The 101,045-nt window shown below is 40.3% G+C and overlaps 2 protein-coding genes across 2 annotated transcripts; one reads left to right on the top strand and one right to left on the bottom strand.

The window, feature by feature from the left end:
* Window positions 1-26,711: 26,711 nt before the first annotated feature.
* Window positions 26,712-93,656, bottom strand: LOC143270217 (secretoglobin family 2A member 2-like). The gene is made up of 4 exons (XM_076559302.1): window positions 93,578-93,656; window positions 30,160-30,321; window positions 28,370-28,560; window positions 26,712-26,920 (listed from the first exon to the last, which is right to left on the bottom strand). Exons 2-4 carry the CDS (start codon window positions 30,215-30,217, stop codon window positions 26,879-26,881), a joined length of 291 nt encoding a protein of 96 aa, XP_076415417.1. The 5' UTR covers window positions 30,218-30,321; window positions 93,578-93,656; the 3' UTR covers window positions 26,712-26,878.
* LOC143271168 (secretoglobin family 1D member 2-like) lies at window positions 48,892-51,943 on the top strand. The gene is made up of 3 exons (XM_076563200.1): window positions 48,892-49,006; window positions 50,759-50,949; window positions 51,801-51,943. Exons 1-3 carry the CDS (start codon window positions 48,892-48,894, stop codon window positions 51,834-51,836), a joined length of 342 nt encoding a protein of 113 aa, XP_076419315.1. The 3' UTR covers window positions 51,837-51,943.
* Window positions 93,657-101,045: the final 7,389 nt, after the last annotated feature.

The following is a 101,045-nucleotide window of genomic DNA, read 5'->3' as shown; positions in this document are numbered from 1 at the left end:
CCTTCCTAATGGTACAACCCTTTAATACAGTTTCTCATGTTGTGATGACCCCCAATCATAAAACTATTCTGTTGCTATTTTATAACTGTAATTTTTCTACTGTTATTAATTGTAATGTAAATACATGATATGCAGGATATCTAATATGCAACTCCTGCGAAAGGGTTGGTCATGACCCACGGGTTGAAAATTGTTGTTGTAGATCAATGGAACAGAAGATCCAGAGACAAGCCTATGTAACTTCACCCACTTAATTTTTTAAGTTTTCTCTTTTTTCTAATTTAATTTTTGAGAATTAGATGAATACTATATTTACATCATTCACATCCCTCCTTTTCACACCTCCAACTTTTCCTATGCCCTCCCATTAATCTCAAATTCATGATTTCTTCCTTAATTATCATTTTTACATTTATAAATAAATATATATTGACAAAGATGTCAAAATTACCCATTGGGAAAGATATAAAATCTTCAATAATTGCCTGCAATCCTCATGATGTCATTGTTTTTCTCTGCTGAGTAGTATTCCATTGTGTATATGTGCCACAATTTATTTATCCATTCTTCAGTTGAAGGGCATCTAGGTTGTTTCCAGGTTTTGGCTATTACAAACAATGCTGATATGAACATAGCTGAGCAAGCGCTCTTGTGGTATGATTGAGCATTCCTTGGGTATATGCCCAAGAGTGGTATAGCTGGATCTTGGGGGAGATTGATTCCCAATTTTCTAAGAAAGCACCATATTGATTTCCAAAGTGGTTGTACAAGCTTTCATTCCCACCAGCAGTGGAGGAGAGTTCCCCTAGTTCCACATCTTCTCCAGCATAAAGTGTCTTCAGTGTTTTTGATCTTAGCCAGGGCATAAGGTGGTATCTCAGAGTTGTTTTGATTTGCATTTCCCTGATGATTAGGGATGTTGAGCAATTCCTTAAATGTCTCTCAGCCATTTGAGTTTCCTCTGTTGAGAATTCTCTGTTTAGTTCTATAGCCCATTTCTTAATTGGACTGTTGGTCATTTTGATGTCTAATTTCTTGAGTTCCTTATATATTCTGGATATCAGTCCTCTGTCAGATGTGGGGTTGGTGAAGATCTGAGGTTTGCAGGCAAATGGATAGATCCAGAAAAAATCATCCTGAGTGAGGTAATCTAGACTCAGAAAGACAAATATGGTATGTACTCACTCATAGGAGGATACTAGATGTGGAACAAGGATGACTGGACTGCTACTCACATCACCAATGAGGCTACCTGGAAAACAGGACCCCAAGAAAGACACGAGGATCGCCCAATGATGGAGAAATGGCTGAGATCTACATAAACAACCTGGACATGAGTGGGAGCAATGAAGGGCAACGGTCGAGGGAAAGAGAACGGGAGATCCCAGCTGAATCAAGAACAGAGAGGGAGAACAAGAAATAGGAGACCATGGTAAATGAAGACCACACGAGAAAAGGAAGAAACAAAGTGCTAAAGAGGCCCACAGAAATCCACAAAGATACCCCCACAAAAGACTGCTGGCAATGGCCGAGAGACAGCCTACTCTGGTGATGGGATGGCCAAACACCCTAATAGTTGTACCAGAAAGCCCATCCAAGGACTGAGGAATCTGGATGCAGAGATCCACAGCTAGGCCCCGGGTGGAGCACCGGGAGTCTAATTAACGAGAAAGAGGAGGGTTTATATGAGCAAGAATTGTTGAAACCAAGGTTGGATAAAGCACAGGGACAAATAGCCAAAGGAATGGAAACACATGAACTATGAACCAAAGGCTGAGGGGCCCCCAACTGGATCAGGCCTTCTGAATAGGTGAGACAGTTGATTGGCTTGATCTGTTTGGGAGGCATCCAGGCAGTGGTACCAGGTCCTGGGCTCGTTGCATGAGTTAGCTGTTTGAAACCTGGGACTTATGCAGGGACGCTTGGCTCAATCTGGGAGGAGGGGACTGGACCTGCCTGGACTGAGTCTATCAGGTCAATCTCAGTCCTCAGAGCAGGCCTTGCTCTGGATGAAGTGGGAATGGGGAGTAGGCTTGGGGGAAGGGGAGGGGGTCAGGATGGGGGAGAACAAGGGAATCTGTGGCTGCTATGTAGAACTGAATAGTATTGTAAAATAAAATAAAAAAAACTTCAACAAATGGTGTTGGAAAAACCAGATGTCTGCATATAGAAGACTGAGACTAGATTTCTAGTATGAGGGATGTGCTCAATATATAATATATGATTATATGAACACTTGAGAAAAATTAAAAGTGATTTCTAAAGCCGGGCAGTGGTGGCGCACGCCTTTAATCCCAGCACTCGGGAGGCAGAGGCAGGCGGATCTTTGTGAGTTCGAGGCCAGCCTGGGCTACCAAGTGAGTTCCAGGAAAGGCGCAAAGCTACACAGAGAAACCCTGTCTCAAAAAACCAAAAAAAAAAAAAAAAAAAAAAAGTGTGATTTCTATAGATGTTAGATATTAGCACATTCTTAAAGGTCCTGAAAAAGCTGTCCATGGTGAGTGAATTCTCCTTTCTTTAGGACGGGTATGGTTGTTCATTCTTTTGAGCTGTTTGTACCAAGACAGAGTCGAGCATATCATGAAGCTGCTGCCTGATAGTAGAAGAGAAATACAGTAGAAGAGGAAACGAGAAGCAAAAGAAGAGGGGGAAGGAATAGAGTGAGGGAAGAAAAGGAAAGTATGAGAAAGCCTTAATAACCATAAAACACTTATGACAATAATCTTAAAGTGCAATGATTAGTTTTGTAAGTTGCAACACATTTCCGGACCCTCTTTCCTGAAGCCACATGTCGCTGCTGCAGATTGCTTGCATCTAAAACTCAGTGCCTTTTTGGCAGATGAAGGAAATAAAATTGTCACCGGATGAGATTCTCTGTTTTAGGAAAGGAAATATTCTTACAGTTTCTCCATACAGCCCCTCAAATAGCTCTGCAGAATGCAGTCACAAATGTGGGTGATAACAGCAATAGGGATATGCTGGCTTTGAGGAATCAGAAGTTACTAATGGAATGGAGATGTTAATGTAGAGAAATGATGAAGTATACCAATTTTCTCATGGATAAAAGACTTAAATATTTGGCCACATTGATCAAGTAATGTGAAATTGTGTACAATTCAGGATTTGAAGGAGGGGACCAAGGAGAATGAGTTACTTGGTGGCTCTAGCTGACTGTACCCTCTGATTACAAATCCAGCTTCTGTCCCAGCACATAGTGTGTCTGGTTGGATAAAAGGATGAGTACCCCTTCTGGGGAAGATGGACATTGAGTTACCTGAGCCCTGAATGGTGGGGACTCAATGACCTTTCCCTTTCTATGCATACTTGACCACTGGACCCTAAATTCTCATCCTGGTAAGAAAACCTGGTAGTGTCACAATCCAGGGATTCACATAGATGTTTATTTTTAGAGCTGGGACTGATATCTGCCTCTCCTAAAGGCTTTAATTTTTCCTAACTTTGCTTCTAAATGAAGATGGTGATGAACCATGCCATATGTTCATTGGAACTTTTGTTAAAATTAGATTGTGCATTCACAATCAATCACACACTTACTTACTAAGCATCTATTTTATGACTGTAATATAAAGATAAGAACCATATGGGCCAAATTCTGAAGTTATCAGGTCCTGGAGATACTGGGTGGAGGTCTTCAGAGAAAGCCATGGATTCACATGAAGGAGATATCACTGGAAATGCAGAGACAAGAGAAGATGCTGGCATGGCCTATCTTTGATGTGGCTAAAGGAGGGAACAAGATGTTTCTGTTCAGAGTGACTACAGCAGAGCAGGAAGGAGGGGATTCTGCAGGGAAAAGCCTCGTGTGGAAAACTGGGGCGTCTACAAGGAGGTCACAAGACATGGTAGTAGAGCCAAGGCCATAATGTCAACATCCCTGAGGGTGAAGGCAAGGAGGAAGAAAGAGTTTATTGTGTACTCTCAATTCAGAGACCTGGCTTTGTACCCTGGTCCTGCCAATCATCATTAGTGTCATGAGGATGCTTACCTAAAACTCTTCTCAGCTCATTTCTTGTAGCTTGGGTGCAATGATACAACCACCTCAGGCTGGCTGTGTTGTTTCCAATTTTACTCAGGGAAATTCATGATCATGTTTTTCCTGGGAATGCTACTCATTTTGTGTCTCCTTTTATTCTCCCAAGTGCCCTGGATAGTGGGATAAACTTTATTCTTTTCTGCATGAAAGGCTACATGCTTATAGATATTAAAGGAGACTTACAAGAGTACCTGCCATTAGCAGCTACTACATAAAGTTTCCATCATGCTTTGGTGAACACTTATTATTAGTTACTGACAGATATTTATTGTACCTAGTTCTGGGTGTCATGAAAAAAAAATCCTTTCAGTCTATCATATGCTTTGACTATTTTCACTGTTCATCCTGTCCTGATTGTCCTCTTCTCCTCCCTGCTAATGCTGGCATGTGGTTTTATTTATCTATATAAAATCTAGGGTCTACAAAGAGGAGAAATTATGGCACTCTCATCTTTCTGGGTATGGCTTTTTTTTTATCTAATGAGAAGCACCCACTTTCAAGCAAATTCATATTTTGTTTTACTTTATGTCTGGATAAAATATCATATGTATGTATACCATATTTTCATTATCCAGTCATCTGCTGATGGATAGTCAGGATCATTTTCATAATGACATTATTGCTGCAGATGGTCTCACAAATGTTTCTTTGGTATATTGACTTAGAGTATTTTATTCATACACTCACCAATGGTGTAGCTGGGCTATATGCTAGGCATTTTTTTTTAACTCTCTACACCAACTCTCATGGTATTCACATTGTCATCAGTGTATAAGGGTTTCTTTTTATCTGTACCTTCAATAGCATTTGTTGTCATTTGTTTTCTTGTGGATGGCCTTTCTGACTAGATAGAGAGGGAATCTCAAAGCAATTTTAATTTGCATTTCCCTGGTGGGTTAGGATGCTGAACCTGCTTTCAAATACTTATTGAATATTTGTATATCATTTTTTGTAGAACTGTCTTTAGTTTATTATCCCATTTATTGAATGGATAACGGGTTTTGTTGGTGTCTATTTTCTGCAACTCTATATATTCTAGATGTAGATCTGTATAATCTATAATCAACAAATATCTTTTCCCATTCTTTAAATTATATCTTTATTCCAGGAATTGTTCCATATTAGTTTCATTCAACTCTGTTAGTTCATGGGATATTTCTTGTCTTAATGGAGTTCTTTTCAGAAAGTCACTACCTATTTTTTGTATCATAAAATGTTTTGTCTGTTTTCCTATGGGCATTTCAAACTTTTAGATCTTATATTAAGGCATTTAATCCACTTCGAATTGTTTTTGTTCTGGGTAAGAGATATGATCTAGGTTGTTTATTTTTGAGACAGGGTCTCATTGTGTAGCCCTGGATGTCCTGGAACACACTACCTAGACCAGGATGGCCTTGAACTCACAGAGACCATCTGCCTATACTTCCTGAGTGATGGGATTGAACCTGGCTAGTTTTATTTTTCTATGTGGATAGCCAGTTTCCAAAAACTGTTTGTTGAAGAAGTTGTATTTATTTCAATGTACATTTTTTGAGACGTTCTTTGGGTGGCAGCAGCTGTTTGAGTTCACTGCTATGTCTTATTCTAGTTCATTGGTGTGCATGTCTGTATCTGTGCCAATACCATTCTCTGATTTTTTTTTTGTTGTTACTATGGCTCTCTAGTGTAATTTGGGACTAGGCTCTGTGATCCAGCCAGCATTGTTTCTTTTTTTAAAAAATATTTTTATTTTATAATTAATTTAATGTTACATATCAGCCACGGATTCCCCTGTCCTCCCTCCTCCCACTCCCCAGTCTTCCCTCCCAATCCACTCCCCATTTTCACCTCCAAGGCAAAGTCTCCCTTGGGGAGTCAGCCCAGCTTGGTAGATTCAGTTGAGGCAGGTCCAGTCCCCTCCTTCCTGCACCAAGGCTGAGCAAAGTGTCTCAGCATAGGCCCTAGGTTCCAAAAAGCCAACACATGCACCAAGGACAGGTCCCGGTTCCACTGCCTGGAGGTCTCCTAAACAGTTCAAGCTAATCAACTGTCTCATTTATCCAGAGGGCCTGGTCCAGTTCCATGGGGGCTCTTCAGCTATTGGTTCACAGTTCATGTGTTTCCACTAGTTTGGCTATTTGTCCCTGTGCTTTTTCCAATCATGGTCTCAATATCTCTTGCTTATATAATCCCTCCTCCCTCTCACCAATTGAACTCCTGGAGCTCCATCTGGGGCTTGCCCGTGGATCTCTGCATCTGCTTCCATCAGTCACTGGATGAGAGTTCTATCATAACAGTTAGGGCTGATATCCAGAATATATAAAGAACTCAAGAAATTAGACATCAAAATACCCAACAGTCCAATTAAAAAATGGGCTATAGAGCTAAACAGAGAATTCTCAACAGAAGAGGCTCAAATGGCTGAAAGACATTTAAGGAATTGCTCAACATCCTTAGTTATCAGAGAAATGCAAATCAAAAAGACTCTGAGATACCATCTTACACCTGTCAGAATGGCTAAGATAAAAAACACTGAAGACAGCTTATGTTGGAGAGGATGTGGAGCAAGGGGAACACTCCTCCACTGTTGGTGGGAATGCAAACTTGTACAGCCACTTTAGAAATCAATATAATGCTTTCTTAGAAAATTGGGAATCAATCTCCCTCAAGACCCAGCTATACCACTCTTGGGCATATACCCAAGGAATGCTCAATCATACCACAAGGACACATGCTCAGCTATGTTCATAACAGCATTATTTGTAATAGCCAGGACCTGGAAACAACCTAGATGCCCTTCAACAGCATTGTTTTTTTTTAATACATTGAATTTCTTTGCTTATTTGGAGATCTTTTGTGTTTCATATGAATTTTAAGATCTCTCCCCCACCTCAAGTTCTGTAAAGAATGCCACTGGGACTCTGATTGGGCTTGTGTTGAATCTGAAGACCACTCTGGTAATAGTCATTTGCACAATAATAATTCTGTCAATACATAATCATAGGAGACCTTTCCATTTATTAGTTTCTCCTTCAAGTTCTTTTTCTCAAGTTCTTTCTTTCCTTTCCTTTCTTTCTTTCTTTCTTTTTTCAAGACAGGATTTCTCTGTGTAGGTCTGGCCATCCTGGAACTCACTCTGTAGACCAGGCTGACTTCCAACTCAGACATCCACCTGCTTCTTCATCCTCCCTAGAGCTGGGAGTGAAAGTGTGTGCCACCACCACCCTCATGTTCTTTCTTTAGTGTAATGTCTTTATTGTGGATGTCTGTCTCTTCTGTGGTTAAGTTTATTCCTAAGGATTTTATCTTGTTTTTAAGTTGATTTTATTTGTGTGTGTGTGTGTGTATGTGTGTGTGTGTGAGAGAGAGAGAGAGAGAGAGAGAGAGAGAGAGTATTGGTGGTGTCTAGTATGTGTAGAGAGATCAGAAGAAAATGTTCTGCATCAGTTCTTGACTTCTACCAGGTTGAGATGGGATTGCTCATTGCTTCTGCTGCTGCATCCTTCAGGCTGTCTGGCACACAAACTTCAGTACCAGAATCCTGTCTCTATGTGTATTGTCTCCCTGTAGGGGTACTCTGGATTGTATTTCTGCATCTGGCTTTTTGCATTGGTTCCAGGGATCAAACTCAGCTCACCAGGCTTGCATAGCAAATGTCTTTACCTCTTGAGCCATTTAACTGCCCTATTTATTTTTTTATTTTTAATTTTTGGTTGCTTAAAATTTTGAGATATCTTAAAAATTCATTGTTTGATAATTTCATACATGTACACAATGTATTTTTGATCATATAATCCTCCATTATCTTTCCAACTCTTCCCAAACTCCACTCCCCACATCCCCTTCTAACTTCTTGTCTTCTTTTTGTAGGCTACTGAGTCCAATCTGTGCTGTCCTTTTGTTTATGGGTGTAGGACTTGCTGCGGGATGGTCTTTATGTCAAATTACTCTGATTGGTCAATAAATAAAACACTGATTGGCCAGTAGCTAGGCAGGAAGTATAGGCGGGACTAACAGAGAGGAGAAAAGAAAGAACAAGAAGGCAGAAGGAGTCACTGCCAGCCGCCTCCATGACAAGCAGCATGTGAAGATGCCGGTAAGCCACAAGCCACATGGCAAGGTATAGATTTATGGAAATGGATTAATTTAAGCTATAAGAACAGTTAGCAAGAAGCCTGCCATGGCCATACAGTTTGTATGCAATATAAGTCTCTGTGTTTACTTGGTTGGGTCTGAGTGGCTGTGGTACTGGTGGGTGACAAAGATTTATTTGTCCTGACTGTGGGCAAGGCAGGAAAACTCTAGCTACAAACAGGAAGTAGGTCTCTTTCGGAGAGATCTCTTGGCTGAAGAGGCTAGCTGCAGCAGGTGGGTAAGGCTCTTAGCTCTGATCTCTTGGCTTTCTTCTTTGCATTGGTTCTGTGTTTCTTACTTAATAAGATAGTTGGTTACATCTAATTTGGCCCCCATCGTGACAAGAATCCATTAAAAACCGCTTGGCTTGGCTTGGCTTGGCTTGGCTTGGCGCCAGGTCTGGTTTCCGGCCTGAGCGGCCCGGCTCCCTAGCTCGGGTCCAGGCCGGCTTGGTCTCAGACTGGACTGACTGTAGCCCCAAGCGGTTGTGCACAGCTGGAGCTACTTGCTTAAAGCTGGTGCTACAAACAGCTCAGGCCTGCCCTGCTGAACAGGGCCCTGCCTGTAAAGCCAACCCACGTGGTCGGAGCTTAAGGAAGCCAGAGTCAAGGCTTGACTCGGCTCAAGCGGGAACACGTGGCTGGATTTAAGCTCTTAGCCAGAACGTGTGGCTATGCTTTCTCTCTCTCTCTCTCTCTCTCTCTCTCTCTCTCTCTCTCTCTCTCTCTCTCTCTCTCTGGATTCACACCTCGGACACTAGGTGGCTGTTTTGAAATTCCCTCGGATTTCTACTTTTCTATGCAGACTTGGTAAGTCAAATAAGATATCAAATATTTTAAAGGAAACTATTTAAAAGAGAATTTATTCCATATTGAAAAAAAATGGGTTTTATGTGTACATTGGAAGAAAATTGGGCTTTGTTTGAAATTTTAGGCAGTCTGACAATGGAACAACTATATGAGAAGATTAATATTGATCGAATTATGCAGTTTATTACTATGCTTATCCTCATTTTAATATTTAAAAAGTTAGTCAATTTAAGTGCCAGGATAACAGTTTTAGAAAAACCTGTTAAATCTGTAAAAATGAATTATAGAGAAATTCAAATTCAGACAGAAGAAATTAACAGTGAAGTTGTTTCAAAGTTGGATCATAAGGTTACAGAAAGAAAGCCTGTTTTCACAAAATCACCCTTAATTTATCTGGTAGCTATAGAGCAGCTACATGGTGAAGAGAATGGACAAACTATTTGGATTCCAATTGAAATGTTAGAATTACAAAGATTTAAGGAGGCAATAGCATCTTATGACATGCATTCCCCATATGTAAAGCAAATGTTAAACACCTGGTCAACTTATAATAGGATTCTACCACAGGACTGGCGGGAGCTGGCACAGGCAGTTCTAGAACCTGGACAAAACCTCCAGTGGAAAATGTGGTTCAAGAATGAGGCTAAAAATATAGAAAAACAATGGAGGGATAAAGGAACACATGTCTGCCAGGATCAGCTTATTGGAGAAGGCCAATATGCTTCAGTACAAACACAATGTTTATATGATGTACAAACCCTAATTCTATGTTGAACAGCAGCCTTGAATGCATGGGACAGAGTTGAGGAACCAGGAAAAAAAACTGAGTCATTTACAAAGGTTATACAGGGCCCAAAAGAATCTTTCACAGATTTCTTACAAAGATTGACTTCAGCAGTAAAGAGAATGGTCCTGAATTCAGAAGCCAGTCAGATAATACTTGAATCTTTGGCTTTTGAGAACACAAATGCAGCGTGAAAGAGAATAATCAGGCCGTTAAAGGCAAGATCTGTACCCTTGGAAGATTGGATTAGAGACACGGTTAATGTTGAGGCTTATGACCATGATGATATGTGGGTAGGAGAAGCAATTTCAAAAGGTTTGAGGAATGTTAGATGTTTTGGATGTGGAAAGCAAGGACATTTGAAAAGGGACTGTAAACAGGTCATTCCTAAAAACAGTGTTTCTTCAAGGAACACTGGTAACAGAATGCCCCTTCCTTCTGGAGTATGCAGAAGGTGTGGTAAGGGAAAACACTGGACCAACAAATGTAGATCAGCAAGGGACAGACAAGGTAACCCTTTGCCTCAGGCTTCGGGAAACTTCCAGAGGGGCCTCAGGCAGGCCCCCACAGTAAATCCAGTTCAAACCTTTCCTGCAGTTGTAGAGGAAACCCCTACCCAGAGCAATTAAATAACCAAATGCCTATTGGAATAATCATGCTGGTCAGGATGATGAAACAGAGAGAATAGAAAATTCAGAAAAAAACATAAAGAAAATTTTTGGGCAAACTTCTATTAATGAACAAAGACCAAAATTAACAATAAAAATAAATGGTGTTTTGTTGTCTGGTCTGGTAGACATAGGTGCAGACGTTACCATAATTGCACCAGAATTTTGTCATCCAACTTGGCCTCTTCAGGAAGTAAACATTCAACTGTTAGGAATTGGGACATTCTTTCGAGTAAAACAGAGTGCAAGATGGCTCGAATGTATAGGTCCAGAAGGACAGAGAGGAAAATTAAAACTATATATGGCTAACATAGCTATGAACCTGTGGGGTCAAGACTTCTTGCAACAATGGAATACTCAGATTAACATCCCTCCAATCTCAGAAACAAATCATAAACTAGCACATGTTTCTGAGAGAAACATTAGAAGGCATTATTCTGAGTGGTCACCAGCCATCCTTATTATACAAGAACAGGGCACAATAACTGATGATCTCCCAAAGACACCAACAACTCTACCTTTAAAATGGTTAACAGACAAGCCTGTATGGGTTCAGCAATGGCCTTTAACAACAGAGAAACTCCAGGCTGGTAGAAGAACAGTTAAATGCTCAGCATATTGAAGAATCAACCAGCCCTTGGAATTCTCCTGTATTTGTTATTAAAAAGCAATCTGGTAAATGGAGAATAGTAACAGACTTTAGAACAATTAACAAAGTAATTCAGCCAATGGGCTCTCTACAATCTGGAATTCCCTTGCCTACTCTGTTACCAAAAGGATGGCCTCTTATAGTTATTGATTTAAAAGACTGTTACTTTTCAATACCCTTACAAGAAAAAGACAGAGAAAGATTGCTTTCACAGTGCCTACTTATAATAATTCTCAACCGGTGAAAAGATTTCAATGGAGGGTCCTCCCACAGGGAATGTTGAATAGCCCAACTCTGTGCCAATATTTTGTACAACAGCCATTGGAAGTGATATGTAAAAAATTTCCTAAATCTATAATTTATCATCATATGGATGATATTTTACTAGCTGACTCAAATGCAGATACTTTAGAAAGAATGTTTGAAGAAGTAAAGAAAATTTTGCCTTGCTGGGGATTACAAATTGCTCCTGAAAAGATATAAAGAGGAGATTCTATTAATTATTTAGGATATAAAATAGAGCTACAAAAAATTAGACCCCAAAAGGTGCAATTTAGAAGAGATAGACTACAGACAATTAATGACTTGCAAAGATTATTTGGAGACATTTCTCATCTACGAACTATTGTTGGGGTAAAAAGTGATGAACTGACTAATTTGTTCAAAACCTTAGAAGGTGATAAGGACTTAAATAGTCCAAGAGAATTATCACCTGAAGCTGAGAAAGAATTGGCCTTGGTAGAAAAGAAAGTGCATGAAGGGCACGTGGATCGTATTGATCCAAGGCTGGATTGCATTTTGGTTATTTTACCTTCTAGGCATTCTCCTACTGGAATATTAATGCAGAGGGAAGGTATTATATTGGAATGGATATTTTTACCAAATAAACCAAAGAAAAAATTAAAAATTTATGTGGAAAAAATCCCTGACTTGATTTGGAAAGGAAAATTGAGACTTCATCAATTAGCAGGAATAGACCCAGCAGAAATTGTTGTACCAATTTCTGTACAGTATCAGGAGGATACTGAAAAATTATGGACAGAAAGTGAACCTTGGCAAAGAGCTTGCAGTAATTTTTTGGGAGAAATTAACAGCAAATATCCCAAAAGTGATAGAGTTGATCTTATAAAGAGAGTTGATTGGATCTTGCCTTGAATTGTATGGGAAAAACCCATATCTGGAGTTTGTACCTTTTATACAGATGCCAACAAACAAGGAAAGGCAGGTTACAAATCAGAAAATTTAAGTAAAGTGGTTCAAAGTCCTTATAATTCAGTGCAAAAATCAGAATTGTATGCTATTCTGTTGCTATTAATGGATTTTTCAGAACCTCTCAACATAGTAACTGACTCTCAGTATGCTGAAAGAGTGGTATTACATATTGAGACTGCAGAATTTATCCCTGATGCTTCAGAATTAACTTCACTATTTATTCAATTACAAGATACAATCAGGAAAATGAGTCATCATTTATATATAACTCACATTCTATCCCATACTGGTCTGCCAGGCCTTCTAGCACAAGGCAATGATGAGATTGATAAATTATTGATAGGAAATGTGCTGGAGGCCTCAGAATTTCATAAAAAACATCATGTCAATAGCAAAGGTTTAAAAAAGGATTTTTCCATAACCTGGCAACAAGCCAAAGAAATAGTAAAGAAATGTCCTACTTGTTCCTTCTACAATCAAACACCATTACCAGCAGGATATAACCCAAAGGGTACTCAGAGAAATGAAATCTGGCAGATGGACGTGTTTCACTTTGCAGAATTTGGAAAATTGAAATATGTACACCATACCATGGATAGTTATTCAGGATTTTAATGGGTGACTGCTTTGAGTTCTGAAAAAACTGATTCTGTAATCACTCATTTGCTAGAAGTTATGGCCATCATGGGTATACCTGCACAAATCAAAACTGACAATGCTCCATCATATGTCTCTGTTAAAATGAAACAGTTTTTTGCTTATTACAATGTAAAGCATGTTACAGGTATACCACATAATCCTACAGGTCAAGCAGTTATAGAAAGATCAAACAGAACTCTAAAGGATATGCTAAATAAACAGAAAGGGGTAACAAAAAAAAACAGAAATAGACTACATAATGCTCTATTCACTTTGAATATTCTCAATGCCAATGAGAAAGGAACAACAGCTGCAGAGAGACATTGGATAATAGAAAAAACTACAGAATTAAATCAGCCTATATACTTTAAGGATGTGCTGACCTCAGAATGGAAACCAGGATATGTGTTATGTTGGGGACGAGGTTTTGCTTTTGTTTTTACAGGAGAAGATAAGCTGTGGGTACCATCAAAATTGATAAAGGTTCGATTTGAACAAGAGAGAGCTCTTAATTAGAGGAGGTGATAGTTCATCAACCAGCATGACCATCCAATTTAAACTAACTTATACCAATAACACATGCCTTTTCATTTAATCAGATAATAACTTGCCAAAAAGGAACATCCCCAAAATTAGTCTTGGGGAAAGGTTTTTGTTTTTGTCTTTTAGGAAACTGAAGGTTAAGGAATCTGAAGAACACAGGACAAATGAGACAACTCAAGGAAAGGGACAAATCATCTATCCCACGAAACAGAGTTTAATGGTGTATGGACATATCATCTAAAAAATTTTATGTTTTCCTAAATGTTTGTTTCTGCTCTTCTCTAAAGAAATTTAACACTATTGGTCTTCTTGTAGTACCAGTTCAATTAAAATTTAAAGCTGACTTTGGAGTTGGAGAATGGCTCTCTCCTTCTTTAAAATCAAGCATGTTGTTAAAAGGAAAATGCAAACTCCCTGTATCATGCCAGAAGAAAAGAGCCATCTTCTGGTATGGGACAGGAGAAAAGCCAAATTAATTAAGGGACTATTCTATTACTAATCTCAACTCTTTGATTCTATTCTGATTCTTTAAACTTTTCTTAACGTATGAATTTTATATCAAAATTTACAAGATTAATATATATATCTATATATATATATACATTTTAAACTTTGCTAAGATATGAATGGTCATATAGAGTACTAACTAATTCTAGAAAGAAAAAAAGGCTTCAATTAGCTGCATATATATGTCTTTGTGTTTGAGTCTCTTATCAGTTTTCTGCAGGAAATCACGGCCAGGCCTAACAACAACTGAAGTCTCCAGGAAGAAGATGGGGCCCCACAACAACAACAATTCCACATGGACAATAATAATATCATTAAGCTGTCAAACATCATCTACAGATAAGTTTTGGACTGCAAAGTGCTCAGAGCAATTTTGAGATGTCTAGCTGAGATGATCCAGTCTCAAAGACTACTTGAATAAGTACTTGAGATAAACCCTGAACTTTGGCATTATACACAGACTGGAAAATAACGGATATAGTTACCTTTCCTAGAACTTGACAATTAACCTAAAATTTTTCTTTCAGGATAAAGAAAACTTCATCCATACCCAGCAGGAAGCAATTTTAAGAATACGACACCTACATTCCCAAAGAGGTGGTGTGGGTAGGGTGGTTTTTTGGTCTTTTAATGGGTTTTGGGTCTGGAATAATTTTCATTGTTTAGGGGGGTTGGTTACAAGTTGTTGTCAGGGTTAGGAAAAAGGCTAAGCAAAGGAGATTAGATTTAAGGTTCTTGTTAAAAAAAAGAAAAGAAAAGAAAAGAAAAGAAAAAGACAATTACTAATTTTAAATACTTTACATTGGATTGGATTGTTTTATATTGTATACAAAATATATATATTGAAATTGATATTGTTAGAAAATGCTATATGTATATTTCTAATTGTACTTATACCGTTCATTTAACAATGTAATGCAATTTTCTGATCCTTGAATGTTATTATTACCAACTATTAGGAAATAAAGAAATGAAAGTTCGTAGTTAGACATTATAATAGAACTTGTAGTCATATTAGGTATGTTTTAAAAATTGAGCAGATATATTTTAGATAGACAAGTCATCTTCAAACCCTTCAGAGATCTACAGAATATGGCATTTAAAATGTTATAATAACTTAGAAAATTTTTCTTTTTTGTTATTACTATGAGACATGTCGGCTCCTGACAGTACCAATCTACTTCAGAGAAAATATGGGCATTGAAGAAACCACATATGGAGTTAACTTTCACTGTGGCAAAAGTTAGCCACTGGACAACAAAGTATCCTTGAATCAACAGGACAAAATGGACAGACAGGACATGAAGCAAAGGACTACCGATTCTTGCCAAAACAAGTGTGGTTATGGCTTTATCAAAAGGCATCTTCTGAGGCCAGGACAATATGGCACCATCCCTGAAGTGGCCTTCACAATCTGGAAAAGGTACAGTGCCCTTTTCTTTGAAGGCAGCTGAACAGGCAGTGGGCTGATGGCTTCTGATGTGCAATGGAACAGCAGCTGAAACAGTTATTCTTGAAGAGTAACTAAGCTCACACTTCTCAATAGTAGACTGGCATTTAATAGAGGGATATGGAGAAGAACAGGATGCTGAGATGAAGCCATATATACACAGCCAAGAAGAATGGACAGCTGAATTTAAAAAAATCAACAATTTCCAGAATTTAAAATCCCGAATCGTGACAAGACACTAGTGGAATTCAGGTGTTTCTGGTACATGGACTGCTCTCATCCAGTGTGAGGTTGAACTGTTAACCTTGTGTACATCCTACTTCACAAATGAGTCTTTCAGATACGCTAAGCCTATAGGCTGGAGATGATGCCCCAACACTGTGGAGAAACCTCAGGTGACTGTCCAGGCAGCTGGCTGTTTCTGTCAACTCACAAATTTTTTGGAAGTTGCTTGCATGCACTTCCTGTTTTTATTTTTGTTAGCTAATATTATTTCCTTCTTGGGTCTCTGAGGGAGTTGAAGGTTAGTTAGTTATAGTTGAAGACTAGTTAGGATAGAAAGTGAATTAGATATATTTTGGACTTACCAAAATAGGATAGATAATGGAATTATTTTCTCTGAATTTGTCAAATGCAAATGGACTAGACATTGTTTAGGTATTTATTACTTGTATATATTGTATATAGTTATTGTACTTTTGTATATAGTTTTTCTTATGTTAGTTATAACCTTTTTCCTTTTTTCTTTTTATTAAAATAGAAAAGGGGAAATATGGTGATATTTTATTTGTACTGAAATGTGATTTTAATTATATGTTAATAAATAAAGTTGCCCGGGGGGTCGGAGCTATAAGAGCCATAGCAAAAGCTGGGCGTTGGTGGTACACGCCTTTAATCCTAGCACCTGGAAGGCAGAGCTAGGTAGATCTCTGTGTGTTCAAGGATACAGCCAGCATTGGAGACACACGCCTTTAATCTCAATACCAACCATAGAAGACCTGGAGGTCTGTACAGACAGGCAGTGACAAGGCAGTCATGTGGTTGGGTTTACAACCAATGAGAAGGCAGAACAGAAAGTCTATATAAAGACAAACAGACAGGAAGTAGGTCTCTTTTGGAGAGGTCTCTTGGCTGAAGAGACTAGCTGCAGCAGGCAGGTAAGGCTCTTAGCTCTGATCTCTTGGCTTTCTTCTTTGCATTGGCTCTGTGTTTCTTATTTAATAAGACAGTTGGTTACATCTACAAGGGCTACCCACTGGCACATGGTCAAAATACGAGGGGCCACTTGTTGAAGAAAACCAGCTCTCCCTACCTCAGTACCCTTCAACTGTCAAAGCTCCTCAGCTTCATAAGCCTTTCCGCATTTATATTGAAATTTTGACTGGTTTGATCCTGTATAGTTCATGTGTGGGCCATCACAGCCACTGTGAGTTCATGCATGCAATGTCTCCTATGTGTTCAATAGACACTGTTTTACAATAGTCCTCCCTAACCTCCAGCTCTTAAAGTCTCTTTACCTTATCTTCTACAATGTTCCATGAGCCATGCTGGGAGAGGCCATGCCATAAATATTTTATTTAGAGAGAAGTACTCCACAGTTACTTATCCTGCACTCTGACCAGCAGTGAGTATCTCTGTTAATTGCCATTTGCTATAAAATGAAGCTTCTCTGAAAAGAGTTGAGAGTTGCACTAATCTGTGGATATAGAGATAAGCAATTAGAAGGGAGTATGATAATCTTTCCATCTAAAAACAAAACAACAACAACAACAAAAAACAGTAAAATGGGTTCTTGCCTAGGGTCTGTGACCTCTTCAGCCACAGGTTCTTGGCCAGGTTTACAGTACCAGGCATGAATTCTAAACCATAGTGTAGGCCTTGAGTTTAATCAGAAAGCCATTGGCTACACTAGTAACATTTACATCATCTTGGCACCAATGGTAGATCTTGCCAGGTCAGTTATTTTAGCTCTCAGGGTTCATGGCTGGGTAAAACTGTTGATGATTTTTCTTACTTGGCAGTCTATATAGCACCTCTGGCACTTATGAATACCACTGACCTTTAGGGAGGAATTTCTCAGATCATTACTAGCTTCATTGATCATGCCCCTATGATTCAAGTGTATTGTGTCTTTAGCTACAAGGTCTTCCTACCTAATTCTTGTGGGTAACTAAGAGCAATGACAGTACTTTGTTTTATTTTGGGGGTTTATGAGACTTCTTTGACTGACAACTTGAAGGGTGGGATACTCAACCCGGCAATGTACTTTTTGTTTGATAATCATTAATCCTTATATAGCGGGCCTCCATTTAAATTCTTGTTTTGTATGTACATGTGGAAGCTTCTAAAATAGCAAGTTTCTATGTGGCTGTTTCAAACATCCTTAGCATTAGTTATCCGTGCTCTATCCCACCTTCTTTCTGTACTCCCAAACCTCTCCCTCCTAAACCTTTCCCCCACCATATCTCCATCTTCTCTTTATACTACCTGTGTTCTGTGATCCTCCTTCCCTTCAGAGTCCCCCTCACAATGACCTCTTTCTAGTTGCCTGGTTTCTAAAGGCACTCAAAGTTAATCACACATATCTAAAGATTTAAAGCTAAGCTCTGTAAATGAAAGAGCACGTGAGATTGTCTTTCTGAGTCTGTGTTTCCTCACTAAGTATAATTTTTTCCAGTTCCAATTATTTACCTGAAAATTTTAAAATTTTATTTTTCTTTGCATCAAATAAAATTTCACTGTGCATATGTACCATACTGTCACGATTCAGCAATTAGTTTATGTACATCTGAGTTATTTCCATTTCCTAGCTATTGTGAATACAGCAGCAACAAGTAGGCAATGTAGTAGGTTGTAGAGCCCTTCCCGTCTATATGCCCAAGAGTGTAGCTGGGTCATAGGGTAGTTTTATTTATAGACTTGTGAGGAAGCCTTCACACTGACTTCCATAGTGTTTGTGAGGAAGCCTTCACACTGACTTCCATAGTGTTTGTGAGGAAGCCTTCACACTGACTTCCATAGTGTTTGTGAGGAAGCCTTCACACTGACTTCCATAGTGTTTGTGAGGAAGCCTTTACACTGACTTCCATAGTGTTTGTGAGGAAGCCTTCACACTGACTTCCATAGTGTTTGTGAGGAAGCCTTACCACTGACTTTCATAATAGTTCCACCAGTTTGTATTACCATTAACAACGAATAAAGATTTACCTCTTTCCATGTCCTTGCCAGAATTTCTTTTCATTTGATCTCTTGATGACAGTCATCTGACCAAGGTGAGATGGAATCTCAAAGTAGTTTTCATTTGCACAACACATGCTGAGCTGTTTCTCTGGCCCAAGTCAATTCTTAATTATACATAATGAGTTCATTATTTAATGTCAGGATTATTTCTGACATGTTTCTTCCTGTCATTCAGAGGGACCAGAAGATGCCAAGAACAAAGATCATTCAGGAGGTGACAGAAAGAAGCCATGTGTTTACCTAGGTGTGTGCTTTCATCTCCTAGTTCATGGCCAGATTCCTTCAGTCCAAAATCAAATAAGGACTCTGTCAATGAAATGTAACATTGTGTCCTTGCCCAAGACTTAATGATGATCTACATGATGCCTCAGACATTAATGAACTCAGTTTGTTATCTATTGGACTCCCCTTCATAGGCTTCTCATTCATTTTAAAAGCACCCCACATGAGTAAAGAGACTGGACTTTCTAATTTTCATGACTCCTTTTGGTACATTTTTCTCTGAGGAATCAAATGACAATAACTGGTCCAGAAAGGGCATATTAGAGATGCAGGGTGCCAAATATGGCAGAATAGCAGGGCTGTTGACCCTCAGCCTGCACTAGATGATCTCCCTTCAAAATAAGCTCTGAAACTAGAGAATTCTAGCACTCCTCAGTATCCCCACATCCTCTGCAACTGGGGGCATTCAGGGTGGTATGGCCACAGAATATCCCACATCCTTGGCCAGGTATTTATGAAGCACCTTCTAGAACAAAGCCTGGCGCAATTGGAAATCTTAGGGTAGTACTCTGGAGAAACTCATGTTCTAGGTGGGAATAAAAATTGTGACATGAGAGAATTACATTTATGTGTCCACTGGCTCATTGATGACTTAAGAAAGTCACATCAACAATTTTTGGCAACTGAAAGTACTTTTCATACTTAATGGAATGTGAAAAAATGAAAGACATGGAATCAAGTGACTTGTGTATGTACAGAAAAAAAGCTGCACAAAAGAGACATTTCCTGTTTAAATGTTTTTTTATAAATTTAATTTTCTTCTACAATTTTAAACTTTATTATTAAAAATCTTGCAAGTAAAAAAAATCTTGCGAGTAAAATAAATAATCTCTAAGTGTTTGCAATTAAATGTTATAGAGATACCTCTGCTGTGTGGCATTTAGGAACAAAACAAAACACATTCCCATCTTCTCTGCCATTCTGTAGATCTGGATTCTCCTTCCCCTATGAGGCTAGATCAACTTCAGACACATATATAAGGCCCCTTCCCCTTAAGCTCTTTTGAAGATCAGAAATGGATTTGGGTATACTTTCACAAGACAGAGATTTCAGGAGAGGCCCCTGGACTTGGACAAAAGTTAGATGCCTGTTATTAAAGCCATTGATACATTTTCTTCCCTAGGTGCTTTTCATGCTTTGGCTTTGTTGCTTCATGTTTAGACTCCCTACATGCCCCACTTCCCTAGCATCAATCCCTCCTCAAACTCTTCTACAGGGAAGAATTCTGGCCTTGGCTTTCCTGGGAGTCACCCTGCCTAGTCTGGCTGTTCCATACAGCCCAGGAGGAGCCTCCAGGTTTCTCACGTCCTCTCTAACACAGAGACCCATACTCATCACCAACATCCTTCACCCCACCCACAAAGTGTTCCTGTAGGTGATGGCTTTCCCCTTGATATGTCTATGTGTGTTCTGGGAGCTGAGAAGAGTGAAAGGGGTGCTGTGATTTCTCTAAGAGAGATACATTACCCTCTCCCATCAGAAATGGGGCAGAAGTGAGAGGCTTGGTCTCAATGGGGAGCCCACAGCAACTAAGAAAGACCCTTCCTCACACAGTGTTCTATTGTTTTGTACTGACTTGATTTTGGGAATACACCTGCATACCTTTATACTTCCAAAAAGGCTGAAGAGACACACAGTAGAACATAAGCCTGAAAGGATAGGAAGATAGATAGGGATAGAGAGCTCTGGGAGGTAGGAGAGAGAGGAAATGTTTCCTCTGCCTTAGGATCAGTGGGTGGCTTTTGTTTCTGTTTTTTAGTTTTTGTCTGTCTGTTTGTTTGTTTGGTTTTTGTTGTTGTTGTTGCGGTTTTGAGACTGGATCTCATTCAGTAGATCAGGCAGGTGTCCAATTTCCTATAAGGCTGAAGCTCATGTAATCCTCCTGTTTCAGCCTCCCATATGCTAGGATTTCAGGTGTGAGCCATAACACCAGGCCACAGGGGAGACTTAGGAGAGCACAGACAGTTTAAATTTGGAGACACTCAGAAAATGAGGGAGATGAACATATGCTCAGAGAAAACAGGAGTGAGCTCCAGGAGGCCACTCCTGGAAGTGCTATCTTCTCTAGCTGGGCATTCCCAGAACACCTGGAAGACTTGGGAAAGGACTCTACTGGGAGGGGCCTGCTTCTGGCCTTTGAGAAGTCTGCAGCCCTTTCCCCTCACTGTCTGAAGAAAGAAGGTGCATGTGTGCAGAGGACTCAGAGATGCAATACCTTTGTGAGACTAGATGCTCTGCCTCTTTAAAAAGACAAAAAGCACAGAGTTGTGGGACATAAACAAGCTACAGTGTGCAACATCCTTAGGATGGTGATTGATGAGGAGTGGGTGCTATGTACATGTCAGTTGCTCCCCATTGTTTTTAGAGAATCGAGCAGTGTGTTTGTAATAAATCCCCAGTGACTACCAGGAACCAAGAGCATCAGAGAAACCCTGTGTCCCGGCTCCAGGTTTCCCTCCTTAGCTTGATTCCCAGAGATGGCTCCATGACTAGAAAGGAACCCTATGGCCTGGACTCCAGTGGGCCATGTGGACCTGGTGCCGACCCACATGCAAGCCCCACAGTTTTCTGCTTGAGCCTTTTGCTTCTTGTCAGCTTTCTTCTCCTTGCTGCATCTGAGTCATTCTGAGTGGAAATATTACAACCATCTCCATTTCCTCAAGTCCAGGCTTGATGTGCCTTCCTGGTCCTTACCTCTATCTTCTTCCAGTTCCCAGGCCACAGGGACTCTCCCTCAGCATTTCTTTCTCGACATTGCCAAGACCTTCATCCCTTGCCATTTCCTTCTTCTTCATGCCCCTTGAAGCTCCATGAAGCTCCTTGTTCATTTCTCATACAGTAATAGCATATATTAAATACTTAATAAATGACAGTGTGATTTCCAGGAAGCAGAATTGGTTGTTTTGTAATAAATACTCTAATTATATTACTTGTTTTTAATTCTGTTTGATTAGGTAGCAAATTCCATTAAAGTTTTGAAGTTTGGTAAAGGAAGCAATCAGACCCAACTAAATCCAGATGGCATCTAAGCCATGAACTTTTACTTTCCTGAGCAAGTCTGGTTTTGTTGTTTCTGTGTGTATGGTTTCAGGGCTGACCACTTTGTATTGGGTAACCAATAAGGGGGCTCATCCCTGGGAAAGGTAATTCTCCTCCCTTCCCAGCAGTCAGTAGTTGCATGTAGTTCTATGTCTCCATGAGGGAACATCATGGAATTTTCTCCCTTACCTGTTAACGTGTCCATTGATATTGCCATTGTTCTGGCCTTGTTTATGCAGCCATTCCTAAGAGAGTCTGTTTCACAGCCCATTCCTTTCAATTCCAACTCTTTTGTCAACTCTTTCTGCTCCCTCTTTCAAAATGTTTCTGAGCCATAGATGCAGGAGTTATGTAGATGTGTCCATGGGGGCTGGGCTCCCCATGATCAGTTATCTGTGCATGTGTCCAGGTGTGGTTTTCTGTGATGGTCTCCGTCTGCTGTAAAGAGAAGCTTCTTTGATGAGGAGAGGTAGCTACACTTATATCTGAAGATTTGAAGGGAGGAACCACAAACAAGAGAGAACTGGAAGCATTTGTCTTTCTGGGCCTGGGTTACCTTACTCAATATAATCTTTTCAAGGTTCATCCATTACCTGCAAAATTAATGCTTTCACTTTTATTTAGTTGAATAACATCCCATTGTGTATATGTACCACATTTTCATTATCCATTCATCTGTTGAAGGACATTTCCTGGCTACTGTGAATAGGGTAGCTATGAACATGTTGAGCAAATATCTGTGGAGCAAATATCTATGGAATAATATGTGAGTCCTTTGGGCATATGTCCAAGAGTGGTATAGCTGGGTCATATAGTTTTTTTTTTCAGGATTCTTCATACTGATTTCCAGTGTGGCAGCACCAAATTGCATTCCCACCAATGAATGAGGGTTCTTCTTTCCCCCACAATATTACCAGCATTTGTTGTCGGTTGTCTTGTTGATCTTAACTGTTCTGACTGGACTGAGATGAAAGATGCTTTGTCAGCCATACATCTGACAGAGGATTAACATTTAAAATACACAAAGAATAAAAAAAAAACCAACAGAGTCATGGAAGAATGTATGAAAAAGCCATATGGTTACTCTGCCCAGAATGCAACAGCACATCCTTGGCAGATACTGGTGAGTCCGGCTGGTGCAAACAGCAAAGATTGGCTAGAGACTAACCCATAACAACATCTAGCTGATTCTTCGTGGAAGACTTTTTTTTTTCTGCATGGGGAGTTGTCTACTATTGTTGTTTTTCTAATTGGTCATGTTGTCAAACTGTCTTCTAAATGTGCATATTTATGCCGTATATAGTAATGCACTCAGCCTTCATCAGAGAACTGTTTGCAACAGTAGTTAATACAGAATCTGTAACGTGATGTCAGACACTCAGCCCTCAATGTGATACCCATTTCATCCCCTCCCAGGCTCAGGGGACATCCTGGCAGAGAGTTGGAAACAATGTATTGTCTGTCGATGTCTTTATGTGTTCTGAACTGAGTACCTGGTCAGATGAATAAGTGGCAGAGGGTGTTTCTCATTCTATCAGTCTTCTATTCTCTTTGACATTTTTTCCTTTCTGCACTTTTAAAATTTCAAGTCATTCCATCTGTCAGTTTTGGTCTAACTTCCTAAGCTGTCCTGGCCTATACCTGGTCACTATTTCCTCTCTGTTTTCCTGCTACTAGTTTCTATTTCAGGACTTATGTTATGGTCTTTGTTGTATTTTGAAATGATTTGGGGGGGATGTGGATTATTTATCTTGTTTTGTGTTCTACAAACATACTGTAATTTTTTGAGCCCAAATTTATTAATTTATTCCCTCTGTTATGTATTTTGACACAATAGTTGTGTGGCTGAAGATGAATGTTTTATCTTTGACTCTTCTAATATATTCCATTGCTTAGATCTCTTTTCATACCAATGCCATGCTGGTTTCAGTGCCCACCATAGCTCAGAAGTTCAGTTGGAAATAAGACATCGTGACACCTTTAGCACTGTTCTTTTTGTTATGGGTTGATTAGGAAAACCAGGGGCTTTTACGTTTCCATTCAAATTTGGGTTTGTTTGTTTTTTTTTTCTACTTCCCTAAAGACTACTTTTTGGAGTCTTGATAATAATTTCATTGAACATGTAGTCTTTTTCAGTAATATGTATATTTTAACAATACTTATTTTGCTGATTCAAGAGAATAGATGTTTTGCCTAACTTCTAATGTCTTATCCATTTTCTTCCCTCAAAGTTGTGAAGGTTTCATTGTGGGAGTCTTACACCTCTTTGTTTAGCTGACTGTCGCATTGACACAGTCTACACTCACCTAGAGATAGTTTCAGTGAGGTATTGTCTTCATTGGGGTTGTCCTGTGTGCATGTCTGTGGGAGGCTGTCTTAATGAGGTGAATAGATGTGGGAAGTCCCAGACACTATAGGCAGCCCCCTTTCCTCGGCAGGGAGCCCTGAACTGTATGAGTGAGAAATCAGCCTGAGTACAAGCAGATGAGCAGTGAGAGGGTGTGCCTTTGTTACTTTCTGCTCTTGACTATGGTGTGGTGTAACTAACTGCTCCAAGCTCCTGTAACTGTGACTACACCACAGTTATGGGTTATTTCTCGGAAATGTGAGTTAAAATAAACTTTTTCTCCTTTAGGTTTTTTTTTTTTGGTCAGGATATTTTATCACACAACTAGAAATGAATATAGGACAGGCACATTTGTAGGTATTTATTTTGAATGGCACTGCATTCTTAAATTCCCTCTCAGTGTGTTCCTTACGGGTGTATGGAGATGCTGCTTTTTTTTTTTTTTAAATGTTCTGTCTCACATTCTAATACTTTTCAAATAGAGTGTCTTTGATCTAAGAGTTTTCTAGTAGAGTCTGTTTTAATTATCATCTTCAGACAGGGATAACTTGATTTCTTCCTGTGTTATTTGTAGCATATTTCTTTTTATGCTGTTTTTCTTAACTGAAAATTCAGGCAACTCTAGTACTTAGTTTTTGGTTGCTGTGATCAAGTTCTCTGACAAGAAACAAGTTAGGGAAGAAGGGGTTTATTCTTGTTTAAAGTTCAGAGTGTCAGAGTCATCACAGCAGGGGAAAGATGGTAACAGGCAAGGACGACACAGCAGCAGGGATAGGAAGCTGACTGGGCACATGTTCATCCACACGCATGGGGCAGGGACAGGAACATGTTAATCCACACGCATGGAGCAGGGACAGGAACATGTTCATCCACACGCATGGAGCAGGAACAGGAACATGTTAAGCCACACACATGGAGCAGGGACAGGAACATGTTCATCCACACGCATGGATCAGGGACAGGAACATGTTCATCCACACGCATGGATCAGGGACAGGAACATGTTCATCCACAAGCATGGATCATGGACAGGAACATGTTCATCCACACGCATGCATCAGGGACAGGAACATGTTCATCCACAAGCATGGATCAGGGACAGGAACATGTTCATCCACACACATGGAGCAGGAACATGTTATCCACACGCATGGAGCAGGGACAGGAACAAGTTCATCCACACACATGGATCAGGGACAGGAACATGTTCATCCACACACATGGAGCAGGGACAGGAAGCTGACTGGGCACATGTTCATCCACACACATGGAGCAGGGACAGGAAGCTGACTGGGCACATGTTCACACACACATATGGAGCAGAGAAGGGAAACATGATGTGGGACCAAGCTTTAAAGCCTCTGGGAAGGATGCCTTTCTCCCAGCAATGCATCACCGTCTAAGGCAGTGATTCTCAACCTCTGGGTCCCAACCCCACTCACTGGGATCACACATCAGATACCCTGAATACCAGATATTTACATTACAACTCATCACAGTAGCAAAATCATAGATATGAAATAGTAATGAAAATAATTTTATGGTTGTGGATCACCACACATGAGGAACTGTATTAAAGGGTCACCGCCTTAGGAAGCTGGAGCACCACTGTGTTTAAGTTTCCATAGCCTTCACAAACATCTCCACAAACTGGGGACCAAGTGTTCAAATGCACAAGCCTGTGGGAGACATTTCTTAGACTCTGTCACCACAGGCACCCCATGGAAAAGCTCTCAGCACATAGACACACTTCTCTCTTTCCTTATTATTAAAGGAAACACTTTAATTTTCTTGTGTCAGATTCTGTTGTTGTTGTTTTTTGTAAATTAAGTTTGACCTAAGAAACATTATGTTTGCCATTTCCTTTGATTCCTATCTTCAGCAGGATGTTTTGACATTAAGGAAAGTATCTTATAAACAAAACAACCCCCCCAAAAAAATGAAAACCAACCAACCCACCCACCAACCAACCAACCAACCAACCAACCAACCAACCAACCAACCAACCAACCAAAAAAACCCTTTGTAGTTTGTCAAAGCCCTTCTCCTCATATGAGATGATCCTATGATTGCTTTCCCTGAACCTGTTTACATGCCGAGCTCTATTGATTTCGTGCCACATGTGGAACCAACTTTATTTTCTAATTCTTGTAGACACAAAGCCCTAGAGGCAGCAGGGCTGAGCGCACAGCCCAGTCTCAGAGCCCACAGCAGTATAATCCCAAGGATGCTAAACAGAGCCCTTCTCCAGAGAGGGGACTCAGGCCTGGCAAGGAAGGTTGTGTGGGAGGCAGCTGAGGGTGTGTGTCCTAGAGTAGAGGGTAGCAGGCCTCTTCAGCACCCCAGTTTTAAAAGATCACAAAAAGGAGAATTGGTATTTGCAATTAATTTAATGAAGTAGAAAGAAATGCCTTTGAGGTTCCAACAATTGTCTTGCACTTTATAGGTAGAAAGATAAAATCAAGAAAGAAAACTTATGATTTGTGATATCAGCTGCTGGCCTGTGACCATCAGTCCTGTGAGCCAAAGATCTCAAGGCCGTTCAGGCCTCCTCTGGGCAATCTTCACTGTTGTATATTGCTTCCTGAAAAACAAATGAAGTGACTCAAATTTTGAACTTTTACTTTAAAGCCCAATATTGAAAAGAAAAAGATTTTCTTGTTTTTTTCCCCATTATTATTTTTCAATATTTTCAATTACTATTCAATATTTCAGAAAGGTCCAGGAGAAAAATCTGGCTAGGTACATGTTTAAGAGACAAGGAGTCATGAAACCAACAGTTTTGGGATCTTTCTCCTAAGACTCCCCCTTGATTACCTCTCCCCTCGGATTTCCAAATTCCCTGAGCTGTTGCCATGGGAACTCACTCTATCCATTCTGAAGCTAGAGGTGCCTGTGGTTGAAGGTGTTTGATGACCCTTAATTTGAACTGCTCTGCTAGTATTCTCTCAACACTTGCACAATTGAATCCTTGCTTAAGAGAAAGTGGGTGACTTTGAAAAATTCCTCAATGATCTAAAAAAACTGGGTATATTAGAACCAAGTAGAAAGCCCATAAGAGTACTGTTAGGGCCCATGTATTACTGTGGTTTTAGTTAAAACTGGGCATATTCCTAAGATTTGGCACATGTGGGATGCTTAAAAGGGAACATGGGACACTTTAGATAAATTTTTGGAGCTATATGTTTATACTTGAAAAGATTATAAATTATTCCATTGACTTGTTATTATTGTTGTTTTTCTTCTTTTTGGTTGTTTGAGACAGGGTTTCTCTGTAGCTTTGGAGCCTGTCCTAGAACTTGTTCTGTAGACCAGGCTGGCCTTGAACTCACAGAGATCCTCCTGCCACCGCCTCCTGAGTGCTGGGATTAAAGGCCTGCACCACCACCACCTGGGTGACTTGGTTTTTGTTTGTTTGCTTTTTTGTTTGTTTTTAAGGGACCATTAGTCATGATGTTCTTAAAACTCTGGTCTTCTCCACTTGTTCTTTATTGCTGCAAATGAAAGGGTCCATGATCACCAACATAAAGCAGGACTTCCTGAGAATCAAGTGTATTTTTCTCTGACTAAAAATTTGAGGTGTTTCTCTGTGTCATGGTGTGCTTATGTATGTGTGCATGTGTGTGTGTGTGTGTGTGTGTGTGTGTGTGTGTGTGTGCGCGTGTGTGTGTGTGTGCCTGCACCTGTATTTGTGTGACTTGGAAGTAATGGATAAGAGAGTGATCTCTGGGTGAGCTCCTTCATTTTTGTTTTTCTTTCATTATTTTAAAGTCTTCAAAATAAGATGGAATATCAACTGTGTCTTTCAATGGCTTTCTTGAACAAAATATCACCACTAAATCATACTATATCATTCAAAAATAGTACATAGATAGGTTTTGCTTTGACCTTTTAGTCACAAAGTTGGAACCTGGTTTTTCCTCTTTAGTCGAAATATATATATATATATATATATATATATATATATATATATATATATATATATATATTTATATAGTTATATAATACAAAAAAAGGGGAAATCAATAATTACCACCATCACGTGCACATTTTGCAGAGTCTCTTCACTCTGGTCCAGGAAACACTGTTTGAACTTGGTCACAGCCCCTTTATGGTAGGGAAGAGTTGTAGCTTCATCTATGGTGGCATGATAATCCTCCACAGAAACAGCTGGGTCAATTGTACTTTCAATAATATTATCCAACATGCTGCAGCCAGAAGAACCTGGAAAGACACGGCATTCATGGCTGGAGGTTTGAACTCATTAGGGGTCACCTCTCATGATAATCACGTTCTCGAGTACAAGTGGAAACACAGATTAGCAAAGGTCGTGGGGCATTGCCAAATCTGGGACAGAAAACGCAGGCTGTGAGATTCCACTTAGAAACCGCCAACTGCCCCTGACACCCCAGCACCAGCACAAAGAAGCCGAACCCCACACAGCCTTCACTGACAAGGACGCTGAGGAGACAGCAGGCCGACGTGCTGGGCAAGGGCAGCGTTTGGGTTTAGGTCTCGTCAACGCCTGCCGCCTTTTTTCACTATTTCGAGAACATCGTGGGATATGTTCAAACGTCCTCTAACGATCACACACAATGTATATCACATAATATATATCACATAATATATATCACATATTATCCACTTTGCTGTTAACTCGACCATCTGCATGCCAAAGCCACTTAAACAGAAACTCCAGTACTTGAAGTGACCCCATGCAGAAAATGGATGCAGACTGCAAGATCCCTTTAGGTCCTGAAAACTTGCCCCTAACACGCCAACAAGGGAAGTCAAACTCCACACAACCTTTGCCAGCGATGACACGCAAGAAATGAGAAGTTTTATTCTGATGGGACACAGTGAACAGTTGTCTTTCTGTTTTCTAGCCATGATCTATCTCACGCAGTGCTATTTTGTGAACCCGGTGAAGTATTTTAAAAGTTTATAAATATTGCATCCAGAATATTATCCATTGGCACCATTAACTCTATCGTCTGCTCAAAAAGTATCATAAAATATAAATGCTTGCACTTGAAGTGATGTCATTTGGTCAACCAGTGGAAGAGAGAGTCAGGAAGTAGGTTCAAATGAACTAGTTTTACCCTAAGCCTAAGGTAACCCTGATTTTACTATCAAGTTAACTGAGAACTCCACTTTCTTGTCATGTTGCACCAACCTCTCAGATGAGTGAAGTAGAACATAAACAATGCAAATTATACAAAGCCTATTACACGTGTGACATGTTTGTACTGACTACATTCTCAGGGACAAAACTTTACTTTGGTCGTTACTTCAAGTGGACTCGGGGGATATGAACTGTCCTCCCCACCAGCAAGACTAGGAAGTAAATGGCCCGACATAAAGGGGTCAGAACAGCATTTCCCAAGTCTGTTTTGTGGCTCACAAACTGTTTACTCCTAGGTCACATGGTACAATTTGAAAAGTAACTCCTTCCACAGTTAAAGAGATTCATGAGTACAATTTCAGGAAACCCACTTAGGCCCAGTGTCATTTATATCCTCCCCATTTCCTGTAAAATATCTCATATCCAAGTCCAAGACCTGCCATGGATCTCAGGAGAACTGTTATCACCATGGGCCCTCCTGCATGGTAATGATACATCACATGCGGCTCCAGCACGGGGACCAAACCCACATCAGTGGTACCTCTTTGATCGTCTGAATTAGTGTTGAGTTTTAGGGCTATTGCATCAGACACTTTGTACCACTGTGGACACGCGCTGGGGCTCAGGCACTAGGACTTCTTCCTGTAGACCAGAAACAATGTGTGGTCCAAAAGCAGCCCACCCTTCCCACAACTCACCACTGGCATAGCAGCAAATGGGGATGGCGGCCAGTATGAAGACCACTGCCAGCTTCATGTTGAGGCAGCCCTTGTGGGTTGGTCTTTGATACAAGATGGAGATCAGGGAACTTTCTGGAGTTGAGAGCTCAGCACTCCTCTATTTATTTCTTGGGCAGCCACCTTAGTGTCATGCAGGAAGTAAGAACGCCAAGTCATAGGAGCAGCATGGCATTGTACCAGACAACATGAGAGAACAGGAAACAGTCAAGGAAGCCTATGCCTTGTTTGTATAAGACAAGGAAACAGATTAGTGACAACCAGACTCTCAGAATTAAAGTATGATGTATGACAGTAGGTTACTTTCCTGAAGAGATTCCAAAAATAATGCAGGTAACTTTCCCGAAGAGCTTCCAAAATTAATGCAGATTGCAGCACTATAGTTTGACTTTTTAAAAGATATTCTCTTCCTCCTTTATACCCCCTTCTCCTTCATTTTCCCTCTTCAGCTTGTCTTCTTCTTCTTTATCTTCCCACTCCCTTCATTTTTTCTTTTTGCTCCTCCATCTTTCTTCGTTCATGTCCTTTTCTTGTTCTTTATCTTTTACTTTCCAATTTTTTTTTTTTTTTTTTTGGTTTTTCGAGACAGGGTTTCTCTGTGTAGCTTTGCGCCTTTCCTGGAACTCACTTGGTAGCCCAGGCTGGCCTCTCGAACTCACAGAGATCCACCTGGCTCTGCCTCCCGAGTGCTGGGATTAAAGGCATGCGCCACCACCGCCCGGCTTTACTTTCCAATTTTTGTGTGTGTGTATATATATATGTTTGTATATACATATATATATATACATATACAAATATATATATATATATAAATTTATTAAAGGGTGCGATGGGGAAACAGACTCACTAATTCAAAGCAGCGTAGACGTGCTATAGACCCGCTGCTGATCCAGCTTCCATTCTCCTCAAGGTTGGTGGTGACCAACTGCAAGCCGCTGTCCTCTGCCTGATCCTGTCTCCTCTCCCCAAGAGAAATCGACCCCTCTCTCTCCTTAAGCGATCACATACTCAGACAAGACCATGCCCACAGAGTCAAATACCCTAAAAGCCACTGGTTAAATGGAATGAATTCCCACAATACCACTGATGTAGACTGTGAGGGTCTCCAACTCTTAGAGACCTACCTCTGCCTCCTGAATGATGGTATTAATGGTGTGCACCAACAGGCCCAGCTCTACTTGAAGTTTTATTTTATTTTATTCTTTAATTTTTGTCATCAATTTTTTATTCTATAAACATTTTTATTATCTACATACTCATGGCTGTGGTTTTAATAGTTATCTGATGTTCTACAGTATAGAGAACATATTTTAAATGTACTTGCATGCTTCCAATTTTTAACTATTATAAATATGACATATTCAAATATCTTTGTACTCAAAATGTTATTCTCCTTGTCCATTAAATCTTGCTGTTCCTTGATTCCAAGATTTATTTTTTTTATTAAGAAAATCTTTTCATTCATTTTACACACCAACCAAAGATCCCCCTCTTTTCTCCTCCCACCCCCCAGCATCTTCCTCCCAAACCACCTGCCCACCACCCTCAATGAGAAGGCAAGGCCTCCCAGGGGGAGGCACATCCAGTAGAGGCAAGTCCAAGCCTTTCCCCGGCCTCAAGGCTGCACAAGGTGTCCCATCATAGATAGTGGGCTCCAAAAAGCCCACTCATACACTAGGAATTGATTCTGATTCTACCACCAGGGGGGTCTCCAAGCAGATCAAGCTACACAATTGTCTCACTTTCCAGAGGCCTAGTCCAGTCCCATGCAGGCTCCACAGCCATTGATCCAACTTGCATGAGTTCCACTAGTTTGGTTTGGTTGTCTCTTCAGGTTTCCCCATCATGATCCTGATGCACTTGCTCCTAGAATCCCTCTTCTCTCTCTTTGACTGGACTCCTGGAGCTCAGCCTGGTGTTTGGCTGTGGATCTCTGCATCTGCTTCCATCACTCATTGGAGAAAAGCTCTGTGATGACAGTTAGGGTATTTCCCGATTTGATCACTGGGGTAAGCCAGTTCAGTTCAGGCACCCTCTCCAGTATTTCTAGTAGTCCAATCTTGGGTCATCCTTGGGGATTCCTGGCAACTTCCCTAGCACCGGGTTTCTCTCTATCCCCATGATATCTCTCTCTATCATGGTATCTCTTTCATTGTTTTCCCACTCCATCCCTGTTCCAGCTTGACCATCCATTCTTTTCCAATTTTAAGCAGCTTCATTTTGTTTACACCTGTTTCTGATGGTTCCAGTGGCTAGGGCCAGTGCATGACCACACACCCTTTTGCAAGGTTTTCCTGTTGACCCTCTTCTTTGAGGAATTTCAGAGGAAGCTTATTGCGTTTTGATCCTCACTGAAGAGTCTTATGAAAAGTCATTTCATTAAATTAACATTCATGGTTCATTCCAGACAGCTAAACATAGTTTCCCTCTGTGTTAAAAGTTTAGGGTGTCACTTTTCCTGAATCAGAGGACACTGTCAACTACTAGGGCTCCTTGCTGCTTTATGGGAGGGAGGAATGATGGGTGTATGGTGAGTGACTGTGTGACTCATGCAGATGTGACTTCAGATCCTGGGGACAACATCTGCTCATGACTTACCCTAGAGCAGCTATCATGGCTCTCTGAGCTTCCTTTTTATGGTAAAGTGAGTATAGATAAAACTCTGCTGAACTTTTATCAGGACAGCAGAAACAGCATGCAAATAACCTTTCCACCTCACCTAATTAACCACTAATTTGTGGGAGTTTTCCAGTGCTGAAACTATAGACGTTAGTATGACAGTCCCTCAAGTTAAAACAAAAACAAAAACAAAACAATTACTGTGAAGTTCAGCTAGATCACTTGGATATATAATGGAATGGCATGCACATCCATAATTATTATAGTATTAGTCAAAATAGCCAGGCTATAGAATCAGCTAAGATGTCCATCAGAAGATAACAAGACAAATAAAATGTGGTATGTATACATAATGGAGTTTTATTCAAAGGAGAATGGAATTATGTGTCTTACATGGAAATAAATGGGCCAGGATATTATCAAGTTATACAAAATAGTTGAACTCAGAAATACAAATATCATGTTTTCTATAATATACACACTATGTATGTATGTATGTATGTATGTATTTATGTATGTATGTATCTAATCTGTATGACATGAAAGTAGAGGAGGAATTATTTGTAGTGAGGAAGAGAAAGGAGAGTATTGATGGGACCAAATGACCAAAGTAAAATGATGCATGTATGTGAAAGGTCATAATGAAATTCATTGTTTTGTAACCATCTAAAAATTCAGGTTAAAAGAAGCAGGCTATCACAAGAAGAAATATTCCAAAAAAACATCAAGTAACATGGAGTTTTCATCCATGCACCAAATATACATCTGTCTGTTGTGGAAGCCATATTTAAGGGACATCACCTATGCACTGCAACCTGTGTTGAATGCACATTTAGTTTGAAGAATGCTTTGGTCCACATCTTGTGTAGGTCACTTTTTAATTTGAGAGTCTATATAACCCTACCAATAGATGTAAGATTTCAGAGAGAGTTATGTGTGGGAAGAACAATACTTTATCAGCAGGAACAGTGGCACCATGGATTGAAGACATTATCCTGTACAGAGCACAGGGCAGCATTTTGGAGAAGGTACTGTTGTCTTGAAAAAGTGGATAGTAATACTGTGGGACAAATTTGACAGTGGCTTCTAGATGGAGGAGACAGGATAGAATATACTTAAAGGAAAATTGTCACTTGCTAATATCCAAAATGGTGGAGGAGGTAGGGAGTTTGAAATCAATACTAAGAAAGGATGTATGTGGATAGTGACACCTGAATGACACAGTGAGAAGAAAATCAAAATTGGTTCCAGTTAAAAAAAGAAGGAAGAAATGTGTATGTGAGCCACAGAGAGAAAACCCATTCTTAATGACCTATGAATGTTTTATTTAATGTCATAATCATTTGAGACATTTTGTTCCCATCGTTAAGCAGGAGCAGAAGCCAAAAAAGACATTGATTTATCTAAGCACATTAAGTGTAGGCATGCATCCTTATGTGTGTACTTTTATCTCATTGTCCTTGGCCAGGGTCATCCAATCCAAAGTCAAGTGACAGTGATATGTAATATTGTCTCTTTGCCCAATCCATAACTGGGCTGTTCCTGTTTCCCAAGTCTTTCCAGTGGACCTGTCTTGTTTTCAGCTGAAATAAGACCCCTTAGAATGTTCCTTACTCATATGTAAAATTCTTCATATAAGACATAGCTGTCTACAAAATAGAGACATCTTTTATTTAACCTGAATGTTTTCTCAGAACACATGATACAGATTTTTATGTGAAAAGTCAAATATCAATGACTCAACCCATAAAAGCCTCATTTGAAAATTTGTGAAGCCAAATGGCTCAACATAATAGTGGTGTTGATAGTTCTCCCTTTTCAAAGGTGACTCTGTTCAAACTTCCCAGCAGTTCAGAGTCTGGGGAATTCTAGCATCCTTCAATGTCCCACTCGCTGGGACAAATATTTATGGATCACAGTCTAGTCTAAAGCACTGTAGTCTTTAAAGTCTTTCTAGGTTTTACATTGCATGAGTTTGTGTTTTGAGAGATACATAAAATATTTGACGAGGAACAATCATATTAATATGACCATGGGTCCCATTAAGACTTGAGACATAAACATTTGGGGCACATAGCAGTCCTAGCCATGCTTAATAGAAGGAAGTAATATTGTGTGTGAGACATTTTTTTCCCAATGATTCATTCAGTGTCAAAAACATACATGCATATAAAAGAAAGCATTATCATACTTAAATGATATCTTCAGGTTTTCTGATTAGAAGTTCCAGATATGTATTTGTTTCACAGTATTTGGAATCATGATAAACCACATTTTATTACTGCATCTTGTTCTGTGGTTCTGTAAGCCTGGTCCACACTTACCTACCAGGCATCATAGATCTTCCTCATACATGCCTTTGTGGATCAACTTCTTCTTCATTAGAGAGATACAGAGTTCACAAACCACGCTATGGGTGCTTACTCAGGCCAGATATTTCAGGAGATACATCTGGACATTGACACTCTTAAATGACATTAAGATGTCTGTTGTTGAAGTCATAGAGACCTTCCCTTCAAGGATCACCTTTGTGTTCATATCAATCCTGGCATGTGTGTTTCTTAGCTATGGTGTTTATTGTTTAGACCGTCTCTATCATATCCAACACTGGCCATTCTTTGGTATCTAAAGGCACGGGTCTCCATTCTGTAAGTTATTTAACCCAGGCCAGCCCATCTACACCACACAGGAAGAATCTCCATGTCTATTATGTCCCTCTTTAGCTCAGAGATCCAGCATGACAACCACACACATGTCCTCAAGGTTATTCCTGTTGTATTATCTTACAGATGGTTGGCTCTCCGATTTGTGTGAATTCATGTAGGCACCAGGGCTTGGGGTGATTTTGAAAGAATATAAGAATCCTCTCAGAAAGGGTTAGCCTTTCCCTTCTGACATGGGGTTGGAAAAAGAGTGCATTCAGCCTCAATGTTAGGCTTATGACACAAGAAATGTCTCCCACCTCAATACACACACACACACACACACACACACACACACACACACACACACACACACACTGCTTTATATTTCAGCTAACTCAATGACAAGTCCTGAGTCTTTTTTGCTTCAAAGAAGTCTGAATAGAGACACATGCAGTACAGTATGAGCCTGATTGGACAGAGAAAAGTCACATGTGGATAAAAGTTTCTGGGAAGACACAGGAGTGAGCAGGAGCTTTCTTTGAAAGAATAGACATTTTCTGACTCCAAGGACTATGACAGGCTTGTTTGTCTATTTGCCCGCTTGCTCTGACAGTGCCTCACTATGTGACATAGGGTGACTTTGAACTGAGGACAACCCTACTGTTTCACTCTCCAAAGTGTTGGGTGTCAGACTTTAGTCACCTCAGCAAGCTTCAGTAGAGACTCTGAGCAGAGAAATGTAGGGAAAATTTCAGAAAACCCAGGAAGTGGGGAAGCCTTCATAGGTTACTTGGAAGGAACTGGAAAGGGAGGGTCTGAGAGACGGGATTTCAGCTGACAGATGTGTAAAGTCTGCTTGGCCACCTTTCTGAGTGTTCTTAAACCCTTCTTCTGCAAGGTGTGCTGACCAATGAGACATGTGTGAGGACTCAGAGTCAAACTGGCTGTGTTAAGGTCCTGGCTGCACTGTTGGCTGGTGGTGTATGCTGATCTCACTTCCCTCCCAATTCCCTTTACTTCCTTTCTTCTTCCTCCCTTCTCCCTCCCTCTCTTCCTTCTTCTTTTCCTTCCTTCTGAGTCCAGTCAGTGCTGAACATATGCACATGAGCATGGGGCCACCCACTGGGCCTAGGCAATCTACTAAGGCCCACATCCCTAAAACAAAAAAAGTAACTTTCCTTTCTCCAGCAACCATCAACTGCCAATAATTCTTCCAGTCAATTTATTTATTAATGTTTGGGGAGGTGGGCACAACTATGCCATGGTACAGGCAAGCCACAGCACACATATGTAGACGTCAGAGAACAACTTTTGGATGAATAACAATAAGTCATTGAAGAAATCATGACAGAAATTTAAAAAGTCACATAAAATGAATAAAATAATTTCTTAAATAAAAAAATTAAGAAGTCCTAGAAACAAATGTAGATCACAGCCCTGCCCATCAGAGCCTCTGGGATATGTCCAACATAGTCTGGGGAGCAAAGTTTATAGCTATAAATGCTCACAGTAAAAATCTCTGTAGGCTCTCAAATAAATAATCTATTATATGACTTAAATCTCAGGAAAATAAGAATCCAAACCCAGTAGAAAGCAAGAAGTAATAGAAGCTGAGGCAGAAGTAATGAAATAGAAAAGAAAAGAATGTGTAGACTTATCAGAGTTGATGGAGAAACTAAGGAAGTTCGACAAAGCCCTACTCAAACAAAAAAGAAGAAGAAGAGAGATTATCCAAATTAATACATTTAGACAGGAATAGGGAGAAACATAACAAAACAGTCTCTGAAGTGAGAATTGGCCAAATACCAAAACTGATCAATACATAACATCAGGGAGAGGAGGTTAATAAGAACAAATATGCATAAAATACCCCAATGCAGTCCACCATGTTGTATATTAAAATAAAAATTAGTTTAAACTGAAAGTCATTCTTGTCAGAAAAGACTTGGAAGTGCAAAGAGGAAGGACAGTTGGGAGAGAACGTGACTGAATACAAAGAAGGCTGAGGTAGGCGATCGTGAGCTCAGGTCATAATGTGCTACACACAAAGGCTGTCTCCAGCCCCATTGGATTTGGGAGGGAAAAAACAAGGGTCAGTGAATGGAAGGGTTAGGTTTGAGGAGAGGGAGGAAGAAAGTATTTATGTTTTAATTAAAAGTAATACATAAATTCTGTTTATTGTGAAAATAAATGAAAAAAGACTATCTCATATGAAGCTAGCCTGAGGGGAAGAGAGATTGATTAAGACCTATAAAAATTCAGAGGGGCAAAATTTTGGATTTGGACATGAAGGATTAAAAGGATGGAGTTGAAGTTGGAGGAAGGAAAGAGTCATGGCAGGCAAAGACGCCAAGGTGAAAGGCCTAGACATGAGCCTGAGCCTTACACACTGGAGGGTGAACGTGCTCACGTTGCTTCGGTCACCTTACAAACTGAGGACTCAGGTGCCTGAGTGAAAGATCTGTACCTGCACTTGTCATCAGTTGTCACCAGTGTCTGCACTTGAGATCATTTCTCTAACACAACTTTTCTTAACTGAAACTAATGATGCTTGAGATAGTCTTATGTAGGTAGGAAGTGTAGCAGGCTTCTACACGCTGGATGCCAACAGTGTCAACCATCATCCATTTCTAACAATACTACATCTCCAGACAGTGTCTACAAGGCTTGGGGGGATGTGGGGAGCAAATCTCTCCTGACTGAGATTCACTGCTCTGCTAGAGGGAGAACTTGATATCAGTTCCTGGCCTCCCCGTCTTTGAACAACTGTAAGAGGAAAGACGGCCACCTATGGCTCCATTATGGCTCACAGAAAAGCGTTGTCATTAAAATGGAAGGGTATGGATAGAAGATTTCTTAATAATAAAAAAAGAAGAAAATGGAAGAGTATTCCCGACTAACTGGATAAGATGTCAGGGTAGGCACCCAAGAAATCAAATAAACTATTACTTTGTGAGGGGATTAAAGGTTTAACCACACACACTTGGCCCATGAAAGTTGGGTAAAGTTCAGTTTCGGTGAAGGTGCCATGGGGAGGTAGCCAGAGGCTGGCACATGGCCCTGGATGTGCTTCAAAATCAGGCTTCTGACCTTCGGTGATTTTTTTTTTTTTTGATCGAGTTAGAGCATGTCATGACAAGTGAAATCTCTCCTCCCCTCTTCCTGACCACAGAGTCCTCATCTAACACAGAAAAGGTGCTGTTAGTACCAAGGAAGTCATGCCACATCTGGCTTTAGTGTCAGATCTGACACCGCCCTTATTGAAAGTTTAATATTTCGATGAAAACCCACTTTCCAACTGGATATCGTAATGAACTGGGCATTATGGTTAGTGTATTCTTTGTGAAACAGAGAGAACATGAAAAGCAGTTCTACTCTCTTTTAGTTAGCACTCACTGCAGTTCTTGTATATGAAGAAAAGTAAATAGACTGTGTCCTCAAATAGCATGAGGAGGGAGGAAGTGAAACAAGGCCTTGGGAAAGTCAGGAGAAAGGTACAGAAGAAAGAGAAAGCTATGGTGACATTCCCTCATCTCCTAAACCCAGCTCAGCCTAAACCACCTGCCCTCTGTCCCCCATAGCTGACTATAGTGGTTTATACCTGTAATCCCAGAACATGGTGGGCTTAGGGAGGAGGATTAAAGGTGACATGAGTTGTAGCTAGTGTAGACGATATTTAAATTGAAGTTTGGGTTAGCCTGCACTAGAAAACAAGACACTCTTGAAACCAATAAAAGCCAAGGACTCCACTGATCTCCTGATTCAGAAGGATTTTCTTCTTCTACATTCTCCTCCCCTTGTCTGCTTTCAAGAGCATTTTATCCCTATCTACATACCCTGTGTGATCCAACCAGGATTTTATTACTGTGTGTGTCACCCCAGTCTTCTCAGAAATATGAAGGGACACAGGCCTGTCCCCATAGTACACTTCCTGTGACTCACTCTCGACTCCTCACTGAGGTCACCACCTCTCTCTTATGCAAACCCATGTCAAACAGGAACAGATAAAGTCTCTTAGAGAGACCACAGTGGCCACTTTCACTCTTTCTTTCTGCCCCCACACGCACACATGTCAAGGATCTGTCAGTCACATGCAGGATCACTGAGCAGGTAGAGATGAAGCAGAGTGTGGGGTACTTGGGCCGAGTCACTGTTTTGAGAGGGATGTGACGAACCCAGAGGCTCCTCCTATGGTGTGGAGAAGGGTCAGGCTGGAGATGGTGCCTTGGGGAGAGCTGAGGACCATGTTCATCCCATGGAAGGACTAAGGGGAAGTGTTGATACTGGGATGTGATATCAGTAATTGGACAATGAGCAACACAGTAGATCAAAAGATGCACCTAGCAAAGGGAAAACCTCAGTGACATGAGATAGACAGCTAAGCAAAGATGTGCCTGTGTGCAGAGGTCTCTGCTGGAATTCCTGTCTTGAGCTAACCCAACTCCTCCCCACTTCTGAGCTTTATAGGACTTTACACAGAAAGAGATACACCTCCAACGGTACATATGAGGTTGATGTCCTAGCAGGTCTGAATCACAGGAGAGGATCCGGACTCATAGAACAACAACTGATGGGAATGAAATGTGGCCTATCTTATCCCAAATGCTGTTCAACAGATACATACCTGTAATTTAGAATTATGAGCCTTTGAAGATTAAACAACAAAATGTTCTTTTTTTTGTGTGGGTTTTTCTGTAAATACACAGGTCACATGTTGAACTATCTAACTGTATCTCTCAGACATTTCCTCCTGTTAAGTGTAGCAAGGACTTTTAGATGTTGAAAACACATAAGTCACATGATGTATCTTGTTTGCCAAATTTATTAAGTACTGTAAGATGCTGGAAGTTGAACTGCATCTCCTCTCTTTCATGAGCCAGTTGCCATAGAAATAAAACCCTTCCCTATCCTAAATTTTCTCTCCTAAATAATAAATCCATCCAGCATACTCTCTGTGAACAATGAACTGTGCACCATGCTTTGGCCTACAAGGTGATCAATAAAGGTCTGTCTCAGGATGTGGGACATCAAGAATGTAGAACATTCTAGCTGGGCATGGTGGCACACGCCTTTAATCCCAGCATTTGGGAGGCTGAGTCGGGTGTATCTCTGTGAGTTCGAGGTCAGCCTGGTCTAAGTAACAAATTCCAGAACAGCCAGAGCTGTTACACAGAGAAACTCTGTCTCAAAAAAAAAAAAATTCTAGTTTCAGTACTTATTGGAATTTTAAAGAAAGTTTCTTGGGGAAGAGAGTATCGGCAGCATCATTATTCTGCTTTTGGTCCCCTGAATTTACAAAGGGGGCATTAATTCTGGGTAGGTCATTGTCATTTGACTGCTCTGAGAAAGATCATCATGAAGTATCCTGAGATATCGTGGAGTTTAGAGAAAACATGACCTCTTGCTTGTAGACTTCTGCAAGTGGAGTGTTTTGTTTTGTTTTAATAAACAAGAACCCTCTTAAGAAGTAGTGCCCTCTTAACTGACAAGGCATATCCACATGATTGGGGCACCAGGTAGAGTTCTATTATGTCTTGGACAAAGGGACTGTGTTTCATTTCACTCTGAGTCCTTACTTGACTTTGGACTTAAGGACTCTGGCTGTAAACTAGGAGATGAAAGTACACACCTAAGTAAACACAGGGTTCCTTTCTGTCACTTCCTAAATATCCTTTGTTCTTCACATCTTCTGCTCCCTCTGAATTCCAGAAAGAAAGAGATCAGAGCAAAGCTGACATTAAACAATGAACTCACAGATAAATAAGAATAAACTCACTTCTCTCTTGAGCATGTATTTCTTCAGTTTTAAATGGAACCAAACTTTGCTTTTCTGTCACTATTTCAATCACTCCTGTCAATTTCTCCTGCCTAACCCTAAATTGTGGCTTCAACCCTCCTCCAGATCCTCCAATGGAGAACTCCATTGGCTTATGTTAGTTTCAGCTACAGTGGTACCTCCTCCAACTGTGTTTTGTACTGCTTGTAGGATGCTACAACTTATCAATCAGTCACTCAATAAATCACCCATTGTTTCACTGGGTTTTGTGGGTATTTATTGATATTCCAGCAACTGCCATTCTGATAGCTCACAATCACTGGCAGGTTAGTATTTTGACTTTATCATTAGAAACTGAGCTCAACTAAACAATGACCAAGACTGCTGTTTCTCTACAAAAACTGTGTGGTCTATACAGGGTGCAGATCACTGGAGACGGTCTTCAGCCATGTGCTCCTTGATAGATGGGTGCCTGGTTGGACAAATGGATGAAAAGTGCTACTTTTTTTCACCTGTGTATTTCTTCTTATGGCTTACTTCTTTTACTTTAATTAAATCTTCATTAATTTTAGATAATGCATGAAGTAATGGTTTCATCATGATATTTTCATAATGCACATCATTGTTCTTATTGTTGTTCCCATTCCTCCAGGCACATTTGCCACAAAAGGAGAAGTGCCCTCTCTATGTATGAAATGGTATCATGCACACAAATATGGTTTCTTTATTTGAAGTAAAATGAGATTTGTCTTTCTGAGTCTGACTTATTTTACTTAACAATCTCCTGCTGTTTCATTGATTTTGATGTAAATTTTGTATTTTCATTCATTTTTAAGGCTGAGTAAAAACTTTCACTATATATGTGTATACCATGTTTTTAATATCCATTAATTCTGTTGATGGTCATCTAAGCTGAACCTATATCTAAGTTATTGTAAATAATGCCCCAGTAAGCACAGATATGTAAGAATCTCTGTGGCATTCTAACTAGGGTTCCCATCAGCTTGTTAGAGATAAGTCATTTGATATTTCTACTTTTATTTTGTTCAAAAGTTAGCATAGTGATTTTTACACTAGCAGCACTTCAAACAGTCATTTTAAAAATCATTATGGTAGTTAGAATTAATGTTTGTCTCATCCTAGAACTTATAATAGCTTGTGTACAGAGCATTGGATGGAAAGAAATAATAAATATCTAGGTAGAAATGAATAAAAGGAAGAATTCACTCACTATGGATGGCCCTTCCAAGATCCTTCAGTTTTGGGAGAGAACACACTTATATCTATAAAAAGCTTTTTTACATTAATTATTTCACCAATTCATTTCCACAAATTGGCTTTATCTGAATTTCTAATTAATCTTTAAAATTCCCTATTGGAAAAGATCCTTGTTGGTATGTAGAATTATGTTCCCCATAAGTCAAAAAATGCTTTGTATTGGTAGAGAAACATTGCAGAGGGCAGGTCGTTTGTGGATTTGACAGTGACCCTGACACCAGTTTGTAATATCTCAGTTACAAAGCTGCTCTCTGTGGGCTTCCCCCTTCTGTTCTGTCAACGTGAGATAAATGAAAACACACAAATACATTAAACAAATAAAATGGAATGAATGGTACCCGATTGACTTTTGATAGGAATGGCAGGTGCTCTAGTTAAAACATCTGTCATGGGTGCGGCACGAACACATGACACAGGGAGACATGATAGAGAAGGAAGGCCTCTGCAAAGGATGAAAGCAAAAAGAAATAGTGATAGGGGAAGGTACCAAAACCACATCTTCACAAAGACTGAAACAACAGCAGTGCTAAGTGAGGAGACAGATACATAAAAATGAGAACTGTAGATAAAGATAGTAATTGTTTTTTGACATACACTTCTCCTATTTGGGGGTGGAGAAGGAGCAGTTCTGTGATTGGATTTGAGACTCCCTTCACAAAAGGGAATTCATGCCTAGCATTATAAATCTACTCAAAACCCTATGGCTGAGGATGTCTTAGACAGGGAAAACTCACAACTGTTGTTCAGATAAATTAACTTGGCCCCAATTTCCTTCTAAATATTAATTATGTTCATATCCATAGACAAATTCTACCCCCAGCCTTGACTGAAGAAGCTTCTTCCCTTTGCAGTGAATGGTGGGGAACACAAGCACTCACAGCTGCTCAAGATGCTGAGAAAAAGTGACCGTTGAGTGCATATCGAAAACCTGGACATTTATATCACCCTCTTATGGCAGGAAATATTGGGAAGAGGGAAGAGAAAAAATGTGACAGCTGGAAGATAGGGAGAGGGGACAAATGATATCTTCTAGGCATGACATGGCCATTTCAATCATGATCTCATAATAGGTTTGGTGGCCTGCATAGGACCTGAACAAGACTGCCTATCACAGTTAATCATGCATCAAGGCAGGCCTCACAGGGACATTATAAACTGTTAGGTACTGATGGATTCTGGAGGAAGGACAGTTGTTTTGTATCCACTAGAGAACCCACCAAGCTCCAGTGGATATCTCCAAATTCAGGGTCCCATAGATGATCCTGGTTAGACTCAGTGGATCACAAAACAAAACAAAGAGATAAGGATGTGAGAAATGGATCTGTAGAGAACAGGGCTGGAGAGTGAGGCAAGAGAGTATAGGGGTGAGCTTAAGCAGAATGCATCATATAAATTAATGAAATTGTCAAAGAACAAATTTAATAAAAGTGGTCATGAAAAAGGCCATGAGGCCTCAGGCCTACACAAAGAACTACTGGCAGCTAAGGACCACTGAGAACAGGAGAAATGGTCTCCAGGGAAGAGCACACCCATTGGTTATTCAATACCAGTGGTCAGCCCCGAAAATGTACATACAAGTAACACTCTACAGACTGAGTAGGTGATATTTAGAAATATATATATAAATATAAAATAATATAATTATATTATAATCTCAAGAAAAAGGTTTACAAAAAGAAATCAAGTACAGAGTTTTGTTATATTTTGTGCTCCAAGTTTATATGAAAGTGTGAAATGTGACTCACATCTAATTTTAGCTCCCAACACACTTCTTTCAATGAAATTACAATAGTGACTGATTGAACATTTAACAAATATCTCACACAATGATTTCAGCAATGCGATTGATCATTGGGTCAGGAGCCTGAGGACAGTTACTACTCACCAGGGTCAAGTAAGGCAAGGAACAGGGACACAGGAGATTGAGAGACTGACAGACAAGACAAAACCTTGTGTCTGAGAACCTGGATCAGCTAAGGACAGGGGACAAGTGAAGGAACAAGGAAGAAGAAGAGAACAGTTGGCTGATCTACTAAATAAGGTGTCAGGAAGGTGTGTGTGCTCTGATTGTCCACGAGTGTGCATTGCTGTGTGATGACTAGTGATGCTGCTCTTTCCATCAATCAGCAGAACAAGTTGCCAAGAACAAAGCTGACTTCTCCAGAATGTGCATGTGAGCCCTCCTTCACGGGTCCTCACAGCTGGCTGCCCAAAGCTGAATCTTCAACCTCCAGTCAAGTCAAGACCTTGAGAAGGAAAGGAATATGGCATTGCTGGCTGACCAGGACGTAAAAGGGCTCCACTTGGTGTCCCAGACTTATGTTCCTCCCCTGTCACCTGCTGGGCTGGAGGCCTCTTGAATGGTTTCCAGTTCTAAAAAATACCCCACCCCGTACTGAAGGGACTGTGACTGTGGATTCATTTTGTACCTGGATACTTACTTGGTGGAGGCCATTCTCTGGGGAGTGAATACTAGGAACTGGGTGAAGAAAAAGCTTGTTTGTATAGCTGTTTAAAGAGACAATGAGGGGACCCACAAAGCCCAGGCACTTGTGCTTCTGATCTGAATTTTCTCTCTCCAGAAGTGACTTGCCTCACGCTTCCCAGTGGAGTTCAGAAACTGCAGGCGTCCAGCTTCCTTCACATGTGTGAGAAAGGTTTTATGTCTCGGCTTCCTTCACATGTGAGAGAAAGGTTTTATGTCTCAGCTTCCTTCACATGTGTGGGGCAGGTTTTATGTCTCGGCTGCTCCAAAACCACATTGCAAAGATGATTCAGTCACAGATTCTGTGCAAAGAGAACTGGAGTCTTTGGAAAGAAATAAGGTGTGAGGTAACAGCAATGGCTGTCCTGCACCCAGACTACTGGAAGTGCTCAGATACTGACACATGGTAGAGCTGGCCACTTGAAATGCCATTCAACTCTTAACAGTAGGAGACATCTCGAGAGAATGCTTTCTCAGTGCTTTGCACATCTTCATGATAAAAGCATCCCAAAAGTCTCTAGAAGATAGACTGAGGGCTAGAATATAGTTCAGCGATATAATGCTTGCTCGGCACCCAGTAACTAAATAATCCTGGCAGAGATGTCAGGCAATACTCTTGTCATACTATCTCCAAGACTGTTGGTCCTTGCAGTGACTAATAAAATTTCACTTAAGATGAATAAGTGAGGCCGGTGAGATGGCTGGTGCCTACAGGCATGTGTGGCCAAGTCCAACCACGTGGCACCTGAGTCCCAACCAGTTCAACACCTGAGACACAGACCTCAGAAGGAAAGGACGGACACAGTTGTCCTCTGACTGCACTTGTGCACTGCAGCATGTGCATGTGCGTGGGGGGAGGGGAGGGAGGAGAGAAAGGTAATCTATTCAAGCTCAAAATATCCAGTTACCACCAGATCCATAGGCTCCCACTGAAATCCCTGCTTCTGCTTTATATCTACAGAAAGAAGAGCCAGAGTAGGGCGGTAGTGGTGCATAATTTTAATCCCGGCACTCGGGAGGCAGAAACAAATGGATCTCTGTGAGTTTAAAGCCAGCCTGGCCTGCAGAGCCAGTTCCAGGACAGGCACCAAAGCTACATAAAGAAACCCTGTCTCAAAAACACACAAACAACAACAACAATAAAAAAGGAAAACATGATTTAATCTATGTACACTGGATGTTTAATTTCTCCCTTTTCAAATGTTTTTGTTGATAGAATTTACAAATAATTTCCCCTCTGAAATTTATGTACACTGTTTTCATGTTAATATCCCAAAACACAGTGGCAAGGTACTGTACTCCTGAAATGCTTAAAAGCTCTTTGTATATTGTTACTAATCCATAAGTGAACTGCAAATTATATATAGTAATCTGTATATATTGATAGATGAACATGTTCTGAAGTGTGTAATTCAGCCTAATTGATACGGTCATGACCTCACATATCACACTTCTATAGTGGAACAGTGAAGTTCTAATCTCAGTATTTTTCATGGAAATGTTCAACACAACATGAATGGGGCAGCAAGCATTTTGTACCAGCAAGTAGATGGCAGACACCCTGGAAAGTCACCGACCTTCACAGCAACAGTCCTGGAAAAGAGGTGACAACAATATTTCTTATAAAAAGTGGAGTCTTTGGAGGAAAGAAAGGGACACTGAATGGATGGCATGCAGGAACCATACAGACCATCTGTGGCTGAGGGAAGAGGAGGGTGTGGTGCCCTGTCCAGAAGAGGAGCGAGCAGACCACCTCTCCCCTGCTGCCATGTCCTGTTCTCATGTTTTATTTGGTTGTGATCTTTAATCTTCAGGTAAATTTAATCTTGGTATTTTATTATTTTTTTTATAGTTTAAAAAAATAAGTCAACTCTTAATCTGTAGTTCAGATAACTTGCTGTTAGCATTTTCTAGCACTGCTGTTTATGAGGTGGTTTGTAACTGGGAGCCCTGGTCAGTTGATTTATAAATTGTAACTGGTTTTTGGTAGAATTTTTCTGTTTTCTACATATAAGATCATGGCATCTTCAGACACTGACAGTGTTCTGTCTTCCTTCCAGTATAGCTGCCTATGAATTTTCTGTGTATGGCTGCTGTGGGTAGGACTCCCACACTTTAAATAAACACAGAAAGTGGATATCTTTTGTTGCAAGATGTCATTGGCAAATTATAAGGAGTCTTTTTATATTGAGATACATTTTGAATGCATATTTCATTCCATGTTTTTATAATAAAGAATTAATAACTTTAAAAAATTATTATTGCCAGGCGATGGTGGAAAATACCTTTAATCCCAGCACTCGGGAGGCAGAGGCAGGCAGATCTCTGTGAGTTTGAGGTCAGCCTGGTCTACAAAGTGAGTTTCCGGACAGCCAGAACTTTTACACAGAGAAACCCTGTCTAGAAAACAAAAAAGGAACTATTGCAGTACTTACATTTTTGAGTATGTGGGGCCACACATGTATGTCTGCAAGCCTGTGAAGTCAGAAGACAGTTGGTGAGAGGCAGTTCTCTCCTTCCACTTTGTGGATAACAGGGATGACAACTCAGGTCTGTAGGCTTGGTGGCAAGCATCTTTATTCACTGAACTATCTTGCCAGCCCATAAAAGTGTTCTTGCTAAGTTTTACATGATGTCCCTTCTTCACCTATTACGAGGATGAAGGGGGTTTTCTAATTCGTCAAGCTGCTGCAGCATAATGTGTCGGGATCTGGACATGTCGAGTCATTCCTGCAACCCTGTTGATGACAGTGGACAATCTTTCCAATGTGCTGTTGGATTTTGTTTGCTGCAATTTTGATGGGGATTCTTACAAGTATTTCATGGAGGATACTAGAGTTTTGTGGGTTTGATTGTGTGTGTGTGCCTCTGTGTGATTTTGGATCAGAGAAATGCTGGCCTCATTTTGTTTTAGGGAGAATTCCCTAGGATGCAGTTTTGGAATAAAATAACAATAAATAATCTTAGTTCTCTAAAGGTTTGATAGAATTCAGTAGTAAAGCCATTTTGTTCTGGTGTTATTATTCTTGGTTTTGGAATTTTTTGTTACATATATGTTCCAATCACAAATTGTTGTCTATTCAGGTTTTTAAAATTTTTCATAATTCCATCTTGATAGAATATGTATGTTCAGAAATGGCTCGTGTATTCTGTGTTATCACATATGTTGGCATGAAGTTGAACATAAGGACCCCTGCCAACCCTTTTTTATTCTTTCTATGGTATAATTGGTAATGGCTCTCTTTTCATTTCATATTTTCTTTCAGATTTTTTCCACTTTTTCTACATTAGTCTAGATGTGCATTTGTCTAGTTCATAGTTTTAAAATACTGTCTTTGTTTCATTGGTTTTTTCTATGCTTTCTACTCTATATTTTTTGCTTTCTCTTATTCCGTGTTTCCTTACTTAACTAACTGGGAGTTTATTTTATTTTTGTTTCCAATGCATTGAGGTTTCTTCTTTCAGATCTTCCTGATCTTCTGATGCAGTTATATGCTAGGATTTGGATGAGTGTTGGCAAGGTCCAAATGCAAAGCTCTCATTTCCAGAGCTGGTGTTTGGAGGTTCTGTGCCCTAGAGAATGTCATTCTCTTGTCAAGAAGCCTCTTGTGTCTGTTGAGAAGGAGAGAACACAAGTGTAATAATCAAAAGCTCAAAAGTAAACTGAAACTTCACAAATTGCTTCCTGGGGAATGTGAAAGGTCACCTAAAGGAACAGTGATGTTCCTGTGAGACTGTTTTCCTGGGCTCCAGCCCAACAGGATGGAGGGAGGTGAGGGGATAAGTCCTCAGTGATGAAGAAGGAGGGCCTAAACCAGGCCTCATGAGCTGCCATGTGCTTGAAGGGCGGGACCAGTGAGTCTCACCAGGTATAAATATGCCGGGTCCCCATGGCTCTGGTAGAGTCCATTTGCTCGCCCTTTTTGAAGTCTCAAACCAAACTGAGCACCATGAGGCTGGTCCTGTGTTTTCTGCTGCTCACCCTGGCTCTCTGTTGCTATGAAGGTAAGTATCATTTATGATCGATTCAGCCACAGCTCCTGGTAAGTTTACCTCTTTGAGCAGTTAGTAAATGTATGTGTGATAAGGTTGAGGACAGGGAAAGACAATCTGAAATTTCTTCCAACCTCCTAAAAGCCCAGATACATTCAACTAATTTTCTCCTTCCTCAGCAGCTTGGTGGGGGGTGAGGGGGACAAAAAGGCCATTATCAACAGAGTTCAGGAAATGATTTTATTACAGGGATTTTGTTGGTTGTGCTATTTTTCAGTTTATTGTCTTTGTATCTAGGAAGGTGACTTGAGAGAGCTCTGTTCCACAGTATTTTCCAAGTCTGTGAGTAATACATCTCAAATCCCTCCACCAGACTGAGGATAAGCAGGCTCTTGTAGTCTGTCCAGTTGGTTTTCTGGGGAATCCCACCAATAAAAGGGATAGAAACGGTGCAGTCATTACCACTAAGATGTCCATTTTTCTAAAATTAACTAATTTTTTGCAAATCATCCATTTGTGTGTAAACAGAACCTTCCTACATACTCTGTACCTTCAAAAGGAACCAAATTTCATGGGTGTTACCCTCTTTCCTTTCTGCATCCCCTCCTGCCTGCCTTACTGCCCCTCATCTGAAAGCCTACATGTCCCTCCAGTCTGATGGAATCTGCTTGAGACCACACATCACACATCAGACACTTTAGGCACCCCCTAAGGCTAGCATTGTCTTGTCCTTGGGAAAACTGGGTCTGGTGGCACATCCCTGTGATCCAAGCTAAGTGAAGCTGAAACATGAGAAACTGGTCTGAGGCCAGCCCAGGTCACCTCTGGAGATTTGTAGGGTTTTTTTTTTTTGTTTTGTTTTGTTTTGTCTTTAAAGAGTCTTGAAGGGGGTGTAGAACCTGGATTAGGAAAGGTGATTTCTTCAGTTCTACTCAAACATTCATCATCGATCTTTAGAACCATAAGGTGGGTGTCCGCTTCCCTGTCACTTTCCTAGAAGTAAATCTGAGCATCACTGTGGAAAGGCAAAGCTTTTCCCAGTTCCCAGATATACTCTGGTGTGTATCCAAATGGATCACCTCAGCCAGGTGGTGCTGGCATGTGCCTTTATTCCCAGCATTCAGGAGCAGAGGCAGACAGATCTCTGAGTCTACAGTTCGAGTTCCAGGACAGCCAAGGCTACACAGAGAAACCCTGTCTCCAAACAAACAAATATACAAACAACAACAACCAAAAACTCATCAACTCTTGCCACCTTAGCTTTTTACCGTGGACTGTACTTGATGTTGTGACCTAATTCCATCAATTCCAAAATCTCACCTTTCCTACAGAGAAGCAGTCTGCTTGGTTTTTACTTTTCCCATCTCTTATAAAATTCTAACTCTGTTATTCATGTCAAAGTTAGGATGACTCAAAAATTCCTTTTTTCAACTAAGAATCATGAAAATGCTACTCCAGATGCAGTCAAACCTCCAACTTTTAATGCTAGAAAAGGGAATTTCAGCAAGCCATAGAAGCTTGGAGAGTTTAAATGCAGATTAAAACACAGAAACAGAGAGTGTCAATAATAATCTTTCTTTAGTCTCTTGCTGTGTGATCATGAGGACGTCATGCTGCCTTGCTTCAGAGACATCACAGGGGTGAGCCATAATACTGGTTATCCTGTCCAGTCTGAAGACTTAAGTCAGAGAGACACATGCAAAAAGAATTAATCAACAATGAAAAGTAACTTTGATTAACTGACTTCCTCCTCACATTTTCCAGCTAATGCTAAAGTCTGTGAAGCTGTTATGCGTGAAAGCACCATCTTCATAATGGGGACCGAGGCACAACTGGAGGCGGAACTTCAGAAATATGGTGCACCTCCAGAGGCTGTGGAAGCAAAACTAGAAGTGAAGAGATGTGTAGACGAGAACTTGAATGTTATAGAGAAAGGGGGAATAGCAGCCATATTGGTATGTTCATTTTGCTTTCTATACTCAGAAGGCCACAAATGAAGTTGTCCTGACATTCTGTAGGGAACACATGGATGGGGTGAAGCAGGGGAATTAGAGTCATCAGTGATAGGTTGGTTCAGGAATCCACTGCTGAGTTGAACTCAGTTATAACAGTGCCTGGGATAAGTGCCTCCTTCTAGAGTTCCACCCTAGATGCAGCACTCTCATGGCATCCTAACAAAATGAAATGGGCCCTACGAAGGGAGGATTGGGGATAACTCTATTGTCAATCTACTGGGAGCTTTGCTAAGTGGACAACTGCATGATGAGAGGATTTTAACTCGATTGGTGCTGTGGAGAGTGTTGGTGGATGAAAATCACACTGACGGAGGGAGGAAGCTGAGACAACCTCCTTAAGAGCAAAATCCTCGCAGGATGCATTTCTCTGCCCTTTGCTGGCCCTGCCAGAAGCCTGCGAACCTCCTGTTTCCGATCCTCCTTACCCACTTCTGCCCTTGCCCCCTCTGGCTACCCCACTGGAATGAAAGTAGAGTTCACAATTCTAAATCATCAGAAGTTGTTACACCTGGGGAATCATGACCCAGTTTGTCCCCTGCTGATCACAGAGACATAGGGACTTGAGCCACACCTGAGTCCACTCAGAGTGTATTTGCCTGAATTTGGGAAGAGTTTCCGTTAATATGCATTATTTGATGTAGTTTCTCAGAACAATTCAGTATTTCCCCCAAGCACACTTTGCGGGTCTTTCCAAAGTCCTCTAACATGGAGCACTGGTTTGTCAACATTTCTTCTCCTGGAGTTGCCTGCCTCTCCTCACCTTTCTTCTCTTGCTTCCTGTTTATTTCCAGGGAGAAGTTGCAGCTAAGTGTGCTTTAACACCTTGAAATGGCTCTTCCTGCTCCCCATTGGTTCTCACGGATAAACTGACTTTTTCTTGCCCGATGTAGAGGTTTCAACGTCTTGCACTAATAAATTACTCTCCATGCATGTTACCATCTGTCTGTCATTAGTCTCAGTCTTGGGTCTTGCACTGAATGGGTTTTGATTTTTTTAAAAAAATGGATTTTCAGCAATGGTAATAAGTTACAGAGATAATTCCTCAGCCATAGATTTTTGACCAGGTTTTCTATAAGAGACATGAATTCCCTCCTGTGGAGTCAGCCTCATTATAAAAAGAGAAAGAGAAGACAAGCTATCTGCTGTGGGATGTTCTGTTTGTCCTATGGGAGCCCTTCTTGGGTTCTTTGTGGCGTTACCCAGCAGGTCCGTATAGAGGATGATTAGGACCATGGGCCTGAGTGCAGGTGTTTGGGATGGTCTGCACTTGGCTGTGCTGGGGGATGGTCTGTATGTCAAGTTGCTCTGATTGGTTAATAAATAAAACCTGATCGGCCGTGGCTAGGCAGGAAAGATAGGCGGGACTAACAGAGAGGAGAAATAAAAGGACAGAAAGGCAGAAGGAGATGCTGCAGCCGCCGCCATGACCAGCAGCATGTGAAGACGCCAGTAAGCCACCAGCCACATGGCAAGGTATAGATGTATGGAAATGGATCAATTTAAGATAAAAGCACAGTTAGCAAGATAAGGACAGTTAGCAGGAAGCCTGCCATGGCCATGCAGTTTGTAAGCAAAATAAGTCTCTGTGTTTACTTGGTTGGGTCTGAGCGGCTGTGGGACTGGTGGGTGACAAAGATTTGTCCTGACTGTGGGCAAGGCGGAAAAATCTAGCAACAGCTATCAATATGACCATCAAGCCTGGGGACCAGGCCTCTGGAGCACTAGTGTTTGGTCAAGCATCATCTTGCACTGCCCTGCAAGTAAGTTTCTCATTTCTGTAGCCAAAAGTGAAAATGACCACAGATGATAACAAACATTGGCTTCTCCTGTGGCCACTGTACTAAACTCTCTCATTGCTACTCTGTACAACTTGCCAGTCACTGCCTAAGTAATCCAACTCAGTATCTTCCTCCATCCAACCCATGGTACTACTCCATAGTCTGAATGAAAATCTCTGGTTGTCATAAGCTTTGTTGAAGTCCATCCACCATGCTCTCCATTATTTAAAGCAACACTGTGCAACTTAGGCAAGTTTGTGTCCTAATCATATTAATTTATAATTTCCCTCCTATGTCTTTCTGAATATTTCCGAGTTTTCTTCCCCAGTAAAGCAGTCATGGCTTCATACCATGCCAGGGCATGGGAGAAAATGAGAGAGAAAGAAAAGAGGGTTTTAGCAATGCCTACTGTCCTAAACTTGGTCCACATCCTCAAGGCTGATGGGTGCTTGCTCTCTAGGACAGTACAAACACGCTTCAGAAAGTTCAGGTTCCTAAAATGCCTGCCTTTTATGGCTGACCAAGTAAACAAAGAAAAGCAAGAACTCTTCAGAGAATGGGATACAACTGCCAGCAGCACTAACCAAAGAGCTTACACCAGCATAAATGTTTAAGTAAAAGTGACGTCCTAACTGCATTATGGCTAGTGGGAAAGAAACTGAGATAGAATGTTCACATGAAAAAGAATGTTAGACGTTAAAACCATTGTGTGCAACACAGAAGTCAAAACTTAAGGTGACAATTGAAAAACAGAATTGAAAGAGAAAAAATAGAAGGAAAAATTTCCAGAATTAAACCACATGAAATTGAAAAAGCCACAGAAACCCACTCCTCCTCCACATCTATCATATATTTGGGTGATATGGAGAATTTCCATGTAAGGAAAAAGTCTTTCTTCCACAAAAAATAAAATAAAATAAAAACAAAACAAAAAACATGAAGTTGTCTCAAAGTAGAGGGAGTGAAAGGAAAACCTAACAGAGAGGCTTTTGGGTAATATGGCAGACAAAAAGCTGCTTCCTTGTAACTCTGTCAAAGAGAGGAGAAATGGGGTGGGGGGTGTGGTGGGATTTGCCAAGTGTGGTAGCCTACGCCTTGGATCCCCACACAGTTCTCTGGAGGCAGAGGCAGGCAGGTCTCTGTGAGTTCCAGACCACCCTGGTCTATAAAGCAAGTTCCAGGCTATCCAGGGCGACATAGTGAGATCCTGTCTCAGAAAGAGGAAGAGAGGAGAGAGAGAAAGGGCCTCATTACAGAAAGAGAAAGAGAAGACAAGGGTCGGAAACTCACAGGGGTAGTGACAGGATCCTTGAAAAGATGGCAAGCGCTGTAGCGGTAACGCCCGCATTACCAATACCCGTTCACCATGTCTGAGCGAAGGGCTGCGGATTAAAAAATAGAGACAAGAGACAGCGAGTCATTCGTACGTTTGGATGTCGAATGCCATTTATTGAAAGAGGGAAGAAACCTTAAATACATACAGGCTTACAGCACAAATGGAGGAACCCCCGGAGGGCAGAAGTTCGCTACCAATGGTCTACATTCTAGACTCAATGTTCTACATTCTTGCATCTAAGTTGTTAACGCCCAATATGCAGGATACACAAACAAGGAACTTCCCTAAGCAGCTTGATGATATCCACCCCCTACCCCCTCTTCTGACTATCCCTTGGTCCCCTAAGCACATCTGTCCCCCACCTTCTTGTCCCTTTCGCATTTGAATGTAACCCATTGAGTCCAATTGGTGCTGCCCATAAGCACATCGGTGTTTTGCCATCCACTGCGTCAAGACTAATAAATAAACCAATGCCCACGCCTCAAAGGAAAAGTGACTTTCCCTCTCCCAGAAGCTGTCAACTGCCAATAGGCCCTCAGACAGGGCCCTCAGACACTCTTCCCCCATCCATGTTGGCTTTTATTTACTTACTTACTTACTTACTTACTCACTCACTTACTTACTCACTTACTTACTTACTGGTTTTTTGAGACAGGGTTTCTCTATGGAGCCCTTGCTGTCCTGGAACTCACTTTGTAGACCAGGCTAGCCTCAAAGTCAGGTAGCTCTGCCTGCCTCTGCCTCTGGAGAGCTAGGGCAAAAGGCATGTTGGTATTTTAACTGTCATGGTCACATGCAGGGCTTGTGCAAGTAACCACAGCACTGTGAGTTCATGTATGTAATACTCATGTCATATCCAGAAGATAGCATTTTTTCAGCACTCATGTCTATCCTCTGGCTCTTATATTCTTCCTGACCCCTTTTCTGTGATCCTCTCTAAACCTTCAGGTGGTGGGGAGAGGTTGACACAGATGTCTCACCTGAGGCTGAGCACTCACATTCACTTACTATCAACAGTTTGACAAGTTACGAGTCTCTGCATTAACCACTGTCCACTGCAAGAAGAAACTTCTCTGACAAAGACCTAGAGCAGCACAAATATACAGATGTAAACCAGTATTCAGAAGGCAGTTTGACAACAAGACCACTTATCGAAATAACACTAGTTTGTCCCTGGTAGGTGCTGTGTCTTCCTCAGCCATAGATTTTTGACCAGGTTTACTGTAAGAGTCATTAATTCCCTCCTGTGGAGTCAGCCTCCAATTCAGTTGTAGATTGGTTGGTTATCCCCATAACATCCATGTCACAATTACATCCGCAGTCATATCTTACCTGGCAGGCTGATATTGTATTGTGCAGGGTCAAGTGCTGGGTAACACCATTGTTTTTCTTTTTTTTTCTATTTCCTTCATTTACTTGACCTTACTTCTCTTTTATCTTTCCAATTCCCCATCTACTTCCTTTGTCTTGTTCACTTACTATGTTCACATTTGTCCTAAGTAATTTTTAATTTTATAACACATGTCACATTACAGAAAACATTAGGTTTTTCCATAGTTTTGGTTTATGGTCATTGGTTACATATTAATAGGCTTCAGTCAACTTTAAATATGCAGTGTGATTTAATGTCCTTGATGTTGTAAAACTTTGTTTTCTCCTCATCTCATGATACCAGAGAATGAGGACTCAAGAGTACAATGCTTGGAGCTAAAGAGATGGCTCAGTCAATAAAATTCCCTCCTTAGCATGAGTACCTGAGTTTGGAACACCATTACCCACAAAAAAAAAAAAAATAGGGTACAGCAACACGTATCTGTAACAGTGCTGGTGAGACAAAGCCACAGGATCCCTGGCTTGCTCAACAGACAATCTAACTGAATTACTCAGCTCTACATTCAGGAAGAGGTCGTGTCTCAAAAAATAAGGTGGAAAGTATGTAAGAAAGACACCCAACATTGGTCTCTTGACCTCCAAATGTGTGCACACATACATAAACATTCACACATGCATACACATACACACACATAGAGATCAAGTACAATACTCAATGTGATGGTCCCTAAATAAAATCTAAAGAAGCATCCAAACCAAACAGATGAACAAATTGCATTACAGAAATGCAAGAGATATGGTAAAGCAAAACAACCTCACTCCTCCAAGACCTATAGCTCTTCAATTGCTGAATTCAAAGATAACGAAAAGGCTAAAATGCCAGATGAAAATTTCAAAAGTTTACTAGTAAATATGGTGACTGGCCACATAGATCCAAACAATATCAGTTCAATCCAAGACCTGGAAAGGAAAGACAGGGGGGAAAGAATGAGAAAAAACAACAATGGGGATTAAAAAAAAGTGTGGTGGCATTGTGTTCCCCAAAATATTATGTACCCTAATAAACTTATCTGGGGTCAGAGACAGAACAGCCACTAGATACAAAGGCTAGAAAATAGTGGCACACACACCTTTAATCCTAGCATTCCAGAGACAGAAGTCCCTCGTACTCTGTGAGTTCAAGGCCACAAGGATACAGCCAAGCATGGTGATTCACGCCTTTAATCCCAGAAAGTGAGCCTTTAATCCCAGGGAGTGATGGCAGAAGGCAGAAAGATATATAAGGCGTGAAGACCAGAAGCCAGCAACATTTGGCTGCTTAAGCTTTCAGGCTTTCTCGAGCAGCACAGTTCAGCTGAGAGCCATTTGGACATGACACAGAGGCTTCCAGTCTGAGGAAACAAGATCAGCTGAGAAGTTGGCCAGGTGAGGTTAGCTGTGGCTTGTTCTGTCTCTGATCTTCCAGTGTTCACCCCAGTACCTGGCTCAGGTTTGATTTTATTAATAAGAACTTTTAAGATTCATGCTACAAAAACGTAAGCACAGAAATTGAGATTTGGAAAGAAACAAAAACATTGGAAATTTAAAATTCAATGACTCAAAAACCACATTGAAAAGCATCAATAGGCTTGCTCTAACAAAAGACTAAATATCAGGTATTAAGAACGTGGTTGATGAAATACCACAGACATAAATAAGGGAAGAATTTAAGTAAGCAGGACCACTATGTCAAAGAACTTTAGGATAAAATCAAAAGAGCATACCTGATAATCCACTAGACAGACAAATGAGCTAAAGTAAACACTGAAGAAATAGAGAATTAGTTCCCTAAAATTGTATCAGAAATTTTCTAGGCCTAGGGAAAAATGGATACCCAAGTATAGGAAGTATTTAAAACCCCAACTACACTAGATCAGAGAAGAACTTATGCATGTAAAGGTACAAAGCAAAAGAATAATGTCGTGCTGGAGAGATGGCTCAATGGTTAAGAGCACAAACTGCTCTTCCAGAGGTCCTGAGTTCAATTCCCAGCAACTACATGGTGGCTCACAACCACCTGCAATGAGAGCTGGTGCCCTCTTATCTACAAAGATAAACACCTCAAAAAATATCAAATGCCACCAGAGTAGGAATGGCCTTGTTGGAGGAAGTGTGTCACTGTGGAGGGGGCTTTGAGGTCTCATATATGCTCAAGCCACCCCCAGTGTCTCAGTTCACTGCCTGTTGCCTTTGGATCAAGATGTAGAATACTCCAGCCTCATGTCTGCCTGCACATCACCATACTCCCAGCCTTCAACATCCCTGCCATGATGATAATGGACTAAATTTCTGAAACTGTAAGCCAGCACCTCAACTAAATGTTTTCCTTTATAAGAGTTGCTGTGGTCATGGTGTCTGTTTACAACAATAGAAACCCTGGCCAAGACAATTGGACAAGGCAGATAATGAAAGCATAAAAGAAATCAACTGTAAGAAAAACAAAGGAGATAGGTATCTGTAATTCCAGCTCTTGGAAGGTGGGGCAGGAGGACCAAAATTTGAGGCAAGTATGGGCTACCCAAGATCCTGTCTCAAACAACCTGATCATCATAGCACATAATCTGGATCTGTAAGGAATATATTTTACATCAAAACAAATGCTGGGCCTGGGGAGATGATGGCTTAGCTTGTGTCTGCTGCACAAGCTGGGACAGGGCTAAATTTGGATCCCCAGCACCCACACAAAGCTACTTGTGACAATGAAAAAGCTTGTAACCCTAGCACTGGCAGGGCAGAGACAGGCAGAACCCCAGAGCTAACTCTCCAGCTAGCCTAGGCAATTGGCGAACACCAGGTTCCTTGAGAGAGGAATGAACAGTTAAGATCACTTGCTGCTTACAGAGGACCTAGATTCATTTCCTAGCACTTATGTTGGATGTCCCACAACTACCTGTAATTGCAGCTCCAGTGAGTTCTCCATGGGTACCTGCACACATACACACAGAGACATATACGCATAAACAAAATCTTAGGGAAAAAAAAACCTAAAAATAGATCTACCATATGATCCAGCTATACTTTCTTTTGTATTGTATTTTGGTGTGGGGGACTGAGCTTACAGCCTCAACACCATAGCTGCAGCCCCAGCTATCCCAATTCTGAATTATATTTTAAAAGAAAAAATGAAATCAGTGCACTAAAGGGACACCAGCACATAAATGCTGTGGATATCACTCTATATAAATAAAACACTGATTGCCAGTGACCAGACAGGAAGTATAGGTGGGACAAGGAGAGAGGAGAATTGGGGAAACAAGAAGAAGGAGGGAGAGACACTGCAGCCACCACCAGGACAAGCAGCATGTAAAGATGCCGGTAAGCCACCATTCACGTGGCAAGGGATAGATTTATAAAAATGGGTTAATTTCAGATACAAGAACAGTTAGCAAGAATCCTGCCATGGCCATACAGTTTATAAGTAATATAAGCGTCTGAGTGATTATTTTATATGTGGATTGTGGGACTGCGGGGCTTGGTGGAACCTGGAGAGAAGCCCTCCAACAACACATAAATATTTGTTGTAGCACTATTCAGAATAACTAAGATATGTAGCTACAGATATAACTAAGATCCATAGGCTAAGTGTCTATCAATGGATAAATGAATAAATAAAATGTGTCATATGAACACATGGGATATTATTTGGCCATAAAGAAGGGTGAAATTACCAAGCAGTGGTGGCGTAGGCCTTTAATCCCAGCACTCAGGAGGCAGAGAGAGGTGGATCTCTGTGAGTTCAAGGCAAGCCTGGTCTACAGAGTGAGATCCAGGACAGGCATCAAAACAACACAGAGAAACCCTGTCTCGAAAAACAAACGAACATACAAACAAAAAAGAGGTACTAGAGGACATTGTGTTAAGTGGCATAACCCAGACACAGAAAAAACAAAAACAAAAATAAAAAAACAACCAAGTACTGCATGTCCTCTATCCCACAAAGAAGCAAAATGAAAGGTGATGTGAATATAAATGAAACTGGAGATGAGAAGGGTGAGGGTGGATAAGGAAGACTGAATCTGATCAGTATGTCACCATCCTGAGCCTCCAAATCGCTGACAATGTATTGTTCTGTCAATCAAGTGGCCCTTGTATACAAGGATTAAAGCCTGGATGCTTATTACCCCGATCCCCCAGCTGTCAATTACCAAAGTATCACACACCGTCAGCAAGCTAAGAGGAAGGATTCCAGGCTGCCTCTGTTTGGTCCTGGTGCCATGTCAACACTCCAGATGATCTAGGGATCCTTCTAATTTCATTATAATAATAAAAGCATACCCACCAATGGTATGAACCAATGCAACCATGCCCAAAGGAGGAAAGGGAATGGGTAGCACCCTCCTTCCCAAGACTCTTATCTGTGCCTGTCACTGAGTTTGCGAGTTCTTCAACTCAACACTCTGAGCAGCCTTGGCAGCAGGCAGGAGAACATCAAATGGCCAATGAACAGAGAGAAGAGGCTCGGTGTAGAAAGACACCTCCTCCCCAAGCAGGTCTAGGGTTTGGATTCTTAGGGCTTGTTTCTGAGGAGTGCAGTATGCATATGGTCATCTGTGTGCCACCACGTCTGGCTATTTATGTTGCCTTTTTTTTTTTTTTTTCAGAGCTGAGGACCAAACCCAGGGCCTTGAACTTGCTAGGCAAGCACTCTACCACTCAGCTAAATCCTCAACCCCTCTTTAAAAAAATTTTAAAACTGTCCCTGTGGAGCTGTTTCTACTCTGATAAGCCTCAGCCTTGCTATGGCCCCACCCAGAGCATGAATTCCTAGCATGTCCACAGGAACTCAGTGTTCCTTCTCTGCCATAGCAACAAGTTATACTCACTGGGCAGCTCACAAATGTCCAAATTACCTGTTTCATTCATTCAAAGAGCCATTGCCCCAGACTTCTGGGGATTAGTGGGGAGAGGTGTTTGCTTGTTTATTCATTTTGTTTGAGAGTTCTAAACAGCATGTTCTTTAACCATCTGTGCTCAGCTTTTTGGTACCATCAACACAAGAGTGCAGCTCTTGTCTCAAAGAGGGGAAAGAAATAGTGACAGGGGCCCAGGAACACAGATCTGGGCTGCCTCAAATTCCATATTCCAACATGGAAACAGTTTCATTACTTTGTAGTAACAAAACAAAGAAAAGCGTAATCATGCTTTTCAGATGCATACGGTGGGCAATTTCCAACAGAGCAGGTAATGTCCACTATGGGTCTCAGGTACAATCTGATGACACTCAGCTTTGGTGGGAGTCAGGGGTCTGTTTGCATATTCCAAACTTCTTACCTAATAGTCAGAGGGTGTTAGGCTGGACACAGAGTTAGCAATGACTAGATGTAAAAGGAGCTAAAGACAGGCCAAGATGATCTGTAATTTAAGCTCTGAACCTGCAATATTCCAACATCTCCAGTCACTGAAGTTCTAATGAGTCTTTGAAAATGCATGGCTTCACCAGGCAGTGGTGGCACACGCTTTTAATCCCAGCACTAGGGAGGTAGAGACATGTGAATCTCTGTGAGTTCAAGGCCAGCCTGGTCTCAAGAGTGAGTTACAGGACAGGCTTCATAGCTACACAGAGAAACCCTGACTCAAAAAGAAAAAAAAAAAAAAAAAAAAAAAGAAAAAGAAAAGAAGAAAAGGAAATGCATGGCTTCTTTATGAAGACTTTCGTTCACAGTACCAAGGGAACTGTTAAGGCTCTGCTCCTTAGTTGCTCAGGGCTCAGTGTGTAACAAGGACAAATTCAACAAAAGCCACAACCTCCCTGAAAGAATTTCCTTGGAGCAGCCTCTTCCTCAAGGACACCTCAGGTCTGCAAGTTTACTTTGGGGCACTGATTTTAATTATTCCTGGTCTGCTTGAAAATCTACCTAGCCTACCCACAGATGGGCTGAATTGAGCAGTTCAATACCCAGTGTTTAAAAACAAATGAAACTCATTCATCATTCATCAAGCACTTGAATGAAAAGAGGAAAACTAAAAGAGCTCACATTCCCCAGCCTCCCTCTGGCTTACTCTGGATCCCATGAGGAAAACTGTGCCAGCCTCGGATTAAATGTGCTTACAAAGATCTGCTGAGTAGGAAATGCTGGGGGTGGAACCTAGCAAGCTGCATGTTGCCTCCAGGTAATTCTCATGTCAATGTCTGATCCTACAGGCGTAGGCTCCACCTCCATCACATAGGCCTCCCCTCTTCTCACTGTGAGGAGAAACCAGGGTCAGGGCTGGGAGTCTAGAGCATCCTCCCAGAGAGACCTAATTACGATTGTGATAAATCAAAGTTTTTTTTAAGATCAAAATATCTCTAAAATAAGAGGACTATCTTGTTACAAATGTAGCCCAAATAATTCATCCTGGGACTAACTCCTTAAGCCACTGGTTTCTTGGTGAGAATGTTAGATCTGGGCTAGAGCTCCTAAGCCATGTTCTCCTGCAGAAGCCTCTTTCTCCCTCTGTCCTCACAGCTGCTGTCAAAGAAATGGCAAGCACCTCGCCAGGAGACTGCCTCTGAGTCCATGATTCTTGCTACCATCCCAAAGGATGTTTATGGAAAGCCTAAGTAATCAGGGGCTCCAGGTGGCACATCCTGTGTGACAGACACATAAACCTCTGCCCCTCCTACCCCTGCTATGCAGACATCTGAGATAATCTGACTGCAGGCATGTACTGTGAGCTACTCATCAACTAAACAGCATGAGACATCCCCCTCCTTTGAAACCAATAGAATGGGGCCTTCATTTAACCCTGTGGGTCTGAAGTCTCCTCAGTGTCTGTCATGCTATCTTTCCCCAGTATTAATAAAACTCTCCCAGTAAGTCTCTGACTCAGAAGGACAATCTGCCTCAGTGTCTCCCTGAACCCCAAGCCTAAAGTGATAAATCCACAGGAGTCTCTTTAAGAACTATTAGGGAAATTTATTAAGGTAAATTGAGGAAACACACTCACAAATACAGAATGGAGTAGACAGATGAAGTTGTCCTCTGATCTGGGAGTGAATCCACCTTGCAGGCAGGAGCAGGGAGAAGGGGCATGTGAGCCTTCTCCTCCTTTTAAGAGGCCATGTACAATGGCAGGAAGCACTGCCTCCTCCAGGCCCTAGAGCCCAAGGTCTTGGGCAGAGCAAATACCACTACATTTCCCCTTTTTGTCTAAATAAGAAAGTTCTAAACTTAATGCACACTATATACAATAAGAATGACTATCAAGTATTGTCCAGGAAAAGCAAAGGGTAATAACATAAACAAAAATGGAACTACAACCAACATGAATAACATCAAACAAGAAAGACAAGCTAAATGTCCAGAACATAGGTAAAAGACATTATCAAGATTACTCAGATAGCTGTCCTATCTTGAAGATTCTAACTCTAGTACTAATACGTTCTGGCTAAGATACGAGACGATTGTAACTATAACTATATACTCTTCAACTCCATCAAAGACCTGAGAAGGAAAATAATAATACCTGAGAAAACAGAAAATGCAAGTAAGCAATTTCCAAAATTCTTATGAGAATAGACAGAGACAGGTGGCAGCCTGGACAGTCACCTAAGGTTTCTCAGCATCGTTGGGGCATCTAGTTTGGCTACAGGCCTAGAATACCTGACAGACCATTGTCAGAAGCAGGAATTGTGAAAAACCATCTTGGCACAGTTTAGTAGTCGCTTTCCCTTGTGTCCTGCTCATCCGGAAAGGACAGCATTCATACTGTCAGCAGTCGAGGCAAGAGCAGTTCTTTGCCCAGCAGGCCATTTTGTGCCAAAAGCAGACAAATTTCCAACAGAAATGTCTAGAAGCCCGGCATTCTTTTGGGATCAGATTAGTGCTGCCAGGAGCAATCGTGTCTCATGTCAACAGAATCCTAAGTTGTCAAAACATTTAAATGCCATATTCTCTAGGTCTATGAGTGTTTGAAAATTACCTGTCCATCTGACCTATGTTTCTGTAAATCTGGAGAACCTAACTAACATAACTATAGGAATGACAAGCATGGGTGACTATAGTTCTATAAGTCTTATCTACCTAAATAACTTAAGGCTTCACATTAACAAGATAAACAGTCTGTAAGCAGATGTACTGTATAAGGACAATGACCTCAAAATTGTGACAAAATATCTTAAACAGAGGTAGAAATGTATAGTACAATATTCAATATGACAACAATATCCTTAATATTTATCAATATGCAAAATATCCTACATAGAGGTAGAGCATACATATAGTATGATAAATTTAATACTACATTTGTATCAATATACCAAGTATTTCAAACAGGAGTAGGAATATGTGTACAATACAACAAATATAGTTTTGTATTTATATCAATATACAAATTATCTTAAATAGGAATATAATAATAGTTTTCATTTGTATCAATATACAAGAATCAATATCAGTGCAAAGTATCCAAGACTGATAGTTTGCTGAATCAGTTTACTAGTAGATATAATAATCTAACCTAATATACTATACCTATCCATTCTCCTTTTTCTTTCCTAAAGGAGAATACTGACTCTAAATTTTATTGTCCCACCTATAACCCTATAACCATCCATCCATAACCCTGAGAAAAATGAAACCTTTGGGAGAGAGGGAAGTCCTTTTCTTAGAATTGCTTCCTACTGCTTGGCAGTGACAGTATCTCTGTGGGGTCCTGTAAGAAAGCTTAGATAATTAGGTCTCAATAGGGCTAGCTGTAGATTCTGCAGCCAGTCTCAGAGTAGTGGATAAGATTGTCTGAGATTCTGGATAGACGTGTAGTATGATGGACCATCTCATCTTACAACTGTCCTGAAGAGTTTTCAGCCCAAAGTTGATCATTGGGTAATGTTCTTAGGTACAATGGCATCTTTCTGGATTGAGTAGAGTCATTGTTGTGGATCCCCATCTTCCTTCTGGAAACTTCAGAGATTGCTATTAGAAAGATTTATTTTTCACTGTGGAAAACATGAACATTATTAATATCAAAATGGGAAGTTTGGATTTATGCTGGATCAAGAAGGGATTCCCAGAAGTCAAGGACAAGCGTGGAAAAAAATAGAATCTTGACAACAGTGATCCCTAGATGTTGGTTTTCTTCTGTCTCATACCAGTTGGCTCATGTGATATGAGACAGAATCTCCTAATTTTTCTTTTAGCAATATGCTTGGATTTAGAGAAGGAGAGAGCCACATTCCACTTCCAAAGCCAGCTTGATTTATAATTGAATCAGGACCACAATTATTCTGGAGCTAAAGAGATATAGAAGTTAAGCATTGAGATATTAACCTCAATTGGTTAATTGGTACCAATAGGTCCTTCATTTATGTGGTAGACATCTAGGTGTCCAAGGCCTTATGATTTCTTGAAGATGGGTGTGGTGATATTGTTCACCCCAATAATCTTATCTTGGGGTCAGAGAACAGAGCAGCCACTATATTAAACAGGTATATGCAGTGGTAGCACATGCCTTTAATTCTAGCATTCCAGAGGCAGAGATTCATCTGCATCTCTGTGAGTTCAAAGCCACACTGGAAACAGCCAGGCATGGTGACACATGCCTTTAATCCCAGGAAGTGATGGCTGGAAGCAGAAAGTTATAAAAGGCGTGAGGACCAGGAGCCAGGGCCTTTTTAAGCTTTTAGGCTTTTAGCAGCAATTCAGCTGAGATCCATTCAGGTGGGGACTCAGAGTCTTCTAGTCTGAGGATTCATGAAAACAAGATTAACCGAGGAATTGGCAAGGTGAGGTTGGCTGTGGCTTGTTCTGTTTCTCTGATTTTTCAGTGTTCAGCCCAATACCTGGCTCCAGGTTTGTTTTTATTAATAGTACCTTTTAAGATTCATGAATCTTATTTTCTAGTCCCTCCCTATCACCACCCTCATAGTCTGAAGGTAGATTTTTCTCTTGATAAAGGAACAAAAAAAGTGAACATCTTGTTTATAAATAGGTATCTAGTAACTAGTGGTAAACTTGAAATGGTAGAATTCTTTAAAGCCTAATTCTAGGTAGCCTTAAGAAAATGTATCTTAATTATATTTGAACCTGTATTGACCTTGTTTTTTTCAAATATCTTAAGTTATATTTTCTTTTTCAGAGTTGCTTCTTATTTGGGGCTACTTTTTTTTTATTTGAGGCATAATTCATAAAAGGGTATATTGTTTTGATGAGACTTTTTACAACTGTGGCTGGATGTCTTTCTTTAGTCTTCCAAGAAGGGCCATTTTACTTTTTTAGAGTTACTTTTTAAAGTCATGAGGTCAACAACTTGGACTACTATGCATGTAAGTGCTAATGCAAATTAAAACCCAAGTTGACTTCCAACAGCAGTTCATTCTATGTTGACAGTGAGAGAACACTTTGCCTGTTAGGATACTGTTACTCGTGGACTGAAATGCTGAAGAAACCCCTCCCCCTATTTTGTTTTTTGCAAAAATCAAGGTATATCCTAGGATTTCCTGGTTGACCTCAACAGATAAACTGAGATGATAGTCTTAGTTCAGAAATGATCTGAATGTAGATTTACAGTCTACGTGTACAGCTGGCTAAGTGAGATCGCTTTCACAGTTCTGCATGTATCCCATCGGCTCCACATTAGTCACTGAACTCTTAAAACTGGTATTATAACATTATCACAATGTTTTGCGCCAATTTTATAAACTTTACAGTGCAATATGTGTTCCTTTTCTGAGGCAAACCAAAGGTATATTTCTCAAGGTTCTGCTGCTAACAGCAGCGTTGATGGAGGATTTTTTTTATACATTTGTAATAGATAGAAATAAACCAGAAAAAAAGAAGAAAAAAAAAGTGGTGGAGGAAAAGGTGAACACTGCAAGAATACTCAAAAGGGCTGAGAGTTGCAAACGCCAAGAATGGCTTTGCATAGTAAATGAAATAGAACAGCTCTGAACTATAGCTTACTTTTCCTAGTTTGGTCTGACAGAATGATTGAATGCTTTTGTACAAAAATCAGAGCCTTAAAAACAAGGATTTGGTGAGATTGTAAAATGGTGTGCCACTTTGGCAAAACAGTTTGGTGGTTGGTCAAAATGCAAAACATTGTTACTCTGTTACTCAACAGTTCTACCCTTAGGAATATATCCTCAAACTACTGAAAATGTGTACCTATGAAACATGTACATGAAAGTTTACAGCAGTGTGTTGCTAATAGTAAAAAAGTTAAAACAACTCAAATAGCTATCAAATACTGGAGAGAAATAAAATGTGGCTTATTCATACAATAGAATATTATTAAGACATAAAAATGAATGAGAAACTGACAGATTAAATGACTTTGGTGAACCTTCATAATTTCATTTGTAGATATTTCCATTTCTAATTTATAAATACATTTGTGGTTATAAATTATAAACATACTGCCTCCTGTCAACATTGTATATTTCTATTTGATGATTTCTGTGTCAAACATTATATGGAAATGTTTCCAAGTATTTTCTGTATTAACTGTGAATGAATAGAACAAAATAAATTGCCTGTGATGGAAAAAAAATACCAATAAAAAAAAAAAAGATTCATGCTACAGGTAGGCCTGTGGCAGCGGCCTGCAGAGGTAGACGGGCCCGGCGGCGGCGGCTGACAGGGACATCAGGCCCAGCGGCAGCCGGCAGAGACATACAGGCCTGGTGGCGGTCCACAGAGGTAGACAGGCCCGGCGGAAGTGACAAGCAGAGGTAAGTAGGCCCACGTTGGCAGCTGGCAGAGACATACAGGCCCGGTGGCAGCTGGCAGAGACATACAGGCCCGGCAGCGGCCTGCAGAGGCAGACAGACCCGGCGGCAGCTGACAGGGACATACAGGCCCAGCAGCGGACTGCAGAGGTAGACAGTCCCGGCGACAGAGACAAGCAGACGCAGCTTGGAACAGGGATGCCTCTAACCCCAACACCCAGGGAAGAAGCTGTCCCCGTGGGATGGAACCAGAACAAATCTGAACACTCCATCTGAGGACAACCCAGGGCCCTGCTGATCCTGCAAAACCCAACAACTTGGAGGTGTTGGTGAGACTACCCCGCTCAGCTGAAATCCATCTGGAGAGGATTCAGATGCCTACAGTTTGAAGTCTGAAGAAACAAGATCAGCTGAGGAGTTGACAAATGAACAAAACGTGACCTGGGCACACAGAAGAAGGCGCTGCCCAGCCACCATACCAGATCACCAGAATCATAAGTATATACTTCACCGACTGAGATCAGCTGCCCCTGAAGAAATAGCCCAATAGCACCAATTTAACCAAGAACTCCTACTAGACTAAGACTAGAAATTAGAACAAGAGAGGCACTCTCAGACACAGACACCACCTGCACTGCACAGAGGAAGAGATGAGTAGATGCCAGTGCAAAACTACAGGCAACAACATAAAGACCTATGTGGCAACATCAGAATGTAGTGATCCTACACCTGCAAGACCTGAACATACCAAGACAGAAGAAACAGAAGAAATCAACCCTAAAAATGACTTTAAGAAGATGATAGAGGCCCTTAAAGAAGAAATAAAACATTCCCTCAAAGAGGAAATAAAAACTTTCCTTAAAGAGGAAATAAAAAACTCCCTTAAAGAAATGGAAGAAAAAATGAACAAAAAATGGGAAGAAATCAAATCAAGCCAAGAAAAAGCAATTAAACAGATGAAAGAAACATTCCAAGATCTGAAAAATGAATTTGAGACAATACAGAAAACACATGCTGAGGGAATGCTGGAAATAGAAATCCTGACTAAACGAACAGGAACTACAGAAACAAGCATAACCAACCGATTGCAAGAGATGGAACAGAGAATCTCTGACACTGAAGATACAATAGAGAAAATAGATTCGTCAGTCAAAGAAAACACTAAATACAAAAAAAGTCGTAACACAAAACGTCCAAGAAATTTGGGACACCATGAAAAGACCAAACCTAAGAATAATAGGGATAGAAGAAGGAAAAGAATACCAACTCAAAGGCACAGAAAATATGTTCAACTAAATCATAGAAGAAAACTTTCCTAACCTAAAGAAAGAAATACCAATGAAGATACAAGAAGCTTACAGAACACCGAATAGGCTGGATCCAAAAAAAAAAAAAAGTCCCCTCACCACATAATAATCAAAACACTAAACACACAGAACAAAGAAAAAATATTAAGAGCTGTGAAGGATAAAGACCAAGTAACATATAAAGGCAAACCCATCAGAATAACACCAGACTACTCAATAGAGACTATGAAAGCTAGAAGATCATGGACAGATCTCATGCAGACACTAAGAGACCACGGATGCCAACCCTGACTATTATACCCAGCAAAACTCTCAATCACTATAGCCGGAGTAAACAAAATATTCCAGGACAAAACCAGATTTAATCAATACCTGTCCACAAACCCAGCCCTACAGAAAGCACTAAAAGGGAAAATCCAACCCAAAGAAGCTAAACACATCCATGAAAAATCAAGCAATAGATAATCCCACACCAACATACACCAAAGAAGGACAACACAACACAACCACAAAAAATAACAGGAATTAACAATCACTGGTCATTAATATCCATCAATATCAATGGTCTCAACTCACCTATAAAAAGACACAGGCAAACAGATGGATAAGAAAACAAGACCCATCCATCTGCTGCATACAAGAAACACACCTTAACTTCAAAGATAGGCACTACCTCCAAGTAAAGGGCTGGGAAAAGGCATCGCAAGCAAATGGACCTAAGAAACAAGCTGGTATAGCTATCCTAATATCTAATAAAATAGACTTCAAGCTAAAATCAATCAAAAGAAATCAGGATGGACATTACATATATATCACGGGAAAAATCCACCAAGATGAAGTCTCAATTCTAAACATTTATGCTCCAAATACAAAAGCACCCACATTCATAAAAGAAACACTACTAAAGTTTAAAACGCACATCAAACCCCACACATTAGTAGTGGGAGATTTTAACACACCACTCTCACCAAAAGACAGATCTACCAGACTGAAACTGAACAAAGAAATAAAGGACCTAACAGATGTTATGACTCAAATGGACCTAATAGATATCTACAGAACATTCCATCCTAACACAAAAGAATATACCTTCTTCTCAGCACCCCATGGAACCTTCTAAAAAATTGACCACATGCTTGGACACAAAACAAATCTCAACAGATACAAAAAAATTGGAATAACCTCCTGTATCTTATCGGACCACCATGCCTTAAAGTTAGACCTCAACAACAACAAAAATTATAGAAAACCCACAAACTCATGGAAACTGAATAATGCCCACCTGAAACATCAATGGGTCAAGGAAGAAATAAAGAAAGAAATTAAAGATTTCCTAGAATTCAATGAAAATGAAAGTATAACATACCCAAACTTATGGGACACTATGAAAGCAGTGCTAAGAGGAAAATTCATAGCTCTAATTGCACACATAAAGAAGATGGAGCAATCCCATACCAATGAATTAACAGTATAACTGAAAGCTCTAGAACAAAAAGAAACAAACTCACTCAGGAGAAATAGACGCCAGGAAATAATCAAATTGAGGGCTGAAATCAACGAAATAGAAACCAAGAGAACAATACAAAAAATCAATGAAACAAAGAGTTGGTTCTTTGAAAAAATCAACAAGATAGACAAACCCCTAGCCAAATAAACAAAAGGCAAAGAGAGAGCACCCAAATCAACAAAATTAGAAATGAAAAGGGAGACATAACAACAGACAATGAGGAAATCCAGAGAATCATTAGATCATAATTCAAAAACCTATACTCCACAAAAATGGAAAACCAGGAAGAAATGGACAATTTTCTAGACAAATACCACATACCAAAATTAAATCAAGACCAGATAAACCATTTAAATAGACCAACAACCCCTAAAGAAATAGAAACAGTCATCAAAAGTCTCCCAACCAAAAAAAGCCCAGGACCAGATGGTTTCAGTGCAGAATTCTACCAGACTTCCAAAGAAGAACTAATACCAATACTCTTCAAATTGTTCCACACAATAGAAACAGAAGGAACACTATCAAACTCTTTTTATGAGGCTACAATTACCCTGATACCCAAACCACACAAAGATGCAACAAAGAAAGAGAACTACAGACCAATCTCCCTCATGAACATTGATGCAAAAATACTCAACAAAATATTGGCAAACCGAATCGAAGAATACATCAAAACAATCATCCATCACGACCAAGTAGGATTCATCCCATGGATGCAAGGATGGTTCAACATACGAAAATCAGTCAATGTAATACACCATATAAACAAACTGAAAGAAAAAAACCACATGATCATCTCCTTAGATGCTGAAAAAGCCTTTGACAAAATCCAACACCCCTTCATAATAAAGGTCTTAGAAAGATCAGGAATACAAGGAACATTTCTAAATATAATAAAAGCAATCTATAGCAAGCCAACAGCAAACATCAAATTAAATGGAGAGAAACTCAAAGCGATACCATTAAATTCAGTAACAAGACAAGGCTGTCCACTCTCCCCATATTTATTCAATATAGTACTAGAAGTTCTAGCTAGAGCAATAAGACAACAAAAGGAGATCAAAGGGATACAAATTGGCAAGGAAGAAGTCAAACTTTCACTATTTGCAGATGATATGATAGTATACATAAGTGACACCAAAAACTCTACCAGGGAACTCCTACAGCTGATAAACTCCTTCAGTAAAGTGGCAGGATACAAGATCAACTCAAAAAAATCAGTAGCCCTCCTATACACAAATGATAAAACAGCTGAGAAAGAAGTCAGAGAAACATCACCCTTTACAATAGCCACAAATAATATAAAATACCTTGGGATAACACTAACCAAGCAAGTGAAGGACCTATATGACAAGAACTTTAAATCTCTAAAAAAAAGAAATTGAAGAAAATATCAGAAAATGGAAGGATCTCCCATGCTCATAGATAGGTAGGATTAACATAGTAAAAATGGCAATCTTACCAAAAGCAATCTACAGATTCAATGCAATCCCCATCAAAATCCCAACACAATTCTTCACAGACTTGGAAAGAAAAATACTCAACTTCATATGGAATAACAAAAGACCCAGGATAGCTAAAAGAATCCTATACGATAAAGCAACCTTTGGAGGCATCACCATCCCTGACCTCAAACTCTACTATAGAGCTATAGTAATAAAAATAGCTTGGTACTGGTATAAAAACCGACATACGGACCAATGGAATCGAATTGAAGACCCTGACATTAATCCACGCACATATGAACACCTGGTTTTTGACAAAGGAGCCAAAACTATACAATGGAAAAAAGAAAGTATCTTCAACAAATGGTGCTGGCATAACTGTATGTCAATATGTAAAAGATTACAAATAGATCCATATCTGTCACCATGCACAAAACTCAAGTCCAAGTGGATCAAACCTGAACATAAATCCAGTTACACTAAACTTAATAGAAAAGAAAGTAGGAATCACTCTTGAACGCATTGGCACCGGAGACCATTTCCTAAATAAAACACCAACAGCACAGACAATAAATGGGACCTCTCGAAACTGAGAAGCTTTTGCAGGGCAAAAGACACAGTCAACAAGACAAAAAGACAGCCAACAGAATGGGAAAAGATCTTCACCAACCCCACATCGAACAGAGGATTGAGCTCCACAGTATATAAAGAACTCAAGAAACTAGACATCAAAATACTGAACAATCCAATTAAAAAATGGGCTAAAGAGCTAAACAGAGAATTCACAAAACAAGAATCACAAATGGCTGAAAGACATTTAAAGAAATGCTCAACATCCTTAATCATCAGAGAAATGCAAATCAAAACTGCTCTGAGATACCACCATACACCTGTCAGAATGGCTACGATCAAAAACACCAATGACAATCAATGTTGGAGAGGATGTGGAGCAAAGGGAACACTCCTCCACTGTTGGTGGGAATGTAAACTTGTACAAGCACTGTGGAAATCAGTATGGCTGTTTCTCAGAAAATTAGGAATCAAACTACCTCAAGACCCAGCCATCCCACTCTTGGGCATATACCCAAGGAATGCTGATTCATACCACAAAGATACATGCTCAGCTATGTTCATAGCAGCACTATTTGTAATAGCCAGAACCTGGAAACAACCTAGATGCCCGTCAATGGAAGAATGGATGAAAAAAATGTGGTACATATATACAGTGGAGTACTACTCAGCAGAGAAAAACATTGAAAGCATGAAATTTACAGGCAAATGGATGGAACTAGAAAAAATCATCCTGAGTGAGGTAACCCAAACCCAGAAAGACAGTCATGGTATGTACTCACTCATAAGTGGATTCTAGATATAAAATAAAGAACAATCAGACCACAACCCATAGATCCATGGAGGCTATATATATAGCATGGAGGTCCCTAGGACGACTGTGGCTTATAATAAACTTCGGTTTTACTCAATTATTGAAAAAAATAGCCAAATGAATGGAAACACATGAACTATGAACCAAAGGCTGAGGGGCCCCCAGCTGGATCAGGCCCTCTGAATAGGTGTGACAGTTGATTGGCTTGATCAGTTTGGGAGGCAACTAGGCAGTGGGACCAAGTCCTGTGCTCATTGCATGAGTTGGCTGCAATGAAACCTGGAGCTTATGCAGGGACACTTGGCTCAGTCTGGGAGGAGGGGACTGGACCTGCCTGGACTGAGTCGACCAGGTTGATCGCAGTCCTCGGGGGAGGATTTGCCCTTGAGGAGGTGGGAATGGGGGGGTAAGCTGGGGGTAAGGGGAGGGTGTGGGAGGGGGAAGAATAGGGGAACCTGTGGCTGATATGTAGAACTGAATGGTATTGTAAAATAAAATTAAATTAAAAAAAAAGATTCGTGCTACAAATGGGTATTTCTATTATCCTGTAAAGACAAAAAACAGAACACTGCCCCAACCCTTGTTTGTTGAGTTTTTCTTACAACTTGTAGAGTTGAGTGGATGAGCTAGTATTTCTCCTCATCAAGGGGGTTTTCCTGTTCAAAGCAAATTTTTATTAATTTTGTTGGTATCCATAGCTTTTCCTCTCCTGCAGAAACAAAAACAAAACCCTTCCCCAAGATAGGACATATCCTGGTTGCCAATTGGAGGTCAACAAATCTTTGAAGTAAACTGGTTGTTTTAGCTCAGGAGTTTTTTCTGTTGTCTGTAGCTCAAATGTTAAATGGGCTTTTAATTAAAAAAAATCCCAGAGCCTGATATTGGGGTGAAAGCTGAAAGATCTAAGAAGCAGAGCAAGCCACAGCCACCACCTCTCACCTCACCAACTCCTCAGCCTGAAAGAGCTCATATTTCTCTTGTTGATCTACATTCATTGGTCCAGTGTTGGCCTTTGCCACATCTTCCACATAACCCAGAAGGTTGGAGTCTCCTATTTGGGTTATTTCTATAAGAAACATTGCTTCTAGGAGCACCCTGTGTACAATTTCTTCTTATATGCCCTGGTGTACCACAGTTAAAATATTTGTTCCCTTGATGCCTCCTTCCACCTTTGGAAATTGACTCTACTCTCCAAGCCTCATTACCATGGTTAAGAGACTCAACACCATTTGTATGTCGAATCCATTCCTCCAAAGATGCTCACCTGACCTTTAAAGGTGTAAGTATTTCTCTCCAATCTGTATCAGCATTATCAAAAGCCAAATATTGAGTTAATACTTGTCTTAATTGTGGGTCTGATATTGTCTTGTTTACAACCATGGTCAGCCTTTGGAAAGAAAAAAAAATCAGTAAATAGTTCTTTTGACCCTTGGAAAACCTTCGTATATAGCTCAGTCAGTTCCCTGGTTCTGGAATTTTCTCCCAAGCATTTAAGTGCTATGATATGGTTCTGTATAAATAAAACACTGATTGGCCAGTGGCCATGCAGGAAGTAGGCAGGACAAGGACAGAGGAGAATTCTGGGAAGTAAAAGGCTGAGTCAGGGAGACACTGCCAGCCGCCGCCATGACAAGCAGCATGTGAAGATGCGGGTAAGCCACGAGCCACGTGGCAAGGTATAGATTTATAGAAATGGATTAATTTAAGATGTAAGAACTACATAGCTAGAAGCCTGAGCCATTAGGCTGAACAGTTTAAATAATATAAGTGTCTGTATGTTTATTTTATAAGTGGACTGTCAGATTGCCAGGCTTTGGCGGGATCCAGAGAGAAAACTCTCCAGCTACATTTAAGGCTGCTATATGGCACAGGGATAATGTATGCTCATCCAAGGTAGTTTGTACATTTAAATCAGTGAAACAGACCTCACCAAATATTTGATCTTGGGAGATCTCAAAACCTCTGATTTTTACCTTGCTGTTCAAGGGCCTTAGCCTCTTCTCTAAACCAGCTTTTCCACTGTAACTGCTGGTTGTACTCTAATACAGATGAAATTAACTGATTCCAGTCATCTGGTATGATTCTATTTCTAGAAGACCACGTATTTCACATCTGTTTTACATATGTTGAATGTATTCCATAAGTGACTACTGCTTCCTTAATTTTTTTAAATCTCTCATATGAATAGGTTGTCAGAGATATTCTATATATTCTTCAGGATGTGTACCATCTGCTAGTTTCTCACAGATGGTGACAGGATAAACCATTTTATAAGAGCCACCTGGTGATGATGCTATTTGTATGGCTCTGCCCTTCTGTTTATTAGTTCCATTATTATCCTTACTGAGCAACTCCTCCAGAACTTGAAAGCAATTAAACTACTTGAGCCTTCTCTGTTGTAAAGGATTCTAGAGATTTCATAGAATCAGACAATTTTTTATGGTCATCAGAAAATTTTTTATGTTCATAGGATTCCACAGACTTTATTCTATCAATTAGCATCCTCCTTAGAAATTATCCTAATGGCCTTGATTGCCCTGATGATTTATTGTTTTATCCATTAATTATCCAAATTTATTATCAATAGAATTAAATCTGTTATCCAGTTATTACTAACAGACTGAAGTTCTTGTGATAAATTAGCAGATTCCAAAGAAAGAATTCTTCTATTTAAGTCCTGTATCAGTCTCATTAATGTCTCATTTCTGCTGTTATTATTAAGCCAATTTTTCAATGATATGAGGTGAATCACTATGCTAATTGCTATTATGGTGAACATTATATACGTCCCAGGAAGGTCATATATGTGCTGTAATATTTCATTCACAGTACAAACAAAAAGATTTTTAGTTTTCTGAGGGGTGAAATTGTCTGCCATTTTTTTTGAGAAATATTCAAAAATTTTAAGAATTTGTTTATTAATCAGTTTAAGTGTAAAATTATCAAGTAATTTGTCTCAAATAAAATCCTCAAAATATTGTCCTACGTGTCCAAATGTTCCAGGTGTAATTAACCAGATTAGGCAAATAGCTGGTTTGTTGGATGATTTTTGGATGTAGTACCATGGATTGGCCAGTAGGTGTCAGAGGTGTAGCACCAAAACAAGTCTGGCATGGGCTGACTCAAGCTTCCTGATTGTGCTCCTGTGAAGAATTGTGTTGGTATTTTGATGGGGATTGCACTGAATCTGTAGATTGCTTTTGGTAAAATTGCCATTTTTACTATGTTGTTCCTGCCTATCCATGAGCATGGGAGATATTTCCATTTTCTGATATTTTCTTCAATTTCTTTTTTCAAGGACTTAAAGTTCTTGTCATATAGGTCCTTCACTTGCTTGGTTAGTGTTACCCCAAGGTATTTTATGTCATTTGTGGCTATTGTAAAGGGTGATGTATCTCTGGTTTCCTTCTCAGCTTCTTTGTCCTTTGTATATAGGAGGGCTACTGATTTTTTTTTTTTAATAAATTGTGGCACATATACACAATGGAATACTAATCAGCAGAGAAAAACAATGACATCATGAGGTTTGCAGGCAAATGGATGGATCTAGAAAAAAATCATCCTGAGTGAGGTAACCCAGACTCAGAAAGACAAATATGGTATGTACTCACTCATAGGAGGATACTAGATGTGGAACAAGAATGACTGGACTGCTACTCACATCACCAGTGAGGCTACCTGGAAAACAGGACCCCAAGAAAGACACGGAGAAACGGATGAGATCTATATGAACAGCCTGGACATGAGTGGGAGCATGAAGGGCGAGGGTCGAGGGAAAGAGAGCGGGAGATCCTAGCTGGATCAAGAAAAGAGAGGGAGAACAAGGAATAGGAGACCATGGTAAATGAAGACCACATGAGAAAAGGAAGAAACAAAGAGCTAAAGAGGCCCACAGAAATCCACAAAGATACCCCCACAAAAGACTGCTGGCAATGGTCGAGAGACAGCCGGGACTAACCTACTCTGGTGATGGGATGGCCAAACACCCCAATAGTTGTGCAAGAAACCCCATCCAAGGACTGAGGAATCTGGATGCAGATATCCACGCCTAGGCCCCGGGTGGAGCGCCGGGAGTCTAATTATCGAGACAGAGGAGGGTTTATATGAACGAGAATTCCTGAATGCTCTCCTGTGAATTAAACACTCACCCAGGCAACCCCACCTGGTACCTGTGAGTATGAGGCAATACACCAAAGAACAATGAGAAGCGCTGTCGGGGACACCTGCCTACACTCTGGGACTGGCTGTGCACGTGGGCTTCCCGGCAGCTGTGCACAAAATGGTGGTGGCAGCAGCAGTAGGAGTTTCAAAAAGTGGAGTTGGCAGCAGCCACACTGAACAGATTTAAAAGTAAAGGAGCAGCCTGCTGGTAGTCTCGAACTAGGCGGGGTACAAGCACAGAACTAGAAAGGTGCCTAGGGCAGATGCCTCTCTCCCTGACACGGTGCTCTGTCCTCTGTAGAACACCCAGTGGTTACAAGAACCTCTGCTGTGTGCGTTGCCTGGCCTACAGGCTCCCAACATGACGTCTATATTCAGATGGTCACCTGAGCAGGGGTCAGGCAGCTCCTGAGGGATTTGTGTGCATGAGCTCTGCAGGGCAGAGAAACTCACCAGCAGCCTCCCGTGGGCAATAGAGTCTGGTCATGCCAGTAGCCCCACACTGGGTGCCAGAGCAAGTGATAAATCCATGGGAGTCTCTTTAAGAAGTATTAGGGAAATTAATTAAGGTAAATTGAGGAAATGTACTCACAAATACAGAACGGAGTAGACAGCTGAGGTCGTCCTCTGATTTGACCTGAAATGAATCCACCTCACAGGCAGGAGCAGGGAGAAGGGGCATATGCCCCTGCCCCTTCCCCCTCTCCTCTCAAGAGGTCAGGTACAATGGCAGGAAGCAGCACCTCCTTTGGGCCCTATAGCCCAAGGTCATGAGTGGAGCGAATACCACTACACCAAGCCTGAAACTTCCTGAAAGCACTGGGGAATTTTATCATGAAAATGTTGAGAGAAAGAAGTATAAATCTGTTAGCAAAATTCACTACGAAAGAATTTAAGACCAGAAGGGAAGTTTTATGTTAATAAAAAAGGTACAATCCTTGGTACAAATCAGAGTGCTGTTGGAAGGAGCAAAGAGATGGGTTTGTAGCAGTTACATTCCTGTTGTTGTAATAAAACACCATGACCAGAAACAGCTTAGATAAAATGTGTTTAATTTGGTTTATGGTTCCCAGAAGTCCATAATGAACTATAGAGACAGCTAACTGCTAGTGGGCAAAAATATAAGCTCTCGAATCTCACCCCCTGTGATGTGCTTGTTCCAGCAAGGCTCCAGTCCCAAAAGCTCCATAGCCTCCCCAAACCAGTGTGGCTAACTGGAGAACAGGTGTTCAAATATGTGAGCCTATGAGGAGCATTTGTCACCTTCAAGTCCCCAGCATGGGTGGGGGGAGGTTGGGAGAGGAGGAAGAGAGGGGGGATTACTAAAGGAAAGTTCCATTCAGATTCCCACTCTGGTCTCCTATGAAAAGGAAGATTGAAATAAAAATTAGGTCTCCATTGGTCGATATTTAAATTTGCATGTTACAGCTCATGTCTAGATGATGAACTAAGGTTTCCAAACTGTTAATCTTGGCAGTTGAAATAAGAACAAGGTCTGAAAAGAGACACAAAACTCAGTTGGTTTTTTGAGAACAGAGCATACGACTAGGAGATAAGATACCATTATAGAATTTAGGCTCTCAGTCCCTAACCATAAACCATGGACACTTTGTAAATCATACCTGAAAACTGAGGCATCCCACTTGTAATAGTAATTGGCAATAGCAATTAGTTCAAGAGGTGACTGGCTGCCCAGGCCTTCACTGGTTTTACCACCAAGACAGAAAATAATTCTGATCAACCAGACTGGTAATTGAGAGCACAATGAACCTAAATAAATAAACTCAACAAAAATCTTTTCTTCCACTGGATGCTTCTACATCCTTCTCTTTCAACAATGTTCTTAGAATTTATCACCCTGGACCACGTATACATTGGGCCTGTTATTTCTTCAACATTTAGTTATTCTTTGTCTAAAAACAGCATACTTTGGTTGTTTTTTTACACCTCACTCTTTTGGGAAGATCCTTGAGTACACGTAAACATTAGCACTTATTTTTTTTTTAATGATTACAAAATTTTAATTAAGGGAGAATTTTAGACAAGTACAGTACTATAAGTAATTTCTTTTAAGTTTTTTTTAATAGAAGGTTGTTTTTATTTTTTATTTCTTTTATTTATTTAATTTTATTTTACAATACTATTCAGTTCTACATAATAGCCACAGATTCCCTTGTTCTCTCCCTTCCTGCCCCCTCCTCTTTACCCCAGCACACCCCCCATTCCCACCTCCTCCAGATCAAGGTCTCCCCCGAGGACCGGGATCAACCTGATAGACTCAGTCCAGGCAAGTCCAGTCCCCTCCTCCCAGATTGAGCCAAGCGTCCCTGCCTAAGTCCCAGGTTTCAAACAGCCAACTCATGCAATGAGCCCAGGACCTGGTACCACTGCCTAGATGACTCCCAAACAGATCAAGCCAATCAACTGTCTCACCTATTCAGAAGGCCTGATCCAGTTGGGGGGCCCACAGCCTTTGGTTCATAGTTCATGTGTTTCCATTTGTTTGGTTATTTGTCCCTGTGCTTTATCCAACCTTGGTTTCAACAATTCTTGCTCATATAAACCCTCCTCTTTCTCGCTAATTAGACTCCCAGCGCTCCATCCAGGCCTAGCCATGGATGTCTGCATCCAGATTCCTCAGTCCTTGGATGGGGTTTCTGGCCCAGCTATTAGGGTGTTTGGCCATCCCATCACCAGAGTAGGTCAGTCCCGGCTGTCTCTCAGCCTTTGCCAGCAGTCTTTTGTGGGGGTATCTTTGTGGATTTCTGTGGGCCTCTTTAGCTCTTTGTTTCTTCCTTTTCTCATGTGGTCTTCATTTACCATGGTCTCCTATTCCTTGTTCTCCCTCTCCTTTCTTGATCCAGCTAGGATCTCCCGCTCTCTTTCCCTCGACCCTCGCCCTTCATGCTCCCACTCATGTCCAGGCTGTTCATATAGATCTCATCCGTTTCTCCGTGTCTTTCTTGGGGTCCTGTTTTCCAGGTAGCCTCACTGGTGATGTGAGTAGCAGTCCAGTCATCCTTGTTCCACATCTAGCATCCTCCTATGAGTGAGTACATACCATATTTGTCTTTCTGAGTCTGGGTTACCTCACTCAGGATGATTTTTTCTAGATTCATCCATTTGCCTGCAAACCTCATGACGTCATTGTTTTTCTCTGCTGAGTAGTATTCCATTGTGTATATGTGCCACAATTTATTTATCCATTCTTCAGTTGAAGGGCATCTAGGTTGTTTCCAGGTTTTGGCTATTACAAACAATGCTGATATGATCATAGCTGAGCAAATGCTCTTGTGGTATGATTGAGCATTCCTTGGGTATATGCCCAAGAGTGGTATAGCTGGATCTTGGGGGAGATTGATTCCCAATTTTCTAAGAAAGTGCCATATTGATTTCCAAAGTGGTTGTACAAGCTTGCATTCCCACCAGCAGTGGAGGAAAGTTCCCCTAGTTCCACATCCTCTCCAGCATAAAGTGTCTTCAGTGTTTTTGATCTTAGCCATTCTGACAGGCATAAGGTGGTATCTCAGAGTTGTTTTGATTTGCATTTCCCTGATGATTAGGGATGTTGAGCAATTCCTTAAATGTCTTTCAGCCATTTCAGTTTCCTCTGTTGAGAATTCTCTGTTTAGTTCTAAAGCCCATTTCTCAATTGGATTGTTGGTCATTTTGATGTCTAATTTCTTGAGTTCCTTATATATTCTGGATATCAGTTCTCTGTCAGATGTGGGGTTGGTGAAGATCTTTTCCCATTCTGTAGGCTGTCGCTTTGCCTTGTTGACTGTATCCTTTGCTCTACAAAAGCTTCTCAGTTTCAAGAGGTCCCATTGATTGATTGTTTCTCTCAGTGTCTGTGCTACTGGTGTTACATTTAGGAAGTGATCTTCTATGCCAATGCATTCAAGACTACTTCCTACTTTCTCTTCTAGCAGGTTCAGAGTAGCTGGATTTATGTTGAGGTCCTTGATCCACTTGGACTTAAGTTTTGTGCACGGTGACAGATATGGATCTATTTGCAGCCTTCTACACGTTGATATCCAGTTATGCCAGCACCATTTGTTGAAGATGCTTTCTTTTTTCCATTGTACCCTTTTGGCTTCTTTGTCAAGAATTATATGTTCATAGGTGTGTGGGTTAATATCAGGGTCTTTGATTCCATCCCATTGGTCCACATATCAGTTTTTATGCCAATACCAAGCTGTTTTTATTACTGTAGCTCTATAGTAGAGCATGAAGTCAGAGATTGTGATGCCTCCAGAGGTTGTTTTATTGTACAGAATTCTTTTGGCTATCCTGGGTTTTTTGTTTTTCCATATGAAGATGAGTATTATTCTTTCCAGGTCTGTGAAGAATTGTGTTGGTATTTTGATGGGGATTGCATTGAATCTGTAGATTGCTTTTGGTAAAATTGTCATTTCTACTATGTTGGTCCTGCCTATCCATGAGCATGGGACATCTTTCCATTTTCTGACATCTTCTTCAATTTCTTTTTTCAGGGACTTAAAGTTCTTGTCATATAGGTCCTTCACTTGCTTGGTTAGTGTTACCCCAAGGTATTTTATGTCATTTGTGGCTATTGTAAAGGGTGATGTATCTCTAATTATCTTCTCAGCTTCTTTGTCCATTGTATATAGGAGGGCTACGGATTTTTTTGAGTTTATCTTGTATCCTGCTATGTTGCTGAAGGTGTTTATAAGCTTTATCAGTTCCGGGGTGGAATCTTTGGGGTCACTCAAGTATACTATCATGTCATCTGCAAATAGGGAAAGCTTGACTTCTTCCTTTCCAATTTGTATCCCCTTAATCTCCTTATGTTGTCTTATAGCTCTAGCTAGAACTTCAAGTACTATATTGAATAAGTATGAGGAGAGTGGACAGTCTTGCCTCATTCCTGATTTTAGTGGAATTGCTTTGAGTTTCTCTCCATTAAATGTGATGTTGGCTGTTGGCTTGCTGTAAATTTCCTTTATTATATTTAGGTACGTTCCCTGTATTCCTGATCGCTCCAAGACTTTTATCATGAAGGGGTGTTGGATTTTGTCAAATGCCTTTTCTGCATCTAGTGAGATGATCATGTGTTTTTTTTTACTTTGAGTTTGTTTATATGGTGTATTACATTGACGGACTTTCATATGTTGAACCACCCTTGCATCCCTGGGATGAAGCCTACTTGATCATGGTGGATAATTGTTGTGATGTGTTCTTGGAGTCTGTTTGCCAGTATTTCATTGAGTATTTTTGCATCAATGTTCATGAGGGAGATCGGTCTGTAGTTCTCTTTCTTTGTTGTATCCTTGTTTGGTTTAGGAATCAGGGTAATTATAGCCTCATAGAAGAAGTTTGGTAATGTTCCTTCTGTTTCTATTATGTGGAACAATTTAGAGAGTATTGGTATTAACTCTTCTTTGAAGATCTGGTAGAATTCTGCACTGAAACCATCTGCTCCTGGGCTTTTTTTAGTTGGGAGACTTTTAATGACTGTTTCTATTTCCTTAGGGGTTATTGGACTATTTAAATAGTTTGTCTGGTCTTGATTTAACTTAGGTATGTGTGTACCACATTTTCTTAATTCATTCTTCAGTTGACGGGCATCTAGGTTGTTTCCAGGTTCTGGCTATTACAAATAGTGCTGCTATGAACATAGATGAGCATGTATCTTTATGGTATGAATCAGCATTCTTTCGGTATATGCCCAAGAGTGGTATGGCTGGGTCTTGAGGTAGTTTGATTCCTAATTTTCTGAGCAACTGCCATTCTGATTTCCACAGTGCTTGTGCAAGTTTACATTCCCACCAACAGTGGAGGAGAGTTCCCTTTGCTCCAAATCCTCTCCAACATTGACTGTCATTGGTGTTTTTTATCTTAGCCATTCTGACAGGTGTAAGGTGGTATCTCAGAGTCATTTTGATTTGCATTTCTCTGATGATTAAGGATGTTGAACATTTCTTTAAATGTTTTTCAGCTATTTGTGATTCTTGTTTTGTGAATTCTCTGTTTAGCTCTTTAGCCCATTTTTTAATTGGATTGTTCAGTATTTTGATGTCTAGTTTCTTGAGTTCTTTATATACAGTGGAGCTCAATCCTATGTCAGTTGTGGGGTTGGTGAAGATCTTTTCCCATTCTGTTGGCTGTCTTTTTGTCTTATTGACCGTGTCTTTCGCCCTGTAAAAGCTTCTCTGTAGTGGGTAGCCATTCCAGCTTGGATCTGGAAGTTCCAACCCCCATTGAGACTCTGGCAACTGTCATGCCTACTAGGCGGGGCTAGGGGAGGCACCTGGAGACTGGAGAGCTGGATGGGCCAGTTCTCTCTCTGTGTGCTCTCTCTGTGCCGGGATGCTGAAAGGTGAAGTTGTACTGTGCAGAGCTCCAGAGAACACCGCTGGACTGCAATACACCTTCCCCAGACCCTGCGACCTACCTTTCACTTAATTTGTGAGTTACGCCATTAAATAAATATCCTTTTAACTACGTGGAGTGGCCAAAATAATTTCTCCAATATCTGGCGCTGACGTGGGGCAAACTCCAAAGGCCTGGGCGGCTCCCGCCCTCTCCTCCCTACCTGGCGGGTACCTAAACCCGCCTGCAAAGTTCCATATAACCAGGGAACACCTACACAGTTCCATTCCCGAAAAAGGGAGCAGCTAGTCCGATCTCAATTCCCTAGCTTAGCCCCAGACCAGCGAAAGAGGCAGGGGAGTGCTAGCTCCGATTTCTGCCATCTCTGCCATTTCTGCCAGCCAAGATCGCCAGCAGGCCCTGTTTTGGAGCTGTACCAATGCCACCTGCTGGCTGAAAAGTGCTACTACACGCCCCCAAACCCACTGAAAGGTAAGCATATTGTTTGAAGTAAAGGTACTTGATAATTTTACACCTTAAAATTGACTAACAAATTTTGAGTAATTGGTGTAATGTGGCCGACAACATTACCTCACAAGAATTTAAAAACCTTTTTCCTGGAAATATACGACATTCCTAAGGCATATCTGGGCTATACCATTTTTGCATTCATTATAATAATTCACACAGTGTTCAAACACTGGTTTAAGAACAAAGATGAGTCATTATTGGGACTGATACAAGCTTTAAAAGATAGCAATGAAGGCTTACAGAAAAAGATTCTCTCTCTGGAATCTGCTTTAAAAGATAGCAATGAAGGTTTACAGAAAAAGATTCTCTGGAATCTGCTAACCAGGATTTACAGGCTTTCAAAGATAGCAATGAAGGCTTACAGAAAAAGATTCTTTCTCTAGAATCTGCTAATCAGGATTTACAAAACAGGCTTGTACCCAAAATTGATTTAATTGATAATAAATATGAATATTTAATGGATAGAACACTAACTCTCCAGAGTGAAGTTGTGGCTACTCAGACAGTATATAAGGAAGAAAGATTATCATTAATTGATAGGATAAGGTCCATGGAATCATGTGTTTCTGAGGAACATAAAAACTTCTATGATTCCATGAGAAATCTGGAGTCCCTTGCAAGAGAGGAGGTTCACTCCCTAGAACAGACCCTAGGTGCTCATTTGCAAGCCCTAGAAGAAACTCTCAGTAAACATGACAAGTGAACTAATAAGCAGAAGGTCAAGACCATAGAGGTTGTAACATCTCCGAATGGCTCTCATACAATGGCTTATCCTGTTATTGTCCATGAGAAGCCAGCAGATGACACACACCCCGAGCCATATATGACATATACATTACAACCAATTTCAACAAGGGACTTTAAAAATATAAAGGAAGCAGTAGTTACCTATGGGATACACTCCACATATGTAAGACAGATGTTAAATTCATGGTCTACCTCACATAGAATCATTCCAGATGACTGGCATCAGTTAATTTCAGCTGTTCTAGAATATAGCCAGCAGTTACAGTAGAAAAGCTGGTTGAGAGAAGAGGCAAAAAATTTAGAACAACAAGGTAAAATCAGAGGTTTTGTGATCAAATCACCCAAGATCAAATACTTGGTGAGGGATGTTTCGCTGACAGGAATGTACAAGCCACTTATGATGAGCATACAATATCCCTATGCCGTACAGCAGCTCTAAATGCTTGGGAAAAAATTCCAGAACCTGGAAAACCAACTGAGGTATACACAAAGATATTTCAGGGACCTCACGAACCCTTCACTGATTTTTTACAAAGACTGAACACAGCTATAACAAGAGCTGTGTCAGACAAAGAATTAAGAAAAGTATTAACTGAGTCCTTGGTGTTCGACAATGCTAATGCAGAATGCAGAAGAATACTTACACCATTAAAGATCAGATCAGCTCCTTTGGCAGAATGGATTCAATATACTAATGGTATTCAGTCTCTTAACTACAGTAATGAGGCTTGGATAGGAGAGACAAATCCCAGAGGTGAAAGAAGGCCCCATGTTACCAAATGTTTTAAGTGTGGTACACCAGGTCATATAAGTAAAAATTGTACATGGGGTACTCCTAGAAGTAATACTCCTTCTAGGAATAGCCTAAACAGGAGACCCCAACCACCTCCTGGATTATGTAGAAGATGTGGTAAAGGCCGACATTGGACCACTGAGTGCAGATCAAAAATAGATATACAAGGCAACCCTTTACTGGTGGGAAACGCCTCAGGGGGCCTCTTGCAGGTCCAGAAACCAAACGTAGTATGAACATTCCCAGCCACTGTGGAAGAAATTCCTCTCCAGGACAACGGAATAAACCAGTGCCTAATGTAAAAACCGATACTGCAATGGATGATAAAACAGCTTTGATAAATGGATCACAGTTTACAAAGAACACTATAAAACAAATATTTTGGAAGACTTCCATAAATGAACAAAGACCAAAGCTTAGAATTCGAATTAATGGCCTGGTTCTGGAGGGCCTGGTAGACACAGGTGCAGATGTGACTATAATTGCACCAAAATCATGGCATCCGAATTGGCCTCTTCAAGAGGTAGATGTCCAACTTTTAGGGATTGGCACCCTATCTCAGATAAAACAGAGTTCGAGATGGGTTGAATGCATAGGGCCAGAAGGACAGAGAGGAAGGTTGAAGCCATATGTAGCAAATGTAGCAGTAAATCTTTGGGGCTGAGATCTGTTACAACAGTGGAATACCCAGATTAAAATTCCGACACTTTCAGAAAAGGAATACAGACCAATGCATGTTTCTAGGAATAATATCATGCCATGCTATAAAAATCAGCCACCAACCATTCCGGCTGTTCATAAACAGAGCACGACTGTTGTTGAACTCTCAGAAGTACCAACTGCCTTACCTTTAAAATAGCTAACTAATAAACCTGTCTGGGTTGGACAATGGCCTTTGACAAAAGAGAAGCTACAAGCTTTAGAACAGCTGGTTCAAGAGCAGTTAAATGCTCAACACATTGAAGAATCTACCAGTCCTTGGAATTCTCCTGTATTTGTTATTAAAAAAAATCTGGTAATTGGAGAATGCTGACAGATCTGAGAGCTATTAATAAAGTAATTCAGACAATGGGCTCCCTACAGACTGGGATGCCCTTGCCCTCTCTGCTACCCAGAGAATGGCCTATAATAGTTATTGACTTAAAAGACTGTTTCTTTACCATACCCTTACAAGAAAATGATAGAGAAAAATTTGCCTTCACAGTACCTAATTATAATAATTCTCAGCCAGTCAAGAGGTATCAATGGAAGGTCCTCCCACAGGGAATGTTAAACAGCCCTACTTTGTGTCAATACTTTGTGCAGGAACCATTAGAGATAATTCGTGTAAAGTTTCCACAACCCATAATTCATCACTATATGGATGATATCCTATTAGCTGATCCAAAGTTAGATACATTAGAAAGCATGTTTGAAGAAGTAAAAAAAGTTTTGCCTCACCGGGGACTGCAAATTGCTCCTGAAAAAATACAAAGAGGAGATTTTATTAATTACTTAGGATATAAGATAGAGCTACAAAAAATTAGACCCCAAAAGGTACAACTAAGAAGAGATAGATTGAAGACTCTTAATGATTTTCAAAAGTTATTAGGAAGCATTTCCAACTTACTGGGTATCATGGGAATACCCAAAGATGGACTACAAAATTTGGCTAATACTCTAGAAGGGGACAAAGAATTAAATAGTCCAAGAGAATTATCAGCCGAAGCTGAGAAGGAATTGGCTCTAGTAGAAAAGACAATTTGAGAAGCACATGTGGATCGTGTGGATCCAGAACTTAAATGCATTCTTGTCATATTCCCCTCCAGACATTCCCCAACAGGTATTTTGAGGCAGAGGGAAGATATTATATTGGAATGGATATTCCTACCACGTAAACCAAATAAGAAATTAAAGACTTATAAAAGAAAAGATCTCTGATTTGATTCAAAAGGGTAAATTAAGACTTAGCCAGTTGACAGGAATGGACCCAGCAGAAATTGTAGTACCTTTAACTAATGAGGAAATTTCATCACTATGGAAAGATAATGAATACTGGCAGAGAGCCTGCAGTAACTTTTTGGGAGAGATTAACAACCACTATCCCAAAAGCAAGAGAATAGAACTCATAAAGAACACTGAATGGGTCCTTCCTCACATTGTATGACAAAAGCCAATTTCTGGAGTCCTCAAATTCTATACTGATGCAAATAAATCAGGAAAAGCAGGATATAAATCAGGAGACTTAAGTTAAGTGGTGCAAAGTCCATATAGCTCTGTACAAAAAGCAGAATTGTATGCCATTCTTAAGGTACTGATGGACTTCACAGAACCCCTCAATTATAGTCACTGACTCTCAATATGCAGAGAGAGTTGTTTTACATATTGAAACTGCTGAATTTATTCCTGATAATACAGAATTAACTTCATTATTCATACAATTGCAGGAAATCATCAGAAAAAGGGAACATCCTATATATATAACACATATCAGATCCCATACAGGTCTGCCAGGACCTTTAGCACAAGCTAATGATGAGATTGATCAGTTACTAATAGGTAATGTGCTAGAAGCTTCAGAATGTCATAAGAAATACCATGTAAATAGCAAAGGTTTGAAGAAAGATTTTTCCATCACTTGGCAACAGGCTAAGGATATTGTGAAAAAATGTCCTACTTGTTCCATCTATAAACAAACTCCATTACCTGCAGGGAGTAATCCAAAAGGTATACAAAGAAATGAAATTTGGCAGATGGATGTGTTTCATTTTGCAGAATTTGGAAGATTAAAGTATGTACATCATACCATTGACACCTATTCAGGATTTCAATGGGCAACTCCTATGAGTTCTGAAAAGGCTGATTCTGTGATTACACACCTATTAGAAGTTATGGCCATCATGGGAATACCTGTACAAATTAAGACAGACAATGCCCCAGCATATGTCTCCAATAAAATGAGACAATTCTTTGCTTATTACAATATAAAGCATGTTACAGGTATACCACACAATCCCACAGGCCAAGCAGTCATAGAGAGATCCAATCGAACTTTAAAGGATATGCTAAATAAACAGCAACAGGTAACAATGACTCCTAGAAATAGACTGCATAGTGCTTTATTAACCTTGAATTTTCTCAATGCTAATGAGAAAGGAACAACAGCTGCGGAGAGACATTGGACGACAGACAAAACTCCTGAGCTAAACGAACCAGTTTATTTCAAGGATGTGCTGACCTCAGAATGGAAACCTGGATATGTTCTACATTGGGGAAGGGGTTTTGCCTTTGTTTCTGCAGGAGAAGAAAAGCTATGAATACCAACCAAATTAATAAAAATTTGATTCGGACAGGAAAAACCCCTTGATGAAGAGAAGTAAAAGATCATCCACCAATGTGACATCTCTACAAGTTGTAAGAAAAATTTAACAATCAAAGGGTGGGGTAGGGTTCTGTTTTTGTCTTTCCAGGATAATGGAAGTACCCATCTTCCAAAACTCATAAGGCCTTGGATATCCGGATGTTTACAGCAGAAAGGAAGAATCTATTGGTACCAATCTACACATGGTAAAATCTCACTGTCTAACATCTATCTCTCTATCAATCTAGAAAAGTTGTGGTTCCAATTCAATTATAAGCCAAGCTGGCTTTGGAGATGGAATTGGCTCACTCCTTCTCTAAACCCAAGCATATTGCTAAAAGAAAAGTTTGAGAGATTCTTCAGTCCTGTATCAGAAGAGCCCTTTGGTGTGAGACAGAAGGAAACCAATAAAAAGGGACCATTGTCTTCTAAATTCTAATTCTCTTCATGCTTACTCTTGATTTCTCAGAATCCTTTCTTACATGCTATGTCCTCTTTAAATCCAAACCTCCCATTTTTGATAACAAATAAATTTTTCCAATAGCAATCTCAGAAGTCTCCAGAAGGAAGATGGGGCCCCAACAACAACAACTCTATCCAATCCAGAATGATGCCATGGTAATCATCATCATACTACACTTCTTGCCAGAATTTCAGACCATCTTAACCATTACTCTAAAACTTGCTGCAGAATGTACAGTTAGTCTAACTGAGATTTAACTATCTGAGCTTTCTCACAGTACCCAACAGAGATAACATCACCCCCTAAACAGCAGGAAGCAATTCTAAGAAAACGACGCCCCTTCTCCCTTAGGTGTCATAATTCTCAGGGTTATGGATGACGGTTATAGGGTTGGGGTATAAGAAAATATTAGACTCAGTATTGTAAAAAAAAAAGGGGGGGAGGGAGAAGAAATGGAACGGATAGGTATAAGATATGATGGTAATCATTGTATATACTAGCAAACAAATGTAGTAAAATAGCAACCTTAGATAATTTGCACTGTAATTTGTACTGTTATAGATTCTTATATGTTGATACAAATGTAAACTATTTTTATATTCCCGTTTAAGATAATTTGTATATTGATACAAATACAGAACTATATTTGTTATAATGTACATATATTTCTACTCTTATTTGAAACATTTTTATATTAATACAAATGTAAATTTATATCTGTCATACTTTATATATGTTCTACTTCTGTCTAGGATATTCGGTATATTGATATATAGTTAAGATTATTGTCATATTGCATATCGCACTATATATTCCTACCTCTGTTATAAATATCTTGTGTATTGTCACAATTTTGAAGTCATTGTTCTTCACCATACATTTGCTTATAGACTGTTTACCTTGTTTACGTGAAGCATTAGTCCTTAGGTTATTTCGGTAGATAAGACTTATAGATTTATAGTTGCCTATGCCTGTCATCTCTATAGTTACGTTAGTTAGGTTATCCAGATTTACAGATACATAGGTCAGATGGACAGGTAATCTTCAAACACTTCATAGACCTAGAGAATATGGCATTTAAATAACTTAGAATTCTGTTGACGTGAGACACAATTGCTCCTGGCTGCACCAATTGATCCCGAGAGAATGTTGTGCTTCTAAGACATTTCCATTTGGAAGTTTGTCTTTTTGGCACAAAATGGCCTACTGGGCAAAGAACTGCCCTTGCCTTGATGGCTGACAGTACAAATGCAATGCTGTCCTTTCTGGACAAGAGGGACACAAGGAAAGCGACCACTATACTCTGCCAAGACAGGGTAAGATGGTCTTTCAGAAATCCTGCTTCTGAAAATGGTCTGTCAGATACTCTAGGCCTGTAGCCAATTTGAATGCACCAACAATGCTGAGAAACATTAGGTGACTGTCCAGGCTGCCAGCTGTCTTGGTCTACTCTTGCAAGATTCCCGAAAGTTGCTTGCATCCATCTACCATTTCTCAGGTACCATTATGTTCCTTCTCAGGTCTTTGATGGGATTGAAGACTAGCAATTATAGTTACAACTTAGTATATATAATATCTTAGATAGAACATATTAAGTATTAGATTCAGGTTCTTTAGGACAGGACACCTTTGAATGATCTTTATAACATGCCATTTACCTATGCTCTATACTTCTCTGGATTTTCATATGTGTTTCTTGCTTGATATTGTTTGCATTGGTTGTAGTTACATCTTATCTAGGTCATTATCCCTCATTATTTCTGGACAATATTTGATAACCATTCCTTTGTATATAGTCTTGTATTAGTTTAGAACCTTCTTATTTAGACAAAATGGGGGAGATGTAGTGGGTAGCCATTCCAGCTTGGATCTGGAATTTCCAACCCCCATTGAGACTCTGGCAACTGTCACGCCTACGAGGCAGGGTGAGGGGAGGTGCCTGGAGACCCGAGAGCTGGATGGGCCAGCGCTCTTTCTGTGCACTCTCTCTATGCCGGGACGCTGAACAGTGAAGGTGGACTGTGCAGAGCTCTGGAGAACACCGCTGGATTGCAATACACCTTCCCCAGACCCTGCGACCTACCTTTCACTTAATTTGTGAGTTACGCCATTAAATAAATATCCTTTTAACTACATGGAGTGGCCAAAATAATTTCTCAAATACTTCTCAATTTCAAGAGGTCCCATTTATTAATTGTTGTGCTCAGGGTCTGTGCTGTTGGTGTTATATTTAGCAAATGGTCTCCGGTGCCAATGCGTTCAAGAGTACTTCCTCATTTCTCTTCTATTAAGTTTAGTGTAACTGAGTTTATGTTGAGGTCTTTCATCCACTCGGGCTTGAGTTTTGTGCATGGTGACAGATATCTTTTACATATTGACATCCAGTTATGCCAGCACCATTTGTTGAAGATACTTTCTTTTTTCCATTGTATAGTTTTGGCTTCGTTGTCAAAAACCAGGTGTTCATATGTGCATGGATTAATGTCAGGGTCTTCAATTTGATTCTTTTTGACAAAGAAGCCAAAAGGATACAATGGAAAAAAAGAAAGCATCTTCAATAAATGGTGCTGGCATAACTGGATATCAACGTGTAGAAGGCTGCAAATAGATCCATATCTGTCACCGAGCACAAAACTTAGGTCCAGTTGGATCAAGGACCTCAACATAAATCCAGCTACTCTGAACCTGCTAGAAGAGAAAGTAGGAAGTAGTCTTGAGCCCATTGGCATAGGAGATCACTTCCTAAATATAACACCAGTAGCACAGACACTGAGAGAAACAATCAATCAATGGGACCTCTTGAAACTGAGAAGCTTTTGTAGAGCAAAGGATACAGTCAACAAGGCAAAGCGACAGCCTACAGAATGGGAAAAGATCTTCACCAACCCCACATCTGACAGAGGACTGATATCCAGAATATATAAGGAACTCAAGAAATTAGACAACAGTAGCACTTATTAACTGTGTTTTATATGTAGCCAAAGTCTCTCTCTCTCTCTCTCTCTCTCTCTCTCTCTCTCTCTCTCTCTCTCTCTCTCTCTCTCTCTCTCTCTCTCTCTCTCTCTCTCTCTCTCTCTCTCTCTCTCTCTCTTGTTCTCTCTAGCTCTTTATCTCTCTTCTCTCACACTGAACAGCTTAAAACAATAGAAATGAGCTGGGTGTGGTGGCACATGCCTTTAACCCAAGCACTTGGAAGGCAGAGGCAGGGAGATCCCTATGAGTTCAAGGCCAACCTGGTCTACAGAGCTAGTTCCTGGACAGCCAGGACTACACAGAGAAACCCTGTCTTGATAAACAAACAAAAAATCAAAACAAACAAAAAAACAATAATAATGTGTTATCTCATTGTTCTAAAGATTAGAAGTCCAAATCACATTGTCAGTGATGCCAATCTCTCTCTGAAGGCTCTAGGGAGGGATCTTTGCTTACTTCTACTCAGTTTATAGATACAATCTTCAAAGCAATGTGACATGGTACCACTGAATCTGTCCATGTTTCTATCTTCTTATAACCCTCATGTTAGGTCTGTTGTTAGGTATGGCATAGTCCATTGGATAATTAATGACCTTCCTATCAACCATGACATTACAAGTGTTTAGCATTCACCTCCCAGGAGCCACTGGCAAAGATCAGACCATCCTTAGTATACAGTTAATTCTTTACCACTCTCCTTTTGTTGGTTAAGCGGTGGCGCTCATGGCTGGCCGCTGCAGGCGATGACCATGCCGACAGAGCAGAGTGCTGGATGTATTGGTGACAGAAGAGTCACAAGCCATAGTTACCTTTCTAGAACTTTACTGGGAGAGAGAGGGAGAGAGGGAGAGAGAGAGAGAGAGAAAAAAGATCATGCAGAGGGAGGAGTATGGAAAGAGAGAGTGCGGAAAGAGAGAAGGCACAGAGGGCATGCCTGCATTTTAGGCTCAGACACTATTGCAGGCTGGTGATGTAATTAAGGACATAATCCTTACATCCCAGACTTCTGCTTATTATTAAAAAAAAAAAAGCAGGTAGATGGGAATAAGGGCGTCTTTCCTCTTAAAAACTGCTTCCAACTGACTGTTGGATGTCGGTTGGCTCTGGGGGGAATGGAGAAGGGGAGTCTTCTGAGGTAGACAGGCATTGTGGGATGCTGTCTGTCATCCGTTTGCTCTGGAGACATGTATCCCTCTGGCTGTGGCTGGGAACTTTCTGTTTGACAAGATGCTGGTGTGTAGCTAGAGTTTTTCTGCCTTGCCCACAGTCAGGACAAATCTTTGTCACCCACCAGTCCCACAGCCGCTCAGACCCAACCAAGTAAACACAGAGACTTATATTGCTTACAAACTGTATGGCCGTGGCAGGTTTCTTGTTAACTGTTCTTATATCTTAAATTAATCCATTTCCATAAATCTATACCTTGCCACATGGCTGGGGGCTTACCGGTGTCTTCACATGCTGCTGGTCATGGCGGTGGCTGCCAGTGTTTCTCTGCCTCAGCCTTCTGCTTCCCAGAATTCTCCTCTCTCCATGTCCAACCTACTTCCTGCCTGGCCACTGGCCAATCAGTGTTTTATTTATTGACCAATCAGAGCAATTTGACATACAGACCATCCCACAGCACTGGTGACATAGAAAAAAAAGCTTAGAGAGAAAAGAATCATTATTATTTTATGTTGACATTTATCTGAGGTAGATCCAGCCTGTCCAGATGGATTTTGAAATATGTTAAGCTTTTTTTAGTTCAGCATCCAGAAGACAGATGATCGATTGTTAAAAGCATCTCACAGTAATAGATATGTATATTAAAGTCTTTTTGGTAACTCCCAGATGCTTTTGACTCTGGGGGTATAAATATCTTTTAGCTGTTACAGTTTCTTATTTGATGATCTCTGGACTCCGGTTCTGTGGTGGTCCTGTATCATTGGCTGAACAGTGAGTTAGATCAGGGAACTGGGAAGAGAAAAGCTTGTGGTGCCTGAGAATTTATTTTTTTGAAATTAGGGACAAGGCAAAGATCAGGGCCCTGTCTGTACGCACGTGAGAAACACATGCAGTGGATCTGGAGTGAGACAATGAGCTCTTATCTTTGCTGGAAATCTTTTTCATTAAGTAACTCTGAAAGTGCAATTAAATCTGGCGAGGTGGATAGGCTGTCCTCTGTACCCGACAATAGAGAAAGGAGAGGTGACATCCCAAAACTCCCAGGACTGAGTCACTGGTTTTGGTGTTCAGAAGGAAAGAAATGGATCGCTTCCCTGTTGTGTTCTTGGTTCCCTGCCATGTCTGTAGCCAAGCCTAGGTCTGCTGGAGGTCTTAGCTTGATGTACCCATGCATCTTGCCACCTGGGGGCAATCAGCTGACTGGTTGTCTTTCTAGGCAGCACTTTTAAAAAATTTTTTTTATTTTTTAAATTATACTCATAATATTCATTAATTACACTCATGATACTAATCACATTTGTGGAATTCATAGATTACATTCGCAGTATTCATTCAAATATATATATTAACAGTTGAATGTCATTTATTGAAGGAGGGAGGAGGTCTTAAATACAGACTTACAGCACAATGGGAGAACCCCAGAGGGCAGAAGATCACTACTGATGTTTTACAATCTTGCATCTAAGTTGTTAATATATCCAAGTTGTTATTCAGGATACACAGACAAGGAACTTCCCTTAAGCATTCAGGAGGGTGGAGCCTGGTAGAGAATTAGCATAGGGAGGATATCAAGGTCAATGTCAGCAAGCAAGGATACAGTTACCCAAAATGGGGGCCAGGCTCCTACAGGCCCCCCCCCTTTTATTAAAAAATGAGCTTCTGACTTGGGTTGCATGGGACATCAGCAGGTCACCTTACCCATCATGGAGAAGCCTGCCCAGGCCACAGAGGTGCTCTGTCTTAGGTTGGTGAGTGCTCCCAGGAATTACCTGTCTCTGAATACTCATTATCATATAGGCTCAATTGTGTGTGAGCTGCAGAGTTAACTGCTGCCAAAGATCTCAAAGTGGCACTGGGCTTTCAATCTGTGTGTTTGACACAGAAAAGACCAACAGAAGTCCTATCTCACCCATAGCCAGTAGGCTAAAGGCAACTGAACCATTCCCTTCCTTAATGAGCCATACTGTACATTGGAGTCCTTGTAAGATAGTATTCCAAAAGCAACTGGAACTTGAGTTTATAAATTTGTAATTTTCAAAGCCAATCGAAATGTATATAACTACTGAATTAAATTTATCATGCCCAATAGAATGAAATATTAACTGTGGTAGCTACTTTTGCTGCCAGGGTCTCCAACGTGCTGTCTGTAGTAAACAATTATGAAATGGTAATCCAAGAAACAGTAGCAGTGGTGGCTGCCATTGCTATAACAGCAAGAGCGGCAGCAGCAATGTCAAATTCTCTTCTGGAGTGTGTGGACATCCATTGGCATGGATACAACTCCAATAACGTGCACAGCCAAGGCCCATTTTTCTTGATCCCAGCACAACTTTAGCTGGCAGCTCTTCTGGAGAATCCAATCTCATGGCTACAGTTCCTAGGCTTACATTAATGATTGCTAAAGCTGGCGATATTGGACTCTCGATCTCCATTGGCATCAGAAGGGTAGATATTTTTCATGAAGACCCATTAGGTCTCTGTCATGTTGGGCTTCAGCAGCAGCCACAGGGTGCATTCCTTGCTCAGGAATCCAAAGAGGAACCTCATGTCCTGAGGAAAGACATAAACAAAACCCCGGGGCCAAGCCAACACTAGATCAGGTCTCCTCCATGTGCTAGTAGAAAGATCCTTCCATCGCTCCAGTAGGTGATTTGCAACAGGAGCCCTCCAGTGCTTATTTGCATTGGATACTCCAGCAGAATCCACCGATAAACCCTGGCAGAATCCACCGATAAAAAATTTTAAATATATAAAACAAGGGAAAGAATAGATTGTGGTGAGGAATGATGAGTCCCTAGTTCTCCCTTTTTTTTTTACTTTAGTAAATTGTTTGTTTGTTTAATATTTCACAATTTTCTTTTATTTTTATTGTTTAAAATTAATTAATTTATTTATTTTTCTATTATCAGCTTGATACAGTATGTATTATTATCTTAATAGTGAGATGTTTCATTGAGGCTTGCTCAGTAATTGAGTAAAACCAAAATTTATTATAAGCCACAGTCATCCTAGGGACCTCCATGCTATATATATAGCCTCCATGGTTCTGTGGCTTGTAGTCTGATTGTTCTTTATTTTATATCTAGAATCCACTTATGAGTGAGTACATACCATGTTTGTCTTTCTGGGTTTGGGTTACCTCACTCAGGATGATTTTTTCTAGTTCCATCCATTTGCCTGCAAATTTCATGCTGTCATTGTTTTTCTCTGCTGAGTAGTACTCCATTGTGTATATTTACCACATTTTCTTAATTCATTCTTCAGTTGAGGGGCATCTAGGTTGTTTCCAGGTTCTGGCTATTACAAATAGTGCTGCTATGAACATAGATGAGCATGTGTCTTTATGATATAAATCAGCATTCCTTGGGTATATGCCCAAGAGTGGTATAGCTGGGTCTTGAGGTAGTTTGATTCCTAATTTTCTGAGCAACTGCCAAACTGATTTCCACAGTGGTTGTACAAGCCTGCAATCCCACCAACAGTGGAGGAATGTTCCCATTGCTCCACATCATCTACAACATTGACTGTCATTGGTATTGTTGATCGTAGTCATTCTGACAGGTGTAAGGTGGTATTTCAGAGTCGTTTTGATTTGCATTTCTCTGATGATTAAGGATGTTGAGCATTTCTTTAAATGTCTTTCAGCCATTTGTGATTCTTGTTTTGTGAATTCTCTGTTTAGCTCTTTAGCCCAGTTTTTAATTGGATTGTTTAGTATTTTGATGTCTAATTTCTTGAGTTCTTTATATACTGTGGAGATGAATCCTCTGTTCGATGTGGGGTTGGTGAAGGTCTTTTCCCATTCTGTTGGCTGTCTTTTTGTCTTATTGATCGTGTCTTTCACCCTGCAAAAGCTTCTCAATTTCAAGAGGTCCCATTTATTAATTGTTGTGCTCAGGGTCTGTACTGTTGGTGTTATATTTAGCAAATGATCTCCGGTTCCAAGGCATTCAAGAGTACTTCCTACTTTCTTTTCTATTATGTTTAGTGTAACTGGATTTATGTTGAGGTCCTTGATCCACTTGGACTTGCGTTTTGTGCCTGGTGACAGATATGGATCTATTTGTAATCATTTACATATTGACATCCAGTTATGCCAGCACCATTTGTTGAAGATACTTTCTTTTTTCCATTGTATAGTTTTGGCTTCTTTGACAAAAACTAGGTATTCATATGTGCATGGATTAATGTCAAGGTCTTCACGTCGATTCCATTTGTCTGTGTGTCGGTTTTTATACCAGTACCAAGCTGTTTTTATTACTATAGCTCTATAGTAGAGTTTGAGGTCAGGGATGGTGATGCCTCCAAAGGTTGCTTTATCATATAGGATTCTTTTAGCTATCCTGGGTCTTTTGTTATTCCATATGAAGTTGAGTATTTTTCTTTCCAAGTCTGTAAAGAATTGTGTTGGGGTTTTGATGGGGATTCATTGAATCTGTAGATTGTTTTTGGTAAGATTGCTATTTTTACTATATTAATCTTACCTATCCATGAGCATGGGGGATCCTTCCATTTTCTGATATCTTCTTCAATTTATTTCTTTAGAGATTTAAAGTTCTTATCAAAAAGGTCCTTCACTTGTTTAGTTAGTGTTATCCCAAGGTATTTTATATTATTTGTGGCTATTGTAAAAAGTGATGTTTCTCTGACTTCTTTCTCAGCCCTTTTATCATTTGTGTATTGGAGGGCTACTGATTTTTTTGAGTTGATCTTGTATCCTGCCACTTTACTGAAGGAGTTTATCAGCTGTAGGAGTTCCCTGGTAGAGTTTTTGGTGTCACTTATGTATACTATCATATCATCTGCAAATTGTGAAAGTTTGACTTCTTCCTTTCCAATTTATGTCCCTTTGATCTACTTTTGTTGTCTTATTGCTCTAGCTAGAATTTCTAGTACTATATTGAATAAATATGGGGAGAGTGGACAGCCTTGTCTTGTTCCTGAATTTAATGGTATCGCTTTGAGTTTCTCTCCGTTTAAATGTCTTTCAGCTGTTAACTTGCTGTAAATTGTGTTTATTATGTTTAGGAATGTTCCTTGTATTCCGGATCTCTCTAAGACCTTTATCATGAAGGGGTGTTGGATTTTGTCAAAGGCATTTTCAGTATCTAATGAGATGATCATGTGGTTTTTTCTCTCAGTTTGTTTATATGGTGTATTACATTGTCAGATTTTGTATGTTGAGCCATCCTTGCATCCCTGGGATGAATCCTCCTTGGTCATGATGGATAATTTGTTTGATGTATTCTTGGATTCGGTATGCCAATATTTTGTTGAGTATTTTTGCATCAATGTTCATGAGGGAGATTGGTCTGTAGTTCTCTTTCTTTGTTGCATCTTTGTGTGGTTTGGGTATCAGTGTAATTGTAGCCTCATAAAAAGAGTTTGATAGTGTTCCTTCTGTTTCTATTGTGTGGAACAATTTGAAGAGTATTGGTATTAGTTCTTCTTTGGAAGTCTGGTAGAATTCTGCACTGAAACCATCTGGTCCTGGGCTTTTTTTGGATGGGAGACTTTTAATGACTATTTCTATGTCTTTAGGGGATATTGGTCTATTTAGATGTTTTATCTAGTCTTGATTTAATTTTGGTATGTGGTATTTGTCTAGAAAATTGTCCATTTCTTTCTGGTTTTCCATTTTTTGTGTATTACAGGTTTTTGAAGTATGATCTGATGATTCTCTGGATTTCCTCATTGTTGTTATGTCTCCCTTTTCATTTCTAATTTTGTTGATTTGGGTGCTCTCTCTTTGTCTTTTGGTAATTTGGCTAGGGGTTTGTCTATCTTGATGATTTTTTTTTCAAAGAACCAACTCTTTGTTTCATTGATTTTTTGTATTGTTCTCTTGGTTTCTATTTTGTTTATTTCAGCCCTCAATTTGATTATTTCCTGGCATCTATTTCTCCTGGGTGAGTTTGTTTCTTTTTGTTCTAGAGCTTTCAGTTGTGCTGTTAATTCATTGGTATGGGATTGTTCCATCTTCTTTATGTGTGCATTTAGAACTATGAATATTCCTCTTAGCACTGCTTTCATAGTGTCCCATAAGTTTGGGTATGTTGTACTTTCATTTTCATTTGAAGTCTAGGGAATCTTTAATTTCTTTCTTTATTTCTTCCTTGACCCATTGATGTTTCAGGTGGGCATTATTCAGTTTCCATGAGCTTGTAGGCTTTCTATAATTTGTGTTGTTGTTGAAGTCTAACTTTAAGGCATGGTGGTCTGATAAGATACAGGAGGTTATTCCAATTTTTTTGTATCTGTTGAGATGTGTTTTGTGTCCAAGCATGTGGTCAATTTTTGAGAAGGTTCTATGGGGTGCTGAGAAGAAGGTATATTCTTTTGTGTTAGGATGGAATATTCTGTAGATATCTATTAGGTCCATTTGAGTCATAACATCTGTTAGGTCCTTTATTTCTTTGTTCAGTTTCAGTCTGGTAGATCTTTTGGTGAGAGTGGTGTGTTAAAATCTTCCACTACTAACGTGTGGGGTTTGATGTGCATTTTAAGCTTTAGTAGTGTTTCTTTTATGAATGTGGGTGCTTTTGTATTTGGAGCATAAATGTTTAGAATTGAGACTTCATCTTGGTGGATTTTTCCTGTGATGAATATGTAATGTCCATCCTCATCTCTTTGATTGCTTTTAGTTTGAAGTCTATTTTATTAGATATTAGGATAGCTACACCAGCTTCTTTCTTAGGTCCATTTGCTTGGGAAGCCTTTTCCCAGCCCTTTACTCGGAGGTAGTGTCTGTCTTTGAAGTTAAGGTGTGTTTCTTATAAGCAGCAGATGGATGGGTCCTGTTTTCTTATCCATTCTGTTAGCTTGTGTCTTTTTATAGGTGAGTTAAGACCATTCATATTGATGGATATTAATGACCAGTGATTGTTAATTCCTGTTATTTTTTGTGGTTGTGTTGTGTTGTCCTCTTTGGTGTATGTTGGTGTGGGATTATTCTTCTAATATATTCCATTTCTTAGATCTCTTTTCATACCAGTGCCATGCTGGTTTCAGTGCCCACCAAAGCTCAGAAGTTCAGTTGGAAATAAGACGACATCACGACACCTTTAGCACTGTTCTTTTTGCTATGGGTTGATTAGGATAACCAGGGGCTTTTACGTTTCCATTCACATTTGGGTTTGTTTGTTTTTTCTATTTCCTTAAAGATTACTTTATGGAGTCTTAACAGTAATTTCATTGAATGTGTAGCCCTTTTTAATAATATGTATATTTTAACAATATTTATTTTGCTGATTCAAGAGAATAGGTGTTTTGCCTAACTTCTAATGTCTTATCCATTTTCTTCCCTCAGGGTTGTGAAGGTTTCATTATGGGAGTCTTACACCTCTTTGTTTAGCTGACTGTCGCATTGACACAGTCTACACTCACCTAGAGATAGTTTCAGTGAGGTGTTGTCTTCATTGGGGTTGTCCTGTGTGCATGTCTGTGGGAGGCTGTCTTAATTAGGTGAATAGATGTGGGAAGTCCCATACACTATAGGCAGCCCCCTTTCTTCGGCAGGGAGCCCTGACCTGTATGAGTGAGAAATCAGCCTGAGTACAAGCAGATGAGCAGTGAGAGGGTGTGCCTTTGTTACTTTCTGCTCTTGACTATGGTGTGGTGTAACTAACTGCTCCAAGCTCCTGTAACTGTGACTACACCACAGTTATGGGTTATTTCTCGGAAATGTGAGTAAAATAAACTTTTTCTCCTTTAGGTTTTTTTTTTTTTTTTTTGGTCAGGATATTTT

Source organism: Peromyscus maniculatus, chromosome 1, assembly GCF_049852395.1.
Source record: "Peromyscus maniculatus bairdii isolate BWxNUB_F1_BW_parent chromosome 1, HU_Pman_BW_mat_3.1, whole genome shotgun sequence".
Lineage (NCBI taxonomy): Eukaryota > Metazoa > Chordata > Mammalia > Rodentia > Cricetidae > Peromyscus > Peromyscus maniculatus.
The sequence above is the reverse complement of the archived record's forward strand: the minus strand, read 5'-3'. Positions and strand labels throughout refer to the sequence as shown.

Coding starts and splice junctions, on each gene's coding strand:
- LOC143270217 (XM_076559302.1), bottom strand. CDS start 30,217: ATGAAGCTGGCAGTGGTCTTCATACTGGCCGCCATCCCCATTTGCTGC. Junction 28,561..30,159: donor CATTTGCTGCTATGCCAGTG/GTGAGTTGTGGG, acceptor GTGTCTTTCCAG/GTTCTTCTGGCTGCAGCATG. Junction 26,921..28,369: donor AAAATGTGCACGTGATGGTG/GTAATTATTGAT, acceptor TTTGTTTTTCAG/GAAGCAATATACAACAGTGA.
- LOC143271168 (XM_076563200.1), top strand. CDS start 48,892: ATGGCTCTGGTAGAGTCCATTTGCTCGCCCTTTTTGAAGTCTCAAACC. Junction 49,007..50,758: donor GGCTCTCTGTTGCTATGAAG/GTAAGTATCATT, acceptor CACATTTTCCAG/CTAATGCTAAAGTCTGTGAA. Junction 50,950..51,800: donor GGGGAATAGCAGCCATATTG/GTATGTTCATTT, acceptor GTTTATTTCCAG/GGAGAAGTTGCAGCTAAGTG.